This window comes from Leuciscus leuciscus, assembly GCF_965113295.1.
Source record: "Leuciscus leuciscus genome assembly, chromosome: 12".
In the NCBI taxonomy this organism is placed as follows: Eukaryota; Metazoa; Chordata; class Actinopteri; order Cypriniformes; family Leuciscidae; genus Leuciscus; species Leuciscus leuciscus.
The window spans coordinates 4,738,919-4,879,971 of record NC_138736.1 but is presented as its reverse complement, the minus strand read 5'-3'; the positions used below and the strand labels follow the sequence as shown (position 1 = coordinate 4,879,971).

The following is a 141,053-nucleotide window of genomic DNA, read 5'->3' as shown; positions in this document are numbered from 1 at the left end:
AAAATTGGCCACAATTTATTTCTAAAGTACCTTATTGTAACATGTATTGTTCTTTAAAAAAAAGAAAAAAGAAAAAGAAAGAAAAGAAAAAGAGACATAAGTAAAAATTATTCTGTTTGGCAATTAACAATATAATGAGCTTAACTTATATTGAACCCATAAATAATGCATAAGTCATGACAGGTTTGATTAACATTACTAGATGGTTAAACACTTAAAAAAAAATATATATATATATATATATATATATATATATATATATATATTTATATATTTATTTTATTTTATTTTATTTTATTTTATTTTATTTTATTTTATTTTATTTTATTTTATTTTATTTTATTTTTTTGCATTCATGCCATAGAACAATTTTTTGTTTCCCAAAGTAACCTTTCAGGACATTTCTAAAAAGAACCATTTTTCTTTTCTTAGGGTAAAGAACAGGGTTTTTTTCACTATGAAAAAAACTTTTGTGGTACGGAAAGGTTCAATGGATGTTAAAGTTTTTTCATAGATATCAATAAAGGAGTGTATGTTTAAAATGCCATGCTGTAACACACAGTCCATGGTAGCCAACCGTACTTCAGAAGAAAAAAAACACAATTCTGGCATTGATCTGAACTTTCCATGATGTTCAAGCTCCAACATATGAAATCAGATATAACGGAGTAAAACACATGGCCAATATTTAGTCCAAGGTCTATTATTTTGAATCACTTGCTGAAAGCCAAGAATAAAGTCTGAAAGCAACAGACTGTTTACACTTATCCCCCCATCTGCAGATCGCTCATCTAATGCTGGCACTGAGAGATGTTCTCAAGTGATAAGAATAGTCGTTTTGATACACAGCATGAACCCAGATCAACCACACAACAACATGCGTTTAAATGAGAAGATGCAGTTGACACAGCTGGGAGGACCTGAACCCTCTCTGCCATGAAGGATGTCTTATGCACCATGAAGCGGTTATATAACACTTTGATGAATCACTGTATGTCTGGACTCAAGGTTTTCTTCAATATTGTATTTACAGTCTCCAAAGGAAAGAATGTGGACTATAGCTTAACTTTCAGGACATTACACTCTTAAAAATAAAGGTTCCAAAAGGAGGTTTTTACAGCAAGATCCATTTTCCAAACTTTCAATAAACAGTTCTAAAAAAAATAACAAAAAAAAACTTTAGTATCACTATATTTTAATCCTGTTCCCCGTGTACATTTTGTAATTACAAAAACTAGGTAAACCTAACCCTAAACCGGATCTTAACCCAAGTTACCTTATATTACCAGTACTTTCTTAGGTAAGTACACTGTAAATACACCTAAGTAACTTTTTTTCATATATCTGAAGACCATTTTATAGTAATAATCTAAAGAACCCTTGTCTACTATAAAGAACCTTTTGTGGAGTGGAACGAACCGTTGGATGTTAAAGGATTTGATTATTATGAGTCTCAACGGTGCCCTTTAGCGGAGCATATTTTGTAATATGACTGGTGATGCATTCACATGTTTTACAGGTATAAAGCTGGTCCAAATGGATTTGGTTTTGAGTATTTAGATTTTATGGGGTTTTTCTCTTTAAACCCACCCACAGTGCAGATGTATTGGGAAAAAAGGCATTTGGGATAGAGGCCAGAGTTTGGGATACCTGCAAAATCTCTAGTTCCCATGGTTCCCCTTCCTGGAAACACATGCAGGAAATGAGCTCACTAAGAAAAACGGTCTGTAACTACAGCAGCAAAGGCAGAAATGATCGACGGTTAACTGTTATAACCACACCGACATCCACATGTGTCAGTTAAACTAGAGATAATGATTCCCTAACATAATAGATAGATAGATAGATAGATAGATAGATAGATAGATAGATAGATAGATAGATAGATAGATAGACAGACAGACAGACAGACAGACAGACAGACAGACAGATAGATAGATAGATAGATAGATAGATAGATAGATACACAGATAGATAGATAGATAGATAGATAGATAGATAGATAGATAGATAGATAGATAGATAGATAGATAGATAGATAGACATACAGACAGATAGACAGACAGATAGATAGATAGATAGATATATAGACAGACAGACAGACAGACAGATAGATAGATAGACAGACAGACAGACAGATAGATACACAGACAGACAGACAGATAGATAGATAGATAGACAGACAGACAGACAGACAGATAGATAGACAGACAGACAGACAGACAGACAGATAGACAGATAGATAGACAGACAGACAGACAGACAGACAGATAGATAGATAGATACACATACAGACAGACAGATAGATAGATAGATAGATAGATAGATAGACATACAGACAGATAGACAGACAGATAGATATATACACAGATAGATATATATATAGATAGACAGACAGACAGACAGACAGATACACAGACAGATATATAGATAGACATACAGACAGATAGATAGACAGACAGACAGATAGATAGATACACAGATAGATAGATAGATAGACAGACAGACAGACAGACAGACAGACAGATAGACAGACAGACAGATAGACAGATAGATAGACAGACAAATAGATAGATAGATAGATAGATAGATAGATAGATAGACATACAGACAGATAGACAGACAGATAGATATATACACAGATAGATATATATATATAGATAGACAGACAGACAGACAGACAGACAGATACACAGACAGATATATAGATAGACATACAGACAGATAGATAGACAGACAGACAGATAGATAGATACACAGATAGATAGATAGATAGACAGACAGACAGACAGACAGACAGATAGACAGACAGACAGATAGACAGACAGACAGACAGACAAATAGATAGATAGATAGATAGATAGATAGATAGATAGATAGATAGATAGATAGATAGATAGATAGATAGATAGATAGATAGATAGATAGATAGATAGATAGATAGATAGATAGATAGATAGATAGATAGATCTATTTTACTCTTACTAAGGATTAAAAATGCACTGGTTCAGAATGACTAATAGCTTCTCATGTATTTCAGCAATGGTTAAAAGCTTAGTCCCAAGTTAGCATTCTTCTTGTCCCCACAGGAGGATTTAAGGACCCCTGTCCTTGACCTTGACCAGTGTTCAGGTTCATGTGTTTTTTCCTTTGTAAATCAGTCGTGGATTATGGTCAGAATGGCTATCCTGAGAAGCCTAAGAAAACAGGGGCTGGGTTTCTCTGGGACTGATTTGTAAGTGACCTCCACCTCACACTCCCAGAGCAAAGGAGCTCCAGTTAGTCCAAATTAGGTCAAGTGTGTGTCCACAGACGACGTCTTCATTTTTTGTTTTTGTTTTTTTAAATCCTTTTTCTCAGTAGGAAGTTTACGGTGTGAGTGGATTTGGAGAGCAGTGAATTTAGGAAAGGAACAGGAAAGGGGGAAGGGGAGAATGAATGGGCATAAATTGGGTTTAGTCAGTTTATCTCCTTCACACATATCTCAGTTAATCTCCAGAGTTCTTCCTTTTGAACTGGACGGTCATTGATAACAGCCTGTATCTGTTCACTGCTGCTCTGTCTCATGGTTTCTGTGCTGGGGGTTTCAAGGCAATTAGTAACTGAAAGATGCCTTATTAAACAGGATTGGGAATTTTCTGGAAGATGATTACATCATCTGATTTGACTCATCCTTTTGACCACAGGGCATTCAAATGCCTTTCAATAAGACAAAGATGCAAGTGTGGACATATTTCCATAGAGACCAGTGTGAGTGAAGCCACTTTAAAACTTTTCAAGCTACGATCTAATCCTAATTTTAACAACAGTCAAGATAGTCTTACACTATGGTACGCCACACTACAGGGTACTGGTAGGCCAATATAACCAAAAGTATCAAACTACATTGAAGCTACTTATATGACAATCATTTTTTAAAATAACTATCCAAATTATATAATTAATAATTGAATCAAAACTCTTTAATATTCTGGCACAAATCAAAGTGGGTCGTTTTAAAAAAAAAAAAATGAATTAATGAATGAACCATCCCAATTAAACTGAACTGATTTTTCGCTAAATACAACTATAGAAACGAATACAAAAAAAAGATTTATTTATATAACTGCATATAGGCATAGTGATGGAGTAAATATTCTGCTTTATAAATTTGACTAAAATGCCATGCTTAGACTTAAATTTGTTTATATTTATGGAAATGTCTGAATAAACTGATTCACTATAGAATGAATCTGCCTTTGCAAAACTACATATGAGAGAGCGGACCATTAAGGATGAACCGATTTGTTAAAATGAATCAGACTTTTGAGCAGCGAGCGATCCGAGGGTGTTTGATTACCTCAGCTCACTCACCATTCAAGTTATATATAAAGTATGTAAACAACAATGTTGTACTTGGTTGCTCTGTGCCGCCAATCGTTGGAAAAAGCATCTTGTCACCAGTAAAGCTATACTGTTTTGAAAGAATTTCAGGCCCACAGACCGATGGCTGAACATGATGCATAAGGCACACTGAACTGGAAACACTTCAGGATTTTTAGTCGTCATCTGATTGGTTGAATTCTACAGGATGTCAGGGATATGTGTGTGTGTCATGTTCTGTAACGGTCCGCCTGGAAACAAAGATGCTATGACGTCAAAACCATAGATATCCATATAAGGCTAGATGTCTTAAGGCGGAGTCTCGAACAGCATCACACTGGGAACCATCTTGTCACAGGGAAGCTTTCTGGCGAGCTCTGTGGAATCTGAAGTAAGGTGAGTGATCAGCACGAACACAAATCCTCTTATCTCGCTGAAATCTTGTCGGATTTACAAACGGTTTGGTTTCTTACAAACGTTATTAACGTGGCTATAATTCTGGATGCTTGAACATGTTTAAATATATAATATTATATTTATTGATAAGTATGCAGTGTCATAACTACATCTCTGACGTTTATAACAAACCAAACCGTTTGAAAATCGGTAGAAAATTGAGCAAGTTATGGTTATTTAAAAAGCACATGCACCATTAACACAATGTTACGAGTGAGCGAGCTCCCTGTGGCAAGATGGCCGCCGTGTGCGGACGTCGACCTCCATTGGCCAGCAGCGCGGACGAGACATCTAGCCTTTATTATATGATATCTATGGTCAAAACCCCCTCATGGAAAAAGAACGCTGTTGTATTTACAACAGTGACAATGAGCACTTATCAGGATCAAATAAATGCTGGATTTGCAAAAGTATGTAAAGTTTGTTAAAGGGATACTTCACCGATTAGCATTAAGCTTTGTATCTGTAGAAACCCGGTAGTATTTTCGAATGACCGTGCTTCCCTCCCTCATGTCCCCTGAGACGAGAGATTTCTGTATTGTGTGTCTGGAAAAAAACCTATGATGCAAAAATCGTCATTTAACATCATCGGAGGCTTTTTTTGTCCAGAGGCGAGAGACTCCAGCCAATAGGAGGAGCTCGTTCCGCATGTCTTCAACCCGCCCATAGGGGGATCTCACGATAAAACGCCGTCTTTTCAGTTTCGAGTCGACTAGTAGCCTAGTTGTATCATTTCTTCCGACACTGCCCTCTGTAACCGGTAGGCGTGGCTTGGGAGTGGCCTCGTAGGGCAGTGAAGCAAGTGCATTCTGGGAGTTGTTGTCTTTCATCCACATGAGCCAAAAATAAATTTTCTGGCTTTTCTCAGTCTAGAAGGCACCAACTTCTAAAATAATTTCACACTTCTACTACATAAATGACTCAATTTAAATACACATTCATCTTTCCAGCTGTGAAATATCCCTTTAAAATACGTCCAAGAGTTTCACACACCGGTCTGTAATTGTCGGGACATCGACGTTACATTTTCACGCCCCCTAAACATGACACAGAACAAAACTAACTGTGATTGGTTTAGTTTTCTACAAAATACAGACTATGTGTCAGGCATTGCCATTGTCCTATACACCCTTTCAAGTTATATTCATAAACTCCCTCGACACAGTGAACAAAGAGAGTGCGTCACTCCCTGACACACTCACAAACACGCCCTCACGAGCCTTTACATGTTATACTGTAACACTGTAGGGTGTGATATACTGAAGATATGCACAAGTAAACCCTTTGTTAATGCAGTGTTTTAGAAACTGGCTCCAGTGCAGATTTGTGTGATCAATATGTTCATTCACAAAGCTTCAAAGTCTTGCACAATCACATGAAACAAGTCTTCCTCTTTGGCTGTAGCATATGATGAATGAACAGTGTTGGATCCAACAACTCACAAAAATATCGCTGGCTTGCTTTAATGTCTGAAAATAACTTGATAATGTGTCATCTTGTTTACGAATACAGAACAGTAATGCTAACAGCCGTTTTGAATCAGTTTCTGTTTTCATTATAAGTGCCCTTTTTGTCACTTTTCTAATTTCTGCTTGTGATTTACACAGCGTTGTCCTAAAAAGACAGCATTTTCCCAGGATTTGGTATCCATATCCCAAACAGCTATAGCCTTAATCCCACAAACCCACGCACACTTGACCTTGTTCATGTGGGCTGGTAACTACACCTGGATCCAATTAAATGTCTCTCACATTCCTCTTGTTATTCCTAACCAAGGCCAGAACTTCATACTATTGTGTTTTGCTCGCTTTATTAGGGAAACTCCGTTCAAGTGCCTTCAAGTAATCAGGACTAATTCTACAGCTTACTACACTGTTTACAAACTCTAATATTTAAATTCATAAGAGTGCACAAGACAACATTTAGAGCAGAATGTTTTGTGGAAATTTATTTTTCCACAAAAATACAACTCTTAAAATCTGAGAAATATCTCAAATCACAAAATAATTATTTGAATGATCACCAAACAAGCAACCAACTCGTGTAAAGGTGATAAGGTTATAAAAAGGCTTTAAAACTACTAGTTGAGCATAAAGGTATATGTATATCGTGTGAGTTCTCCATTTGAATGACTGACTAATTGCTCTAAATAGTCCTCACACTTACAGCCTAAAACGTCTGTCTTGAGCCTCTTGGGTCTGTCTTTTGTGCTTGGCGGTGTATTTGTCTCAATCACTCCTGTATTAAACACTTGTTTGGGATTCCCAAGGCAGTCTCTCTGCCGTTGGCCCATTGTGTTTTTTTTTTGCATGAGAATACACTAGTGTGTGTCTCCCATTATCCTTGCCTGAACGTGAAACCCTGTCCCCCATCTGTCGACCCCCCCAGCGGGCCACCATGCAGCCGGAGGACAAAAGGCTGCAGGAAACATTGAGAAGACGTGACAATGGCCCTCAATCAAGGTCAAGCAAGAGAAGTCCCAGGGTTCAAGCATAATGAATATTACCAGTCATTAGGCTAGTTAACTCGGTCCGATACAAGTCAGTCTTACACCTGTTCAATTTCTTACAAAAGTTGAAGTGCTTGTGTAAAAACGGTCAGTTTACATGCATGGGAAGAATGGTTTTAAGTGTGCATTCCAAATATATATATGTATGTTAGCATAATAGTTTGTGTATGAGTAAAATGTCTGTGTAAAGCTCTAGTGCTCCATCTAGCGACAGCTTCCTTTAAGGCCACAAGGTACACAAGCAGTCCTAACCAGTCCGAACTGGTTTCAACCATGTCCTTTCACTGTCTGCCATCTAGTGGGTTTTTATGGCATGGTTGTTGAACATTTACTTGTCAAGTTGTGTCCAAAATAATGTAAATGATCAAGACCTTAAATACACATCGTAGGCTATACCCCTTCTCCACTTTGCTAGAGTATTTCCTGTTTCCTGCCTGTTGTCAACATCTAAACAATGGGCTTCCCATGCGTTATCTATATGTTTGCAAACAAAAAAACAACAAAGGGATATTGTAATTAAAAGATATTATAGCATGGATGTAATCCCAGGGATTTGTCGGTGGGGGTCTGGATTGTTGAATCTGATTTGTATTGAAAAGCAAATATAAAATTATTTTATATATAGTTTATCTGCTGTGTAAAAAAAATTAATTCTGGGAAAGAAATCCTGCAAAAAGAATAAAAATGCCCATGGTATTCAATATTCAATAAAATCAATATTTGATATATTATCAAAATGCAGTTTTCATATAGTATATAGTTATAAAAATATAACATTGTATATGTAAAAAGTGTCCCTTTTTACCTATTCAAGGGTATATTTTTATAACTATATGATAATGCAATTATCTTATAAATGAATAAAATTAAAAGCTAATTTCTCATACTGTTTGAGATATGCTCGTAGCTCTTTTGACAGACGAACAAACAAATAGGTTGTGTGTTCAAATGAGTGTTTTTTTTTTTTTTTTACAAAAGATTATTCAGTTCTTCTCTGGCAGCCTAGATAAATCAGCTTAGGAGATCAGTTGTGGTGTCCATTCCACTTCAGGGTCAGTGTGCCATGTACTGCCCGTGCCCTAGTGGTCACCTTGGGGTATTGCACTAATGCACATTGCTGAAAGCGTTCATTTTACATCAGGGCTTATTTCCGTCTAAATAGGTGGGGACTATTGTTTTACGGCTATTTTAAAATAAAGACATTTTTGAAGCAACACTGGACTTTTTTATTAACTTACAACAATAATCTAACAGTCAGCTTGTACTCTACGACCTAATGGCCCTTTATGGCTTGCCGGCTTCTGTGGTGAAGCGATCAGCACCACGTTACATGGGACAGATGGCGTGGCGTGCGTGCAGCCTTCAAGCCACCATGACTGTCTGGGTTTATGGTCAGCCATTTTGTTAGAATTATTGTATGGAAGACGCTCAAAGTATTATGAGTGCATTTGTGCTAAAAGGAAAAACACTTTTTGTTTGTATGTGAGGGGGAAAATATCACTTATTTTCTTTCTCTAATGTGTGAGTGTTCACTTTAGGCTCTTTAAAATACACAATTTTAACCTGGTCTCCAAATTGATTTCGAATTACTGGAGTATTAAAGGACACGGACATCGCTTCCAGGCGCCAATGAGAACAAAGAATGGGCGGATTAACAGTTTGAAAGCTTCATACTGACGTTCTGACCGTCCCGTCTAAAATTTACTGCGCGCGTATTTCCAACCAATCAGGTCAGTCTACAAAGACCGATTATGTTGATAAGCATGATCCGTTTGAGCGACAGGCTGGTCCACCACTCACAGGTTTGAAAATAACAACGAACCAATCAGGGCGCAGTGAGGGCGGGGTCTCAGAAAGGGGGTTGGGTGCGAGGTATCATGGAGGATCAGTTAGAGAACGGCAGCCATTGAAGATAGCCGAGCCGTAGGTCCGCGCTCAGGAGTTTCTGACAATTTTTTTTCTTTAAACGGTCTAACCCAGTGCAGCAATCACCAACAAAATGGAGATGAAGAAGAGGATCAGTTTAGAGCTGAGGAACAGAACTCCAGCGGAGGTGAGCGCTTTAGTTATTTATTTTACCACGGAAACAAGAAATGATGTTAGTTCGCAACCTGTCCATCCTGCACTTACGGAATAGTCAGTAGACTCCGCTGAATGGCAGCACGGCTGTTATACCACATGGGCAATTACAAGGATGCGATTTAGATATTTAGGCATGGATGAACGCATCACAGAATGCACATTTTAGACCTATAACAAGATTATTTCAGACAAGTAATCAAATATAATCGTTATTTGAGCGCGTAAAACTCATGTGAACTCGTTCTCCTTCGCCATTGCATTAGACTTGTCGATGTGGGCGTCCCAAATAGTACCTCAAAATAATATGCTTACATTTTTAAGACCATTTTTTATTTAATGATTCAGAAACGATGTTTATTACTCAACAAGTGAAGTCTCCTCATTCGGTTACGACGTTATTATAGTCCTCGATACGATAATGTTATCGCTTCCAGCGGGAAACAGTGGAAATTAAAACGAAAACGTCAGTGTTGTTATAGGAATCAATAGCCCAAACCGGCCATTAATGCAAAATACTAACCAAAAACATAACGCGAATGAATCTGCTCACATAAAAAAAGTTTATTGTAGGCAAGCTTCACGGATGCCTACCTCACTATGGCTTCTCTAACCTAGGAAAACAGTTTCGTCTTCCAAAGACGGACATCTTACTCTCCAACTCTTCGATATTTGACATTCAGGGGCATTTTGCCTTCGGTCTTCCTCCTAAGACTCTCAAAGCCATTATGTTCAGAGTTTGAGAGAGCACACAAGCACATATCGGAGCGAATGTCAGGTCAAACTGCATAATTAAGCGTATATGGCTTCTGCAGCGCCTCGCTGTGTGTGTGGCGAGGATGGTGTGTGTGAAATGCTGCTCGAGTCTCCGTGTTGACGGGCGGGGAGAGTGGAAGTCATTTTGTTGCATCAATAGTTGAGACGGTGTTTTGTGGCTTTGACTCCGTTTTTATTAATCGGAGTTGAGCGATTTCTGATTCACGCAACGCCTTCGTGGTGTTTAGGACGGAATAATTGGCGCGTAAACCAGAAATATTCGCTCGACCGTTAAAAAGAAACAAGTTGCCATTTTCCTCAATGGTTTCGTTAATGGCGTATTTATGTAACCTCCGGTAACATTATTTAATACCGACGTTAAGCAACACGAATTGGGCTTTACGAAGCCGTTTGGGTTATCCGTCACCGTTTTATTAATTGAAGGAATGTGGCAGATGGTGAAGGGGCGAGCCCCCCCTTCCTCTCCTCCGTTTTTAGTAGATTATTGTAGTAGGCTTGCCTGAACCGAAGTAGAGGAGCACGCTCCTTTTAAATGAGGGATCCTAGTTTACACGAGTTTGAGTTAATGCTTTGACGTGTATAAATCATACATGGCTTTTAACTCTTGCGTCACCAGCAAAATATTACCACCTCGCGCATAATCGCGACCATTCTGAAAATCTAGTCGCGAGAGACTCGCAGTAATTCATCTCAAATCCTGAGCGATGAATGGGTAAACATTATCAAGACTACATTAAGCACACATCACGTGGTGAACAATTTAGTATTTTTCCATAAGGACAAGTTATTGAATATTTAAATAGTAGGGCTGCAGCCTGTTCACATTTCAATGTGTTACAAGAACACGGGCACGTTACTCAAAAAAAGACCATATAAAATATTTATAATTAAAGTTTCTAAACTTGTTTGTCTCTTTGGTTTACTTAAGCACACATCACGTGGTGAAAAATGTAGAATTTTTCCATAATGACAAGAAGTTATTGAATATTTAAATAGTAGAGCTGCAGCCTGGAGTGCGTGCGTACACATTACAGTGTGTTATAAGAATACGCGGGCACGTTACTAAAAAAAATACCATATATTTAAAATATTTATAATTACAATTAAAAAAAAGTTTCTAAACTTGTTTGTCTCTTTGGTTTACTTTTTTTGGGTTTGTGCGGCAACTATTCAGTTGGTACCAAGTTTTAAGTTTCACTCTTGTTTAGGCAGATAAACATACATTTTCACGATACCCTTAAAGATGATGTACTAAAATACTTTAGTCATGAAATTAAGACTTTTATTTTGAATTCCCCAAAAAGTGTAAATACAGTGGAGCTATTGGGGTATTGTTTGTTTCTGAAATCCAAACTAGCAACACTGGTTCAACAAATGGCGCGAGTTTGGGGGCGGGACTTTGTTTGTTCAACCAATAGCAAGGGGGGTAGTGTTTAAAAACCTGTTAGAAAACACTCATTGTTTTTGCAGTTCCGTTTGGTGACACTAGTGGACTATACTTCCCCTTTTAATCTTTATATTTAATCTTAATATTTAGAGAGTTAAACCAACATTAGAAAAGTCTTAAATATGCTATATTACATATTCATAAGCATTAGTTGTAATATAAGCAGTTATTGAATGTTGCATTGTGGTAATTCGTGGCAATAGTATGAAATAAACTATTTCTTTGCTCACCAAGGGCCTTTATTATGTTCATCCCTCCTGCAGGTAGCAGAGCTGGTGGTGGATAACTGCCGCACGAGTGACGGTGAGATTGAAGGCCTGACAGATGAGTTTAAGGAGCTGGAGTTCCTCAGCATGGTCAACGTGGGTCTCACCTCCCTGGCCAAACTACCCTCACTGCCAAAACTGAGGAAGGTCAGTCAAGAGATCAAGCTTTAATTTCAGAAATTCTCTTAACAAGAAGATCTGTTGTGTTTCAAGTTCTAACCATGCAGAAAACCGATACCGTAACACAGTTTACATATTAATGTAGACACGCTGTATTATTAAAGTGTGCAAAAAATGGATGGAGAATGCCTAATGGAAACTGAAGCAGTGTGATGTGGCAAAATATTAATGTTTAACACATTGCATGATTACAATAGTAAATCGGTCTTGTAAGCACATAATTGCATCTATAAGTACTTGTGTAATTACACAGTAACAAACAGCGGCTTCTCAGTACTTTTTTATTTTTTTGCGAATTTTTTTCAAGCTCGTTTTTTATTGCCAAGATGTTTATATATTTCTTAACTTTCCAGTTAAGTTCATTTTAAGGTCAATTCTCTTACAGTTGGAGCTGAGTGATAATAACATCACAGGTGCACTGGAGACGCTTGCAGAGAAATGCGCCAACCTGACTTACTTAAACTTGAGTGGCAACAAGATCAAAGAGCTCAGCACACTGGAGGCCCTGGTAAAAACACTGATGCATTTACACCATAGTTCTCAATTAATATTATACAACCATATTTTGGAGATGATATCATCAGCCCTTCAGTTAATGTACAGTCAATTTTAAACACAAGTTAAAGGCCATTCAACCTTGTCTGATGTACGACATGCTCTTCAACCCTCAGCAAAACCTAAAGAACCTGAAGAGTTTGGACCTGTTCAACTGTGAGATCACCACGTTGGAGGACTACAGGGAAAGCATCTTTGAGCTTCTTCCTCAGGTCACATACCTGGACGGCTTTGACGCAGAAGACAATGAAGCTCCAGACTCCGAGGCTGACGATGATGGTGAGAACCAAGAGTTTGAACACAATGAAATCTCTTTTAATTGCAGAATATTATGCTCATCCTCCTTCAATGGACACATAAAGTTGTAAAAGCCATACATAAAAGTATGCAACATCAAGTCATTACTACTTGTTCTGTCATGCAGATGATGATGAGGATGGCGAGGAAGGAGCAGGGCATCTTGGGGAGTACGAGGAAGAAGAGGAGGAGGAAGAGGAGGAAGGCTCCGAGGGTGGAGAGGTTGGGCTGTCCTATCTAATGAAAGAGGACATCCAGGTGATGTAGCTTCTACCTGTTTTTAACATTCGCAACCAGTTTGGGAAAACTCAACCTCTTAATAACAATGGATTCCTTCTGTAACAGGATGAGGAAGATGATGATGATTACGTAGAAGAGGAAGAGGAAGGAGAGGGTAAGCATTAATTATGCCACCAAACATCTTAAAATTGTCGCTTTTTTTGTGTTGAGCCGTTGTCTAACGACTGACGTGTGTATTCTGTGCAGAAGAGGAGGCCGGAGTTCGGGGAGAGAAACGAAAGAGGGCTGCAGAAGATGAGGGCGAAGATGATGATGAAGACGACGACTAACCCTTTGTTTGACTTCTTGGAAACGAATATCCAAGCTGTAGATCAACCCTGAAAAAGACCGTGATCTTGCAGATTGTTTTTCTCTTTGTAAACCATAGATAAATCACTGTAGAGGCTAAGTGTTTTCTTTTATAAATGCATTATATATTACACTATATAAAAAAAGGGGTTTTATTGACAATTCATTTATAGCCATTCCAAGTTAATTCCCAACACGTAAATCGGGGTGTTGGCAAGGGTGTGTGAGGTTTGCGAGGTTTCCCGATTGCAAATATGTCGTTGGACGGCCCGTTCGAGACAGCTAGGCTTTCGTCAACTTGAGAGGTGACGGCAAATCCGCAAACTCCAGCTCCCCAAGACCTCTGTGAGGAGGCAGAGTGTTTTCTGCTCCTCATCTACCTCTCCAGGTCTCATTCTCAGCCCACCACAAGAGCAGCAAGCCAATCATCTCCAACCGTCAACCCCCTTTGTTCTTGGATCAACCAATCGCTGCCAAGGATCTCGTCACACTCTTTATATGGGATATGGTCTCCACTTTATTAAGCTTTTCTGGTAGATCAGGCTCATTTAGGCAGACCAGATAATGTGATCTGATGAATTTTAAAGTGTGATGTATGTAAATGTGATGTAAATTGAGCAAAGATCGGGAGTCGAGCTGTAGATTGGCAAATTGAATTTGTTTTAATCTCCAAGTAGTTTTTTAATAAAGAGTTCAATTATGTGAGCAGTTTGCCCTTTCTCACGTTTTATGCAGAAGTCACCTATTTTTGACATCTTAGACGTTAAATTCAAGATTTGTTCGTTTTTTAAGAGAAACGCCATTGCTGGAAATTTCTCGTGTTCAGGTTTAACAGCTTTGTTGGATTAAACAGTACCCTCGAGTACCTTTCTACCTTTGTCTTGCTGTGGAAACAGGTTAGTTTCTACCTTTTTGTTGAGGTATTTTACAGAGTAATACCTTTTAATCTAATGTTCGTATGGCAATATGTATATAGTATCTGTTTCAACAGGTTTTATTTTCCTTTTCTTTTTTAATTACTCTGTTTGGTCAGTTGTTTTAATACAAATCACGTCAAAGGACTTACATACACACAGGTAACCTGTTTAAGTTTCAAGTACTTGGTTGTTGTGAGAGTGTTGTATTTGGGGTTTTATGTGCTATAAACCTCTCTAAAAGGATTTTAGTTGTTGGATTTTGATGTTTTGTTTTAATTGGTTTAGGTTATTTCTCTGTTTGTTTGTTTTTTTTAGTTTTTAAGTTTGCAAGCTCCTTTGTCCAAATATGAGCTCCTCTTGAGTTAGTTGTAATGAATGAGTGACTTGTCCTTTTGATTATTAAAATGGCATAACTCCATGGGATGTTATGTTCAAAAATAGACCCTTTGTCTGCTAAAGATTTCTGTAATTTGATTACAAAATTTGGGATTTTCTCAAAACTGAGAGTCATCTGGAAGCCTCATGCACAGGTGAGGAACCACTGTTTTTAATGATTAAAAAAAAAAGAAGTGTCATGTTAAAAATGGTAGTAATGTTTCAATCAAAATTTATAAAAAACCCTTTCAATGAATGCAACCTGGTGTAAGTTTGTTGTGGGAAAATAAAGGAAAAACCTTTTATCATAATGTTCTTGTGGTTTAGAAAATGTTTTCATATTGTGTGCTTCAAAGAGGAAGAGAAATACCAGCAATGTAGACTTTTAATATAATTACACAAATCCCAGCTCAAGTGTAACTTGTTGACTTCATTTAGCTTGAGGCATGTGTGAGCTCCACAAGCCTGGAAACAGCCTGCGAACTTTAATTTTATACTACACTGCCATCTGCAAAGCCTTGTACTTAGACCATTTATCATTTATGAGTTACACAAACTTTAAGCAGCAGAGCATAGAGGAAAGGGGTGTGTCATGTGATCAACAGACAGAGTTACCAAGAGCATCATCAATTAATCAGGAGTGAAGCGTTCACCGTCCAGCCAATAGAAATACACCTGTATCACTGGAAGGGTGGAGTCACTGTGATCCTCATTAATTATTCATATGTTTGATAAGTGAGTGTTTCACTATCGGTGATTATTAGAAATGCGAAGAAATATTCAAATGAAATTGAACAATAGGAACATCAAAGCATATTTATATGACATGCAACTTAAAATTAATTTATGTTAATTTAAATCCATATAATCAATAGCAGTAAATGCAATGATCTTCTATTTCACTGGCTAATGAGAAAAACAAATATTCTGGATAATATCACATATCAAACTTCTACAACATTTTGTAATTAAAAAAGAAAGAAAGATTTTAAGTTTAAAACACCCCAAAACTCTATTAAATATTTGTTTTTCCACTGAAATGAGTTCTCAGGACAAGAGTATTTTTAATAAATGTGTGCAAGTTGACACACACTTTAAAAGTTATACATTTATACAACTTATTTGTATTTTTTGTTGGTTTTGGTTTCATTAATTGTATTATTATGTTTCATAATTGTGAATAGCCAATAATAGCCTGTTTAATGGCATGTTGACAACTTGCTCAGCATAATATGATAAAATGCCACATAAAGTGTCATAATTTTCAATGAATTGTCTGACATCCAAACTCGTTTCTTATCCTCTCACTGTAACATGGCCTTTAGACCACTTGAGGGAGCTAATTTACTAGTAATGCGTATTTTATTTTAGGCGCAAAATCATCCACACATTACGATCACAATCCCAACAGCTCAGGAGAAGCTTCAACCATGTTAATATATTCCTGTGCACAGTTCAAGACAATAGATAAAGCAAAGGAAAGGTCAGTTCACAACATCTTTGTATTTTAGTAATTTCATGTGCAACCCATGTTCATGTTTCAAGACTGTATGTCGAGTCTGTTTGTGATGCAGTCTATTTATAGATGAAAAGAGTATTTCAACACACAGAATGCTTCAGCTGTGCCCATGTACATTACAGCTTAGATGAAACTACACACACACACACACACACACACACACACACACACACACACACACTAAAGCTCATCCATGTACAGACTGCCTCAACCCCCACAGCATCTGATGAGCCGCAGCCGTCCAATCAGAGATCCCGAGCCTCTATAAGCCTTATATGAAGTCAATGCCGTGAATGACCAAGATTGGATGAGCAGTTATGATGAGTAGCCTTTTAGCTTTTTGTTATGACACATCTTCATTTCCCCCAGGAGGAGCTTATATTATATTATATTACATTAACTATGCTTTATATGTGCCTTACATCAGATTCAGATAAATAATAAAACCACAAAATCCCTGAGAGGCCCGAGGTGAGTGAATGAAAAGACGAATGACGTGTAAACATACTCAACAAACAGACATTTGAATCGCTCTAATCTGTACTTTGAGAAGTATAGCCTACATTTATGGGAAAACCGCTGTAATCTGAGGCTGAGTTTTCATTTGTAAAATTTGCTTTTGCATACAGAGAAAAAAAAAAATTCGGTCGTTTTCGCAGTTAAAGGGATAGTTCACCCGAAAATGAATTTACTTACTCTCATGTTGTTCCAAACCTGTATGAGTTTCTTTCTTCTGTTGAACACAAAAGGAGATATTTTAAAGAATGTTGGAAACCGGACAGTTATAGAAATGGTGAACTTTTCATTTCATGATCCTGACTTCAAAGCTGACGTAATAATCAAACTCGCCAAAAGCGAGTTGATCAGGGTTGATCTACAGCTTGGATATTGTTTCCAAGAAGTCAAACAAAGGGTTAGTCGTCGTCTTCATCATCTTTTAAAGTTTTAGATTTTAGTTTTTTAATGTAAACAGACGCTAGACGGACGTCTTTAACCTTTGCGCTCACGTCTTTTGCAGCGTCTCACGTAAGACACGGCACTTTAAAAACGCGGAGCTCAAGTTAAAAGTGAAAAACTGACCTGCTTCTGTGTGAATGGCCCCTTATAAAGTTTCTTTTGTGACTTTAATGGCTCGGTTCAGTCTAAACGGTCCTCGTTCTCATGTGTAGTGTTAGAAAATCTGATTCATTCTAGTGAATCGGTTCATGCTAAAAGTTCTTTTATATTTAAAATACGATTTATTAAAGTGAATCGTGCGAATAAAGAGATTAAAGAAAATTATTTGATTGTCGATATTTTTGTATATCGACATTTTGCACACAGAAATTTCTGGGTGAGAAGTATATGGTGTATTTTGAGGCAGACTTTGCGATGAACAACCAGGAAGCATATTCATTAACATATGATCACTAATTTAGGGTCTTTTACAAAGCTATAATCATCAGTACAGAGCACTTGATGAATTAAACATGAGAGGGCACACACAGCACCAGCTGCTTTGAACCCAGGATTCAAGTGATCGGGACAGAAGCACAACCTGCAATTATGGCTGAATCTCCTTTTCTTTTATCTGGTAAAGGTCGAGAGAAGTGTTTAAAGAGAAAGTGAATTATTAAAGAGGATGTACAGCACAAACGTACGGTTCATTAGCGCAAAATAAGATAAAAGCAAGCTAGATTGCATGTTAAACAAACTATTGAATGTCAAGGTATATGTAGACCAGTATCCTGACAAGAGTAACTCAAGAGTTGATTGTCCGAGTGTGTACATGTGGCGTGGCTCATCCTTTAAATATGCAAAGCCCAGCATCTCTCTAAAAGCTCTCTGTTGTCATGTTATTTTTATAAGTGTCCATGTGCACTGTGCACTGGTCTGAAAGAAACGACACATTAGGTTTGGGCCTTTGCTCTCCCAGAGCGCTATATAGAGTGTTTGTGTTTTATCATGTGGTATTAGTAAAACTGCATGTATTTTTAGCTCGGTTGCTAGCATCCGCACAATACTCGCACTGGGGAAAATCCTCTCTCAAAAGGAGGAAGCAATGTTATTGTTGAAAGGTGGAAACAGATATGCAATTTGGAACTGGAAATAAAACCGGTGTCCAAGACGTATATATTTATAGCAGACTGATGATCTGCTAGGCGTTATTAGCGCATGCCTGTGCTGGAGAATGTATTCATGTGACATTAGTCATAGTTTTTAAATCACTTTGTGAACAGCAGTGTTGGGGAGTAACTAACTAAAGATTGCAATGCTTTTAGTAGCGTGACATTAGTTCAGTTATATTTTTAAAAAGTCGAAGAGTAATGCGACCAAACTCTGTCATTGTTTTTTAAAATTACAATGAAAAGGAAGTAGCAATAGATCTTTTCTTCTGGTTTGTGAAACGGATTATCAACTAACAAAGAAATGTAGGTCAAGGACTTGGTTCTATAATCTGCTGTTGATTGGATTTTGAGAAGAAAACACCTCTTTACCGTCTTCACCAACATGCAACAAATGCTTTGTTTAACAAAGGGGTGGGGTTTCAGCAGACGTGATGATTGGAGAAGTCCTGCATACAATTCTCACCTAAACTGTGCTCTTTTTCTCACATCGTATCACTGAAAAGCCTGATTCATTCTAGTGACACTAAACGGGCCTCGCTGTCATGTGTAGTGTTATAAAATCTGATTCATTTTAGTGACTCGGTTCATCCTAAACGGGCCTCGCTCTCATGTGTAGTGTTATCAAATCTGATTCATTCTAGTGACTCGGTTCATCCTAAACGGGCCTCGCTCTCATGTGTAGCGTTAAAAAATCTGATTCATTCTAGTGACTCGGTTCATCCTAAACGGGCCTCGCTCTCATGTGTAGCGTTATAAAATCTGATTCATTCTAGTGACTCGGTTCATCCTAAACGGGCCTCGCTCTCATGTGTAGCGTTATAAAATCTGATTCATTCTAGTGACTCGGTTCATCCTAAACGGGCCTCGCTCTCATGTGTAGCATTATAAAATCTGATTCATTCTAGTGACTCGGTTCATGCTAAACGAGCCTCGCTCTCATGTGTAGTGTTATAAAATCTGATTCATTCTAGTGACTCGGTTCATCCTAAACGGGCCTCGCTCTCATGTGTAGTGTTATAAAATCTGATTCATTCTAGTGACTCGGTTCATCCTAAACGGGCCTCGCTCTCATGTGTAGCGTTAAAAAATCTGATTCATTCTAGTGACTCGGTTCATCCTAAACGGGCCTTGCTCTCATGTGTAGCGTTATAAAATCTGATTCATTCTAGTGACTCGGTTCATGCTAAACGAGCCTCGCTCTCATGTGTAGTGTTATAAAATCTGATTCATTCTAGTGACTCGGTTCATCCTAAACGGGCCTCGCTCTCATGTGTAGTGTTATCAAATCTGATTCATTCTAGTGACTCTGTTCATCCTAAACGGGCCTCGCTGTCATGTGTAGTGTTATAAAATCTGATTCATTCTAGTGAGTTGGTTCATGCTAAACGAGCCTCGCTCTCATGTGTAGTGTTATAAAATCTGATTCATTCTAGTGACTCGGTTCATCCTAAACGGGCCTCGCTCTCATGTGTAGCGTTATAAAATCTGATTCATTCTAGTGACTCGGTTCATCCTAAACGGGCCTCGCTCTCATGTGTAGTGTTATAAAATCTGATTCATTCTAGTGAATTGGTTCATGCTAAACGAGCCTCGCTCTCATGTGTAGTGTTATAAAATCTGATTCATTCTAGTGACTCTGTTCATCCTAAACGGGCCTCGCTGTCATGTGTAGTGTTATAAAATCTGATTCATTCTAGTGAGTTGGTTCATGCTAAACGAGCCTCGCTCTCATGTGTAGTGTTATAAAATCTGATTCATTCTAGTGACTCGGTTCATCCTAAACGGGCCTCGCTCTCATGTGTAGCGTTATAAAATCTGATTCATTCTAGTGACTCGGTTCATCCTAAACGGGCCTCGCTCTCATGTGTAGCGTTATAAAATCTGATTCATTCTAGTGACTCGGTTCATCCTAAACGGGCCTCGCTCTCATGTGTAGTGTTATAAAATCTGATTCATTCTAGTGAATTGGTTCATGCTAAAAGCCAGGTCCTCTCTTTCATATTTAACGTCAGAAAGTCCTATTTATTATAGTGAATTGGTTCATTCGGACAGTTCATGTAAATTAACATATTAAAAAAAAGTCCATGTGTAATGCTTTCGACGCAATTATGTCAGTCGAGGTACGGAGGTCCTAAAGGGACATGGGTGAAGCAAAAAATAAATAAATAATTAGATGATTTTTAGTTTTAGAATTTTTTCAATGCTTTTACGTTCTCTCACAAATGTTTTGAGAAACTTTGTGTTCGCTCGCAAAATGTTTGCACCCTAACTCTATCAGTCTACTAATACTCTAATGACTGTTGACATGTAGTTGCAACTTAATGAGAGTTAGTTGTCATGTAGTCGCAAAGTTACTTATAAGGTCTAAAGTGGACTATCAAAATAATTATATAAATTATCCTTTTTTTTGCAATAAAAAATATTTTTTGTTTATAAAACATACAGCCACTTAATGATTGTAGTTTAACTACGTCAAAGTAATGTGTGTAGCTTAGCTATCTACAGTATCGAAGTATCCATCTTATTTTTAATCAATTTGTAACTTGCTTCCAGTGTCATCAGTTATTTTTAGCTGTATAAACCAGTGTGTTATGCTGCTTGATATTGTAAACTGGTATTTCATATCATATTATTTTTATGCATTGTTGTGATCAAAAACACACTGGTTGGAGCGCAAACTGTTTTTCCATTTACTGCACTGTTATTCTTCAAGTTAGTTATCTGTAGCAGCTAATGAATCAGAAGTAAATAACTTACTTCCACTTTGCAAAATAAGGTGGATACTGGGAATGCACTGAAAAATTTTCGGCAATGAAAATCAAGCGTAGCGTCAGTTCTGGCAGGTCACGTTAGTCAAGCTCGCATCAGCTGACTCTGAGCTGATCCACGTCTACCTATAGGAATACGACGCCTATCACTGTATACATATATAAGCTCCTTCAGTATTATCAGCAGCTATAGCGTTTCTCAGGAGCGAATTACCCTCCTCCCTCCCCAGCTCCTCCTCTCGCCAGTCAGGATTTGGCATTCTGATTCCCCTTGAATCTGACTAAAATTCTCGAATCATGTTGTACTTTAAAAATCTTGAATTAATGATATCTGCAATACATTCATGTTGGTTCTGTTCTGTTTACCCAAAAGGGGGTTTTCGCTGCTCTCCCTGATCTTATCTATGCTAGGCTGGATGCGCCGGGAGTTCTAGCCCAGAACAGAACCATCCCGCCAATCCAAACTGTATGCTAACTGTCAATCGTATTCGACGATAGTGGTCCTGACAGAACAGCTATTTTCGGTTTCTGAGGGCCGAAGTCAGTGACCGAAACAGATGTTTGATTAACGCTAGTGGATACCAAGCACTTCCCCTGATAAAACATTATTTTGAGAATGACAATGTAGCCTCCAACATTTGGGTTTGTCCTTTAGTGCACTGTTATATTGATACCTAAATATGTAAATTAACCTACAGTACAGGCCAAAAGTTTGGAAACATTACTATTTGTAATGTTTTTGAAAGAAGTTTCTTCTGCTCATCAAGCCTGCATTTATTTGCTCAAAAATACAGGAAAAAATGTAATATTGTGATATATTATTACAATTTAAAATAATTGGTTTTCAATTTATTATACTTTAAATTATCATTTATTTCTGTGATGCAAAGCTGAATTTTCTGCATCATTACTCCAGTCTATCACATGATCCTTTAGAAATCATTCTAATATTCTGATTTATTATGAGTGTTGGACACAGTTCTGCTGCTTAATATATTTGATGATTAAAAGGTTAAAAAGAACTGCATTTATTCAAAATAAAAAAATATTTTCTAATAATATAAATCTTCTTTACTATCACTTTTTATCAATTTAACACATCCTTGCTGAATAAAAGTATTGATTTATTTCAAAAAAAGAAAGAAAAAAATTACTGACCCCAAATTACTGACCAGTCGTGTATATTGTTGTTACAAAAGATTTCTATTTTTAAATTAGATTTAGATTTCTATTTTTTTCCTTTTTTTTATTCATCAAAGTATCCTAAAAAAGTATCACAGGTTATTAAGCAGCAGAACTGTTTCCAACTTTGATAATGAATCATCATATTAGAATGATTTCTAAAGGATTGTGATAGACTGGAGTAATGATCCTGAAAATTCAGCTTTGCATCACAGAAATAAATGATAATTTAAAGTATAATAAATTGAAAACCAATTATTTTAAATTGTAATAATATATCACAATATAAATTTTTTTTTTAAATCTGTATTTTTGATCAAATAAATGCAGGCTTGATGAGCAGAAGAATCTTCTTTCAAAAACATAAAAAATAGTAATGTTTCCAAACTTTTGGCCTGTACTGTAAATTCATCAGTGCCACATTAATGATTTGATTGAGCAAACATCATACCTATTAAACAACTGCACAAGCTACATACAGTACATACACACCATATAACTCCCACGCCGTGCTGTGTTGTGTCTGATCTATTTCTGAATATAGGTCACATTTAATAGCCATTCTTTCTAAGCCTTTCTCCAATGCAGAAATACAATTTTAGGGAGAGCACGGCTATACCGTTTAGCTTCGGGCTTCAAACCCAAGAATGACTTCTCTGGGATGTCTCTATTAATCTATTTGAATCAGTAGAAGCACAGCAAAAACAGATGCTGCAAGGCTAATGAGTCACACAGCAACAGTCCTACGCTCTCATTGGCCCAGATGAATCGGTTGCCTCGGTGTGAATCAGGTGTTGCCGATCATCCGCTCGAGTTCAAGCCCTGCATACAGAATAACCCTTCAGGACGCTTCTGCGAGAATGTTAGCATTAGCCCAATAAAAAATAAATGTGATAGCAAAGCGGTCCTTCAAATGTATACCCGTCCTACGTGTCATGTCGGATGCTTTGTGTGTGTGTGTGTGTGTGTGTGTGTGTGTGTGTGTGTGTGTGTGTGTGTGTGTGTGTGTGAGGAAATGTAGTGCTGATCCTCACAGGCCCTAGAGCTTTATTAAGGATGGTGAGAAGTGAGAAACAGAGGGGAGTGGGATATAAATCATTTATTCTAGTCATGCAGCATAGAATCAGTTCAGCACATGCATTAGAAAATGTGTTATTCTCAATTAGATTTGCCAGTTCATTGTTGTGAGGCAAAAATTTGCATTGCTTTATGTGATCAAATTCATACTGTGCAATAAAAAACACAGAAGTGTGCAAACGAAATATATTGCAATATTAAGCTAAGAAAACAGCATTTCAGGGTTATTTCAAACATTAGCTTCCCTGTATAATAAAAATAAATTTGCATTCGCCATGCCACAGATAAGATTTTGAAGCTCCACACAAAGAACTGGATTCATCATGGATTGGAACTGGGCCAAGAGGATGACTCAGTTTTGTATCATACCCTAAAGTGTGTCAGTAATGTTTCACATGAGTACACTAGGAATACTAACACTAATAATACTAGCATGAACCGAGTGTAAACAGGCAGTTACTTAGACTGGATGCATCTGAATGCATTAGATGCATCACTGAACAGATGTGCCACCCTATTGTAAAGCATGTGCTGCATACAATATAATTATTATTATGCTTATTAATTATAATTATCAACAAATTATTAAAAAAGGATTTCTGAAAGAGACTAATGGCTGCTGAAAATTCAGCTTTGTCATCACGGGAATAAATTATTTGTTTTAAAATATATTAAAATGGAAAACAGTTTTGTCACATGATCAGAATAAGCATCTGCCACTGTTATATTAATCATGTTACACTGGATCAGTAAAAGTCTAAAGAATATATGTGATATGGGCGGGTGGTTGAGCAAATGAGGTTAAAAGCTGTACGCTACGATTTCTGCTAGACCTCACTTGGCCTTAAACCAAATTTAATTAGCCGTACGTTTAGCAATGTGAATAAGCTTTATATGTTAAGCCTGGCATGCTGAACTCAAGCCTGCTTTGGAAAGCTGTGGCCTAGATTGCAGTCATAATTAATTTAGTGGTCTATGATTTATGCTCATTTTGTCATCTAATATGGCTAAAACTCTGGGCTTTTAGAACAGTCATAATCTTAATGGGTACTTGGTGTTTCCTAATAAAAAACTATAATCATGTAGAGCAATTTCTGCTTCAATAATAAACTATGCATTTGTTGACTGTTCACCCACCCACCTGATTTGAGCTCATATCAGTAACTGATGATCAGGCCTGTAATTATGACCACATAATTGCTATTCTTCCAGAAAGCCAAAAGATTTTAATAAGTAGCCTAGCTTCTTCAAATCACAATGTATCCCATTCATAGGTAGTCTTTCATTAAATTCAGTACAGTAATTATTCAAAACAACACCAGGCCTCTAAAATGAGGGGGTCAACTTGCTTTATGAAAAATTAATCTCAGAGTGATGCAATATAAGTGTAAGAGCAGTAACTGCTAGATTTTCTGAACAGAGTCTGTTTCTGAGGCATGTGGATACATTTGTGCGATCGTAAAAAGAGAAATAGTGTTTTTTGACTAATTCTGTTTAATTAATAATCTAATTCTGTCATATTATCACTGTTAAAACATATAGGAAACATTTAGTTCCGGTTGTATCACTCCAATTCCTTGTGTTCATTAAAAAAAAAATGCAGTTCAATGATTTGCAAGACTGAAATTAAAAAATATATAGTATTTTACCTGAGTTGTGACTTGTAAAGTAGACCGTTAAATAGTGGCGGGAAACATTTCTATTCAGTTCTCCTCACGGACTGCACGCGATAGTGAATATGTAACGCGACTGGACTGATTCACAAACAAATGAGCCGTTCACACCAAGAATGATAGCTATAAATATAACTACAAAGATAACTATATAAGCGTCGACACCAGCGGACGGACGATATAGTTGTTTGATTATTCAAAGCGTGTGCTTGTCTGGCACTTTAAACGCTCGAGCTCGTTACAGCAGGATTGATTCTGATTGGCTGTCGATGTTTTTATCGTTCATCAGCTGGATAATCGTGATTCTTTATCTGTGCCTTTATCGTTACAGCTGTGGTGTAGAACTATATCTTTATCGTTATCTTTGTAGTTGTCCTTGGTGTTAACGGGCCTTTATGAGCTGGCTCTTTTGGCAATCAGAAACAAATGACCAGTGTAGGGTATTCTACAAATATCTTTTGAAATGCAAATTAGGATTGACCCACTTGACATTGGGGAGTAGGAAAGACTTGCCAAAAAAACGACCACTGCTAACCTGAGCTCTTTTCCACACAAAGCTCAACATTCCCATCATGTTCACCTCAAAACAGTTTTTTTTTTTACCTGAGCTGTTTTTGTAAAAAGTGAGTGAATCGTAAACCACTTTAATCATGAGTAATACACATTATCAATGCCAACAGAAGTACTACAGCCTTGAAAGTGGAGTCACAAGTAAAAATACAGAAGCTCAAAGTGCAAAGACAAAGGGTTGAGGTGTTAAGAGGAACAACAGTTAATATATAAACAATAGACCGTGAGATAAAACAGAACACTGAAAGTTCCACCTATTGTTCTCCTTCCTTGCATTCATTGTAAAGGCTCACGTAAAGCATTTTGACTGACTAAAGATTTGGTCAGGGGCTTTTCTTTTTGCGGTTCTGTGAGGGTGTTGTAGGTGTTCTAGTTTTACTGTGCTCTGCCCGCTGCTGTCTGGCTTGCAGCTCCTTTACCTCAGCCAAAACCTCTCTAGCTTCTCGCCAGGAAGAAATGGCCTCTTGTAAGAGTCGTTCAGCTGCCGCCCTCCTGCTATCCCAGTCCAAAGCCTCATTGAGAGGAGAATCAGTACCCCTAATGCTTTTGAAATGGGGCGAGTAAGAGATTCGGAAAAGAGCAGGGTCTGTTGATTTCATATGGGGGGAATTTGATCCAGTGGACAGAGGCGAGTCTGAACCTTTGATGTGGGTCAGATCGATGCATTTCATCTGGAGTGAACTTGATTCTTTTGAATCAGGTAAATCGCAGCTCTTCGAGCGAAGTGCGTTTTTGGAATGAGGGGATTTGGACTTGAAACGGGGCGAGTCTTTTGATTTCACATGTGGCGATTCTTTCCCTTTGGAACTGGGCGAATCTTTCACCCTCACTGAGGGGGAGTTTGTGCCTTTGCTGTGAGGTGAACTATGTGAGCTTGAGCCCTTGGAGTGTGGCGAGTCAGAGCCCTTGAGATGCCGGAGACGAGGGGAGTCAATGCCTCTCGGGTAGGGGTAAGATCCCATTCTGTCCCGATGGGGTTCTTGTTCCTGAATCTCAGCGAGCAGCTCTTGAGTCCTCTCCAGCCGCTGGTTGATCAGATCCTGCAGGTGTCCCGTGGGACTCTGGGCCTGCGTCGCCTGGGATCCATTCTTCCTATTTGGTTTTCGCTCTCCTCGGGACAGAGCGTCATCCATGGAAGCACATCGGTTACGGCCCTGAGATAACTTCTCACTCTGAGGTGTGTGAGACTGGTTTTCATTGTTCAAGGAGAACTCTGTCTTGCGTGGCAAGCTGCTGGTTTTCACCTTGGCCTCTGTAGAGGAGGACGGTGGCCTGGACGCATCGGTACCAGCGCGTCGACGGCCAGGAGCCAGCTTATCCAGGCTGACCCGATGGTCCTTCAACCACTCATCCTGATCGTCATCAAGCATACCAGCATCTTCTTCATTCACCAAGTCCAGCATCAGCATTCCATCAGAGGAGGCAGAGGCCTACAACAAGACAACATTAAATACCACTTTATGTTTATCTGGTGGATATGCCAGTATCTTGACATCTAGCAGCATGAATGCAGCATCATGAATTAGTTTTCGGTTACCAATCCCCTCAAAGAAATGCACCAATGTTAAGTGAGCAGTATTCAGGTGGTCATGTGATCGTAATATATAAAACGCATCTATCATTTTAATCATTCATTTAAAAAGGTTTGAAAATATTGAACCAAATTTAACTAAATATACACTACCTTTGTAAAGTTTTGGATCGATATGACTTTTAATGACTGAAAGAAATCTCTTATGCTCATAAAGGCTGCATTTATTTGATCAAAAATACTGTGAATGTTTTTTCTATTTTAATACCTTTTAATGTAATTTATTCCAGTGATGCAAAGCTGAATTTTCCACATCATTACTTCAGTGCCACATGATCCTTCAGAAATCAATCTAATATGCTGATTTGCTGCTCAAGAAGCATTTCTAATTATTATCAATGTTAAAAACAGTTGTGCTGCTTAAAATTTTTGTGGAAACTGATTTAAAAAAAATTGGATTCTTTGATGAATAGAAATAAACAGCATTTATATGAAATATAATTCTTTATGACAATTTTAAAGTTTTTACTGTAAGTTTTGATCAGTTTAATGCATTCTTGCTGGGAAAAAAAAATCTCTTTTTAAAAGAATCTTGCAAATAGCAGATCAATTTACTAATCCTAACTCAAAAATGAAATGATAACCTAAAAACTGTTAAGAATAAATAATTCTCACAACTGTTGAAAGTCAAATAAAAAGTGAAAATTACTAAAAGCATAACCATTCAATAATTATGTTGAAACGAGATTTAGAAAGGTAAAAATAAAAGGTGGGGTGGACATTTTACTCCAGGGGGACATCTTACCCTCATCTCAATCTACTATTTATGTGTAAAACTTTTTACTTAAAAAAAAAAACAATAATAATAATTGAACCGCAAAGTTTTCTGGACTGCACTACCTCTCTGTTATGCAGTAAGGTTATAAATAGCTGCATATAAGTTTCATCATTATTGCACCAGACAACCACCGAGTGCCATGAAGTCCGTATGAGCAGACAAACAACAACAGTCTTTGGAATCAAAGTCAAAGCAAGAATGCCACCCACCACAGCCATGAGATGACCCCGCGTAGGCAAACGCCGCCCAAGTGGGATCTTGGCCCGATCACGTGTAGGATGAGCCAGAAGACTCTCCTCCTCAATCGTCACCTGCGAAGGGAAATGAACCAAAACTGGAGCTGAGCTCATTTTTACCATATTAACACCAACCATATTTTCAGCAACCTTATATGGGTTCTAATTTACACAACATGAAAGGCCTATATGTCATGAAGTGTTAATTAGTCTTGCGTTCATCTCAGTTTAATCCAGTAGTTGTTAGTGTGAAAATGAATTTGCAGATTTATAAATAGAAGCTGCCTAATACAGATGATGTGAAATTCACACAAGTGGGGGTTCTGGTATATGAAATGCAGCGATTTTACAAGTGGAAACAAGACTGTGTGAAATCTTTTGCAATCCATATGCAATTGTATTAGAACAGGTTTTAATGTTCACTTTTTTAAATCTTAAAGAGGACCTATTATGTACTTTTACAAAGTCTTGATTTTGGGGGGGGCTCTACTAGAATAGCTTTTCCAGCTTTAATGTTCAGAAAAAACACGTTATTTTTCCCATATTCTATTGTTGCAGCTCCTCTCTTCCCAGTCTGTCAGTAACACTCTTTTTAGCTCCTGTTTCTATGAAGCTTCTCCTTCTGAAAAGCACAATGAGCTCTGATTGGTCGGCTGGATGATTATGTTGTGATTGGTCAACAGCTTCCAGTTTGTTTAGGAAATGTCCCGTTCCTTTCCATAACCGCAAGTTTCAACACACTACTAACTCAACCAGGCCTCGTCCCTTTATTTTGCGTATGCCTTGGGCAGGAATTATTTAAATGAGGAATATTGTGTTTGTTCCCGGAACAAAACTCAAGACTACAATGGAGGCGTTTCAGGGAGTTCAGAAACAGTGACACTGATATAGAGAATAACTCTCTTTGAAGTGACTTTGTGCTTTGCAGAGCTTTTTCATGCTCAAACAGCAACATTACACACTGAAGAAAGGTGCAAATTTAAACAAGCTTAATAGGTCCTCTTTAAACCCCCTTTTAAATGATTGTGGCCATAGTAATAAAGCATGATGTTGACTGACTTAACAGTTCTTAGCCGAAATGTTTTCCATAGGTATGTCAACCAAAAAAGTTTCAGAGTGCTTTTGTGAAATAATTGCACAAAGAATTTCCAGTATCCTATAAGCGCAAAAACAAATAATGAGAAGAAGATAGAAAGATCTAAAAGTGAAACAGAAGAGGGTTAGCACTAGAATATGAAAGAGACTGACTAATGCAATGAAAGAGTGTTGGAGTGGAAAGCTAAAAGATGATTAAAAAACAAGGAATAAATAAAGAGTATCTGAAATGTCTGCTCACCTCATCCAGCACACGATTCTTAGCTCTGGTAATAGCTGTGTTTAAAACATTAATCCAAGATTCCTTCTCCTCTGGACTCACAGCCAGAAATACAAGATTGGGGCTCTATTGGAAAAAAAAGCACGTATTAAAATATCAACAATTACAATTATTAAAAAATGAATAATTATGGTATTTTGAATTTTCAAACATGCATTTTAAGGGTCCTTGAACAAAAAAACAATTTTCTTTGATTTTTATTTTTAATCAAGGAATCCATTTCATATGGCCAAATCTAAATGTTTGCAATGCTTCATTCAACCAGGTAAGTTTGAGCATTCTGTCCTTTTTAGGGTTGCATCTTGTGAAATTACATCATGTTTTTGGTTTATTTAGATGTCTTTGGTCTGGTTACCAATTTGATTATTTATGTATGGTCCTGTTAATGTCACTGTATGTCTGAGCCTCGTCACAAGCATTTCAATGCCCTCTATTCCCCAGAGTTAATTGTGCAAATGACAAATAAATGCCTTTTGACTCTTGACTCCCTTGACTCTGGTCTGTGTTGCATTCGTATTTCAGTTGAACAGCACCAGAGTTTGTGCACAGTTCAGCACTGAGACCCTGAAAATGTGGTTCTCGGTCCTCTTGTTTGGTGCACCAGCGTTCACACTTACTCAAATGAACCAAACCTGCCGTGCCAAGTGTGAACACAACTCTAAAAAAATGATTAAAATCTAAACACCTTGTAGTCAAACAGGCACAATATGAACTGAACCCCTTTTTTTATCCATAATGTCATAATGTTTAGTTCTTACCTTGTTCCCAGGGTGTTGGCGGCGGAGCAGGGTAAATTTACTGTGGTTCTTCTTGCTGTGGCTCTTGGCTTTTCGCAGTTCCTCCGAGCGCTCATACTGTGCCAGGTCAAACACTTCATGAGTCTTCCCATTATTCTTCATCTGAACACAAGAGCAGCAGCATCAGCACACAGGCCTGAAGCTAGTAACAATTGCTACCATTAATTGAAAATATCAGCAGCGCTTTCCCAGGCCAACTGTGCCGACAACAGTGATTCATGATGGGACACATTGATTTTAGCTCGAAGGACAGCAATAATTAATGTTCAACAGAACACTGCTGCGACATCAGTCCATGGAATCTGACAGAACACTGAACAAAATCACCAACATTTAATTTACAAATAGTTACAAAAACATCTGTACCTTTATTTAAGGATATATGAACAACACACAGTATTAAGAGTAACTTATACTCTATGGAAGCCAGTTTACACCTCAAAGTAAAAAATGGTACTTGTGTCTTTTATTCCTCATATTGCTCATTTATTTGTAACTATATATGCCTATATCTGACAACTGCTGCTTAATACTGCTCATTTATGTCATATAATTGTGGTTTGACATTTTATAATGTGACTTTATACTTACAAGTTCTGAGCACTAGCTAGTGTTATACAGTGTTATACCGTACCTCAAAACTGCCATTGCAAATGTGATTATGGGCCCTATTTTAACGATCTGAAACGCAAGTATCAAACGCGAAACGCAAATAACTTTGTGGGCGGATCTCGGGCGCTGTTGCTAATATACCGGCGGGATAAATGACTCTTGCGCCCGACACAAATCTAAAATGGGTTGGTCTGAAGTAGCTTCATTACTCATAGGTGTGGTTTGGGCGTTACGTGAAATAGACCAATCAGAGCGTCATCTCACATTCCCTTTAAGAGCAGGAGCGCTTGTTCCATGGCGGTTTGCTATTATAACGGTGGATTTGCCAGACGCACGAAAGGAGCGGTTCACAGCAGAGGAGACCGACGTTCTCGTCAGGGCCGTAAAACACAGAGAAGTGACATTGGGGATGGAGAAACCCACCCAAATTAGCTTCGGTTAAACAGGCGTATGATAATTTGGGTAAATGTGTAAGCTAGATTTATGCCTATTTTTTCACATCATCATGGACACCACAATGATTTCGTGTGATTTCAATTTAATGTTTTTCCTTGTAATGATATAGCCTATGGTTTGCAAAAATGAAAACTGCTGCTTCTGTGTAGATGAGAGAATTAAAGTGTATGCGTGTTGTGCACACGCTACATTATGGCCAAGCATGCGCCCTCAAAATAGCATTTGAATAACATGCGCCACTGACTTTAGACTCGGTTTTTCCTGGTCAGTAGCGGAATTGTTTTCTAAACCTGCAAAATAGCACCAGGGAACGTTTGCGCCGGAACACGCCTCCTCTTTTCACTGAACCGCTCCCGGGAGCGCAAGTTCATTCCCTAATTTACCGACGTGCGTCTGTGGAGGGAAAAGTCCGCAGTGCGCGGGTGCAAAATAGGAATGATACATGCGTCGGTGTACAAAGTCAAATGCGCTGGGTGCAAGATAGGGCCCTATATCTCACAATGTGATTTATGATTCTTTTTTTGGTAATGCTTCACATTTCACAACGAACAGCGCAAACCTCACACATATAGCCAAGCCTGGTTCAGAACATATTCTCAATTATAAAAGCATAAAAGGAAACGAACTGTGTTCTTTTCCATCAGAAATCAAGACAGATGTTCCAAACGGTTTTCAGTTCGTACAGCCCCTCCCCTAATCATTCAGCCAGTGACCCATCTGTGGAAAGTAAACGCCTCATTTTAACACAGGTCAATCATCATTATGGCTGACTGTGGTGGAAAAGAGGTAAATTTCACTGAACCTGAGGGGGGGGAAAAAACCCACAGTGGGACATTAAATCCCAGAGAGCCACAATGAGGGTCACAAGGGTTTCTGCTGAGACGAACACAAAAACTCAACGCTAGAGATATTAGCATGCGTGTAATGTCTCACATACCAAAAAAGAGAAACGTAGACATTTTGGGTCAGAATTCTGCATGGTTACCATGTATTCACCATAGCAACGGAAATACGCAACAAAGGAATCTGATGTCAGTGAGCTTGAGATTAAAGTACAAAGATCAAAGTGATCCGTGATCACAGACCAAACAGCAAGCACAAGCAAACCAACATCTATGACTCTATTCCGCTTTGAGTTAGGTCACGTTTATCTAAGAGAGTTCACAAAACAGCCAGTTTTACGATAAAGAGCAGCATTTAGAAAACCCCCCTCTATGCCACATATGGCTAAAGGTAATCTGTGTAACCGTATGCCTCCAGATGGCCTCCTGGGGTCACACATTTAAATGTGAGTGAGCGCACACTCTGAGAAAGAGCGTACTAGTGATGCTAATATGGGGCAAAAGACCCCTGGAGGAAAAGAGCCCGGCCTCTCTTCACCACATCAATATTTCACTCCCACGGTTGGCACAGCACGTTCCCGGCAGGGGGCCATCCTGATCGCTGGATTAACCACCTCCCAAAATAACCCACTAACCCACCATCTTCTTCACTCTCACGAAGGTAACTCCATCATCCACTACAAGATGTAAGGAATAAAACGCAGCTTTCGTACAGAGTACTCCTATGAATATTACATTTCAGAACAGAGCTGGTTTTCAAGGCATTGTGAATTGGTAGTTAAGTTTATAAAGCTGGCTCTGCTTCACTTTGCTTGGAGCCATACAACCTTAAAATCAGTCTCAAGATGTAAGGACTGTGAACATAAAGTGAATACGGCTATTACATGCCTAGTTTTACCTCTACGAACAAGCTGGAATTAAATAGATTTGCAGAATCCCCTTGAATCACGTGTTCAGTGTGTTCTGTAATCTGGTTGACTTGCATTATTTAGAGGTCAAGCAATTTTCCTAAAATAGACATAATTGAAATAAACTAAAGTAAACCTCACAGCCCTTTGTCCTGCCAAATGGATGTTATGCAAAAGTTAAATATCATAATTCACACAGATGATTGGACCGACGCATGATTATCAGACACTGTGAATCTCTGAATCCACACTGTTTATGAGTAAATCCTCAGTGCATGTTTGATATGATCCATTTGCACACATGATGAATAAACTCTCAACCAAGAATGATCAGCCCTGGATACAGTGAATCCTAGAGTAGAGCATCAATTATTTACACCAGATGTATAGAGGGAGCTTGAAAAGAAGCACTTTGAACCCAGTTATAGATGCTCAACTGTCCACATGTATAAACTTCAAATAATTCACATGGGAATCAGAAAGGATCATAGCCTTTACGAGTAGAGTTGCGTGAAGTGTCTCACTATGCTACATGACTGAGATCAATTGAGTAGTTATGTCAAGTGACATCATTCTGGCAAGAACAGGGCTACCTTGAGCACTGAAGCAAAGTCAAGTGCAGCGGTGCATAATGCTATCAGTCCTAAGACAGCCACAGCAAACAATACACAGAGCCTGAAGGCATGAGGCGATCACCAGAGGACAGACCTGTAGCACACTCTCAGACTGATGCAACCTGCTGACATTGTATTCTGATACTATAAAAATAACCTTGCTTGCCTGACTGGTGGGACGATGCACAGGGCTAGAAGATGAGCATACAGAATGCTAATCTGACTTGCGGCTTTATTTGACAACATTAATTTCACTGAATTCCTGGGGAATCTTGTGAAAATATGATGTCATGTATGCCGAACTAAAATATTTGGGGAATTCAAGCAGTGTTGACAGTGGAGAATGAAAGATTGAAGATTCAACTACTTTGAGCATGGACTTCACTGTATATTAACAAGGACCTTTTATGCCCTTTGACAAAGTCTTGATTTTGTTTATGGGCTCTATTTGAATAGGTTTTCATGCTTCAATGTTCAAAAAACCTTATTTTCCCCATATTCTCCATTGTTGCGGCTCCTCTCTTCCCAGTCTGTCAGTAACGCCACTGTTTAGTTCCTGTTTCTATAAAGCCCCTCCTTCTGAAAAGCACAATGAGCTCTGATTGGTCAACTGGATCAGTGTGCTGTGATTGGTCAACAGCTTAGAGTGTGTTTGGGAAATGTCCCGCCCCTTACCATAACCGCCAGTTTCAACACACTACTAACTAACTCAACCAGGCCCCGCCCCTTTATTTAGCATATGCCATGGGCGGGAATTATTTAAATGAGGAATATTGTGATGTGTTCGTTCCCGGAAGAAAACTCAAGACTAGAATGGAGGCGTTTCAGGGAGTTCAGAAAGAGTGAAACTGATAAAGAGAATAATGGTACATTCAAGTCATGTCGAAAATATCATATTTATGAGTTGAGCGCACATGAACACCACCACAAAATCGTAAATATGAGTGGGAAGCTGGGATTTTCTTTAAGCCCCGACCAAAGTGACTTGAATGCACCTGACATTGTAAACACGACTTAAATACGAATTTCCCTGGAGGACTTGAACGCACCATAACTCCTTTGGAGTGACTTTGTGCTTTGTAACTTTGCAGAGCTTTTTCATGTTCAAACAGCGACATTACACTCTAAAGAGAGTTGAAAATGCTCCTCTTTAAAATAAAAGTAATAATTTATCTAATTAATTAGTAATATATTAAAATACATACAAAAACTTGGAATTTTTATATTTTTTATGTCCCTTTTATATTTTTAAAATTGAAGTTTCTATTTTTTTTTTTTTTAAATCATAACACTTAACTGCATCGGTGTCAGCAGGCTCAGTTCTGGTGGTCTGTCCTTGTAAAGTTCATGTTTGAATAATTCACCACATGAATAGGAAACATCCACTCATTCTACTTCACTGCAACACCACCTGCATTTTGTGTGTGTACTTGATCTCTACATGTAAATCAATGTCTTTTTAAAGCATAGATTTAATAAAAATAAAAAAGAAGCATAGTAGCCTAATAATAATCATTTGTAAAAGATAGGCATCTAGTCAGTATTAGGGTTGCAAAGTTTCCAGAATATTTGGAAACTTTTCAGGATTATTTGGAAATTTTCTGAAACTTTTCAGGATTATTTGGAAATTTTCAGAAACTTTTAGAAATTTTCAGGAAATTTACCAGAAATGTTCAGCCCCTTTGCAACCCTAGTCAGTATTGGATTACTTACCAACAAACAAACTAGCAAACAAACATAACGGAAAAGTCTTTAAAAAACTGTCAACAAACAGTAAAGGAGTCCCATTGTTCATGGTGAACTTGAAAAGCTTATCTGGTTCTTATTTGTGTCACTGACAGATCAAAACACATGGATGCAAATTGCTGCGATACTTCATTTAGATGCGGTATATGTGTGGTTTGTTCACATGGGTTTCTTTTCATGATGGCGTGACACTGGATTCAGAGTCCTGAACGTCTCCAGGGAGCAGGAGATGTGCAGCTGGGCTTTGAATATTTGAATGTAAATAACAATGTCGCTCATCCAAAAGACAGCAGATGTGTGAATGCGACTGCTTTCTCAACTCTTAAAACCACGTTCGTCGCTTTAATGAGAAAAACCAGGGCACTCCGTACAGTTTTCCATGATGTGCTGTTATCTGACGGCTCTGTGGAAGTGATGAAAGCCTACAGGCAATGACAGAAACAAGCTGCTACACTTCCATGAAAATGACAACCATGCCTCCACACAAGCTTCATGTGAGCAAATGATTCAATTGTGAAGATTGGTTGCTCCTACATCGAACCGGAAATTGAATTCAACTGAATATTTGAAAGCAACTTGGTAGTGCTCCTGACACAAAATCCATGACACAGGGAAATATTGATTGTAGCCACTAACCAGGTTCACTGCTTGCTTGTCGTTCGGGGACACAATTGGGTTTCAATTTTCAGTGTTTATATAATACCCTTTAGAAAATTATAGCTTGTCAAAAGGATTAGTTTGATGTTGCAAGAGAATGTCCTTAATATCAAGGGCAGGAGGTTTTTTGGCAAACATTCATTACTCCTATCATATAATCTCTGTAGTTAATGTCAAAATCTGAATGGGTTACATTATACACGTTACCATGATATACCTTTGGGAAGCTGATATGCCCTGCCTTTGATTGAGCATGAAATCATTATGAAAATGTATTATAATTGTCTTTATAACTCACCTCTTTTTCAAAGATGTACAGATGATCTCCTTTAAGCATCACAAAGCGGTTTCGCCATATTTCCCTGAATATTCCTTTGCCGCTGAACCTGCGGATCCAGCCTACTTTGTCTGGTTGGGGTGAGGGTTGGTTGGCATCCTGAAGACCCTGAGTGTGTCAACAGTGACCCGGTTAGTGTGTCGCCCGTCTTACATAATAGTATTCAAGTTCAAACAGATCTCTGTCACATGCTAAGCCATCATAACATTTATTCCATATCTGTTAGTACTTATATTAAAACAATTAGTAAGTTGTCCAATAGTGACTATATTGTTTTTACTGGTATTGATGTGTCTATTTGAAGTATCCAAACAGTTTACGAGTTACAAGTTTTGTTAGCTATTTATTAGATACTAGTGCATATAAACATTTTAGTAACGCTTTACAATAAGGTCTCAATTAATGCATTAGTGCATAAAATGAGCTGAAAATGGGCAATATATTTTACAGCATTTATTAACCTTTGTTCATGTTAGTTAATAAATATATTAATGTTAGTTCACACAGTGCATTAACTAATGTTAACAAAACTTTTGAGCTTAAACAATGTAGTAGTAAATCATGAGACTGACACTTTACCTAAAATCAATAAATGTTGTAGAAGTATTTTTCATTATTTCATGTTAACTACTGAAAATGTTTACTAGTACAACTGGAATGCACACTAGTGTCATATAAACAGGTAGATATCTAATAAATAAGTACAAGTAAAGATGGAATAGGCTACTAGTAACTATTGAGTCCATAATTGTATCCATAATCTCTAATAAAATAAGATAGTCACTACTGGAATAAGAAGGATAGTAGCCTAAAAGTAATTTGTAAAAGATAGGCTAGATTAATTACTTACTAGTGCCGTAATAAAAAAAATAACGTTAACACTTTAAGGTCTCATTTATTAACATTAGTTAATGCATTAATTAACACAAACTAACAATGAGCAATACATTTGTTACAGTATTTATTCATTTTTGTTAATGTTAGTTGATAAAAAAAAAAAATCCAGATTGATTATTGGCATTAACTAATGTTAAATACAACATTTAACTTTAAAAATGTATTAGTAAATGTTGACATTAACTAAGATTAATAAATGCTGTAGAAGCTTTTTAGTTCATGTTAACTAAAGTAGTTAACTAATGTTAATAATGAAACCTTACTGTAAAGTGTTACCAAAATAACAGTAACCTAACAAAATAACTATAGGCTACTAGTTAACGTTAATTACAGGCTACTAATGCACCTTCAAATTATATCCCAAAAACTGTTTTACTGTCAGTTGGTCAATTAAGGGTGTGGCCAATTAAAATGTCTGTTAAATAGAATAAAAGATGTAAAAAAATACGAGAGACAACAGCATAATAATACGCGTAACGAAGATATGCGCGCTCACATTCGGCGCTTCATAACAAAGGAGTCATTGTTAAATTAATTTAGCCTACACATAATAAAGAAAAAGCAGAATACAAACACTTGCGCTGTATTACATTCAATAAAACTATTAAATTATGAGCATTCATTACTATAAGCCTGCATGAAATTCTCACCCTTTTGACCAAATGGCTTTTCTTCATGCTGTTCGCAAAATATATGTGTCCCGCTCTCTGGAAGAAACTGAGGAGTTGTTCTGTATCCTTTGAGGAGAATGTGGCGCGCGCAGGTGTTTGTGTGTGTGTGGCACGAGCTGTTTCTCTCAGGACTGATGGACTGCCAGTCTCTACATTGACGATTTGCAAACCGCGGGCAGAGGCTCTCCATTGGCTTGGGTGAGTCCCCGAGCTGCTGTTGCTGCTGCTGTGCTTCCCAGTTCTCACCGAAACGGATTTCCCCGTTTATAGAGCTCGACTGCTCCATCTATTGAACAACGAGCACAGCTGTCGGCGGGATGGTGATGATGTCACGCTGCATATTGAGCTCATAAACACACTGCAAATCAGCGCACAGCAACGGATATATAAAAAAAGTAAAATAAGGGATTACTTTCTGTAATTTAATTACAGTTCGTTCTGATGTAGATTAATTGCATGAAATACAGTAGGCTATAGAACTATTCTATATTGGATTTAACATCAACATTGTTAAAATGTATGTTTTTAATGTAAACTTCTCCATTTAGTCAGTTTAAGAATAATTTATGCAGTTGTATATTGTTTATTTGAAAGAATCAAAAGTGCAATTTCGTGTGTGTCATTGTATTGTTCAACTGGTCAAGGTTGATATGGGATTTATAAAGTAATTCATAAGTAATCCAATATTTTTTAGAGAGTAATTAGTAAAGTAAACTATTTACACTGTTAAAATGTAATTAGTAGCTTTAATTTTACTTTTTTAGAGCAACTGTCCAGAACTGATGAGACCGGGGCTAGTTGTCACACATGAAAGTTTAGAAATTTTGATTCATTCATATTTTAGAATAATTTTTTGTGTATGTTGTCCTGCAAGCTAAAACAACATCACATTTTTAGCTGTTGGGGAACAAGAGAACAGAATAAAACCGCTACATATTCAGGCAAGGGTATTTTTCATAAATTGCAGGTCGGGCAACTTGTCACATTTCTGATGATTCAAGCACTTTTCTTCATGATTGTTAACTGTTTAAATTTTGCTGAAATGTTTATCATAAAGGCAGGTTCCACTGTGACAACTTACCCCATTCAGTGTGAAAACATTCTACTGGTGCGTGCCTTTTTTCCGCTGGGTAATAAGAGTGTAAATGTTCGTTATCTATACAGAACTTGACATATAAAGATAAACCTACCTTGATAGATATTGTCTGGAATAAAAGTGTGACTAGCCGTTCTTGACTATACACTTGTGTAATTTGTTTCAGTAAATCAAAATAAAAATGTGGCAAAAGTTTAAAAAGACACGAATGAGAGCATGGATCTGAATATTACACATACAATTATTAGAACCACAATAAAACAAAATGCATGAACTTAAACTTTAAAATAGAACATGTTTATTATGTAACTCAAGTATATAGGGGGATTTCCAAGGATTTTCCCTCCTACAAGCTCTGAGAAAACCACACACACACACACATTCAGAAGGACAAACTACATCACTATAATTACACCGCTCTAAGCTTCTTTTCCGTCCACATAAATTGACCACATTATTCTAGAACGAAGCAAATAATGTTTCCCTTGGGTTAATTGGGACAGATTTCTGGAAATAACAAACGGACACGTCATGGACCTGATTTGTGTTCCGCTGTATGCATGTGTATTTTAGGACAACACATCAAGTGTGACATAATCTGGCTAGCAAATCTACCAGGCCCTTTACTGACTCATCATAAGCAACCATTAATGTGTTTTTTTCTCCCTGTGCTGTAAAGTCATTAAGTGGTTCACCCTGCCGTCGTCTGGATGATAGTGGGGATTAATGGATGTGATTAGTGTGGGAGGAAGGGGAGTTATATCGTGGAGCAACCTGAACTTGTCTATGGGGGTTTAAGCTCTGGAGGTTAAAGTGATGACCTAAAAGGTCAGGGCTAAACTCCGTCTACTTGATTCAATTTAATCAGTAAATCATTTGGGATGTGTTATACAGCCTGTTGACTGAGGCTTTAGTGGTAATAAAAACATGAAAAAAATGTGGTCTGAAATTATTGGATGAATCAACTGATTTTTTTTACTTTTTTTTATTGCATCATAAAATATAGTCACTTACTTATCATGTTGTCCAGTTTATCAAGCTACAATATGTACAAAGGCAAAGCTTAGTCCAAAAAAAAAAAAAAAAAGAGACATGCATGTACGGACACACTGAGATGCAAATACGTCGATGTTTTATACACAGCTTTAAAGTTAGTCCGATTTCAACTCTTTGTCCACCAAGAACTGTCATATTAATTAATAAAAGCTGGCGACATGCTGCAAATAAATATACATATTTTTTAAAACATTTATTAATGTCTGGATATTTGCAGCATGACATTTAATTCAGCTGGAAAGGGATGTTAAAAATAATAATAAATATGGTGAAACCCAATTGTTTGAATGATTTTTCCAGTTTTCTTGCCCACTTTTGATGCAAAATTTCACATTATTGTGACCCAAGTTATATACACAGAGCAGCCTGTTCACTTTTTTGTTTATAGTATATTTTAAAGTTATATACTTATATACTGAACATACAGTAGTCATCTATCCAAAAATGATCAAATGTAGCATCACCAATCCAATAAATAAAAATGCTGTCATTGTGAAGACTTTTGGGGCATTATTTACACGTGATCATAAAAGTTATGCACATTTACAGTGTTTCACATACCATTATCAACACTTTATATATATGATAACACTTTACAAAACATTTCAATTCATTCACATTAGTTAGCGCATAGTCTCATGAACTAACACTGAACAAGAATTTTACAGTATTTATTAATCTAGGCTAATGTTTACATCATATTTCTGCACATATACGAACACATTTTTAACAATTCAAGTTGTTGCTTGTTCTTATGAACACGCATGAATTAAAAATGAACAATAGTATATTCATTATTGTCTTATTTAAGCTGTGCAAATTGTTGTTCATTAATGTTAAAGAATTGAACCTTATTGTGCAGTGTGACCATTTTCCTCCCTAAAAACTGAAACATTTGAAAGGAATGTTAGGAGAGAGAAAAAGAGGGTGAATGTGTTCAGCGGACAGACGGCACACATTAATATGAGTGATGATAACAGCTCAACGTCGGCTCTGCTGACGGCCTCGCCCTTGTGTCCGGTCTCCACCCGAACCCACTGCGAGCGTCACTTCCTCCAGAAAGCTGGAAGAGAGACGGGGAACATATTTGCGTTATAATGCATGAGTTACAGTCAGCACTGGATTTGACTGTTTAAACAATCCTCAGTGGGTAACAAAATATGTCAAACAATGAGAAATGACAAACAAACTGAAAGCAAAATGATCGTGCAAATATATTTAAATGACATATTTTGTTTCAGGAAGTTTATAGAGTCTAGTAGGTAAACTAGTATCTACTGTAATGGCTATAGTGTACAAACGCCACAGATCTGGTTAAATTAGGTGGATTTTATGAAGTTTAGCTAAACTAAACAACATTAAGATTCATTTAGAGTTTACATGGCAGACAACATATGTAAATACAGAAAAAAAAATTAAGTAAAAACAATAATATTGTAAAGTATTACTACAATTTGAAATACAATTGTATTACTAATACCAGTTTTCTATTGTAATATATTTTAAAAAGTAATTTATTCCTGAATTTTCAGCATCATCACTCCAGTCTTCAGGGTCACATGATCCTCCAGAAATTATTCTAATATGATGATTTGCTGCTCAAGAAACATTTCTGATTATAATCAATGTTGAAAACAGTTTTTTTCTGGATTCTTTGATGAATAGAAAGTTCAAAAGAATAGCCTTTATGTAAAATAGTAATCTTTTGTAACATTATACATGTCTTTACTGTCACTTATAATCAATTTAATGCATCCTTTCAGAATAAAAGTCTTTTTTTTATTTCTTTTTTTATAAAATCTTGTTGACCCCCTAAATGCCATTCTAGCGCTGATGTCACTCTGTAACCTGGATCCTACTTGAAAAAGGCATTAGGGCTTGTGGATAGAAGTGAGATGGAGAAAAGAGAGAGCATTTGAAAACACTGACCTCTTAGTGTTGTGAATGGCCGTGCCGCCGAGTATGATGCGTACCCCTGGCATTGTGCGGTTCAGGTTGTAAACAGTTAACGCCTCCTCGTACGTGGCCCCGCCAATTATGAAGACGATAATGTCTTGAGGTCTAAAGAGTGGAGACAGGAGGACATTTCTTTAACTGCAGTCCATGTTAGAGCTGCACAACTGATTCAAACACCCACATGATCTTATTCCTTAATGACAACCAGTCGCCATGTCTAGTAAACCGCTGACATACAGTACAGGCCAAAAGTTTGGAAACATTACTATTTTTAATGTTTTTGAAAGAAGTTTCTTCTGCTCATCAAGCCTGCATTTATTTGATCAAAAATACAGAATTTTTTTTTATATTGTGATATATTATTACAATTTAAAATAATCGTTTTTCAATTTATTATACTTTAAATTATCATTTATTTCTGTGATGCAAAGCTGAATTTTCAGGATCATTACTCCAGTCTTCAGTGTCACATGTGACGTCCAGTCTATCACATGATCCTTTAGAAATCATTCTAATATTCTGATTTATTATGAGTGTTGGACACAGTTCTGCTGCCTAATATATTTGATGAATAAAAGGTTAAAAAGAACTGCATTTATTCAAAATAAAAAAATATTTTCTAATAATATAAATCTTCTTTACTATCAGTTTTTATCAATTTAACACGTCCTTGCTGAATAAAAGTATTGATTTATTTCAAAAAAAGAAAGAAAAAAAATGACTGACCCCCAAATTACTGACCAGTCGTGTATATTGTTGTTACAAAAGATTTCTATTTTTAAAACATTTTCTTCTTTTTTTTTTTCTTCTTTTTTTTTCTTCATCAAAGTATCCTAAAAAGTATCACAGGTTATGAAAAAATATTAAGCAGCAGATCTGTTTCCAACTTTGATAATGAATCATCATATTAGAATGATTTCTAAAGGATCATGTGATAGACTGGAGTAATGATCCTGAAAATCCAGCTTTGCATCACAGAAATAAATGATAATTTAAAGTATAATAAATTGAAAACCAATTATTTTAAATTGTAATAATATATCACAATATTAAAAAAAAATCTGTATTTTTGATCAAATAAATGCAGGCTTGATGAGCAGAAGAAACTTCTTTCAAAAACATTAAAAATAGTAATGTTTCCAAACTTTTGGCCTGTACTGTATATGTATGATCACAGCGGACATTCAAATCTGCGTTGGTGCTGCCGCTGATCCAGAGAGAGCAAGTGTCGTATGAAACAGCTTCACAAACACTCTTTTCAACCACACAGTGTCATTATTTCTGTGTTACAGTAATCCAAACCATCACAGAAGCACAGGGATAAACATTTACAGTTCAGATATAAACGCTGAAAGAGATCGAAATAGAGTGAATCACCTTTTGATAGTAACTTGGCACTTCAAATGAAGATTGAATAAATTACATCATCAAGTGACTGTTATAAATGTACTTGTCTTTGAATCATTCATTCAAGAGATTGTTAAAAAAAAAAGCTGTTTCATCCAGTAATGAAACAAGTGAAGTCTTTATGAGCGAGTCATTGAATTAAATTTTCACATTTAAATCTAAATAGACTGCAGAAATTAACATTTTGTCAGAACCGCAAGTAAATAACATGTTATTTTGTTTAGTTGTCTATTCAGAATCGTGATCTCTATTTTTTAAAAAAACACACAAAAAAACGTGATTCTCAATTTATCAATAATCATGCAGCTCAAAAATTCTGAATTGTACATGAAAAAGGCCATTTAAAATGTATTTAACTGGTAGGATGTGTGAAAACAGCATTCCGTAGTGACACAGAAATTACACACTTTCAAAGCAACAACAAAAAGCTCTATAAGTGTGCTTGTATATTATTAATGCATGAGTGTGAATGACAGTCTATTTATGTATCTGTATCACCTGTCTCTCAGAGAACTTGGCCCGAGGTAGGGGAACTGGCTGTCCTTCAAACGACCCTTGATCAGCTGATCCAGCGTGTCATGTAGAAGCGGCTGATGCTGTGTGTACACATTTTCAACTCCCTATCCAAACACACAAACAAGCTTTAAACAGAATGTGGCTTTGGCAATATGACATGTTAAAGGGGACCTATAATGCCCTTTTACAAAGTCTTGATCTTTTCATGCTTGAATGAATGTCTTAAACATTATTTTTCACATATTTTACATTGAGTATGTTTCCATACACCTATTTTTATGCGCATTTTGGGATTTTTCATTAAAAAAAATAAATAAAATAAAAATAAATCACTGGATGGAAACACCAAAATGTGCTTCTTTTTTTTTTTAAATGCACTCAATTGAGACATTTTTGATCTGATAAGACGACATGCGCATAAACTACGATGCGAAACATATTTGCCGAATAAATCCCTCGATGTGCAACAAAAACCTTGCATGACTTTGCCTCAACAGAGGCTGTGATTGGATAACTAGATCAGTTTTACACAGCATCTCTAATATTTGTTTGATCATTCTGAAATGCCAATGGAGGCGTTTCAGGGAGTTCAGAAACAGAGAATAACACCCTTTGAAGTGACTTCATGCTTTGAAAATGTAAGGAATAATGCAGTCAGATAAACATGATCTACCTTAAGTCCTTTGAAAAACTGCTTGGTAATGGCCACAGCATCTGTAGGAGCAATGAGGTCACTTCCTCTGACTCGTTTCCCGCCATATTCCACCATGGCCTGCACCATCTGCAGTACGGGAAAGTTGATTTCCTTTTTAATAATCGTACTAGAAATAGTAGGGCTTTATCAAATGAATCTGGATCATCCATCAATAGCAATAATACAGTGTGTGACAGGACACAGTCCCTCACCTTGCGGTGTCTCTCTGACACCCCTTTGCGATTGAGCTCTTCCATCAGGCTGGGCAGAATACTGCTGCTGTTTTTCTCATAGCGAAGCGCGTACAGCATCACCAGCCGCACAGCGTCGATCTCAGAGAGCCGAGGGTTCTGCAGGAGACGCCTCAGGCTCTGCAGGGAGAGGAACAAGGTCATCTTTAGATTTACAGCACTTAACATACTGTAGGTGATCACAAAAACCGGTGTGGATTGACATTCACTTGGTTCAAAAGTTTGGGGTCGGTAAGATTTATTAATGTATTTGAAAGAAGTCTCTTATGCTTACCAAAACTGCATTCATTTAGCCTGGTTAAAACCAGACCATTCTCAGTAGTAACTGAGTTATGGTCTGGCAAAGCTTCATTAATAACTCATTTCCAAAGGGGCGTCACCAACGGACATCGCTCAAATGCCTCTGTGCGCAATTGGATAGACCTAAAACCAATCAGAGCGATCGTCATCGTGTAAAGCCATATGCTGCGTCCCAATTCGCCTAAGTTACACTACGCCATAAAAGTATGTACTCTTTTTGTGAGCAAAAAAGTAGGCAAGCTTTGGGACATACTACTTCGTCATCTTTATCGGACGGATCTGTCGAGTGCGTCCTGTCACGTAAACTGCCCTGTCAATCATCTTGTCACAGTTAAAATCCTCTATTAAATCTAATTTAATTTCCTACCGTTTCGGAGAGAAATGTAGAAGCACGTTCATCTGCCAGTGGGTCTTTCATGGAGACTGTCCTCATGTGTTTGCAATTTGAATATAATAATGCATTTAAAAGTTGATGCGCTTCACCAACGGACATCGCTCAAATGCTTCTAGGCGCAATTGGATAGACCTAAAACCAATCAGAGCGATCGTCATCGTGTAAAGCCCGCCTCAACGTTTCTGATTGGTGCCGCGATTTGGACGGATTAGAAAACAGCTTGAATGGGCTCTTTGCCAGGCTACTTGCAGAGCAAATCTAAATTTGCCGGATGTTTGTCTAGGTTTTCCAAGGCTAGCATTCATTTGATTTAAAAAAAACAGTAAAAATAGTGATATTGCAAAATAATAATCAGCACTTTGTGATTAGACTGCGTGCCAAACTCTGACCTGTTGTGCATTGGAGTGGTCACTCTGGCAGGCCAACTCCTGCTCCACCTCTGACACCTCCATCAGCTGTCTTTCACTGACCAGCCGGGACAGCTCCCCAACCACGGTCACATGCTTTGAGACCGTGCCCGACATTTTCTTAAACTGGGGGTAGTTGTCCACAAATGCCTACAAAGGGGGGCAAAACATGGTCATAATACTGAAACACAATAATAAAAGTTCTGGATCAGGGGTCTTCACGGTTCACTCCTCATATCAGATGATGTGCTACAGTGAACAGTATTATTGGTCTGCTCACCTTCATGTCAGATATTGACTCTAATTTCTGTTGGTCCTTGGGCTTTTTCTTCTGAAAATCCTCCATCAGGTTCTTGATGTTTGTTCCAATCTCACCAAAATTCAGGTACAAGTTCTTATTAAGAGAAAGAGAGAGAAAACAACATATAGTGTGGAGTCCAAAAGTCTCAGATCACTAAAGAAAAAAGGCTCTTCCTTTTAACACATGGACAAGTAACACATGGACAAATTTGACAAATTTGCTTATTTAACTAGTCACCTAGACATATTGTATGTCATAATGTTTCTTTGTTTAAAATGTTTCAACAAAAAAAAGTGTTACAAGACTTTGTTATCAGTTTCTTTGAAACAAAAATCTACTTGGTGAATAATTTCATGATGTATTACATTCTTTAATGGAATCTGTTTATGTACTTCAAACAAAAAGACAATAATTTCAACAATGTTACTCACATTTGCATAAAACTCATCATTTTCTGCAGACAAGACCACCTCCCGTAAGTCCTTACTGATTCCAGGCACTCTGGACAGGTCTATGCGGTTGTTATTGAGGCCCAGTAGCTCATGAACCATGGCCTGATACGTCCACTAGAGGAAGCAAATGCATGCACATGTAGAATTTGCTGCAATATCAGCACACTAAATCATTATGTAATATTAATTTTGGTCTGTCTTTTTTTTTTCCAGTAAATGCAAGTAGGACTCACTGGCTCCTGTAAATCTCACAGCAAAGAAAAATAATAAAAAGCATCATATTTAATGTCTAACACGGTTTTAGCAGTTTTCTAACATAATCCAGAATAAAACCATGGGCTCTATCGCCCTCTGGTGGTCAGGACTGGGATCTTGTTCTGTAATATGAGATTATTAAGAGACATAATTTCTTGCCTGGTTGAGAAGGGGAGTAATGGCATCATCACTTCTGTCTAAAATCAGGAGAAGAGGAGGTACTTCTGTTTTTCTGAAGTCAAACAGTTCATACTCCTTAGTAATGATTTGCTGTGGGAAACATCATTAGTCAATACATTTTTCTCCATGAAGAAAATCTAGAGTAAATCAATAAAAGAATTACCTGTTCACCAAAAGGTAAAAGATAATGCATACTACAATTACAAAATGAAGTCTTACTTTGACGCTCTCTGCCAGCCTTTTGGACATGTCAGAAGAGAGCTGGTAGCGGATCATGGGGCATTTCTTCAGGGCCAGCAGCACTGACGTCAAACCCTGAGTGACACGAGGCAGTACACTGGGCTCCCAACTGCGACCCTACACACACGCACAGAAATATTCATAGAGAGCCTAAAACAGGAGGATTCGTGCTCACAAGAGAGCCGACGATAGTTGTGAGATAATGATTAACTTAAAGGGATATTTCACCTGCTGGAAAGATGAATGTGTATTTAAATTGGGTCATTTATGTAGTAGAAATGTGAAATTATTTTAGAAGTTGGTGACTTCTAGACTGAGAAAAGCCAGAAAATGTATTTTTGGCTCATGTGGATGAAAGACAACAACTCCCAGAATGCACTTGCTTCGCTGCCCTACGAGGACACTCCCAAGCCACGCCTACCGGTTACAGAGGGCAGTATCGGAAGAAATTATACAACTAGGCTACTAGTCGACTCGAAACTGAAAAGACGGCGTTTTATCGTGAGATCCCCCTATGGGCAGGTTGAAGACATGCGGAACGAGCTCCTCCTATTGGCTGGAGTCTCTCGCCTCTGGACAAAAAAGCATCAGATGATGCAAAATTATGATTTTTGCGTCATCTGAAGTTTTTTTCTAGACACACAATACAGAAATCTCTCGTCTCAGGGGGACATGAGGGAGGGAAGCACGGTCACTCGAAAATACTAACGGGTTCCTACTGATACAAAGCTTAATGCTAATCGGTGAAGTATCCCTTTAAATGAAATAAAAAGACGTTTTTTACATTTTCAACTTACTTAGTTGAAACTAGTTCCCTATTTATTTATTTTTTTTTTATCTTACCCTGGATACTCCTTGAAGGTTGAGGGAGAAAAGATGAGGGTTCACAGCAATGAAATCTCCATAGAACTCCTAGAGTAACAACATTTCTTAGAAAGTTTGATAACATTTTGCAGACACTATATGGAAAGCATATTTATGAATCAATAATGAAGACTTAATTAAAAAGAAGAAGGCCCACCTGCACTTCTGCAACTACCTCCTGTTCATCTGCCTCAGCCAAAACCTTTATCTCACTCTTACTGATCACGTTACTGAAATCTGCACAGAATAAATCCTAAAGTCAGTGAAAGCCCATCTTCTGACCACACTTATTCTGTAAACTCATATACATAAGAGGTAAATTGATGCAACACTCTTGATATATTTCTGGTACTCACAGATGAAATAGACACTATACTTGGGCCGACGAAGCTCTTGAATCAGGTGCTCTACGTTCTCCTGAAAGCAGAGATATTCAAGTATGAAATAACCTGGAAATACAGTCTAAATCTATATATTGTATCAAGAGACCATGATAAAAACCTTGGTTGGCCGGAGAAAGCAGATCGCTTTAAGGTGCTTCATGTTGTCTCGGTTTTGTGAGTCAATGCGCTCAAAAAGGTAGACCTCCTTCTGCAGGATCTCAGACTGAGTGTAGACCACACTCACAATACTGGTCTGTAAGGAAACAGAGGAAGAGTAAAGAGAACAAGCAAGCAATGTTTTGACCACTGTTAGTCACTGTCTATGTAGACTGCTGACTACTTTTGCAACACAGCCCTCTACTTTAAAAAGAAATTAGAGTTATATTTGGTTAAAGGGATTGCTAACCCAAAAATAAAAGGATTGTCATAATTTACTCACCCTCATTTTGTTCCAACCCTGTATGAGTTTCTGTCTAGTTTCCAACATTCTTTACACCTTCTTTTGTGTTCAACAGAAGAAAGAAGCTCATAATGGTTTGGAACAACTTGAGGGTGAGTAAATTATGACAAAACTTTCATTTTTGGATGAACTATCCCTTTAAGACACATGACAGGTAACAAGACAGCAAAACCAACTTACACTGCACACAGTACTATATTATCAGTGGCTTAAGCACATCTGTGCTTTTATGTTTGAACTGTTAAAGCTGTTTAAATTCACTTACCGTCTCCTTGTCCATCAGCAGCACCTTCATCCCGGGTCCGCTGCTCTCTATCATTTTGGAGATGTACTGCTTGACAGCCAGAGTCACGTTCATTTTTTCGTTTTATATGTGTTCTAATTGTCAGTGAAAATGGTTCAAATGATCGAATCGTTTCAAAGTTGTTTAACTAATGATAAACGGCTCTTTTCATCAGTAAACTCCCGCATACAAAATATTGTTGACAATGGGAGACAGACAACTCTCAGGGCTTCCTACTACTTCCGGTGTACACGAGTATTCGGTCCGCCTCTGATCTGGGATCTGTTGTAGTTCAATCGATCTGCCAGTCTTGCGGGTTAAATTTACTAGGTCAACTGATCTGGTAACAGTTCGTAAAGCATGAACAATATCCCATAATTCAAGGCTGCTACGTAAAACGGAGTAAATAAAACGCCATATTGGTAAGGGCTCGTTCCTGAGCGTAATTTCACTGAACTCTGTGTGTGTTTTTTACTAACTTCCGTGCCAACGTCTTTAATGTGTTTTATAGCATAATTACGTAAATAATTATCTCAGTAAACTTGTATTAATCACCTAAATAAATACTAAAAAAAAAATATTATCAGCTTTAAAATGTAGGTTCAGTGAGTCAGTGTCGGATTCGTGAAATAATTAATTTGAAAGATTCGACTCAAAAGAACGATTCGTTAACGAATCGGACATCTCAACCAGACGACCTCTCTATATCGCTGTATTTTACCAGCTTCTAATGCATTATTTATTCGTTGATGTGATTTATAGCATGATTACATAGTTATGATCTCTTTAAACTTTTATTAATCATAAAAAGAAATGTTAAAAACAATTTCATTACCAGCTTTAATATGTTGGTTCAGTGAGTCAGTGCTCGGATCAATTTAGTCGGTTACGTTAACGAATTGATTTAAAAGATTTGACTCATCATTCATCATATAAAAGAATGATTCGGAATTGGACATCGCTACCACAAACCATCATGTTTACTCAGTGTACACAACATGGGGACAGGAGAGGTGTCATTCAGTAAATGGGAAAACCTGCGTTATTTATTTGAAAATTTAACTCAAATATTTTGTGGTAAATTTAAAAGTAATACGTTACTTTACTAGTTACTTGAAAGTAATTTGATCACGTACTTGCGTTACTTAATGCTTAACCGCTAACTGAAAATTCATTTATGGCTGTTGTTTTTTCTCCAAATATCATTGTTACAATAATATGATTTCATTTAAAATTGTATTATCATCAAAAGAAAAATACTGGTTCAGTCCAGTGTTTGGTCCAATTCAGTCGGATTCATAAACAAATTCAGTGTAAAGATTTGAAGTCATTGTAAACGATTTGGACATGAATCGAACATCAGGACTACAGGCACTTAACTCTCACTGTATTTTACCAGCGACTAATCCTAAAATTGATGTATGTTATTTGATTTTATTTAGGTTACAATAAAGATATGATTTTATAAAACCTTTATTAATCATCAAATGAGATACTTCAAAACAGGTTTAAAATGACAAATGATGAGACAAATATCAATTATCTTACATTTATACAGCTATGTGCAAGACATAGGGATTACTACAGTACTGATCCAGACAAAAACACCATTCAGACTCTGGCTTTTTCTTTTATAGTTGATTAAACCACTAATAGTTCAATTAAATACAGCTTTCATTATTTAAAAAAAAACTTCAAAGATAGAAAATATGATCTGAGTGTTGCTAGCTGCATACAAAACATTCCTGTGTAGACATGGTATTATTAATAGAGCTTGGTGGAGTGTTGTCAGTTCTCTTCATGGTATCCCACAAGCTTTCCACTTATTTCCCATAATCGCAGAGCAGCAAGATCATCTTTACCTTCAGGAGCTGGTTCCTTCAGCTTACAATCACTGTAAAAAGATCGCATTATCATCCAGTGTCAAGTATAAATGTTAGAAACAGAAAAGGTAAAATATTTAGAGAAATTACAATACAAACCTGTTTCACTAATGAAGTAAAGGCTTAGGTCATGTAAATAATATTAAAGGTGTCCTATTATGCTTTCTTAAATTTTCAACTCTCTTTAGAGTGTAATGTTGCTGTTTGAGCATGAAAAAGGTCTGCAAAGTTACAAAGCACAAAGTCACTCTAAAGGGAGTAAAGGCCTGTTCACACCAAGAATGATAACCATAAAGATAACTATATTAGCATCCAGACCAGTGGACGATATTGTTCTGTTTATTCTAAGCGTGTGCTTGTCTGCCGCTTTAAATGCTTGAGCTAGTTACAGCAGGATGAATTCTGATTGGCTGTCGATGTTTTTATCGTTCATCAGCTGGATAAAATCGTTCTGAAGGTGATTCATTCTCTGTGCCGTTATTGTGATAGTTGTGGTGTAACCTCTGCTATTCTTTAACATTGAGAACGATTTTTAGAACTATATGTCTTTATCGTTATCTTTATAGTTATCGTCCTTGGTGTGAACGTGCATTTATTCTCTATATCTATGTCTTTGAACTCCCTGAAACGCCTCCATTGTAGTCTTTAAGATTAAGACATCTTTAAGACGTCACAATGTTCCTCATTGAAATATTTACCGCTATTTCCTGGTTGAGTTAGTAAGCAGTCTGTTAAAATTTGTAGTTATGTTAAGACGCGTTACATTCCCCCAAACACGCTCAGAGCGGTTGACCAATCACAACACACTAATCCAGCTGACCAATCAGAGCTCATTGTGTTTTTCAGAAGGAGGGGCTTCATAGAGACAGGAACTAAACAGAGCGTTACTGACAGACTGGGAAGAGAGGAGCTGCAACAAAAAATAAGGTGTTTTTTGAACATTCAAGCATATTCTAGTAGAGCCCGAAAACAAAATCAAGGCGTGATAGGCCCTCTTTAACAGCTCACCTGAAATAGCAGCCACTTTGAGACTCCAACCCCTCAGCAACCGCACAGTAGATGGACGTCTGAGCACCTTGTTTGGGGGTTTTCATCAGTAAAAGAGCAGGAAAAGACAACAGGGCACTGAGCAGAGGGTAGCGGGTCTGCACATAACGCCCCAGTTCAGTGCGGATTACTCCAGGGTGAAGTGAGTACACAGTTACACCAGACCCTAATAAAAAAAAGAGCATAATGTAGGGAAAATACAATATGCATTTTTAAAACAGCGTTTTTGCAGCATTTGTTTTATGTTTGAACGTGACTGATGTACTGGAGATGAGCGCACAAACCTTTAATCCTCCGTGCTAACTCGCGAGTAAACAGCAGGTTGGCAAGTTTGCTCTGCCTGTAGCTGACCAGGGAATCGTACGGTGTCTTGTTGAAGTTAAGGTCGTCAAAGTTGATCTTACCTATAGAGAAAGGTCATCGGACTGAAATATGTTGTATGGATAAAAGTCTCATGCATCTCTGCAATAATGGTTACAAATGACACAGAAGAGATGTATATATCGTTACCATGTCAGTTATTGGTCAATGCAAGAACAAGTTTAGATATTTAATTGTGAAAAAAGGGGCAAATGAGCATTTACAACATTTGCTCTCATCTAACATTCACTTAAAGTTCATCCTTAAAAACATTAATAATCTAATAACATTCTTTCCATTGCACAAAAGTTTCTTTGGATTTTTAAGAACTGATCACTGACAGATTCTTTATGGAACCCAAAAATGGGTCATCTATGATATCGCTGTGAAAAACTTTCTTTGGAACCTTCTTTTAGAATATTTAAAAGGCATGATGTTAATAGGGGGTTTTACCTCCTTTGTGAGCAATACTGGACACATTGATAACTCGACTTGGACTAGACTTCTTCAGCATGTCCAGGAGCAGAACAGTCAGGAGGAAATGGCCCAAATGATTGACAGCAAACTGGGTTTCATAGCCATCCTCAGTGAGGCTTTTAGGGCACATCATCACTCCTAGTATAGGTTTGTCAATACAAAATGTATAATATTTAACAATACAGCTAAAAGCACAGTGTGATTTGCCGATTAATGAAGTCAAATGTCTCACCAGCGTTGTTAATAAGTATATCCAGTCGATCCTCAGTGGCAGTGTATTCATGCGCAAACTGCCGTACGGAGTACAGAGATGCCAGGTTCAAGTGCCGAACTACTACGTTGCCATTTCCTGTAGATCTGCGAATCTCTGCTGCAGCCTTTTCTGCTTTTGAAAGATCTCGACAAGCCATCACAACCCGAGCCCCTGAAAACCCCCCCCCAGAAAATATTCAGTCTGAGCTAAAATCCTCCAAAATCTAGACTTTCATTACTCTTAAAGATAAAGGTTATTTATTGGCATTGATGGTTCCATGAAGAACCTTTAACATCCATGGAACCTTTCCATTGCTCAAAAGGTTAGATCAGCGGTCCCCAACCTTTTTTGCGCCACGGACCGGTTTAATATCAGACAATATTTTCACGGACCGGCCTTTAAGGTGTGGCGGATAAATACAGCAAAATAAAATGATACGACCGGCATAAAAACTGGGGTATTTTTTTAAATATAATAATAAACGTGAATCCAATGTGTAGGCCTACTCGCAACTTTATTAGCAGCAGCCTCGTAACATCGCGCCTAAAGACAACTGAGAAAGCCTGAACACAAACAAAATGCCCCCCAAAAGAAAAAAATCTCCATGTTTTCGGTGCTGATGCGTTCATGTAACATGTAAGGGTGGCGCTGCCAATAAAGCACCTAAAAGCTGTCACAAAGAACTGGCAAAATTAATGATTATGAATATGTAAAATATAGCAGGAGACATTTTAATTGTTTACTAATAAACAAGTGTTTTCTGTGTCAATGTCGGCTGCAAAGATGAAGTTGACGATGCTGACTCGCGATCTTCGCAGTAGTGAACGCGCCAGAGAGAAATGCACATTTCATACGAATTACATAAGCAGAGAACAGTCAGTTTTCATTCGTTTTGAATTGCGACAATTGCGCCGGCGCCTCCGTATCGTGATTATCTATTTTCTAATATATTTATTTATTATTTATTAAATCCAGGCAATTGGTTGATGAAACATTGATTAAAATTAAGATATTTTGTAATTAATACAAAACTAAATTAACTTTAAAGACAGGCTTTGTGCTTTCTGTTTGAGGTCTCTGTGAAAGTTTTAAAGCAGTCTTTTAGTGCCGCTTTCAGAGCGCTCACGTCCGTAACGGAGAACTGTCCCGTCTGTAACATTGTTTTTTTGGTGAAATAAATTTCTAAATAAATGCGACTTATAGTCCAGTGCGACTTAGGCTATATATGTTTTTTCTTCTTCATGACGCATTTTTTGACTGACGCGACTTATACTCCGGAGCGACTTATAGTCCGGAAAATACGTTAAGTTATTTATTCTTTCTGTGCGGCCCGGTACCAAATGTCCCACGGACCGGTACCGGTCCGCGGCCCGGGGGTTGGGGACCCCTGCTTTAGATTATTAAAATGCTATTCACAAAAAAGGGTTCTTTTAAGAACGGTGCGCTGAACTGTTATTTGGGGAACCAAAAAGGGTGTGAAATGCAGCGTTTACCTCTCATGGCCATGTCATGTGCTGTCTCTTTTCCAATCCCAGTGTTGGCGCCAGTAATGACGACTGTCTTTCTATCCAGTCGCACGCGACAGCGGCACACTCCACCTGCAATCCATTTTCTCAGCAGAACCAAACCTATTTTTGAAGAAAATCCATTTGTGAAAGAGCACATTCTTCCAGTCGAAACCAAGGAAATTCTACATGCAGAAAATACAGACTTTTAAAGATCCAAACAGATCTGGTTGGAAGCACTGTTGGCTATTTCCCTTTAGCAGATTTGATATCAAATCAATGAGATCCATGATACAAAGGTCCATTTAAATATATATATATGTATGTATGTACATATTGGAATGTATACAATCACTGTGAAAACAAATGACCAACCAAATCCAATTCTAATTAGAATAAGTGTTATTTTAGTATTACATACTATTATAGTATTTATAAACCTTTTGAATTAGCTATTATTTTTATATTTTCAGTTTTCATTTTAGTTTTAGTAATTTAGTAATGTGCTTTTCTAAATATATCTATTTAGCCTTGATTTATTTTATTTAAATTTTAGTTTAAGTAATTTTACTTCAACTTATTTTATTTCCAATTGTGCGTGTATATATATATATATATATATATATATATATATATATAATACATTTGGTGTTACATGGTGTAAAGCATGGTGTGTAAAAAAAACACAGCCTCTGAATTCTAATCTGTAATTCTGTTATCCCTTAAGCTACATCAAGTACCTCTTGAGCCACAACATTGTACCTTCTGAACAGCGCTGAAACTGTGCTGTTTATAATATTCTACAATACATTATGGAAGAAATTGTATTAGTTCATAACTGTCTGAAATGTTGTTTCAGCCCACCAAAAGTTAGAATGAGAGGAAATGACATTATGTAACTTACTAATAGCTGTGACCGCAGTTACTGTGCCGTACTGGGCGAGACGATTTGCCTTCAGTTCCTCCCACATGTGTGTGGCTGCAGAGAGATGCATGTCATCCACTGTGATGCGCTGTCAGCTCTGCTTTCATTTTATTTTCTGTCATACAGTACTAAACTCTTTTCTTTGTTTATAAAAAAAGCTGTGTTTTCTAGTGCACGGCCACCATCAAGCTCAGTGCCGGCTAACACGTCTAATCACCCCGCGTTCAGGGCTGGGTTAAGGTTTTATAAGAAGATTAAGTCAAGATCATGTTAGATTCCATGGCTTACAGTCAGACAGAAACGCGAATAACAAAACCAATGACCAAAACAATTTCCACTTCTATAGCAGATAATAGTAGCGCAAGCCTTTTCATTAGAAGTTAAAGTCTAGTCTAAATTTAAGATGTGACTAAATGTGAGGCATTTAAAAACAGTTTTCTGATATTTTAAGCTATAAAAGCTTATTGGGGATGTTGTATGGGTCATGTGTCCTCCCCTCCCTCTTATGGCCTTATTCAGTTGTTTGACACTATTGTGGTCATTTTATTGTATTACCTGATCAGAAGTATGGGAATGTTTGGCAAGTCAGGCAAGAGGGGATATATTGAATTTGTTCATAATCTATTGTTACAGCCATGTAAACAAGACACACTGTACATGCATATGACCTACTTTTTTATTTTTATAAAGTCCCAGGCTAAAAAGGTTCCAATTTTTTACTTGACTACTAATGCAAGCAAGTGTGTGCAGCAGTGAATACGCCTATGTTTTGTTTAATATGTGAATTTTGAAACTGCCTTGTTTTAAAACATAAAGTGCTAACAAATTGCTATAGTCTACGTTTAAAAAACAACACCAAAAGATTACAATTTCACTTCTAAGATAAGATTGTGGATACTTTATGTTATTGAACAAAACATATCTTATTTAGAATTGCCATTCTTAAAACCCCAATAGAAAAGGAATTATCAAAGGGAAGCCATATTGTCTAAAATGCTAATGCTGAAATGCTGTTCTTGGTTGTGGCAATTGCGAGTTAAAGTCGGAATTGTGAGATTTAAACTTGCAATTGCTAGTTAGTTATAAAGTCATAATTGCGAGAAATAGTCATAATTGCGACATATAAACGCGCACTACGAGAAATAAAGTCAGAATTGTGAGATAAACTCGCTATTCCGAGTTATAAAGTCAAAATTGCGAGATATAAACTCGCATTTCCGAGTTATAAAGTCAGAATTGTGAGATATTTAAGCTCGCAATTACGAGAAGAAACGTCAGAATTGTGATATAAAAAGTTACACAACCTTTTTTTTTTTTTTTTTATTATGTGGCGGAAACAAGCTAAAACTTATGCTATAAAAACATGGGTTCACTGCTAATAACGTTATAACAACAAAACACCAACTCTTGGTTTATAAAAATCACAGAACTGTGTTGTTGTTGGAGAAACATTCTCGTTTTAATATTAAAGAGTTGATGTTTCATTCGAGGAACATTTGGATAGAAACATTTCAAATGTTACGACGTCAATAATAATGCATTCCTGCCTTCTAAACACCAGCCGCCATCTTGGAATTAATGAAAGCAGAGTGAAACGTAAAGCGAAAAGAAAACGATTATGCAGGGAAAAACTATTAGATATGGCTCGAGATTAACATGCATTATCTAAAAAGCCAATGTTTTTCTCCCAGTGATCGAGTTTATGTTTGTGTCGTCAACTCTGAGGCGGCGATGTTTGATCACTAAGTTACTGCACTATTTAGCCGGCTAAGCAAGTGCAAACTGTTTAGCGTAGATAAATATCGCCGTTATAAAACAAGCAAATCTGTGCAGCAGGTAGGATGACAATGGTCTCAAAATGTCCAAACATAATCCATAATATAAATAATTTAATGTAGACGGTAATTAGCTTTAAAACGTTTATTATTGGAAATGATACTCCAGGAAACTTCCCATATCGTAATATACGTGTAATATAACATTGACCCTTCGCGTGCACTGGCATTACGTTTTTTATTTGCTTATGATTATTACATATTGAATAATCACGGTCATCCCGCGTTTCTCACAAAATATCGCAACCAATCAGAGTGCAGGGAAACACGCGTGGAAGTGACGTTTTTAAATGTTTCGCCTACCACCGCGCGAGCAAAGAGGGAAAACGTCTGCAGAAACAGGGATCGTTGTTTTTCCATCATGGCAAACCCCGCGAAGAATTAAGGGAAATAACGCATTATAATTTTTTGTCCCACATATGCAAATCTGTGCATGAGGTAAGACTTCCCTTTCTTCTCCCTAGAAACAGCGCGTCTGTGTTTAAGTAGTTGTTAAAAGTTGTGCAGTCAGATAAAGGCTAGCCTGTAGCGTTGAGTGCACAGATGCATTGGCTTTGGCAGGATAAACAAGCGTGCAGGAACAGTTAGCAGGGCGGGCTAATGTTAGCCTCTGTTATGGCCTTAAAGGGGCTCAAGTTTATTATTATGACAGCTTGTAGATAATGAGGCAATAAGTCGGTTTAGCGACCTATCCTTTTCCCTTTTTGCCAAAGTATGACAAAGTAAATTAATAAATGAACAGTGTTGGGTAAGTTACTCTAAAAAAAGTAATTACTAGTTACTAATTACATATTTGACAGTGTAGGTAGATTACTGTAATAATTACTCTCTCTAAAAAATATTGCATTACTTATTAATAATTACTTTCTAAATCAACTTCGCCCAGTTAGTTGAACTATACAAGGACAGACATGAAACTGCTCTTTTAGTTCTTTCAAATAAATAATATAAAATTACATGCATTATTCTTGAACTGATCAAGGTATTTAAAGGGAGAAGGTTACAGTAAAAACTTACATTTTAACATTAAATGTTGATGTTAAATCCACTGTTGTTTTATAGAGAATTGTTCTATACCTTATTTAATGCAATTACATCAGAAGTAACTGTAATCAAATGACAGAAAACTTAATTAAGAGCAATCCCTTACTTTACTTTTTCAAAGAGAAAAGTAATTCATTTACAGTAATTATTACTTAGTATTGCATTACACTCAACACTGTATATTAATTATTTTAACTTCGAGTTTGAAAGTAGCAGTTGAGAGCCACAACTGACAACTAAAGTAATTCATATTTACACACACACACACACACACACACACACACACACACACACACACACACACACACATACATACATACATGCATTTTTGGGAAAAATAAGATCTTGTCCAGACTTTAAATGATATTGTTGATTCAAAGCTTTATTGCATATAACAAAATGATCACATTGTCCAGTTAGATTTTCTATTTATTAATAATAATAATTGACTGTCAAATAGATAGATAGTGTATGTTTAGCTACCCACTGACCATAGCCAACATAGTCTTGTTGACAGGAGTGATGACACTGTATAAGCAACACTTTTGGTTTACAGAAACATGGCAGATTCTGACCTTTACATGCAATGTGATGAAGACGATCTAGAGCCATGCCAGAGTATTACAGAAAACAGGGACCAGCGATATAACAAAGGTAAATAATGTTTTTGTGGTAAAAACACTCATTATTATGTCTTGCTAGAAGAGCTTTTGTGAAGAGCATTTAGTCATGTATTAGGAACATAAGTGTGAATACAAATAAGTTTAATGCCTTTTGTTTTTATTCATTAATTTAGTTACTGTAGTCCCAAGTGGCAATAGTGCACCAGCACAATCTGATGGCACCTCTAAACCGACATCAGGTACCAGTGACCTCGTAAATCAAGCTGTGTCCCATGTCATTAGTGACCACACACATGCCACACTGCAAAAACACTGTTAAAAGAATAGCTGTGGGACTTCAGTGTGGAAAGAAACAAGTGTTTTGGTTTGTTTTTACCTTTAGCTCCTGCTGTTACGTTACTGCCTAATGCTGTCCAGACGGGTGGAGCTACAGGAGGCACACAGACTATCTACATCAGTGCACAGGTTTCACTCTGCTCTTTTACTATCAATAAGGCTTTTAACCTTCTGTTTACATGGACATACCAAAGATGTTGTATTTAAGCGATGATCATCTGTTGTAGCCCAATCCAGGTCAGCCTCTGGCAGGCTCAATGGGATTGGGAAGTTTGGGAACATCACTTGGTTACATCTTGAATGGACAGCCTATTAGTTTTCTGACTGCTGGTAAGTCGTTACTCAAACCAGTGATTTAATTACACGGTTGCTCCTTCCCAGACATATTTTGCAGGATGCATTCCTTGAATTTTAAGCCGGCGTGAAAGAAAATTCACCCTATGTTTTTTCTAAATGCATGTTATATACTGTATCTCATTGTGAACCATTCATCAATGCATATGTTTAATTTTTTATTTTTTTGACCACAAGATGTTTAATCATAACTCGATCTTCCTGTGAAAACAACAGACATCTCTCTGGTGACTAATGCCAGACTTCAGACTATCATTTAGTCTGCTTAAACTCCACCCTTTCTTATAGTCGACTGCAAGCTCTCATTCATTTGAGTGCAATGCCAACATCTCAATCCAGTCTACAACCAATGTATAGAAACAAGTCCCCGCCTTAGTTTTTTGTCTGTTTTTACACTCTAATGTACGTCACAATACAAAAGAAAAGATCGGTTGCTACTTTCATTTCTTCATGACTTCAACATTTATATGCAGATGCAAATGATGAATGTTTGCTTATCAGACATAAATACCAGCTCAAGAGTCTCCAGTGTTCCAGATGTCTGTTGCCATGCGTTTAATTTTCTTTATTTACACTCTTGCTGCTCAAAAACAAATGTTTTTATTTTTATTGTAGCATTACTCACTTTGCTTAAATACTTTCTCTGACCTCTTCAGGTCAGACACCCCAGTTAATTTCTCCACGGATGGTCACCCCAGGGAGTGCAGGACAGCAAACAGCGTCTGGAAAACTGCCTACACTGCAGATCCCAGTCACCTTGACCATCAATAACCCCTCAAACTTACAAAGCATCACCTCATCGGCCCCAGGAGTGTCCACTCTTAATGTGACCCCCTCCAACGTCCAACCAGCCTCAGCTCCAGGTGACAATTCATCCAGTTTTTACATTGTACATCCGTTCTTAGGTAATTTACATGTCTGTTTTATTTACATTTTGTTTACCTTGATAGGTGCAACAATTAAAGTTATAAAGTTTACGAAGCTAGCTGGAGCGCCTGCAGCTGGTGGTCAAGTAATGAGTTCACTAGTGCAGCCCACCAAAACCTTCACCATCCAAAACAATATAACAAACAGAGCTCCAGCCCCGTTCCTGTCTCAGACTGTGAGACCTCAAGCTCAGATCTTCGCCCCTCCTCTTGCCACAACAACTACCGGTCAGGACCAGGACTTGTTTTTACCCTCCTATTTCTCAGTTTTTAATTTCTGTATTGAAGTGTTTGTTGTTTTTAGATGTTGTTGATATCAGCTTATTGATTAAACATCATTAATTGACATCATTTATGTGTTACAGAGCTGCACGATTAATCGTTAAAAGATCACAGTCTTGATTCAAACACTCACACGACCTTATTCCTTAATGACAATGATTCGGCTATGTTTATTAAACCTTTGACGAGTATGATCACAGTGGACATTCAGATCTGCGTTCTGACACAGAGAGAGCTGTTGTCATGAATAGATATGAAACAGATTCACAAACAACCACACAGTATCATTATTTCTGTTACAGTAATTCAAATGATCACAGAAGTACTTGGATAAAAGTTGATAGTTTTTGATATAAACGCCTATGTTCACGGTAGCGATCAAAAATAGAGAATATCGACTTTTGAAAGTAACTTGATTCACTTGACCTGTTGAATGTATTTGTCATTGAATCATTCACTCAAGAGATTCATTCAAAAACTCTCATGCATCCATTAATGAAAGAAATTAAGTGTTAATGAGGGATTCATTGAATTGTACATTCAAACCAGTTTAAAAAAAAAATTATTCACATTAATAAAAAAAGAATTATAGACTGCAGCAATTAATATTTTGTCAGAACCTCTAGTAAATGACATGCTACTTTTAGTTGTCTATTCAGAATTGTGGAAAAATCGTGATCTCTATTTTAAACAAGAACAAATTGTGATTCTCAATCTCAGTTTATCCAGAATCGTGCAGCTCTAATGTGTTTAAAGTAATAGTTCACTCAAAAATGAAAATCCGGTCATCATTTCTTGTTCTTGTTTCATACTTGTTCCAAACCCTTAAGATTTGTCTTAATCTTCATAATATAAACTGACATTTTTAATGAAAATTGTCATTCACCCAAAACTTTGGCACATCAAATAGTTAATAAAGGAATCCATATGAATTGAGCGGTTTACTCCAAGCTTTTGACTGTACTTGCTTGACGTGCAAGGAAAAACGTCATTGATTCCTATGAACTTTTTGAAGCATCAAAGTTTTGGTGGAATGGACTTTCAAAGGAGTGACAAAAATATTTGTTAAAAGTATTTTCATGTGTTTCAAAGATGAAGGGAAATTGTGGCAACATGAAGGTAATCGAGTAATTGTAAAAGTAATTGATGACAGAATTTAAATTTTTGGGTGAACTATCCCTTTATGAGGTCTTTGAGAAGGGATTGAGTGGAGTATCTTTGTCCTACAGCATTGAAAAGGACCTCCAGTTCTTCGAATTTCTGTGTTCGCTGTAAAGCCGTTTACCAAAAGAGTCAGTCCCTCCGTGGATACTTCTGTGTAAGTTTAAACTCATACACTTTTTAGATTAAATACCTACAAACAACGATGTACAGAACCTTTCTTGTTTAAGAACCTTTTGCTTTGGTGGTCTTTAAATCTTTCGCCAAGGTCTTACTCATCTTCTTCCCCATTTTCAGCAATGCAATCAAGATCTTATCAAGAGCGTCAAGGACCTGAAGGCCCAAACTAGAAAAAGGATCAAGCGGCCGAGTGACAAAACCCAGTCAAAACCCGCCACATCTGCGACTGTTTCCTTCTCCTCGTCCTCAGAAACGTCTCTCAAACACGTCACCACTTCTGAGATACCTCAGGGAGTGCCTAGTCCTCGCTCTGGAGATTTTGACGACAAGGGCAGAATGATCATGCTAGTTGAAGACTTCTTCTATGGGCAGCACCCTGGCCAGCCTGCATCAATAAGAAGAACCAATTCAGAAATCATCTCAATGAAATGCCAACTTTGTGAAAAGAAGGTGAAGGGCAACATCAAGTAAGTTGGTTTTCAGATTGGTTTTTGAGGGGTTGTTGTTGGTATCGATAGATTTGTTCATTCTTCAACCCTCATTTTAAAGGATGATGAACCACATGAAACACCACATGGAGTTGGATCACCAAACAGGGGAAGGAGACTATCATATTATGTGCCAGCATTGCTACAGAAACTTTTCAACACCCTTCCAGCTGCAGTGCCATGTTGAGGCAGTTCATAACCAAGCAGAGTCCTCAAGTGAGTCTATACTTCTAGAATGATATATCATCAACCTAGTACTTGACAAACATATGAAATGGTTTTAATCCATTGATGATGCATGAGTTGATAATCTATGACTGGCGGTATTTCTTTCCAGCTTAAAGAGGGCCTATTATGCCCTTTTATAAAGTCTTGATTTTGTTTTGGGGCTCTACTAGAATTGGTTTACATGCTTGAGTGTAAAAAACAAACAAACGTATTTTTCACATATTTGACACATAGACTGTAAAAAATATGGACAAAGTGTCTGTGACGTCACCCATAGACTTTCTGAAGAACGGGTTTGAAGCCGTTTATGGGGGGTATGGGCGGCGCCATCTTGGAAAATCTTGGGAAATCCTAACCCCGCCCACCTTCTGACGCAGCGCGCGTCACTCGCTCGCTCTGCTACTCCGGTTATCTCTGTGTATATTTTAGGCAACGAAATATGTTATAAAACACCATACTAACTCTTTTCGTTTTCATTTAAAGAAATCTTAAACATTATAGCCACACAAATGTGGTTCAGGCAACACGTATTGATTATATTCACTGCACATAACGTTTGCCTATTTATAACAAAACGAAATATAAAACACAAACCTGCCTCTTTTCGTTTTAAATATAATATAAAAATATTAAACATTTTAATATGGTCCAGGCAATATGTGCATTTGTACTAAACAACAGATGTTGCAGTAAACAACATTACAGATCATATTCGTTGTATTAAAATTTAAAATGACAAAACTCAACCCAGTCTCTTTTTGTTAAATTTCAGTTTTATCAATATTAGCTATTATAAAAGTTACAAGGTAAAGTTACAAGAAGCTATACAAATAAAGCAAACAATTCAGTCAAACATAAAAAGTCATGCGCTCGATCTAGTCTAACCATACAACGGTACAAGTTAAATAGCTTATAAACTTATGAAACTTCCCCTCAGCCAAAACGATTGCCCAGGGAACAAATTATAGATTTACGTTACGAGACCAAAAATCGCCCGTTAGATATAGACAAGACGAATTATATCACAAGACGAATGTTTAAGCACTACAGAGACGCCAGAGTCAGCGGCAAACCTCAGAACGTCTGGCCGAGGAAAGGCTGTTCCAGGCGGGGTACATGAACGCCGAGCGCCCGGTCATCGCTGAATCTCACAACTGGATACAATTTTCATAAATCTTTATAAATAAACCACAGATTTGAGCTTTAAACAACTACATTCTCACCTGAAAAACTCTTAAAACTACATTTTATGATGCAGAAACAGTAGTATTATATGTCAACTGTATTAAAAAATGGCGCTTCTTATGTTGTCATTCTCCGTGGCGCTGCCTTTTCAGCTGTCAATCAAGCTGTCAATCAAAGTTAACCACGCCCTTATTGTCATACATTTTATATCTAAATACGATCTAAACTAACGAGTTAGAAAAAAATTCACAGCCCTCATGGTTGTCGGGCACTCGGAACCTATCGAAAAATACAATAAAAGTCCATGGGACCAACCTGTAAAAACATGAATTTATGCTGTGAAAACTGACATTTTAACATGGGGGTGTATGGACATTTGCTCCCTTTTGGGACCTTCCCCTAGCGGATTTTCGATGTATTGCAGTTTTTCGCACTTCCGGGTAGGCTTCATTTTTCAGATCAGAATGTTGCTGTTTGATTTGACATTGCACCTCTCTTCCCCAGTCTGTCAGTAGGGCCGTCACTTTACGTTCGAAAATCGATTGCACAATCGATCGGACCAACCAACACAAGTTTTGAAACCGAAAATAGGGAATCGATTTTAACGGTCTTTTCTCTGAGCGCGTCCAGCTCGTCAGGATACGCCCGTCACACAGCAACTGCAGGCCCTGACAAACACACATAACAGCATATTATACCTCTGCATAATGTGTCTCTTTTAACTACAAAAATGTGAATTCTGACGGTATTCAGACAGTCTCATGCATGGGCGTCGGAACCATTGTATAAGGGTGGGACGAGACCCACCCACTTTTTAAGACCAATGATATTATACCCACTCACTTTTACCGTCTCTAATTCAGCGCATTTGTCTGTTCGCTTTTCAATGCGCCGTCAGTCAAATCCATTGCACTTGAGGAATTCCCTAATAAATTAAACTCCATTTCCGCTGAATCGCTACATTATATTTCTCAACGAGCCGCAACTGACGAAAGTAGCCGCCCGTTGTACCCTTCCAGTCAAATATTGCGTTGCAAACATCAATAACAGCTTTAAGTTGTCATTGCTGGCAAATGACCATGGTATTAGCGGGATAATCCACGGATAGCTGTGCATTTAATGCACGACGTGGAGTTAAAGAACCACCCGACGTGGAGTTAAAGAACCACCCGACGTGGAGGCAAAGAACCGCCCGACGTGAAGTGGAGTTTAGTTTACTTGTTTAATTAAAAGGCACCAGAATACATGAAATGGTATTTACTCCAGTAACATTTTTCTGGGGGAGGACCCACCCACTTTTTTTTTTTTCTTCTGACGCCCATGGTCTCATGCATACAGATACAGATTCGGGCTACAGTCTACAATCGCCTACGTAGGTGAAGTTTGTTTGACATTTCTAATGGTAAACACAGCCATGTTGAAGACTGCAGTAATGTTGTTCATTGATGTTATGGCAGTCCACTCTGCTTATTGTTTTTCGAGAATGTTGCACTCCTGTTTGCCATTGTGCACAAAACTTCACGCCAATAAATCATCAGGAATATTTGCTTACTTGTGCGCATCTCAAGCGCCCTCTTTACGTTCGTCCTAATGCATGTTAGTTGTCCGTGGATTTGCCTGTATTTGGCGTTTAAAATGGAAACGTCTTTAGACATGGAAAATCGATTTTACAATCGATTCAATGAACACTTATGTCTCAAAAATCGAACAGGATTTTTTCTCAAAAGTGACAGCCCTATCTGTCAGTAACGCTCTGTTTAGTTCCTGTGTCTGTGAATCCCCTCCTTCCGAAAAGCACAATGTGCTCTGATTGGTCGGCTGGACCAGTGTGTTGTGATTGGTCAACCGCTTCGAGCATGATTCGAAAATGTCACACCCCTTTTGTTATCCACAAGTTTCAACTCACTACTAATTAACTCAACCAGGCCCCGCCCCTTTATTTTGCGCATGACTTGGGCGGGAATTATTTAAATGAGGAATATTGTGACGTGTTTGTTGTTGTACAATGGAGGCGTTCGGAAACAGTGACACTGATATAGAGAATAACTCCTGCTGGAGGGACTTTGCAGACCTTTTCATGCCCAAACAGTAACATTATACAATAAAAAAGGCTGAAATGTAATAAAAAGCATCATAGGCATCCTATTTAAAACATTTCATTCTGCTTTACAGAAGTGTGCAAGATCTGTGAGTGGTCCTTTGAGAACGAACCTCTCTTTCTGAACCACATGAAACAGGCACACAAGCCTGGTGAGATGCCCTACATGTGTCAGGTAACTGTGTGTATAAGTGTTTCATGTCATTCAAGTTTTGTCTTGAAAACATTTGTGTAAATCAATTACACTTGTGTACTTTTTGCTCCTCAGGTGTGCGAGTTCAGATCCTCTTTCTACCAAGATGTTATAAGCCACTTCACAGAGCAGCACAAGGACACCTGTATCTTAATGTGTCCCTACTGCTTAAAAGTATTTAGGTCTTATATTGGCTTCCAGTTGCACTGCACTAGACACCAGGTAAAGTATATCCTTAGCACTGAACAGTCGCAGCTCAGAGGGGGTTTAATGTTAAATAATAACGATTTAATATCTCAACACTTATTAATATGGAAAGACTTTGTTTTGCTTTTTACCTTTCCAGCTCATAAACTAATGCTTTACTGTGATTTGCCCTTAGAGATGGACAAGATATAATTTGTGTAGAGCTCATTTAATCAATTGTTTGATCGATTAAGGGGAGACACCCCAGGTGAATAGGAAAATAAAATTAACTAATAGATATCCGCATGAAACTTCCCCAGTTGATTTCTGACATTAAGACAAATATATTTTGTATTACAAGTTTTTAGAATACTTATGTTTAAATATGCAAATTAGGTATTATCTCATTAAAAATGCGCAAATTTACATATATTAAGGGAAGAGAAATCTGAACATTGGATAAAGCCAGATTCAAAATTCTTGTTTCATTTTGTTGACATATTAGAGTCAAAGGTTTTTACAGAGGGGATTTTGGATATCTCTTTTTATCACTCCATTCATCAGAAAAGACTGTCAACAGCCAAAAAAATCCAGTTTCGCCCCGTTTTTAGGTATAAAATGTTGTATAAATCAGAATCTGAACGATATATGAACAAGCCCCTCTGTAAAAACCTTAGGAATATAGATAGGAATACAACTATAAGTTGGAAAGTTTGGTTTATGTAAGTGCTGCTGAAGTGGAGATTTCTGGCTACCCATTTTGAGAAAAGGCCTTTAAAGATTTGAATTGTAAAAATTCATACTTTTTTTTTAGTGGAAACAACTATTTACAGACAAAATATCTTATAAAATCATTAGCAATCAACAATACAAACCACCTAAAAACACATCAAAACTTATATAACATAGCATTTATGGCCTTCAACTGAACAGAACCCCAGTGAAAAATGCCCCATTGTACTTTCACGATTGGGAGAGAGAGAGACAGGATAGTACAGGAGAGAAAGAGCTTTCTAACGGTGTATGTGATGACAGTGTGCAGACAGCGATCGCGGAGCAGCGGGATGATTTATCGAATTTAGGAGAAATCTACAGACGCAGATAGACAAAGTGTAGTAAAATAAAGACCTAAATGTGTATTTTGGACTTTTTTTCACCACAAGTCTGAAAGAAGACATGTTATTGAAGACAAATAGTCCAAAATCTCAAAATTGACCAGTGAAAAAAAACACGATGTTTTTGCCTGCCGTGTCTCCCCTTAATCGATTGATTATTCGTCAAAATTTAAAAATATTGATTAATATTTGCATGGGCATGTCCTCTATTTTTACATTTAGATTGCCTTCATCTAATGTTTAACGCTTGAACACTGATAATTTAATATCACAGTCTAATAATGAATAACCCTGTACATAATAAAGTTTTGATGTCTACATAGTTTAGTGTTTTCTTTAAATAACACAAAACGGTATGAAAGGTCTTTTATCTGTCAATGTGTCAGAAGGCATCTTTATCAGTCCTATTAAAGTAAGTGTTTATTCGTCCAGAAAAGAACAGCGAATCATTGTGGCCGATGCCGACTTCAATTCATTCATGACAAGGACAAGTGGAAACACAGACACAGGTTTCACAGGACATGTGTCAAACCCAAGCAATTGGAGGGCCTCACGCCTGGTACTAAGGTAAGAGACTCCCAGTCATATATATATGGCTTGTTTATTGCTTATTTGATGGCCTTACCATTTACCCCTCTGTTTCAGGTCATCATCCGAGCTTATGCTAACAGTACTGACAACAGAGATCATTTAGGAGCACCTTCATTGGAGACTTGTTCAAACGCCACATCAACAACTGCAGCATCTCAAAATGCCACCAATAAAGTCATTCCTGTCAAGAAAAAGCCAGTGGAAAGCATGATGGAGCTAATGGTCAAGTTTGAGAGTCAATGGTGAGTATGATTTATATTTTTATATATATGTACACTACCGTTCAAAAATTTGGGGTCAGTAATTTTTTAAAATGTTTTTAAAAGAAGTATCTTCTGCTCACCAAGGCTGCATTTATTTGATAAAAAAACAATAAATAAAAAAAACAGTAATATTGTGAAATATTATGAAAATTTAAAATGACTGTTTTCTATTTTAATATATTTTAAACTAATTTATTCCTGTGATCAAAGCTGAATTTTCAGCATCATTACTCCAGTCTTCAGTGTCACATGATCCTTCAGAAATCATTCTAATATGATGATTTGATGCTCAAGAAACATTTCTGATTATTATCAATGTTGAAAACAGTTATTTACATTTTTATTTCATGATGCTATGATGAATAGAAAGTTCAAAAGAACAGTATTTATCTGAAGTCTAAAGCTTTTGTAACATTAAACACTACCGTTCAAAAGTTGGGGTCAGTAAGACATTTTAATTTTATTTTTGGGGGAAAGAAATAAAATAAATCAATACTTTTATTCATCAAGGATGAGTTAAACTGATCAAAAGTTACAGTAAAGACATTTATAATGTTAGAAAATATTCTATTGTAAATAAATGCTGTTCTTTTTAACTTTCTATTCATCAAAGAATTTTAAAAAAAAATGTGTACACGACTGTATTCAACATTGATAATGTTAATGAATGTTTCTTGAGCAGCAAATCATCATATCAGAATGATTTCTGAAGGATCATGTGACACTGAAGACTGGAGTGATGATGCTGAAAATTCAGCTTTGATCACAGGAATAAATTACAGTTTAAAATATATTAAAATAGAAAAGTCATTTTAAATTGTCATAATATTTCACAATATTAGTTTTTTTATCAAATAAATGCAGCCTTGGTGAGCAGAAGATACTTCTTTTAAAAACATTAAAACATCTTACTGACCCCAAACTTTTGAACGGTAGTGTACATGTATGTGTGTGTGTGTGTATGTAGACATTTTCTCTTTGCTGTTTTTTGCTTTTTGCATTTATTAAAAAATTAAGAAACAATATCTTCTGACCACCATATTGTTCTTCCAGCAAGCCAACAGAAAAACACTACTGCATGGAATGCACATATGACATTCCCTATTTTCCCAACCATTTCCCCACCTATGTGAGCTGTTCCCTCTGCCGGTACTGTACTTGCTGTTCCAGAGCTTATGCCAATCACATGATCAGGTGAAAATTTTTACAGTTTGTGTGATATATTTTCCATTCCTTTTGTTTTGTAAATGACACTGTCATATAGTGATTATCTTCTGATGGATTGATTATTTATATAAGATTTGTTTTATTGCTATTAGTTGATATTATTTAATATTTAATTGTGCATGGTCATTTCCCTTATTTTTACATTTTACATGCCTACCTGTAAAAAAAAGAGATTGAGTAACACTAGTTTAGGGTCCAATTCTCACTATTAACTAGTTCCTTATTAGCATGCATATCACTACGATAATGGATGTTTATTAGTACTTATAAAGCACATATTAATGCCTTATTCTGCATGATCATATTCTACATCTCTTAACCCTAGCCAATACCTAAACTTAACTACCTTACTAACTATTAATAAGCAGTAATTAGGAGTTTGAGGCTAAAGTCATAGTTAATATTTAGTTAGTTAGAATTGTTCACTAATCTAAAGTGTGACCATAAATTAAATATAACATGATCAGGTGAAAAACTTTAAATTGTTGAGTTTTCTCATTTCTCCCTCATCTTTATTTGCAGTGTACATGTTCCTCGGAAAAGCACCAGAAAATATATAACCCTGTACAAACCCTGCCCAAAGTAAGACCTGAGTTTTGTTTCTCCTCCTCTTGCTCTGCATGTAATTTTCACTTTAATTGTCATCATGTTAATGAAAAATGTTTGCAGGAAGGGGAGGCTAAACTGTAGCACATGTAGATACAAAACTCGGGTTGGAGATTCGATGGCCAAACATCTTGCTGACAATCCTGAACATCAAGCAAGCCGGTGCACCATGCGGGGTAAGTTGTTTATTTATGTCTAAAAGTCTTTTTGACGATGAAAAGTCAAGCACTTAATAATGATCCTATCACAACCATATTATTAATAATATTCTTCATGTTTCAGAAGGATTTTCACGTGGCTATAAAAGGTAAGTTGATTTTCGCTTATTTTTCACTTAAAAATCTAAAATCATTTACTCCCTCATGTTGGTTTAAACCTGTGAGTCTGTCTTTCTTCTGTGGAATTTTTATTAACTAACATTAACAAAGATTAATAAATGCTGTAACAAATGTTTTGCTCTTTGTTATACCATGGTCTGGGTGAATACTCGATTCTGATTGGCTGCAGGGTGTCCATTAAAAAGTGATAGAGGACACCTAGTAAAGGAATTCTGGTTGTTTACCGTTCGAAAATTAATAAATAAATGCGCTGGCTACATCAGCTGTGAGTAACCATAGCAACAGGCAGTCAAAGTATCTATACGGACTATAAATCGAGCGGACTATAAATATCTCCGGTTGCTAAATAAACCGTCAGGCGTAACCAGGGAAACCGAGTTATTGTTTGTAAAAACTTTAGATTTCGATTGTAAAACTAATTAATTTTAGTTAATAGATTAACTAATGTTTACTAATGAACCTTATTGTAAAGTGTTACCAGAATATCTTCATTTACAGAAAGTCATACAGGTTCATAGTTTAGTTTAACTCTTGGCTGGAGGAAAAGGCTGTAGGAGCTTAATTTGTGTAGAGCTCATAAAAGCAATTGCAAATGCTAGAGATTTAACCTCCTGTTTAGCAGAAGAGGTAACTTACAAATTACTGTCATTGTAGATTTGTCTTCATCCCAACGGACCTACTCCGAGGAGGTCAGATCCTCAACAACGCGTTTTTCTTGCCTTTGCAAGTGAAGCAAATGGACAGGAGTTCATTTCCTCTGTCCTCCAAACCCCTTCCTCGACCCACCTACACGATAACACTGCCTGCTAGTCCCGCTCGCATGGCGTCCTTTCCCATTCAGGTTCAGCCTATTGAACAAAGTGCCGTTCCAGTCAAAAAATGTGCGGTCAAACCAGATGCTCCGAAGCGAACTCCGAATCCAGGGCGTCCTAAAGTCGACACAGTGGAGAACACGCTCACCGTAGCTCAGCTGAAAGTTGTACTGTACGCCCTCTGCTGTGGAGTCCCACAGGCCGCCAATAACTTCGACACTCCACCGGAAGATGTCCAGGCGTTGCTCTTGAAGCGTCAGCGTCAGATCCAGCCCTCGAGAAGCAGAGAAGGCTTGACGCCACAGGCAGCCGATAGGCTAGTGGAATGGGTGCTTTGCCAACGTGAGCAACAGCTACCCATCGATGAAGCTAATCTGTTCGACTTCATGAGCAGTCACGGTGCGCAGGATATCTCTTACGACTCAGCGGTTGATTTCTTGTTACGCCACGATCTGGGCTTGCAGGCGTTCGCCACATCCAGCAAGTTGCTACCGGATAAATCCCAGGAGCTGGAGCGTTCCTTCAGCAGCTTTCTGAAAAAGCAAGTCATTTCGCAAACATTTAGACTATCTTCGATGGGCGCCATGGATGAGCTTTCCATATTTGTAGATATGGAGCAGCTGGGTGAAGCCTCTGCGGATTCGTCGTCCATGTCGTCTGCTTTTAAGTTGATGGGCACCACGGATCCACTCATAGAGGTTGTGTTCACGGCCCTGGCTGACGGGACCACGTTATCCACCATGCTCTTCCTCAGAGGCGAACCTCTCAAGGAAGCACATTCCTTGCCAGACTTCATCATCCTGGAGGCGAGACCAGAAGGGTTCACGGATGAAGAAAGACTACAGCTTTGGTTGGACAAGGTGTGGTGTCGGCACGTCAAACCTAGATCTGGAGGCAAAGGGTTGCTGATAATTGACACGTACAAAGGCCACACGTCTGATGAATTCCTGGCGGCGCTCAACAGCACGAACACTCTCCCAGGTCCGATCCCTCGCGGTTGCTCTCGTCGTCTCCAGCCCCTGGAAGCCTGCATGGGGCCTGTGTTACGCGAGTTTCTGCAGGCTCGATGGAGCGAGCATGTGACGAAGGCGCCACAGGAACTGGTTGGAGCCAAACCAGCTGACCTTGCCCATCTTCTCTCTCGCTGGCTTGTCGAGCTACTGGATGTCCTCAAAGCAGAGCCCAAGCTTCTGTTCCGCTCTTTCGATCGGGTTTTGAGCTCAAACCCAGATGTGACGTCCGAGGAGCCTTCAGAGCTCGTGCGGAGTCTCACCGAAGCGCTCCTGGTCAGTAAAATGCAAGGAGAGAAAGTTGAGCAGAAAGCTGAGATCTCCGGTGTCGTTTCTGCAGAATCCTCTCCGCAGTCAAGCATGATTTTTTTGAAAAAGATGTTTGAGAAAGACAGCGATCTGGAGTCGTTCCATGGTTTTGAGGATTCAGAAATAATAGAACATTAAGTTATCATATTGTCTTTAAATTTGCAAGCGTTTTGTGTGCCTTCTGCTGATGATTTTATTTTTGGAGAATAAATTGAACTGCTCTTTGAAAAAGTAAATGTAGGTCATTGCTTGCATATGTCTGTATGGTTGCATATGTAAATATTTTTTGCATTAATGGATGCAAAAGATCCCTAGTTTGAAGTCCTCTAGTTAAGGCTTCTATTGATCTTTGAAATATTAATGTGCAACTTGTTACACCTTGTGGTTTGGTTTATCACTGTTTTCCTTCGCATCAGGTTTGATCTGTTATAATGTGCATAAATGTAAATAGAAATGATTTGAAATCATTACCTACTATATTTAGGATTATACTGTAACATACTTGATTCATGTTAATTTGAATAAACACTTTTTATAGGCCATGTCATTTAAGCAGTTTTTTTTCCCTTAAGAAGCATGGGTTGTCTTTTTAAGTATTTGGCTCGCAAAATCTGACCAATACAGTCGGTTTATACACGCATTGTATGCTATACTGATATACATTTTTGTATAAAATAAAATTTGAGCATAAACTGCCTAAAACCTTTTCCACATGCACCTCTTAATCACAGGTAGCTGTATATTATGATCCTATTTGTGTATATGGTCACATGACAAAATTATGTATTGTGCTTACGGTGGTGTTTTTAAAAATGTAATAAAACGTGAATGTTTTATTCCACTGCTGGCTCTCTTAGGCTAGTATTTCTGGCCATTATTGCTTGTTCTGACAATTTTTTTTATTAGTGATGTATTTTTATATTTGCTAGAAATATTTATATTTTTTCATAAAACGTATTATTCAGCATTTTAAAATGCTGCAAATTATTTAATAATTTTTCCTTTACGTATCTTTTTGAAAATAAGCTGGAAATTAAACAATGTAACAAATTCACAAACACTTTTTGTGGAAAAATGGCGCATAGAATGCTAAACATTACTTATAGTTTGTAATCATTTTTGCAAATTTGATCCAATTCTGATAAAAACAACATTATGTTGGTGACAAATCAGCAGAATTTGAAACCACAATGTAAAATAGATGACAAACTCAAATGTTTACGTTTGCAAGTGTGGAAGAATTTTAATATGTTCTATATGTTTGCATTTTCTTATATTCATATAATCTTAGAAATATGATGATAATCAGATTAATGTAGTGTCGATACATACCCTTATGAATATACGTATGTGTATGTCCTTGTATACCACCTGACAAAAGTTAATGTGACTGAATGTATGACCGAGACAGAGAGTGTCCATTCAAGAGTGTAATATGATTATATATATGATAGACAAATCTAAACAATATGTTAGTTATGGCTAAGATGTATCTTGTTTAGCCTCGGGAAAACAACTATACAGAATGAAGGATACCCCCCACTCGTTGTCACACTCTGCAGGCACTTTAGAAAATTGTTTGCCACCATCTATTATATAGATTGAACATCTATATAAAAATATATATAGCACTGACCCAAAAGAGCAAGTGACTTCATTAAACACTGGATTTGATCAACCAACTAATTAATTAATTATACACGAAGAAGGAAAACGAAGACACGGTAGACAACTTTTATTAAGTTTATTTATGAATAACAAAAGAGAGAGAAACACGTCCAACTAATCTTGACAATATAATAGTGATCTGGTGGTGCTAAGAGCATGTCCAAAGATGATGTGACAAAAACGGGCTCAGCAAAACAGGATTCATTCAAAACCACTGCAATAAAAACAAACAGCAGTTAGCAAGCCCATAAAATGATTTAGCAATCATGATGTATATAAACTAATGTTAAATATGTACATTATAGATATACATCATACATATTGAACAATCTTGCATAGCACTTAAATACAATTCAAAATTCAAAGTTGAGGTCAGTAAGACTTTTTGCTTTTATTCATCAATGCATCACAGTTGGTTTCCACAAAAATATAAAGCAGCACAACTGATGGCAACATGGATAAAGAGAAATGCATTTTGAGCAGAATATTAGAATGATTTATGAAGGATCATGTGACACTGAAGACTGGAGTAATGATGCTGAGAAGTCGGTTACAATATTACTACCCTGTAATCCAGAGTTCTCACGAGAGCACAAGTTGAATTTGCTCAGCGAGTTACTCTGGCGTCGAGTAATGATGCTCATTAAATATGCCCTTGTATCCGAGCTGCACCAATCACATCGGGTTATCTGATATAGGCGGGCTAAACAGAAGACGACAGCGCTGTGACGTCGAAGTCATTAGTAAGCATTGCAAGATGGCTATGGATGAACACCAGTTGTTTGAAACGGCTTTGGCCGCTACAATGAACGAGCTAGACTTGGCTTTTTATCAAAAAAAGAGGAACAGAAGACGCCGCTCGAATCGTTCCTTTGCAAGAAGGACGTTTTGCTGTTTTGCCGTCCGGATACGGCAAGAGTCTAATCTACCAGTCAGCTCCACTGGTAGCTAAGCGTATGGGTTTATTGTTGTGATTGGTCGTAGTGTTATCCAATTGCGTGCAGTGAGATTTTCAAATGCACGCTTGGTGCCGCCCCTCGAGCTGGACGATTTTCATTAGTCGACGCCAGACCATTAATCTTTCAGATTTAGGTCTGGATTTCCAGGCTACAATATTACTGTATTTTAATCAAAATTGGTGAGTATAAGACATTTTTGAAAAATCTTACCGACCCCAAACTTTAGAATAAAAGTGTACATTATACTAATTTGAATGTTTGTAGAAATACAGTTTTACTGATCTGTCATATGAAAATGTCTATAAAACCCTAAATGGTGAGCAAATATTTAGATGCATCATGAGTGATTTCAGCCTACCTGACCAGATGAGCAATGTCCCAGTTTGTTTCAGAAGACAGTGGTCCAATGATCTCCACACCATCAGCTGTTACAATGGCAATTTCATGCTAGAGCAAATCCAAAGAAGGAGTGTTATTTTCTGTTTTTGAGTCGGATACAATGAAATGTTGTCCCTGAGATAAGGATCTTTTCACGAAGGACAATAAGCAGAAGGAACAAAGCATGTCTCACCCTGTTGTACGAGCGGGCGTCACGGTAGTACAGCACTTTAAGGCATCGCTCTATCAGTGCTCGTGCCTCGTCCTTTGAGATTTCTACCTTGTTCTCCAGCGCCTCCCTCATCAAGGGCTGCAAAACACACGAGTTCATATGGATAAGGGTTTTAGCTTTATTTAACAAAGATAATCGGATGGAAAAAAAGATAAGAAAGCTTACCTGAGCCAAATAAGCACCAAATCCTGTTGCTACTGTCGGGGCTTCATATGCGACACCTAACTTGTCCACGTATCCAAGAAAGCTTAAGAGAACCACATAAAAATTGTGTTCAGTGAAAGTCAAATAACAGACAACTTAATTAAAGGCATTATGAAATTGAAATTGTCTCTCTTTACTATAAAACTACAAACCTAATTATAATTTATAGTACTATACTCGTCACTACACCAAATTGTTGTAAATTGAAAAAACTCACAGGTTTCATAATTCTCAATTTCACCAGAAACTGAATTAATAACTCAAATTAATAACAAATTACACAACTATTATAGGTATATCCAACCTTAACCAGATACATTAAGTAAACTCACATTATTTGGTATGGATTATATAGGAAATCTCTACTGACTGATTGTTATATCGTCCAAAAAATTTACATTATATTATCGCCCAGTGATATATTAAAAGTTTGATCCATAGTACATCCTACTTTACCTGCATATATACAATATACTCATGTAAAGCAATATATCATATAGAGCAAGAATCATCTGCACTCTGCATAACTGATTATAGCGTCACATAAGAATGTATGAGCTGTATTATCACACAGCTCTATATATAAATTTGGATATATCTACACTCATGTAAATCTATGTATAGCATCTCAACTGATTGATTGTCTGAATCATCACAAAATGTAAACTATTATGCCTCAGCTCTAATCTACTAAACGCAGCCATATTAAGGCATAAAGATGTTATAAACATTAACATCATGACTTTCTGTAAAGCTGCATTGAAACAGTGTATAATGTTGAAAAGCGCTATACAAATACATTTGACTTGACAAACAACATTAATCTTATTGTGCATGTTATTAAAAAAAATTTTTTTTTATCAAATGTAATGATTTATAATAATGTAAACTTCATGTTACTTATCCCTCTTTTTTTTTTTTTACCCATTAGAAACCAATTCCCAAAAGATAAAAATCAAGTCAACTTTTTTTGTTTTACTCTTAAAGGGATAGTTCACCCAAAAATGAACATTTTATCATAATTTACTCCCCCTCAAAGATATTTTGAAGGATGTCAGTAACCAGACAGTTGACGGTAGCCATTGACATACAGAGTATACTCTGTATGTCAATGGCTACCGTTAACTGTCTGGTTACTGACATCCTCCAATAGAAGAAAGAAACTCATACAGGTTTGGAACAACTTGAGGGTGAGTAAATGATGACAGTACTTTCATTTTTAGGTGAACTATCCCTTTAAATAAGTCTGATGGGTCGTGATTCTTGTTACATGCTGACTTTCCGTAGTCTGGAAACTGTCCCACCTCTCTCCATTGTAAAATCCACCAATGACCACTGTGTTCCACAAGGGGTTCATCTTGCTGCGGCGGTTGTACATGACCCGTGTGAGCCAGGAGTGGATGGCTTTAGGGGTGTAGCTGTGTCCATCTCCAAGAAGCTCCTCATCAATCCTAAAACAAACACACATCGAGTTATTGCCTATTCGCGTACACTGATATAAGCCCTCAAAACTGACAAAGTATCATAAACAAACATGTGTATACTTACACCATCTGCTCAATGATATGTTTGAGGTACTGGTAGTCAGCATAGTCTCCTGAGGCTCCCAGCATGGTGGTGTTGTTGACCTTCATGAGTCGGGAGATGTTGCGGAAGCGTGCCAGGGACCCGTAGGAGCCGAGCATGTCAGCAGCAATGATCACACCACCAGTGAACTTCACACCCAGCACTGACGTGCCCGTTACCATGGGGTTGCTGAAAAACATGAAACATTATGAATTATGAAGACAAATTGAACGGCCATATACATACACTACTTGGGGGGATTTTTAATGTTTAGATTAAGACTCTTATGCTCATCAAGACTGCATTTATTTGATTTAAAAAAAAGAAAATAACTCTAGTCTTCCGTGTCACATGATCCTTCAGAAATCATTCTAATATGCTGATTTGCTGCTCAATAAACATTTCTGATTATTATTATTAATGTTCAAAACAGTTGTACTGCTTCATATTTTGGGGGAACCATAATAAAAATGAAAATGTTTGCATTCTTTGATGAATAGAAAGTTCACAAGAACACTATTTTTTTGAAACAGAAATCTTTTGAAACATTATAAATGTCTTTATGTCCTTGCTGAATAAAATTAATAAATAGTAGCCTAAATCCAACTTGTAAACACAGTAGTCTATATGTATCAACATCATTATTCATATTTTAACCTAAACATAGCGTTTCAAGTTCACAACTTTCACATTTGCACATAATTGTAATATCTAATGTGTTCTTGCATATTGTGCATTTCTGTGCATTAACTGTCTGATTTTTAAATTGGGTATTTTTAGTTCAATTATTGTTTTTATTAGTTTATTACTTTTACTTGTCTCGTGTATGTCTACAACTACGCCAAGACATTCATTATATATTATTGTACTATTATATTGTCAAAGTATATTGTATAAGACACCGGTTTTTGCCTATTCATTAGCATTATTGCTAACAAGCTAACTTATCACTGAACCATTCAACACTTACTTTTTCACTAGATCAAGCGTGGGAAAAGAGACAGATATAAATAATATTCAGAGTGTATTAAAATGCATCGAAGATATTTTAATATATATATTTGAGACAATGTTCCAGGGTAAACAGCAACTTTCCTCCATGATGATGCAGCAGAGAAAAGGCAAATCGAAACCACAAACTGAGCGACCGATAAGCGCCAAACTGAGCCGTCGTGATGAACTTACAGTGTGTGTTTGATGGGTCCACATCCTGGAGTCGCACTGCTGTTACCCGGGAATGAATAAAACTGACCGGGTTTCGGTCCGTTCTCCCAGAAATTCAGCTTCAGTCCATTCGACTCCATGTTCAAGATTGACGGAAATGACGTTACTCACGCCTCTATGCGCTCCATGCAACGCGCGCTAGGCATTATGGGATGCTGGGTTGTGTTCCTGTCTTTGAACAATTTTTTTATTTTTTTTATTGAACACCAAGAACATAACAAAAACAGAAAATACATCTACAATGGCATTGACAAATACAGATAAATGAGTATTACGCAAGGCACATGCCAATCGAATAAATGGATAATGACAAAAGAACATTACATATATTTGAAGGAAAGAAAAGAAACAAGAAAGGGGTCTCTTCATTCCTCTTCTAAGAGATCAAGGTCTCTTATTATTCTAGCCAATTTCTGGGCCTTTTTACTTTTCATGCATTGCAACGATGGGAAGAAATTACAAATAAAGTCTCTTTTAAATACAGAAAAATAAGGTTTTGTCTTCATACATTTGCATTTATGAATAAAGAATTTGCCCAAAATCAACATTACATTAATAAAAAATTCATCCAACAGCATTCCAAACATAATATGCTTCCTAGCAAAAGTTGGCAGTGAATGAATCTTTGCCTCCAACCAGTAAGACATATTTTCCCAAAAGGTATTTGAAAAAACACAAGAAAAAAAAGGTGATCAGTTGTCTCTATATCAACTTGACAAAAAGTACAGGCATTTTCTTCAAAATTAAACCGTTGTCTTAAAAATTCCCTTGACGGGTATACCCCATTGAATATTTTTAAATGGGTTTCCTTAGCTTTAGGAGCCACTGGAAAGCTAATATGTGTTTGCAATTTTTTAACAAATGGTTTGTCATAAGCTTGCAAAACACAATTATTATACAGAAATGTCTGATATAATATAGAATTGAAACAAGAACGAATAATGTTGACAGAAGCGTTTTGTACAAAATTTATAAAACTTTTTGGAATGGCATTTAAGACACGCTCAAATTGTTTGCGTTCACATTGTAAATTGTATTTAGTACAAAAGTGAAGAACTGACCAAATACCCTTTTCAAACCAATCAAGAACACATAGAGACTTGTATCTAGATACAATAAATCTATTGTTATTCCTTTAGGTTTAAGATGGGTCGTGCTGAGAAATCAGATCCCATAATTGATATTTTTGTAATGATAATAATCAATATATGAATCAATAAAAAACAACCACATTCATATTTTTGCTTATTAGGCTGCCTACTTGGATGAGCAAAAGTAAGCAGAGTATTAAAATTATATTAAAATGTATAAAACCTGAAGCATTTCAAGCCATGGGTCCCTCTGGAATTTCATCTGAGTATTTAAAATAGTATATATTTTTAAATCCATGAGTAGCCCTGCCCTACACTAACAATAAGTCACCATGAAATCAAAATGAACAATTCTCCTTTTTTTTTATGGAATATTGTAATATTTATTATAATTGATTTATCTGTACACATCATTATTTTTTTATTCATGTGCCTCATAATCTTTAATCTAAATAACTTCCCCTCCCTCATGCAGTGACATCTCTTCTCTTCTGTGATGATGTGTTTACTGGTGTGAGGGCGGGGCAACCTGTCACTCACATGAGATCGACCAATAGCAAACCATAATCATCCAATCAATTCCCCACGGACAAAATCAAGTCCCGCCCTACATTTTCTCTTGTTTGAGAAGCCGTTTCACTCGGATAAAGGTCACAATAGAGTGAATAATGCATTTCAAAGATATTCTTTAATAATTTTTTTTACTTGTGGGGGGAAGTAAGTAGTTAAAGGAACACTCCACCGTTTTTTTAAATAGGGCTTATTCACCGTCTTTCCTACATTTAGATAGGTGGGCAAACGCATTTTTGTCTCAGTGCATGCATTGTTTTAGTTTGGCAGCGCCGCCGATAGCTTAGCTTAGCATAATTAATGGAATCCTTTGTTGCCAGCTAGCATGTCGTGAGTAAAAGTGATAAAAAAAATTATTTAAAAAAAACTGGGGCCTGCGTATTCACAACGAGTACAAATAGCAATGCAGATTAAGAATAGGCGATTTCCTAGGCAGATATTGACATGGGACTATATTGGGGTGAAGCACAGGCGAAGCACTGCTACTTGGGCGCAGAGATATCACACAACACCTGAAATCCCCCAACTTCCGTCAACATACCAGCGTGAATAGTAGCCGGCTATTTTTCCTACAGTAGACATAGTGAATGGCGACGAACATGGCGGATTTTGTGAGAGACGAAGAGGGTGACTTCTCAGACAGTCAAGAGCCAGAACCATACCTCTATGAACCAGAGTTTTCAGAAAACGAGCTGCGTGCTTTGGAAATAGAACGACAGGGGGAGGAGGTTGCGATCGCTCAACAGCCTGAGGACGTGAGGATGAGAGCCAACACGAACTGGTGGTGAGTGTGATATCTCTGCGCCCAAGTAGCAGTGCTTCACCTGTGCCTCCCCCCAATATAGTCCCAAGTCAATATCTGCCTAGGAAATCGCCTAGTCTTAAAAGACAAGTTCGGTATTTTACACTTAAAGCCCTGTTTACAGATCGTATCTGATGAAATAGAACGGTTAAGATAAAAATTTGGACACATGCTCCTGTCCCGAGAATTTTAGGTTTATTTCGCTTTTGTGGACCCATTTTGCCAAACGCGTCACACCCGTGATTCTTCAGTTGAGAGCTTGAATAATAGACACTCCAGCCCAGTTGGTGGCGATAATGCACCTTTGCCAATTGCAAGCAAACCACGGGCATTTCATTGAATACACAGAAGAAGCAGAAGAAGAAGCAGCGGAGTAATACCGTAAAGGTGCTGCGGTCTCACAGCACGTCCTATTAAGTCAATGGAGTTGGACAAAAACAACGATAAAACCTGTTGGAATGCATCTTTTTCAGCGATTTTTGAGTGAACATATCAGTGAACACCCCTGACCACTCGGTGAGTTTCACGTCTTTGTAAACGAAAGTTTAATGTGTTTTTAGGAAGGAATCTTCCAGTGCATATAGACAACCATTGTGGGGGTGGGGGGGGAAAGCGAAATAAACCTAAAATTCTCGGGACAGGAGCATGTGTCCAAATTTTAATCTTAACCGTTCTATTTCATCAGATACGATCTGTAAACAGGGCTTTAAGTGTAAAATACCGAACTTGTCCTTTAATCTGCATTGCTATTTGTACTCATGTGAATACGCAGGCCACAAGAAGTAATTCGTTTTTTGTTTTTTTTATCACTTTTACTCACGACATGCTAGCTGGCAACAAAGGATTCCATTCATTATGCTAAGCTAAGCTAGCGTGCGCTTCCAAACTAAAACAATGCATGCACTGAGACAAAAATGCGTTTGCCCACCTATCTAAATGTAGGAAAGACGGTGAATAAGCCCTATTTCAGAAAATGGTGGAGTGTTCCTTTAACTACTTACTTCCCCCACAAGTAAAAAAATGTATTAAAGAATATCTTTGAAATGCATTATTCACTCTATTGTGACATTTATCGGAGTGAAACGGCTTCTCAAACAAGAGAAAATGTAGGGCGGGACTTGATTTTGTCCGTGGGGAATTGATTGGATGATTATGGTTTGCTATTGGTCGATCTCAGCTAAGCTAAGCTAAGCTAGCGGTGGCGCTTCCAAACTAAAACAATGCATGCACTGAGACAAAAATGCGTTTGCCCACCTATCTAAATGTAGGAAAGACGGTGAATAAGCCCTATTTCAAAAACGGTGGAGTGTTCCTTTAAATACATGCTGCCCATGTGTCAACTCAAAAGAGACTCATTTAAATCTAATAAAAAGCATTGAATGGTCATGTTAACTGAAGTCATTTCTGTTCATGGGGCGCCTCATGAACCCTTCCAGCCTCACAGCGTGTAGACAGTGACATTCTGCTCAAAAACAAGCCCACCAGGACAGCTTAAATTCCATTCAAATCAGAAAATGAAGGCCATGTGTTTTATCAGCTGAGTAAACGCTGTATGATCAAACATTGTGGCAGCAGGTCATCTTTGCAAGACTAACAAATAGGATACAGATGCTTTTCATTTTGTTAATTTAATTTAGTTAATAATGATGATAATATTTTTCATCTTGGGCTTGAAATTTTGACATAGCTACATGTGATAATTAATTAAATTTAGATCTAATACTGATAATATTAAAAGTGTGTTTAACATTTTTATATTTTAATGTGTTTAATAGCAATTGTAATGTGTTGAATGTGTGAATATAGGAAACCACAAATGTAGTCAGTAGGTCATCTGCCTCACGTTTGCTGAATGGTGCTTAACATTATTGCTATATACAGCCCTCTTGCATCTACATTGTCACATGGTTGCATGAACAGAAAAAACACACAAACCATTGCAATAATAAAAACAGAATGTAGCAGCAACATTGCCACAACGTAAAAGTGTTTGTTGGGTTCGGCTCAGTGCTTCTAACACCCTGTCATGGTGAATATTTGTGTTAAATTATCATATTTGAAGTAAATCTCTGTTTTATTATTTTATTATAAATGATGACCACTATCTTTCTTTTGATGTTTAGTTTTTTGTAAGCAGCTGCTTTTTATATATATATATTTTTTTTTTTTTTTTTTTTACTTATTACAAATTTTTACTATACTCAATTTTTTTTATTAATTTCATTTCTAATTTTGTTTTTCCAGAATGTGAAAAGCTGGTATTCGGGTGCCTTTTAGCCATCAACAAATGTAGAAAATCAAACTCTTTAAAAGAAGTAATAAAAACAAAAAATATTTGAAAAGAATAAATAGTGAATCTTTACTGATACGCAACAATGTAAAAGAAATATGGGGGGGGGGGGGGGGGGGGGGGGGGGGGGTCCACCTATATAGTAAGTGTTGTAGCCTATATTTATCATGAAATTTGGATACACATGCCTTGAGACAGGAAAAATTGTGATATGTGATGGTCCAAAATGCTGTAAAATGTCTCAAATCGTTTTTTTTTTATCAACTTCAATATGCTTAGAATTCAAATGATGTTATATTTATTACTAAGATAGGTTTAAAATTAAAATGGTTCATCATTTTAAGGCAGTAAGATCATGATCTTTACTGTGGGGACACAAAATGCACTTAAAGACACATTCACTGAAGACACGTACGTAGTGTTTATTGGACACCAGTCCATTATAAAGTCTGCTATTATTACATTTTCTGTTGTTGTTCTGTTGCTTGCTTATGTTTTTACGTTTCATATAAAGGTTGTAATTCAAAAGATGGCATCTGGAATGTAAAGCACACATTCTTTCTGAAGGCACGCTTTTGTTTCTCCAAGTCCCCGTCTCTGACTCTTGTTTTGAGCCGGAGGTTGTTGTTCCCAGTATAAGGTACAGTGGGTCGCGTGGGACTCATTTACACAGAGCTTTGATCTACGGTCTCATTATGCGCGTGTCCCAATTAGACCAAGACGCCACCATCCACCACTTGCACAAAATGCTCGAAAGGGATTTTTCAAACTAATCAGCCAATTCACTCCAGACAATAGTGTTTGCTTTGTATTATCCTTTGCGTATACAGGCTATTCTTCATGGTTTCTGGTCAAATTAGTAAAAGTAACAGTAGCAGCTGCTCTCGATCCATTCCAGACGATACTGTTCTGCTCCAGCCTTTCTAGTTGCTTCACGATTTTGTAACAAGCTGAGCGCGCGGGGTGTGTGGTGTTTTACACACAGATCTGTCGCGAGCCATGGAAAAACGCGTCTGGAAAGTGGACATCAACTCACTTTGACATGCCTGGCTTTTAATGATCTGTTTGGTCTTGAACAGGACTTGCTTGTGCGACAAAATATAATTTTGTTGTCCCTAAGATGATGTTGTAGATTAACAACAACAATGGCACGTGCTGCGTAAACATATCCTATTGATTTCTGCGCGAGTTCCTCAGGATAGAAAATAATGCTTTTTAATTTAGCTGTTTTTATAGACGTGCTTCACTGTTCTCTTGATCACTGTGTTTTGATGGGGGAGTGAAGGCTCATTTCCCTCAAGACTTATTTTTCCAAGCTCGAGAATGAATTTCGACCAGTTGCTGGTCACAGTCGGTGGCTTTGGGAAATACCAGAAGCTTTTGTATGTGTGGATATGTTTACCGCAGATCTTTCTCGCATTCCACATGATGGCGAGCGTCTTCACAGGCGCCACGCCACCCCACTATTGTCGGGGTTCCAGGAGGGACGAGGACTGGTCGCTTACCGCCTCCAACCTTTCAAATGTGAACATGAGCATCTCTCTTCTGCCGGGGCACGCGGACTCGTGCACGGTAGTTTCAGGACAGAACCGTAGTGCACGCTCCAGGTGTGAGACAGGATGGGTGTACAACCACGAGATCTTCCACAGCACCACTGTCAGTGAGGTAAACACGGGTTAATGTGACGTTCTTATTCTTAAATGGGCATAAATATTATTTGACCAAAAACAATGTTATATCATAATATATAGGCCTGGTAAATGTACATGTTATGTAGTTAAAATAGCCTATATAATAAAATAAAACTTGTATAATTTTTGTTACATATAGGCTACTCTACAACAACACATCTAGGCTAAATAATAAGTCCTCCGGGGACCCAGGAATAGACTTTTGTCCTATGTAGTGGACATTATATTTTACACCATACATGTCACAGTTTTTGTCCTGTAAAGAAACAATGTTTGGAGGTTTCACATGACAACAACAACTCCTACACTAGTTGGAGTGCTCACTAATTTAGTGATCAAATTTAGCACTCTAATGGAAATATGAGAAACAAGAAAAACTCTCAAAACTAAAAATAAACCAGTAATGATTTTAGTTTTGTGTGTTTGTTTGTGCAGTGGGATCTGGTGTGTGAGAAGGCAGGTCTGAACAGTCTGGGCTCATCTGTCTATATGCTGGGGCTGCTGGTAGGAGCTGTAGTGTTTGGAGCGATGGCAGACAGGTATACACACACACACACACACACACACACACATCCTCACACTTCACATGTGCGCTTTGGTCACTCAGCCCTAAACAACCTGAGGGAAACTTGAAGTCATGCCCTGCTCATAGCTCTCTCTCTGTCTCTCTTTCTTTTTTGTTATTAATTTTGAATATCAAATGCATGTTGCCTAGAGCTATTTTATGCATTCATAGAAAGTAAATACACACCACTGTTTCCAACTTAATGGTCTGTATACTTTGTGTACACTAAATAGCAGTGCTTCTCAAACTTCCTCTGAGACCTGAGCAAATGTCCAGGGGACATAAATGTTGTTGACATAACCTTAATTATAATGCTATAGAAAAACACTACTGACAGCATATACGTATTTGAGTTTACTTGTTCTTATTACAACAGAAGTACTACAGAGACATATCAGCTTTGGACAAAAGGTGGTCTTGAAGTCAACAATGTTGAGAACCATTGCTATAGGGTGAATTAAAGTTTAAATATTTTTTTTTTACATTTTCAACTTTCTTTAGTGTGTAATTTTGCTGTTTGAGCATGAAAAAGTTATGCAAAGCACAAAGTCACTCAAAGGGAGTTATTCTCTATATCAGTGTCACTGTTTCTGAACTCCCTGAAACTCCTCCATTGTAATCTTGAGTTTTCACGTCACAATATTCCTCATTTAAATAATTCCCATCCAAGACATACGCAGAATAAAGGGGCGGGGCCTGGTTGAGTTAGTTAGTAGTGTGTTGAATCTCACGGTTATGGTAAGGGGCGGGGCATTTCCCAAACACACTGGAAGCTGTTGACCAATCACAACACACTGTTCCAACCGACCAATCAGGGCACATTGTGCTTTTCAGAAGGAGGGGCTTCATAGAGACAGGAACTAAACAGAGCGTTACTGACAGACTGGGAAGAGAGGAACTTTTTTACATTCAAGAATGAAAACCTAATAGAAAAAGAAAAGAAAAAAAATGTAAAAGGGCATAATATGGCCACTTTAAGGAAAACCGAGCATTATTTGACATTGAGATGCTCAAAAGTGGCCAAATTCACCTGATTCTAATAAATAATTTTATCAAAGTCTCTTCTGTATTATAATAAAAAAACACCCATCCATCCAACAACATTCTTCATCAAATCGTTCTCATTCTTTCTCTCTCTCTCTGTAAGGTATGGGAGGAGGTTTGCCTTGCTCTTGTCTTTAGCGCTTCAGACAGTGTTTGGTGTGGCCGCTGCCTTCGCTCCAAACTTCCCCGTTTATGTCACCCTGCGCTTCATCATAGGAATTACAGTGTCGGGTGTGATAATCAATGCATTTGTGCTAGGTGAGTCATGGCATGCTGGAGTCACTCTCTCTCATATCAAGAAAACATTTACTTATCCATCTAATTAGTTGGCACTGATCATGCACGATGAAATCAAATGGAAAAGATGATAACGTGACATAGTTGTTGATATTCACTAATGATAGAACACGTGTTGAACATTAATTGGCATGATTGAGGCCCTTGAGCAAGACACTGATGATATTTTTAGTAAACACAACATGATATTTTAAGTCAAATTCACACACCTAACTCTTGCTCAATGTGACGTTGAGATTAAATGTCAACAGTAACAAACTTATTTCTTCTTTACCATAGATCTAAATACCCTAGATTGAGCCCTTAAACCCCAATCCCAACCTCCCCCAAACGCTTAACCTCCCTCCACAGGCACAGAGTGGACCTGCACACAGAGACGGATGCTGGCCGGCATCTTCACCGACTACTTCTTCGGTTTTGGCTACATGCTGCTGGCGGGTTTAGCCTATCTCATCAGAGACTGGAGAAAGCTGCAGCTCGCCATCTCTGCACCAGGCTTTCTCTTCATATTCTATATCTGGTGAGACAACACAGAAGGATACATCAAGTTAACAAGTGAATAACAAATAACTTTTTAAAATAAATTTTAGGACTGTCAAATCGATTAAACGAGATGAATCGCTTCTAACATAAAAGTTTGTAAATATATAATATATGTGTGTGTACAGTATATACTGTATGTATATATATATATATATATATATATATATATATTTATATACACAGATAGATAGATAGATAGATAGATAGATAGATAGATAGATAGATAGATAGAAAAAATTTTTATATTGTGAAATTTTGTTGTAATTAAAAATGTCTGTTTTATATTAGATATTATGTTCAAATGTAATTTATTCCTGTGATCAAAGCTGAATTTTCAGCATCATTACTCCAGTCTTCAGTGTCACATGATCCTTCAGAAATCATTCTAATATGATGATTTCGTTATTTATTATTTTGATCAATGTTGGTAAACAGTTTTTTATTTTGTCTGAACTTTTGTGTAAATTGTATGTATTATATGAAGTTACTGTAACTTTATTTTGATAACATTTTAAAATAAGTTTTATATTTTTACTGGATTTAAACTTTAAATAAAAGTGTACACTTATTATTATTAATAATACTAATACTAAAACAATTAATTTAAAGCATTGATAGTATAATTTGTATATGTATCTGACATTACACAATAAGGCTCAGAGACTCTTATCCTCATAAATGAGTACATAAAGTCTCTCTTTCACTCTCTCTCTATCATTCTTATAACTTGACTTCTTCCCTTCCTCTGCCTTTATCGTTCTGACAACATAAATCTCTCCTCTCCTCCTTTTTCTCAGGGTTCTTCCACATTCCGCCCGTTGGCTGTTGGTGAATAACCGAAAGGAAGAGGCGATTGATCTTCTGCGTAAGGCGGCTTTGGTCAATGGCCGCACCTTTCCTCCCTCGGTTCAGGTACCACAAACTCTCTCATGGACTTGCTTTCACTCTTTCTGGCTTTTTTTTTCCGTCACGCCTCTGGCACAATCTTCCAATCCCATAAAAACTCTTAATAGCTCTGTTAGCATCACCATGACAACAACCATCCCCCACCCGAGGAAACCAAGGAGCCTTTGTCTGTAGTCTTTAGGAAGTGATAGTCTGAAGCTTTGGTTCACAACACCAGGGCAACATGGAGATGACTTTCACATCATCAGATCATCAAGTGCATTTACCAAGGTTTCTGCCATCGTCCCCCAATGTGTGTCTGTAAATGTTTGGTTATGAAAACAGGATGTTTTTATAGCATTTTCTGCACTGTTTTAAAGCATCACGTCTGTTATCACAGGTGGAGCAATACGAGGGCCCGCAAGGACGCAGTCAGTATACAGCTGTGGATCTGCTCCGAACTCCCCAGATGAGGAGGAGAACGCTCATACTCTTCTACATCTGGTGAGATGTATCTGTGTAATGTATAGTTTTACACGTTTCTTCAACTTCAGGCACTTTTATATCCATTTATATATTTTTATTAAAACTAAGAGACTTCAATGTTACACATTAAAAGTGTCGGTTACACTTTATTTTAAGGTGTCATTGTTACAGTGTAATTATACATTTAAGTACTGAGTAATATTAAGCAACTATATGTACTTACTGTAGGGTTAGGGTAGGATTATGATTTGGTTGAGGGTTAGTTGCATGTAATTATGTATCATTTACTTTTATTACTATGGTAAGTACATGGAACATATGTAACAAGGACACTGTAAAATAAAGTGTTACCAAAGTGTCTTAGAAAGTGTTTATCTTGCCTTCTTTTTTATATTCCTGCTGCATTTCAAATGCCCTTTATGTTAATGTTTTACCCTGGTCCCATAACATGAACATTCATCATATTAATATTAATATTATTCAAGGTAAATGTCATCCCTTCAATAGAATATTTTTGTTGTGTATCATTTCCAACCAAGCTGTAATTTTGTCAAATTCTGCAAAAAAGACTGATATTATTTAATTTTGATTAATATAATTAAAATTAATAATATTAATATAATAAAAATAAATTATTAATATTATATAATTGTGTATATATTTAGGATACATAAAATTCTAGTTATGAAAATAGAAAGGAATCTGCCATTTTATTTTATTTTATTTTTTTAAAGGGATAGTTCACCCAAAAAATAAAAATTTACCCTCGTAAGACTTTTCATCTTCAGAACACAAATGAAGATCTTTTTTATGAAATCTGAGAGCTTTCTGTCCCTCCATTGATTGACAGCTACGCAACTACCACTTTGACGCTTCAAAAAGTTCATAAAGAGATTGTAAAACTAATCCATGTGAATTGAGTTGAATTGATTCAATTCAATTCAATTGGTTTAGTCAAAATTTTCTGAAAATACTCTATCGTTTGAGCTTTGTGCTTTATGCACTTAGAAATTTGGGCTTTTATACACTTATAAACATTCATCAACTCACACATCAGTTGTGTTAAACATAAGCTCAAGCATGTTCGCTTGATGTGTGAGAACCAATGAGGTTCATTCTCGTGTAAAGCGATTGAGTCTCTTCAGAAAATTTGGACATAACCGCTCAATTCATATGGATTAGTTTTACAATTACTTTATGAACTTTTTGAAGTGTCAAAGTGGTAGTTGTGTAGCTTTCAATGGAAGGACGGAAAGCTCTCAGATTTCATCAAAAAGATTTTCAGTTGTGTTCCGAAGATGAACGAAAGTCTTATGGGTTTGGAACAACATAAGGGTGAGTAATTAACGACAGAATTTTCATTTTTGGGTGAACTATCCCTTTAAATGCTATTAAACACACATTACAGATTAAGTACATCATCTGAGATGTGGTGGAAATGACACTTTGGTGAAAATCCATGACAAAGAGTCTCCAGTCAGAGTGTGAAGTGTCTTTTAAGGGTTTATTTTCTAAAAGTCCACATGCTTATAGCTGAAGACGCACCCACAAACTCTATTGTGTGCAGTGTAAATGTACAGTGTTTGAAGTCATGTCCTTCACACGCACATAAAGGTCTCCCTTAATTGACTTTTTGTCTCTGTGTTTCTCCAGGTTTGTTAATGTGTTGGTGTATTATGGTCTGTCTCTGGGTGTGTCTGACCTTGGATCAGACCTTTACCTAACTCAGTTCATGTTTGGATTGGTGGAAATTCCCGCAAGGTCACTGGTGTTGGTTCTCCTGCCCTGGAGTCGACGAATCCCGCTGAGTGTGTTCCTGGCTGTGGGAGGCGGTGCATGTCTGCTTACCCTCACTGTCCCAGCAGGTGACCAGTCAAACATGCCCAGAGACACTTTTCAAGTCCTTTTCCCAAGGGTGTAGTATTTTCTTGCACTATTGTGGCCATTCCTACTCTCGTTTCCATCATTTTATTTTCACACTCTCTTTCTCTCAGACAGTCCTCATATCCGAACTGGTTTGGCCATGGTGGGGAAATTTGGAATTACAGCGTCTTTTGCCATCATCTATATTTATTCTGCTGAACTTTTTCCAACTGTTCTCAGGTACTCACATTCGCATCATATATACATAGGATATAAAAAAATCTATACACCCTTATTATAAACAAGTTTTTTTTTTTGTGACGTAAAAAATGAAACAAAGATAAATAATTTCAGAACTTTTGCACAAGTGTGCACACCCTTTTATAATTGGTATGTGGATGTGTTCAGAATTAACTAATCAACTATGTGAAATAGTACACACAGTGACAGAAAAGACTGTATACATAAAATGGCATTTTGTAGCCTATAATGCACTGTGGCATGACTTTCTATCAAGTTTTTGATTAAAATGTTTCTTAATAGGGCTCATATTATGCTCATTTACAGATTCATAATTTGTTTATGGGGTCTACCGATACATTTACATAATTTAATGTTAACTATTTTTCATTAGATTGTATTGTTGCAGCACCTGTTTTCACCCTCTGTCTGAATTCTCTGTTTTAGGGTCCGTTTCATGCGTTTTGTCCATTCATTTACATAACAACAGCATTTTGGGGGCATGAAAATGCAAGAAAATGGGTTTCAAAGCACAAGTTTTTGAAATCGATACAGTTATCATCCCCGAATTTGTGAAAATGGTGACGTCATGCGCATGCGTATTATGTGTCCGGTCTAAAGGCGCATTGTGTTTCTTTCTATGGTTTCTTTATCAAGTGACATCGCCATCTACTGGCCTGGCATCATAATACAACGATTTTAGTCGTTTTCACGGATCCGTGTGATTGGGGATTGTTTTGACAAGATTGTCGTCTGTACTTGAAAAAAGCGATACAAAGTTTTTAGTACATCGTTGTCATGTAAACGTACCCTTATTTTCGGGTTCTTTAAAACACGCCTTCCGAAAAGCACACTCTGCTCTGATTGGTCTGCTGGTCACAGTCTGTTGTCAAGTCAAGTCATCTTTATTTAAATAGCTCATTTTATAATACTGATTGTTCCAAAGCAGCTTTACAGTGATAAAGCTGTTTGTTGTGATTGGTTAACCTTTTAGGGCGCGTATCAGAAATGTAACGGCCCTTACCACAACCGGCGAGTGTTAGTGCCTAGAGGTGCTGTAAACATTGACATGTCTATGGCTGTAAACACTCCTGTAACTGCGCTAACTATAGTTCCTTTCTAAACAAATGTAACCCTGGACCACAAAACCAGCTTGAAGAGCTGCTTGCTATTGTCAAACAGTATGTGGAAATTATTTATAATATGCCTTTTGTATCTGCAGGCAAACCGGTATTGGCGTTTCCTCGATGTTCGCACGGATGGGTGGAGTTTTAGCGCCACTAATAAACCTGCTTGGACGCCACACACCTGTTGTGCCAATGCTGATATTTGGCTCCACGCCTCTCATTGCTGCAGTGTTTGCCCTAGCATTACCTGAGACTGCCAATCAACCACTACCAGACAGCATTTATGATACAGAGAAGTACACAATGAATCCTCCTCACACACTAACCCTAATCCTAACCCTAACCCAAAAATAAAAAGCCCTTTAACCCTGCTAACACATCTCTCAAATAGTTTCTTCTCCTTTTCTTCCTTTAGGTCCACTCTGAAATATGACGGACAAATTCCTGTCCATACCAGCCAATCACCAAGCAGCACAGAAGGACAGGAACTGCAGAGTTTAGCAGACGAGTCCAGATAGGCATACATGATCACACACAAACTCTATGCAGTCTCTCTTTGTAGAGTGTTTTTCTTTATCAGTCATGCTGATGACAGTGAAACTTGCTAATGGTTCAGGTTTTGATACATTTTGATACGTTTCATAATTTTAACTGAATTACATCAGGACTAGCAGTTTACTAAAGTGTAAAGTTTAAAACATGGATGAGTGGATCTGAAAGCAATGCGATTGGCTCTATCCACCCAAATTGTTTATCTGGCCTCTCTATGCAAAACAGATATGCTCCTAACAAACATTTGTGAATGAGCAAGCTAAACTAAATAAATTCAGTTTAGTTTTAACATATATTCATATTTAAAATGTAAAAAAAAATTTTTTTGGGTAAATGGACCAAAAATATTGATGACTCATCCTGCACTAGAGATTTTTGTCCAATCAGATGCTCTTTAGAATGAGAACGTCCCTCCCACTGGCACCACTGGAAACTGACTAGCAACTTTAGTGAGTGTTTGGTCTAGTGGAGAGAAAACCAGTGCCTTCTTTGTAATGTAGTCCTTTATGCATGTGTCCAGTGTTTGGGAATTACACCATATTTGTCTTTTGTGGGCTTTGAGTTTTGCTTGAGATGAAAATTCCCAAAGCTTCTGCCTGTTTGAAATTGTTTTATTAGCATGTTAGCATCCTGAATAGTCTCAGTAGCTACAGGGAAAAGTATCTTGTTTAGTGCTGATTTAGTTTTTCTATTGATTTTAGTGAAAAAAACGTCATCATACGCACAATTAAAGTGGTTTAATGTCAGTGTGGGATTGATATGCCATGTCTTTCCAACTTTGCTTGAGCCAATGATACTTCCACTTCTGCAGCCATACACTGCCAAATGACACAATCTAGTTTTTAACTTTATATACTGACATTAACTTTAAAAAAAAAAGGGAATTGTACTTTTACTGCATGAAATTGTTTGATAGAAATTAACTATTTTATTATAGGCCTAATGCAATTTATCTAATGTTCTCAATGTTGACAGGGGATCAGATCTTAAAGGGATAGTTCCACTGATATAAACAAATCCGTCATTATTTACTCACCCCCAGGTTTAATTTAAACCCTTGGACTGTCCTATAAAATAGGTGCTGTGTCCTATAATATTTACATGCTTTGGACAGTCATGCGGAAACACTGTTCATTTGGAAAAATGAAATTAGAAAATGTGTCAATTGGAGTTTTTAACCTTTATTTTCCCAAAAGTTCATTCAGGAAAAACTTGATAGTACCTTCGGCAATGTATAATTTGAGGATGCGTAATGCCAGAGCTAGGGCTGGGCGATAAAACGATAACGATATGTATCGCGATAGACACGTAATCAATATCAATAAAAAATGCGTTCGATAAAACGTTCGATAATTATTTATTTATTTTTTTCGTTGGAAGAAACCAGCAAAGCAAGTTTGATTGCATGAACAAAGGCACTCACTCTCTAGTAACTAGATAAAACAGAAAAAGTCAGCTCGCCTGACTTAAAGTCTGACCGTAGTCAGACCAATGTCGTCTGCAGATTATGCAAGACCGTCGTCAGTTTCTCTGTTATTCGCGTGCTTATGCGCTGTTCTAGCGTGTGCGTTTCTCAGCGCATACATGTGAAGCTCACATGCACTAAAAGCCTGTCTACCAGCGCCTGAATACTAAGTTATCTTTCGAGTCTTATTTTGCTAATACTGTTATACACACAAGGTTTACATAAACTAGTCGGATATGTCTAAAGTGAAAGCAAACTTGAGAAAATTGAGAGAAAATCTGCTTGTCAAATGCGTGTATAATAGACGCGTCGCGCGCAGCTCTTAAAGAGACAGTAGTAATAGTAAACACGCTGCCGCTTGTCCTTAAAGGGATAGTTCACCCAAAAATAAAAATTATCTCATTATTTACGCACTCTAATGTTGTTCCAAACCTGTATTAATTGCCTTCTAATATTTTCTAATATTAATATTTTGAAGAATGTGGGTATCCAAACAGTAGCTGGTCCCCATTGACTTCCATAGGAGAAAAATATACTATGGAAGTCACTGGGGTACATCAACTGTTTGGTTACCCACATTCTTCCAAATAACTTTTATTTTCAACAGAAGAAAGAAACTTATTCGAGTTTAAAACAACGTGAGAGAGTAAATTATGAAAATTAGAATTTTTAGGAGAACTATCCCTTTAATGTTAATAAAACAACAAAATGTAAAGAGAAAATCACTCACTGCTCTTGACTAATAACTTTATTAATAGCTTTAATAAGTATCAATGTATAATTTATAGAAAATAGAAAGAAATAGATTTATATAATTTATAGAAAGAAATCGTAATATTATATTTTTGCCATATCGCCCACCCCTTTATAAAGCATTTCTTACGTATTCTTTAATTTTGCACCTTAATGTTAAGAGATAATTGTTAAGTGTTCATTGTGATTTTAGACTTTTGAGTTTTCCATGGTCGTGTTGACATTTCTGCCTTTTTAACTGATGGGATTATAATCAGAGGTAGGTTAAGTTTAAAATAAAAAATCTTTAAATGTAATATATTTGTCTCCTGGACTGGTCCTTATTTTAAATATGTTATAAAAAAATTCAATAATTATCGATATCGACCGATATGAAACACTTATATCGTGATACAGTTTTCAGCCATATCGCCCAGCCCTAGCCAGAGCTTTTATATAAACAAGTCACTCGTCCAATCAATGACAATGCCACCCAGGGTTTAGAATAACCTGGGGTTAACCAACCCAGGGTTAAGCCTAGTCCCAGACTAAAATGCATGTTTGAGCTGTTTTGTCTCAGGATGCGCATCAATAGAACTATCCCTTTAACCAAAACATTTTTTTCATATTACCGCATGATTATTAGGATCTTAAGGCTCTTACTCTGTCATGAGATGTTAATTGATTTGTAACTGCCTGGTCCTGTGAAAGGCAAGGTCTTACAATGTGAGGAAATGAAAAGACGCTGAGATGACATGAGAATAAAGCAATTAGCATCTAATGAAACTGTTTTAAAGGCCTGCTAGTTGCTGATCATTGCCTGTGGACAATGTATGTGTGAGTGTTACTTTTGCTGCATGATGCAAGTCTTAATGTGATTTTACAATGAACAAGCAGTTTGTTATTAAGACTTTCCATGTATTGACACTCTGACTGAAGCACAATAAAACTGTGATCAATTGTCCAGCACCCAGGATCAAATAAAAGCAATGAAAACAATTCCGCTGTTGTGTGGTTTTCTTTGTAGGATGAGTATGTATATGTTAAGCTAATGTGACGTAAGTAGCATCAGTGGCCACACCACAGTTGTTGTCTTTCATGGACATCAGTACATAGCCATCATTGCCCCAGTAAGTGGACCAGGAGTTCTTCACTAGCCAGTAGGGCTCGTTATCCAATATCCCATAACCGACTGCTAGCACAGCATGATCCAAGTCATCGGTCCCGTTTTCTGTGGATATAGAATTTTTTTACATGAATTGTTGCTTGCTATAGAAAAGAGTACTATATACACTTGATTTAAAGCAATCTGTAAGACATTTCTGTGTTCACAATAGTATGCATGAGTATGAAATATAAACTGCATACTATTATCATATTTGTGTTTTAGGATGTAACGAGGGAAACAAAAATGACTGCAGTATACAGGCAATGCTGACATATAGTAGGAAATGTACTATTTTCCAAAATGCAACATTTCCAGCTGCAAAATGTTATTTTATAATAAAATAATAAAAAATAACAATATAATACCATTTTGCAGATGGAAACATACATTTATTGTTGTTATGTATATTAATATGTAGTTAATATAAACCTTAATATACATATGTCCCAAACAGATAGAAGCATGTAAATATTAGTTTTTAATTATGAATATTTGTAGTTAATATACATATTTCCCAAAATGTTTCCATCTGCAAAATTTTCTTTTCTTTATAATATAATTTAATAATAAAATAAAATAATAATAATAATAAGAAACTATTTAACATATAAAACCACTTTGCAGATGAAAAAAAAAAAATCCCTATTGTTTTAAATTATTTATGTATATTAATATTTTATATAATAATATTAATAATTAAATAATATTAATTAAATAATATTAATATTTATGTATATTTCTGCTAAATGTTGTCATAAAAAAAAAAAATAAAAAAAAATATATATATATATATACACACACACACACACTTCTATATGTACGTACATACATACTTACATTTATACATTCCATATATTACAGACACATATATACACACAATATTAAAAATAAAAAATCTGGAATAACATTTTGCGGATGGAAACATTTAGAAAATTACTATGTATATCAATAATATTACATTTTGTAAAAAAATAAAAATAATTATAATAATAATGATATATATATATATATATATATATATATATGCAAAACAAGTGTTAGGATTTAGTTAGTGAGGCAGAAAGTGTGAGGACTCACTGCAGGCCGGTTCGTAGTAGACTCCGTTGCTGTAGAAGGAGAAGGAACGGTGAGCAGCGTCGATGCTGACAGCTACAGGTCCGAACTTAAAGATAGCGACCTTCAGTTCCTCAATATCACCACTGGTCACATTAGTGTAACCCTTCAACTGTGCCACCATGGAGGACTTATCGTAATGACACAAACCATTCTGAAACACACACAGTCATCTGATCAGTGACCCGTTTAACCATCCGTATCTGATGGACCGGAATCTTAATTTCTACTTTCTAGAAAGCAAATTATAGTAGGTGGACCTTTTCATGCAATCAGGAAATATTGTTTCCCATTATAGAGGTCAATTATAACTGAAACAACTATCTGAATCAGTCAGAAACGTTTGTGCCAGGTGGAGATGTGTGTGTGTGGTGTATGAACACACACCATGCCCATATATCCTCCATAGCTCTCAGCGGTTGAAATGCCACCATGCTTCATGATCCACTCAAAAGCTCTCCACTCCTCTCCTCCATCACAACCATTATTCCCAAATCCCCAAGTGCAGTCGACCAGCATCTGCTGGGACAATGATGTCAGCTGTCCCGTCTAAGAGAGGGAAAGACAAGGACTAGTTCAAATCGGTGTCAGTGAGGTAAAAAAAACTCCATTGAAAGATGAAAGAAATTCATACAGGTTTGGAACAATTTGAGGAAATGATGACAGAATTTTCATTTTTTTGGTGAACTATCCCTTTAAAAATGGCCATGCCCATTACAAAATAAGGTGGATATGGAGTCTGGAGTTTGTGGTGTGGATCTACCTTCAGGAAAAGAGCTCCCTCTAGTGTTCCAGTGGAGGCAAAGCTCCAGCAGGATCCACACACGGCCTGGTCTTTCACAGGGGTCACAGCACCTGAAAATACAGAAGAGTATATCGGTGTCTGTGTATCATTCCTGCAATACTAAACATGAATAGAAAGACTCTGACTTCACATACAACTCTACAAATACGAACAAGAGTCACACACCAATCAGCCTCCAGTCTATTGAGTCAGGGGTGTCTATAGAGCGCATTTCAGAGGGAAAAGGCTGAGCCTGTCTGTGAACATGAGATCTTTTACATCCTCTCATCATGGCCAGCTCTTCCTGAGACCGATCCGCCAGGTGATTGACAGAGAGGGAGAAGGAAAGACCAGCTCTGTTCATAGAGTGCACATACCTGAAGAAGAAAAGGACGTCAAACTCATCATTCTCAAAGATCATTCTCATTATGTAATTGTAGTTTATTATGGCTCCATATTCTCATTTGTTTCTAGATAGTTGATATGTCTATGTACTGTAACCAAAAAAAGGCCTCGTAATTTTTTCAAAGATAGTCTTTATTTAAAATCAAATATATTTTTCCTGCAATATTTGCGGTTTAAAAAAAGTAACTTTTTTGGTAACACTTTATTTTAATGTGTCCATGTTACATGTACTTACCATAGTAATAACAGTAAATGATGCATAATTACATGCAACTAACCCTCAACCAAACCCTAATCCTACCCTAACCATACAGTAAGTACATGTAGTTAATTAATATTACTCAGTACTTAAATGTATAATTACACTGTAACAATGACACCTTAAAATAAAGTGTAACCACTTTTTTTTTTACATTGTCCTTGTTACACGTTACATGTAGTTACTGTAGTAATAACTATAAATTATGCATAATTGCATTCAACTAACCCTAAATCAAACCCCAATCCTAACCCTAAACCTATAGTAAGTACATTATTAGTAAGTACCCATAGTAAATACTTAAGTAATATTATTACTCAGTACTTAAATTCATGATTACACTGTAACACGGACACCCACAAATAAAGTGTAACCAAAAACACAAAACAATGTATGACCATTTTAAAAGGCTAGTTGCCACAAATACCCTCATATAATATACCACTTAAAAACTAGCCTTTCTAAAAGTGCCAATCACTATACTATTGTCATAATAATATTAATAATAGTAATAGTAATGCTACTAATGCAACCAAAACAAAGCAACCATTTGGCATCAGATTCTGCTTGTTTTAAATCATTTAAATTATATTTCTCCTAAAAATTTGTACCTTTAATATTTTTATTACATTTTAATATTATAAAATCAATCCAGGTCATGCTGTACTATGAATATAATCATGGCTATGGGGTTTGCATGTTGTGCCTAACAACTATTCACAATAGAGCAGCCTTTCATAGCATGTTGTTTAATAAAAATAGATTTGCAATAAAATCAACTTTATTACAAATCACCAAATCTCAAGGAATATTTGTTGTTTTTTCCTCACCGAATATTATGCACAAAGTTGTGCTCGCGCTCCTCGTGCTCCTTCTCACTTTCATACTGACGCTCAAACTTCTCCTTAAAGTGACCGAACATACGGTGGGCGTGGCTAACAGGAGAGGTGTGGACATAGTCTTGAAGGGGATTGGCCAATAATCGATGCTCCATACCAGGACCAGGAAAGTCCCCACAGGTCATTCCTAAACACAAGAGTGAGCATTTGATTAGATGGTCTGTAAGTGGCAGAAACATGCCATGTCATTAAATGTGTGTTCTCCAGTTACCTCCTGGTAGTTTGAAAATGTCAGACTCAGTTCGAGGACTGAAGTCACTGTAGTCAATAATGTATTTGTCGTAGTGGGATCCCAAAAGAGTGTTGAAGCCCATCATCTCATAGTGGTACGGGACTGCTGGGGAATTATTTCCCTCTGGACGTGTGACCCACAGACGATACGTGTTCTTCTTATGATAAACTTTTGTGACATTTTTCCAGACCTCACACAGAACGCCTGCGTAATACTCCATCTTCTCAAACTGCAAAACAAACAATGATTTTATACACATTTCAGCCTTGTTGCAGGTTTGAACGACATGAGAAAGAGTAAATGATGAGGGAATTTTCACTCTTAGGTGAACTGGCCCTTTAAGAAGTACATACTTCAAAGCCCTGCAGATCAGGCAGTGCTGTCTGTGGAAGTATTGGATCCTCCTTGGTACCATTAAGCTGGAAACACTTCATAGTATTGAATTCTGTCTCAGTGGTAACTGGTGTGATCTTGTAAGTGACACCATAATCCAAGTCGTTTCCGATAAAAAAAGTGCTCACTTGACCTGTATAGATGGCAGCAATTAGTAGAAACTACATACATAATCTATTCCATTTCAATACTGCCTGATTTAATCATCTGAAGATCACTGACCATGATAAAAGTCGATGCGACCTCTGTTCCCCTTATGGTCGTACCAAGCTTCAAACGGTTCCTTTATCTCAGCATAAGGCAAAGTCAGCATACCTACATAAAAGAGGTACATGTAACATACTGAAAAAGAAGTGTACTGTACTGGGATGTACTGTGTAATTAGGCAGAAATGCACCTTTGACATGATACATCTTTCCAAAATCAGGAACTGTTCTGCCACCAACTGGTGTGGCATCTGGGGATGATGTAAAAGTTACATTAGCTTTTACTTTTATGTATTAACAAATACACAGACATAATATACACACTACGAATACTTCAAACCTTACTAAGTCTAAATATGCAATTGCTTTCTCCCTCAACACGTTTAGTGTTAGAAACAGCACAGGAAATCTATGGCAGCCATTAAATCACGAGATCAAGTATTACATTATAATGTTTTCTTCCTGTTGTCATGTTGTTTTCTCTTTACCTGCAGCACAGAGCAGAAGCACGAACCCAGCGAGAAGACGCCACATACTGCAATCTAAAGCTACAAACATCCACTGGAGATGGAAAATAAGCTTTCGTCCGTCTCAAAGTCAGTCCCGAAACAAAACTCTGTGTGTGTGTGTTTGCGCCAGTGACGAGGCGCGATAACAGACAAAGTTCCAATAGAAACACGCGAAGGAGGGGCTGAATTAAAGTCATATGACATTAGGGTCTATTGCTGTCACATGACTGTAGTCAGCTGTTTTCTGAGGGCAATATCCTTGATCGGTTTTGTGGCGGTTAAAATTGCTGACTTCATTTCTAACTAGAAGTTCACGGTGTATTACATATATTAAACAAGATTGTTCACTACACGAATCCTGTAAATCAGAATTAAAGCATCTAAACGAGAAAGATGAAGCGTAATGAAAGTGAAGTGTATTGAAATGAGAGATGGGAAGTAACTTTGCAGAAATGCTTGAAACATTAGATGAGCAGCTGACAGTGAATAACTGTACACCACCAACAACAAATCATCACATATAATGCATCAATTGCTGGTTCTAAATTCTAAAAAAATTCTAGAGTTAACATCTAGCAAATCAGATTTTTTTTTTTCGGCTTCCATAAACTCCCCTGTACATCCGTATGATGATGTACTGTTAACAACTAAGACAAATATGTATATATATTCTTTTAAACTTTGTACAGTGCAACTGTTTGTTTAAGCAATTCAATTATGTTTACGAACTTTATTTTTCTTACTACGGCAGTTTTTTAGTACTAAAATGTATACATGTCATACGTTTAACTAAAGCCATATGTCACAGAGTGGTTTATTAATAAAGTGAATCTGTTATTTTCTCTCCTTTTTTGATAAAATACACAGGTTGTTATTGTCAAGCAAACATTAGTGCTTTGTGGTCTCCCCATTCTTCTTAAGACTGAGTTCTTCCGATATAGGCCAATATGTGAATAGATTTATTTGTATTAAGTTAAATTTATATTTTCCTTCTTAATAGCCTATGTAAACACAGAGAAATAAAAAATTTCAGCATTTTCTCACCCTCATGTCGTTCCAAACCTGATTGACTTTTGTGGGTTTGAGTGAATATGGGTAGATTTCTTTACTGCCCTAGTACTTCAGAAATCCCTTTAAAGGTGTACATGTAAAGTGGGACAGTGGCCTTCATCATCACTATTCTAATGCCTATCTGATGCAAGACATTCATCAATATGCTAATTGAGGACTTGTTGGGACACAGTCCAACTCAGTCATTTACGCCTCAATGACATATTTACTTGTGTGTTCTAACATGTAACTACTGTCTGTCATGTTTGGTCTCATCTGACAGCTTATAAACTGAACTGAATTGTGGTGAACTTAATAGTGATATTCAAGTATCCTAACGTACAATCTAGGTACTATTGCTCAAACGTGCAATGAGGAGACTTAATATGTTATGTGAGGCCTACTTCTCCCCCTCTTGATCACCAACCATTTGCCTTATCTTTTGGTTTTCTGTCAGCTGGTTTTGGTGTTGGTATTCCACTCATGTTTAACAATGCTTTGCTCAGGGTTTAAGAAGGAAAGGTAACTTTTGATCTCGGAGAAAGGCTTTAACTCTGCCACTAACGCAAGATTTGAAAACAAGTCAGACACTTTATATAAATACCAACAAGTGGGGTGTATATTATTATCAGTTTTATTTTGATAAACTCAACACAATATAACATTAAAATTGCATGAAAAGAGCTTTTACTGTGTAAGAAATTAAAGTCTACCCTGACCCAGATTCCACTTCAAGATAGGTGCTGATCATGCCCATTCCCCAAAATGGCTTAATTATCATAGAGAAGAACAAAGTCAATAGTTTCATTGTTTCTGCCCCACTTAGGGTGATCACATCCTGAGCAAATGGTCATCAATTGTAGAATTGGAGCAGGTGAAGGACCCTGTGAACCATCTCAGACAATGGTGTATCTCAAAATCATTAACATACAGACCACAGCTGTTACAACAGGAGCAACTTCATTTACTTTCTTTAGGGCTGGTAAACTGTCACAGGATAAAAAAAATTGATGATTAGGATGTTCGGGGTCCATTCCAACTCGGTGCTTCATGTACTTTGTCATCTGCAATAAATTATGGAAGGCCAAAAGGGCCAAAACATGTGAAACGAAAGTCATAACACATAATTACATGTTAACACGTAATTTACATGTTTTGGCCCTTTTGGCCGTCATAAATAATCTTCTTCATTGAGATCTTGAACCTCCTCATCAAAGCTCACGCAGTCGCTCTTTGATGCCATATGTCACATTGATTTTCTTCAGCCTCCTTACGAATAAACAGGATTTTTCTGTGTCTTCTTTACGAGGATGAAGTGGTTTCTGGTTATTTAAAAGCCACAACACATAACATTTTATAAACTTGAAGACTTCACTCAAATGGATGTGGGAATACTGTCAGTCCAAATCTAGGACCAATTCATTTACTCCTCAAAGCATTTTTCAGCGCAATATTACTTCTTGTTATAATTGTTGTTGACGGCCTGGGAAGTTACCCAGTGTCTTTTAAATGGACTTGTGTACACACAGCATCTAGACACATTTCACTTTGTGCTGACCCTAAAATCCATGCAAATGACCATGCAAGTGTGTAAGCAATTTTGTTATTTATTAAAGAATAATAAAAAAAAATTAAAATAAAGTATTTATTCTAAATAAATAATAAATAACAACCGTTCTGTCTTTAAAAAAAAGAAAGTATTATTAGCATTAGTTTTAATGTAGAAATTCAAGTCAACAGCGCGTTTGAAACAAAAGAAAATTAACTTGTACTAACTTGAGCACATTATGTTCGTCTGAACTCATTCTTATTAGGTAACTGCAACTTAATTTTCTTAATCTTCCTAATCTTCCTCTTAATCTAAGTAAATTTCACTAGTAGAAAAACAATGCACTCACGTAACTTGTAATTTCACACTCTTTTTCTAATTAAGAGAGGTGTTTATTTACTTAATTTTTCTAAATGTATGTTCTCAACTAATTAATTTTTACAGTATTTGTTCACTCTTCCTTCGATCAATCTGAGAAGTTGTTGATACCGAGGCTGTATGTAAATCACACACTAAATTAAATTAGGTTTTGTAAATTAAAATTTTACTGTAAAATGAATATCCGAATAATTCATTTTACAACATTTTTAACACTTTCAAACCTTCAAAACCTCAAGCTTTAAAGTAGCCATGAAACAGAAGCCGCAACAGATCTTTTCTTCCATATTGTGAAATAAATCCCCAAAAAATATTTATTTCATTTGTATTTCTTTAAAAAAAAAATCTGCCTATTTTAAGTAAAAGTAAACACTGGTTTTAAAACAGATTTTTGAATAGTCTGACACAAAAGTTTACTTATTGATTTGATACACAATCTTTGGTCAGAACTGATGTTATTTATACATTTAATCAAGACAAAACTTATGGCTTTAATCAGTATTTCAATCATTAGTATTTAATTACATTTGGGATTCGATAAGCAATGTCACCATCAACACTTTATACACAGAAGACCAGCTACAAACCATAAACTGAAAATTATACATTTTGCCAAAATAGCTTGAAGATGCAGATACTCAATTAAATCAAATGTAATTATGATGATGATTTAGAAAAAGATTAAATTACCACTATTCTCATTAGAGGACAGTTTAAGTAACTTGAACTACTTAAAACAATGATTTCAAAAAAAAATTTACCTTTAGATTTTAATGACAAACTCTTGCAAAAACATTAATCTGAGAAAGTTTATCATACTGTATCATATGTTGGCAACAGACTCAAAGAAATGTGTAAGGACTATTTTGTAACAGCCTTTTTCTAATCTGGAATCTGAGACGTTGCAATTGTTTTCTGACGGGTGATATGGATCATGTTAGGAGGGGTCAGGGGGTTTCTCCCCCTGAAATTTTTTAAATTCTGGCTGCTAAACATACCATTTCAATGCAGTTTGGGAGAGACAGAAATACCTTAACGGAGCTAGCAGCAACCCTCCTCTATCTGAGGACTAAGTTAAAGTATCTATTTTGTAAGTTTATGTAAAAGACAGGTTGATGAAAGAACTGTAAGCTCAAATTCAAAAGCTTTTGAATATGGGGCGCCGTTTGTAAAGTGTCTCATGCTGAAAATAACAGCAACATTTTGTCACATTTAGCTTCAAACAATGTTGTATTTAACTGGTATGAATTTTTGACGGTCACTTTTTACCACATTTACAACAATATTTGTCAACTTAGAGATATTTTAAATAGTTAAATCTAAATATTAAATGTTATACCTAAATGTTAAATGTTAAATCTAAATGCTAAATCTAAATGTTAAATCTAAATCTAAATGTTAAATCTAAATGTTAAATCTAAATCTAAATGTTAAATCTAAATCTAAATGTTAAATCTAAATCTAAATGTTAAATCTAAATGTTAAATCTAAATCTAAATGTTAAATCTAAATGTTGAATCTAAATCTAAATGTTAAATCTAAATCTAAATGTTGAATCTAAATGTTTCGGGTGAAACTAAATATTTAACTAATATGCAAAATCAAAATGCCGGTAACCGGAAGTGCCCAAATAAAAGCTCGAGGAGGTCAGTGTGTGTTTATATCATGGTTTATAGTGTCAAATAACGAATAAAAACCATCTCATCCGAGGAAATGGACTCTTGGACATGGATTATCGTGATAATAACTACCTAAAATAATAATCACATTTGGAGAAACTGTATTTGAAGAGTAGGCTAGCGTCACTTTTATGAAAAGTGCGGGACTTATGACCTGCAGCCATAATAGCCAGCCACGAGGGGGCTCACTTTGACTGAATGTCATGTCATCACTCTCATCACGAAACCCTACAGTTTTTCCAAACGTGTTTATTATTTTAGGTAGTTATTATCGTTATATTATAGTTATTATTATGAGATGGTTTTTATTCGTTATTTGACACTAGTATAAACCATGCTATAAACACACACTCGAGCTTTTATTTTGGCACTTCCGGTTACCGGCATTTTGAATTTGCATATTAGTTAAATATTTAGTTTCACCCGAAACATTTAGATTCAACATTTAGATTTAGATTTAGATTTAACATTTAGATTTAGATTTAACATTTAGATTTAACATTTAGATTTAGATTTAACATTTAGATTTAACATTTAGATTTAGATTTAACATTTAGATTTAATATTTAGATTTAACATTTAGATTTAGATTTAACGTTTAGATTTAACATTTAGATTTAGATTTAGGTGTAACATTTAATATTTATATTTAACATTTAGATTTAGATTTAGGTGTAACATTTAATATTTAGATTTATATTTAACATTTATATTTAACATTTATATTTAACATTTATATTTAGGTGTAACATTTAATATTTAGATTTAACTATTTAAAATATCTCTAAGTTGACAAATATTGTTGTAAATGTGGTAAAAAAGTGACCGTCAAAAAATTCATACCAGTTTTTTAAACATTGTTTGAAGCTAAATGTGACAAAATGTTGCTGTTATTTTCAGCGTGAGCCACTTTACAAACGGCGCCCCATATTTGAAGTCTACTTCATTAAAGCATGTTTACACACACACTTACTGTACACTTAGGCCTACTACACATGATTTTAAAAACAGTACCATTGCAGTTTTTATGTTATGATAATTGGTATGTGACCTAAGAACGATCTTACATTAAAGGTACATAAAGGTGCTGAGGTCTGACTTTGTGGTGCTCTGAAATTAAGTTATTTTTATATTAATATGTGATGAAGGACTTTGAAAGAAGTTTGACAGATTTCAGTGCTGAATAAGGTTAACACTACCCCGTTTATTTGAAAATGGTTAATATTTGACAGAAATGTAAAAAAGTAATCAAATCAAATGTAGCCTAATATGTAACATTACTTTAGTAAAATCATTGAAATACTGTAGTTACACTGCTCATTATTATATTTTATATAAGGAACTTGTAAAGAGTAATTTAGAGCTGCCTGATCCGTGAATAACAGTCTATGGGAGAAACATCAAGTCCGTTAGGTTGGATTTTGCAGTTAGCCTACAACAAATTTAACACCCTCGTTTCTATGAAACTGAAAACAATTGAACCAGCTGGAGACTTTGACACAAGACAAAACAGAACAGATGTTTAAAAACCGATCAGATAACGTTACTATGGCTTTGTATGGCAGTAACGTTAGCCAACTAGTTTACAGTTATACTAGGCTAGCTATCGATAACGTTACACTCACACAACTTAAAGGGATAGTTCACTTTGAAATTAAATTTTGGTATGTTTTAGCTTACCTCAAGGGCATCCAAGATGTAGGTGTCTTTTTTTCCGCAGTAGTTTCAATTTTGATATTTTTAGGTCAAACCGTTCTTGTCTGTCAGTCATATAATGCAGGTCTATGGTCATTATCTCAAAACACAAGCACAGAGTCCAAATTAAAACAATTCCCCATCGTCCAAATTAAACAATTCCCCATCGTAAGTACACATTGATGGCCTAAGACACGAAACGAGCGGTTTGTGTGAGAAAACGAACAGTATTTATATAGTTTTTACCTCTTGTACACAGCCACGTCCAAGTGATCTGAGAGTGCGGGTGGGTATAGATATATACACTAGAAGTCGCCTTGGCTACGGTTTCGTTCCAATGAACTGCAGTAGCCAAGGCGACTTCTATTGTGTATCTATACCCACCCGCACTCTCAGATCACTTGGACGTGGCTGTGTGGGCCGTTTCAAGATATTTGGGGGCCCTAGGCAAAAGAGTGAAGTGAGGTCCCAAGTCCTCCCTCAGGAAAATTTTTTAAATTCAGATGGGATTTCTTGAATTCTGGTGCATTTTAAGAGTCATGAATTACTCTGTAGTACGCTACACAAAGTGTTTAAGAAATTTAAGCAAAGCACCTAATAAAGCAACAAAAAAACAAAGAAAAAAAAAGTGAATAGCCATACGTTTATTGTTATTCTCATAGCATATCATGAAAGTGAAGTGTGGAGGATTCGATATTTACTTTACAGGAAAAGAACTTCACTTCCCATAATGCCACAGACAGTAACGTCATACGCAAAACTACCTGTTGCGTACGGTAGCCTACAAAGTGTTGATGTGTTGATGGAGAAGAATAAAAGGACAAACGAGAAGGAAAAAGGGCATTTTTCTCCAGATGGAATAGAAACATCACCAACGTAAATTGATAGCCTGCGTACACCTAAAATGTAACCGGACTTGATGGATTATTTTGTTTGGACCTAACTGCATGGGATGGGAGTCATAGGACCAGCTCATTTTGTTTGGAATTGACAAAGTTTTTACCGGTGACCGCAGCCGCGGGCAGACAGCCGTCAAGAGTAAGTTACAACACTTCTATAGCTTTTGCCTTTATACATGGCAAAAAATCTCATGCGATCGTAATCTGGGCTCGTGCATCAAGAGGATTTGGCTCAAAGGAAGTTTTCGAACGCTGTAGCTACAACAGTGAAGGGGCGAGAAGTTGTCTAGTGTGTATTTTATGCTTAAATTCTGCAAACAGAACAAAGTTGTGTATGACTATTAGTTGAACTTTTTCACCCTCTAACAACGCTCACATACCGTTGTGTTTGGTCACTGATGTCAAGGTTTATGTTCGCAGAGATGTGAAAACACGTCAGACAGTTGTATTTGGAGATAATAATGGTTTACTTGCCGCTGTGTCTTTGGCGTTTTTCTTCTTTCTTTCTCTGTCTTTTGGAAAATCCTGAAGGGTATGAGCGCTTCATGATGACATTTTTAAATTTAAATGCCCGCGTAGCGCTGTTACTGACAGCTGGGGGACCTGATGGGGGGTGCGCGACGGTGGATGTCACTTCAACATTACAGTGATTAGGGCACTCATAGTGTTTGTCGTTGCATAGGAGGAATCCCTCTAGTTTGGGGGGCCCCTCTCACGGAGCAGTACTGGAGAGTGATTGCGCTGTCTCACTGTGATGGTTTGTTTACAGTGGTTGAGACTGTTTGACGAGGGCAGATACACAACCTAAACGAGCGTGCGGCCATCGGGGGCCCCCTTCAGCTGGGGGCCCTAGGCAGCTGCCTACCTTGCCTACCCCATTGCGACGGCTCTGTGTACAAGAGGTAAAAACTATATAAATACTGTTCGTTTTCTCACACAAACCGCTCGTTTCGTGTCTTAGGCCATCAATGTGTACTTACGATGGGGAATTGTTTAATTTGGACGATGGGGAATTGTTTTAATTTGGACTTTGTGCATGCTCTTTGAGGTGGTGACCATCGACCTGCATTAACGTTATATGACTGACTGACAGACAAGAACGGTTTGACCTAAAAATATCAAAATTGAAACTACTGCGGAAAAAAAGACACCTACATCTTGGATGCCCTTGAGGTAAGCTAAAACATACCAAAATTTAATTTCAAAGTGAACTATCCCTTTAAGTTAATGCTCTGAATTCGCAGCTAATATCAAATCCATAACTTTTTGATCAAGTTAAAATTTCCAGGTCAACCACAAATAATCCCACTACCTTTTAATATCATCTGATAACTAATTCAATGCCGATTTGTTGCTTTGCCCAACATTGCCAACATATCTAAAACATTGCCAGCTCAACGTGCGAGACGAGTGAGTTGCTTGAACAGCAAAGATTCTAGAGCGCTCTAGATTTGATATACACAGACACCATATTAGGAAAAAGGGGCGGGCTGATGCATTGCTGACCGATTTATTACACATCCAGAAGAATACATTTGAGTCGTTATAGGCTCTGGTATATTATGGAGCATAATAGGAATAAAGTTGTGACAAAAAAAATTATCAGGGAGGAAAAATCTGAGGGGGCACGTGCCCCCTCACTTTGAATGGGCATGACGCCACTGATCCTGGCCATCTCTGCCTCTGACCAGTCAGCAAAGTCATTGATACCGAGACTGTATGTAAGACCAGATCTGTTCACAGATTGCACAAACCTGGGGAGGAAGAGGATGTTAAAGCTACAATATGTAAGATTTTTGTAATAAAATATCCAAAAATCACTTGCACAGTGTGATATATTTCCTGCAGATGTGTACTTACAATATCCTAAAAGTTCCCAAAGATTTTAATTTCAGAGAAATTCCAGTTTTAAATAATGGCTCGTCCCTGACTCCCTGTTCACTTGTCGCCTGTCAATGACGTAATATCCGCGTTATCCCTGGTTTCCACTCGTACTGCCATAGTAACCATGGCGACAGATGTGGACAACTGCGTTACATCTTGCGGCACGCTCGCGCTGTTGTTGTTTCGTTCAAACATTATGGACCATAGCAAGCAGACTTAGGGACAAAAGGAGAACTAAAACGAGGATCAATATCAGCGTGGCGTTTTCGAGATGCCGAGAGCTAGCGTCCGCGACTAACTTCCACTTGACAGAGACGCGCAAATGTAGAGATGAGCAAATGTACATAAAACTAATCAATGTTATAAGGCTCAACATGATGAAATGTTAGAATATGATCAGTATGTTATTCTAATGTTGATCTAGCTCACTGCTAGTCTCATACAGACAAACTAACACATAGAATAACATTATAACTTTCAACACACTCGAATGCAGTTTAGTGTGATAGTGTAGACCAAGTGAAACAGCGCTGCGTTACCTAACAAGTTTCATTCGTCTAATAAACTGACTGTGTGAGTATTATTCAGCACTTGTGGGTAAGTTAGTTCGGTAGGATTAATAATCCTTATTCCTTTATATCCGCGGGACTCGCGTGTGGCGCTGATATCTCTCTCTCATTAACAATCGCGTCCTGCTTCATACCTTCATACCACAGTCATGTTAAAAACATCAATGTATTCACTCATCCATAAACATTATTAGATCCTTCAGCACGACGGCAAGTTCCATTCAGTGCCGGCCCGAGCCTTTTGGGGGCCCTAAGCAGAATTAGATTTGGGGGCCCTAAGCAGAATTTAGATTTGGGGGCCCCCTCCCACCACGCAGAGTCACCTGTGCTTGACGATTATTGACACAATGTCACGCTATAATGTTACATTATAAATCAATACAATGAGGTTATGTATTAATACAAAATAAATACTTAATAAAAAATAGATACTTAAAAAAGTTGTAACTTTTTCTTTACTCTTTTACTAACTCTTGGAAACTTCTGAAAACAAACTGTCACAAAACATATTAAAAAAATTATTTGCAAAATATCCTCCAACGTTTTGCAACACTTTGCAGTTTGAGTGATGTCTTGTATGAACATGACGGAGTATGTTTTTATGTTTCCACTGTTCGATCGCGCCCGCGACTCACATACACACACAAACACACACACACACACACACACACAGCATATTCCAGCTTTGTAATCTTCCACTGTGATGTTTCCAAGCACATTTTTGCGCGTGTGAAGAGGATGATTTTTTTCCGTCGATATTGGAACGTTACGTAAGTGAAGTACAAAGCCTATGATAAAGAATAGTTTACAATCCAAATCCATCGCGAATGTTGAAACATTTTGATTCTAATGAGAGAGTTATGTGAGGCCAACGCCGCTTACTTTCACTTTCGCTTTAAATTATTTCGTTTTGGCTTGTTTATAGTTATTTTTTTTATTCTTGTTCTGTTCTGAATATCATTACATTTAAAGGATAAATCATTGATCAAATCAAATTTTTGTGACATGGCTTGATGGCTTAACATTACATTTCCGTGACTTTGCGCACAAATTGTCTATGCACGCGAGGTTATGCGCATGACTCAAACACTGGCAGACACAGCAGCAGTTGTAGGCAGGTATATTGATCATGAAATCAGAATTTTCTTGTCTTGAATTATTAATCCTTTCATTCATTTATGTCACTTGTTTAAGTTAATTAATATGTTAAAAAAATAAATAAATAAAAAACTCGATTGGGGGCCCCCTGGTGGCGAGGGGGCCCCAAGCAGCCGCTTAGTTCGCTTATGCCTCGGGCCGGCCCTGGTTCCATGATTCTGCTTATGCGTCATCAACATACGCCTTTGCTATTGTAAGTGGTTAGCGACTCCTAGCGGCGAAAGAAATTACACATTGTTGCTTTAAACAAAAAAAGCATATGCATCTTAAATCAGACAAGATCACAGATTTCTCACGGATTTGTTTTTCCTCACCGAAGAGTATGTACAAAGTAGCTCTCACGCTCCTCGTGCTCCTTCTCACTTTCATACTGACGTTCAAACTTCTCCTTAAAGGGACCAAACAAACGGTGGGCGTGGCTAACAGGAGAGGTGTGGACATAGTCTTGAAGGGGGTTGGCCAATATTTGACGCTCCTCAGGAGGATCTGGAAACTCCTTATATGTCATATCTAGACACATAAAACCTCAGTGAGCATTTGATTAGATGGTCTGTAAGAGTAAAAGAGACGGACAAAGGCATGTCACTGAATGTGTGTTCTCCAGTTACCTCCAGGTGGAGTGAAAATGTCGGACTCAGTTCGAGGACTGAAGTCACTGTAGTCAATCATGTATTTGTCATTGTGAGACTCCAAGAGAGTGTTGAAGCCCATCATCTCATAGTGGTACGGGACGGCTGGGGAATCATTTCCCTCTGGACGTGTGACCCACAGACGATATGTGTTCTTCTTATGACCAGCCTGTGTGACCTTTTTCCAGACCTCACACTGAACGCCTGCGTAATCCTCCATCTTCTCAAACTGCACAAAAAACAAAACAAAACAAAAACATTTTATACACATTTCAGCCTTATTGTTGCATTGGTTTGCTCTAAAGAAAAAGTCATTCAGGTTTGAAAGACATGAGGATAAGTAAATGATGACAGATTTTTTTCATTTTGGGTGAACTGTCACTTTAAGAAGTACATACTTCAAAGCCCTGCAGATCAGGAAGTGCTGCCTGTGGACGTATTGGATCCTCCTTTGTACCATTAAGCTGGAAATATTTAATAGCTTGGATTTCCGTGTCAGTGGTAACTGGTGTGATCTGATAAATGGCACCATAATCAAAGTCGTTTCCAATCAGAAAAGTGCGCACTGTACCTGTGTAGAGAGCATCAATGAAGAGAAGCTGCATACATAATCTATTTTGATTTTAACATTATGTGACTTTATCATGAGAAGATCACTGACTATTATGATAGTCGATGCGACTTCTGTTTCCCTCAAGGTCGTACCAAACTTCAAACGGTTCCTTTATCCCATCACCAGAATAAGGCAAAGACAGCTCACCTACATAAAAGAGGTACATGTAACATACTGAAAAAGAAGTGTACTGTACTGGGATGTACTGTGTAATTAAGCAGAAATGCACCTTTGACATGATACATCTTTCCAAAATCAGGCACTGTTCTGCCACCAACTGGTGTGGCATCTGGGGATGATGTAAAAGTTACATTCAGTGGCGTCATGCCCATTCAAAGTGCACGTTTTGTCACAACTTTATAACTATTATGCTCCATAATATACCAGAGCCTATAACGACTCAAATGTATTCTTCTGGATGTGTAATAAATCGGTCAGCAATGCATCAGCCCGCCCCTTTTTCCTAATATGGTGTCTGTGTATATCAAATCTAGAGCGCTACGCGCGTAGCGCTCTAGAATCTTTGCTGTGTATGTTCAAGCAACTCACTCGTCTCGCACGTTGAGCTGGCAATGTTTTACAGATGGTCTTGAAGTGGTAAGTGGGCAAAGCAACAAATCGGCATTGAATTAGTTATCGGATGATATTAAAAGGTAGTGAGATTATTTGTGGTTGACCTGGAAATTTTAACTTGATCAAAAAGTTATGGATTTGATATTAGCTGCGAATTCAGAGCATTAACTTAAGTTGTGTGAGTGTAACGTTATCGATAGCTAGCCTAGTCTAACCGTAAACTAGTTGGCTAACGTTACTGCCATACAAAGCCATAGTAACGTTATCTGATCGGTTTTGATTACTTTTTTACATTTCTGTCAAATATGAACCATTTTCAAATAAACGGGGTAACATAGTGTTAACCTTATTCAGCACTGAAATCTGTCAAACTTCTTTCAAAGTCCTTCATCACATATTAATATTAAAATAACTTAATTTCAGAGCACCACAAAGTCAGACCTCAGCACCTTTATGTACCTTTAATGTAAGATCGTTCTTAGGTCACATACCAATTATCATAACATAAAAACTGCAATGGTACTGTTTTTAAAATCATGTGTAGTAGGCCTAAGTACAGTAAGTGTGTGTGTAAACATGCTTTAATGAAGTAGACTTCAAAAGCTTTTGAATTTGAGCTTACAGTTCTTTCATCAACCTGTCTTTTACATAAACGTACAAAATAGATACTTTAACTTAGTCCTCAGATAGAGGAGGGTTGCTGCTAGCTCCGTTAAGGTATTTCTGTCCCTCCCAAACTGCATTGAAATGGTATGTTTAGCAGCCAGAATTAAAAAATTTTCAGGGGGAGAAACCCCGACCCCTCCTAACATGATCCATATCACCCGTCAGAAAACAATTGCAACGTCTCAGATTGTTCCCCCCCCCAGAATTTTGGCTTGCATGACGCCCCTGGTTACATTAGCTTTTACTTTTATGTATTAACAAAAACACAGACATAATATACACACTACGAATACTTAAAACCTTACTAAGTCTAAATATGCAATTGCTTTCTCCCTCAACACGTTTAGTGTTAGAAACAGCACAGGAAATCTATGGCAGCCATTAAATCACGAGATCAAGTATTACATTATAATGTTTTCTTCCTGTTGTCATGTTGTTTTCTCTTTACCTGCAGCACAGAGCAGAAGCACGAACCCAGCGAGAAGACGCCACATACTGCAATCTAAAGCTACAAACATCCACTGGAGATGGAAAATAAGCTTTCGTCCGTCTCAAAGTCAGTCTCGTGCTGCGTTCCAGTCCACTTTTAGACACGCACTTGCGAACTTCCCCTCAGGGGACTTAATTTCTAACTAGAAGTTGACGGTGTATTACATATATTAAAGGAACACTCCACCGTTTTTTGAAATAGGGCTTATTCACCGTCTTTCCTACATTTAGATAGGTGGGCAAACGCATTTTTGTCTCAGTGCATGCATTGCTTTAGTTTGGCAGCGCCGCCGCTAGCTTAGCTTAGCGTAATGAATGGAATCCTTTGTTGCCAGCTAGCACGTCGTGAGTAAAAGTGATCAAACAATTATTTTTTTTTACTAATTGATTCTTGTGGCCTGCATATTCACAACGAGTACAAATAGCGATGCAGATTAAGACTAGGCGATTTCCTAGGCAGATATTGACTTGGGACTATATTGGGGTGAAGCACAGGCAAAGCACTGCTAACGTTACTTGGGCGCAGATATCACGCAACACCTGAAATCCCCCCACGTTGAGCCTGGTCATCGATGGCAATACCTTGTCCCACTCGCCACAGTACAGACACACTATTTCAGTCGGCATAGGTTGGCATATTCCCCCACACTCACACCACCAGTTCGTGTTGGCTCTCATCCTCACGTCCTCAGGCTGTTGAGCGATCGCAACCTCCTCCTCTTGTCGTTCTATTTCCAAAGCACGCAGCTCCTCCTCTCAAACTCTGGTTCATAGAGGTATGGTTATGGATCTTGACTGTCTGAGAAGTCACCCTCTTCGTCTCTCACAAAATCCGCCATGTTCATCGCCATTCACTATGTCTACTGTAGGAAAGATAGCCAGCTACTATTCACGCTGGTATGTTGAGGGAAGTCGTGGGATTTCATGTGTTGCGTGATATCTCTGCGCCCAAGTAGCAGTGCTTCGCCTGTGCTTCACCCCAATATAGTCCCAAGTCAATATCTGCCTAGGAAATCGCCTAGTCTTAATCTGCATTGCTATTTGTACTCGTTTTAAATACGCAGGCCACAAGAAGTAATTTGTTTTTTTATTTGTTTTTTTAATCACTTTTACTCACGACATGCTAGCTGGCAACAAAGGATTCCATTCATTATGCTAAGCTAAGCCAGCGGCGGCACTGCCAAACTAAAACAATGCATGCACTGAGACAAAAATGCGTTTGCCCACCTATCTAAATGTAGGAAAGACAGTGAATAAGCCCTATTTCAAAAAACGGTGGAGTGTTCCTTTAAACAAGATTGTTCACTACACGAATCCTGTAAATCAGAATTAAGCATCAAAACGAGAAAGATGAAGCGTAATGAAAGTGAAGGGTATTGAAATGAGAGATGGGAAGTAAGTTTGCAGAAATGCTAGAAACATGAGATGAGCAGCTGACAGTGAATAACTGTACACCAACAACAACAAACCATCACATATAATGCATCAATTGCTGGTTTAAATTTTTTTAATAGTGACTTTATTTCACAATTCTAAAAAATTTCTAGAGTTTACATCTAACAAATCAGATTTTTTTCTGGCTTCCATAAACTCCCCTGTACATCCGTTCATGATGATGTACTGTTAACTAAGACAAGTATGTTTTTTTTTGTTTTTTTTTACTTTGTACGGTGCAACTGTTTCTTGAAGCAATTAAATTATGTTTACAAACTTTATTTTTCTTACTACAGCAGTTTGTTGGTACTAAAATATAGTACTATGTATACATGTCATTACATTTACATTTACATTTATTCATTTAGCTGACGCTTTTTATCCAAAGCGACTTACAATTGCTATATATGTCAGAGGTCGCACGCCTCTGGAGCAACTAGGGGTTAAGTGTCTTGCTCAGGGACACATTGGTGTCTCACAGTGGATTCGAACCCGGGTCTCTCACACCAAAGGCATGTGTCTTATCCATTGCGCCACCACCACCCACTCATAAGTCATAAGTTTAACTAAAGCCATCTGTCACAGAGTGGTTTATTAATAAAGCGAATCTGTTATTTTCTCTCCTTTTTTGATAAAATACACAGGTTGTTATTGTCAAGCAAACAGTTGCGCTTTGTGGTCTCCCCATTCTTCTTAAGACTGAGTTCTTCCGATATAGGCCAATATGTGAATAGATTTACTTGTATAGATTTAAGTAAAATTTATATTTTCCTTCTTAACCCATGGCAGAGCTTTGGTGGAAAACCTGCAGACATAGCCTATGTAAACACAGAGAAATAAACATTTTCATCATTTTCTCACCCTCATGTCGTTCCAAACCTGATTGACTTTTGTGGATTGGGTGAATATGGGTAGATCTCTTTACTGCCCTAGTACTTCAGAAATACCTTTAAATGTGTACATATAAATTAAAAGTGGGACAGTGGCCTTCATCATCACTATTCTAATGCCTATCTGATGCAAGACATTCATCAATATGCTAATTGAGGACTGTTGGGACACAGTCCAACTCAGTCGTTTACACATCAATGACATATTTACTTAAAATGAATATCCGAATAATTTGAATTGATTTTACAACATTTCTAACACTTTCAAACCTTCAAAACCTCAAGAGTTAAAGTAGCAATGAAACACAAGCCGCAACAGATCTTTTTAACCTTTACATTTTAATGACAAACTCTTGCAAAAGCACTTAATCTGAGAAAGTTTATCATACTGTATCATATGTTGGCAACAGACAAAGAAATGTGTAAGGACTATTTTGTAACAGCCTTTTTCTTATCTGGAATTAATAAACCTCCTGTCATCCTGGCCATCTCTGCCTTTGACCGATCAGCGAAGTGGTTGATACCGAGACTGTATGTAAGACCGGCTCTGTTTGAAGAGTGCACATGCCTGAGGAGGAAGAGGATGTTAAACAAAAAAAGCAAATGCATCTTAAATCAGACAAGATCACAGATTTCTCACGGATTTGTTTTTCCTCACCGAAGAGTATGTAAAAAGTAGCTCTCACGCTCCTCGTGCTCCTTCTCACTTTCATACTGACGTCCTAACTTCTCCTTAAAGGGGCCAAACAAACGGTGGGCGTGGCTAACAGGAGAGGTGTGGATATAGTCTTGAAGGGGGTTGGCCAATATTTGATGCTCCTCAGGAGGATCCGGAAACTTCTCATATGTCATATCTAGACACATAAAACCTCAGTGAGCATTTGATTAGATGGTCTGTGAGAGTAAAAGAGATGGACAAAGGCATGTCACTGAATGTGTGTTCTCCAGTTACCTCCAGGTGGAGTGAAAATGTCGGACTCAGTTCGAGGACTGAAGTCGCTGTAGTCAATCATGTATTTGTCATTGTGAGACTCCAAGAGAGTGTTGAAGCCCATCATCTCATAGTGGTACGGGACGGCTGGGGAATCCTTTCCCTCTGGACGTGTGACCCACAGACGATATGTGTTCTTCTTATGACCAGCCTGTGTGACCTTTTTCCAGACCTCACACTGAACGCCTGCGTGATCCTCCATCTTCTCAAACTGCAAAACAATGATTTTATACAAATTTCATTCTCATTGTTGGTTTGCATTACAGTTATTTGAATATATGGGATTTAATGTTGTTCATATCTTTCTAAACCTGTTTGACTTTCTTCTACATAGCACAAGACATTTTGGATTATGTTGACAATGAAAGTCAGTGGAGTCTAAAACAACATTGGACCCCATTGACTTTCATCATTCGGACAAAAAACAACAACACTGAGGGGCTGTTTACACATCAACGATGTACTAAAAACGGAAAAAGGATTTTTCAATTGATCTTCTATCGCCCTACAATCCATCACGCTCTTGAAGATCACAGAACTCAGGGCTTCTGGTGGTATAGGATATCTTAGTCCACTAAGGGAGGGAGAGCATTTTCACAATTGGCTCCTAAACTCTGGAAATTCTTCCTGATAATGTTCGGGCCTCAGACTCGCTCTCCCTGTTTAAATCTAGACTAAAGACGCATCTCACGCATATAATGCATCTCATAACCTTATACTCCAGTTATATCAGATGAAATGCACATAATTATCTTTGCTTAAAGTAAAGAGAGTATGTCAGCTCCAGTTTGGATCCAACCTCTTATGAAGACTTCAGATGATCATAACACCTGTGAAGAGACGACTCCAACTCCTGCGAGGACTTCAGATGAAGCAAGCACTGAATCAACATGCATCAATGCTACATTTTTCAATGTATCCTAATCATTTGTTAACAAACATGTAGGCCTATTCATTACTTCAATGAGCTCATTGTTTCTGCCTTAAATTAATACATTGTTTAAATGAATACATTATTAGCTAACTGTGTGATTTGTAGATGTACATTTCTGAAATAAATAACTTGGACAGTCACCTCTGATAACAGATCACTCTAAATTGTAGACATGCATTTTCTGTAAAGCTGCTTTGAAACAATATGCATTGTGAAATGCGCTATACAAATAAATGTTAATTGAATTTAATTGAACAGACGTTGTCAAAACGATCCCGTTCACAAGGATCCGCAAAAACTACCTAAATCGCTGTATTCTGCTGCCTGGCCAGTAGTTGGCGATGTCACTGAACACGTAATGCACATGCGCATGATGTCACTGTTTTCACAAATTAATATTTTTGTTGTTTACACAGAATCTCGCACTTTGAAACCCCCCAAAACACTATTGCCATGTAAATGAATGGCCAAAACGCATGAAAAGGTTTTCGTTGAGAATGGTGTCGTGTAAACGGCCTCTGAGACATTTTTCTAAATAACTTTTGTGTTCTATAGTACATACTTCAAAGCCCTGCAGATCAGGCAGTGCTGGCTGTGGACGTATTGGATCCTCCTTTGTACCATTAAGCTGGAAATATTTAATAGCTTGGATTTCCGTGTCAGTGGTAACTGGTGTGATCTGATAAATGGCACCATAATCAAAGTCGTCTCCAATCATAAAAGTGCGCACTGTACCTGTGTAGAGAGCATCAATGAAGAGAGGCTGCATACATAATCTATTTCGATTTTAACATTATGTGACTTTATCATGAGAAGATCACTGACTATTATGATAGTCGATGCGACTTCTGTTTCCCTCAAGGTCGTACCAAACTTCAAACGATTCCTTTATCCCATCACCAGAATAAGGCAAAGTCAGCTCACCTACATAAAAGAGCTACATGTAACATACTGAAAAAGAAGTGTCCTGTACTGGGATGTACTGTGTAATTAGGCAGAAACGCACCTTTGACATGATACATCTTTCCAAAATCAGGAAGTGTTCTGCCACCAACTGGTGTGGCATCTGGGGATGAAAACAGAGAGAGATCAAAATTCACTGAATCAACTTTTCAACACGTTTAGTGTTCAAAACATCACAGGAAATGTGTCATATTATCATGTTTTCTTCCTGTTCTTTTCTCTTTACCTGCAGCACAGAGCAGAAGCACGAACCCAGCGAGAAGACGCCACATAGTGCAGATGGAAAATAAGCTTTCGTCCGTCTGAAAACGTCTAACGAGTGTTCGTGGAGAACAGAAGTTCGCAATATAAACACACGAAGGAGGGACTGGATTCACGTCATATAGGCTATGACATGAGGGTTCATCGGGGGTGGACAAATATTTACTGAACTGGGTCAAGGTCTGTGTTTGATACCCATCGGTAGAGACTGCGGGGGTGATCGCCGAGGGACGCCTGGAATCAGTCCATCTTTCACCCCGAGGAAAATGTACTTTGAATGTGCCGGTGCTTTTAAAGGTAGGCTACACTCATTCCTCAATTATTGGTTAAGATATATGTAAAAAAAAAACAATTAGACGTTAGAAGAATTAAATTAACTTTAAACTACTGGAATATAGGCTCAAATTGAAGATTGGCCAGCTCTTCAGTGGTTGTTTGAGTGTTTTTAATTTGTAGGGGGAAAAAAGTGTGTTATATAAAGCACTGTTTACAATGGGCTGGAGTTCAGTGTGTTGAACATTGATTTACAGTGATAACATAGATCAATCTTCTAAATAAATAGCTAATGTGTATGTAAATAGTAGATTAAACTATTTATATACTCTTTAGCTATTTATGAGATTGATGTCATCACCGTAAAAAAAAATTCAACATGTTCAAATGTATATATGTAGATGGATCATGTTTATTGTGTTTGCAGCTGAAATATTAGCTATTTCATAGGCAATGGGTAGAGGTTATTTGCTTCAGTTTTCACCTGTATAAGGAAAAGAGTTCACTGCAAGACCATTATTTTGGGGAAAAATTAATACTACATAAACTTTATAATTCTAAATATGATCAACTTTTTGTGGGTATGGCTACATGATGGGATATTAAAGGCAATTAAATGGTAGATGGAGTCATAAAACAAGAAAGAATATGTATTAGGGTATAATTAGGCAGGATTAAGGAACAATTTAGAGGAAGAAATTGAACTGTGAAAAAGATATTAACTTACTTGAAACATGAGATGAGCTACTGGCACAGTGGGAAAAATGTAGATCAAGTTAAATACAAAAAGAAAATAAATGTAATAAAATGTTAAATAATATATTACAATTATAATGGTGTCTAATTGTTTTATTCATACTAATGTAAGTAAAAAATAAACACTGGTTTTAAAACAAAATATTGAAAAATTCTGACACAAAAGGTTATCAATTTCAGAACTTATTTATTGCATAGTGTTGTTTAGTTATTAGTATTTTATTACATTTCGGGTTGACCAAAAATGTCAAGCAAGCCATACATTGAAAATGATACATTTTGCAAAATAAGTTAAAAATGAAGACACTTTATTTAAACAAAGGCACTTTGTTTAAAAGATGCAAAAGATGTAGGGCAGCATTTAACAATTGATCATTTTTGAACAATTTTGATCATTGATTAATCTGTTTATTGTGTCTTCAAATAAAAAAATAAATAAAAAAGCTATTTTAATTTCAAAAAGTTATTCCACATCTTGCCCAATGTTGTCCTCAAAACAATAAATTGAAGGCTATGAAAGCAAATATAATAAATTATATATCTATAATGTAGGCTATGCTATACTTTGTGCAAAAAAAAAAAAAACTGAAAAAAGCCCAGACTAAACACACGCTCACTCATAAACATATTAATAGTAGTAGGCCAACACTACAGTCATTATGTCATTATTAGGCAATAGGCATTATGTTTATGACCCCACGGGATGTGCACTTTTCCAACAGCAGCTAATTCTGTGTTTTTGATGTTTATGATATGTATTGTTCATAGAAATGCGTTATTCACTGCTTTAAAGTGACGTGACTGGAGGATGCTTTCCGTGCAATAATCGATCCGTCACCGATTATTAACAATATCGATTAATTTTTGCAGCCCTGAAAAGATGAAAACACTTTTCTCATCAGAGGACAGTTTAAGTTAGTTGAGCTACTTGATAATACATACATTGGCATACTCAAAAGAAATGTGTGAGGGCTTTGTAACAACCTTTCTCTATTCCGCAACACGTAAACGTCCTCTCATCCTGGCCTTCTCTGCCTTTGACCAATCGGCGAAGTCATTGATACCGAGACTGAATGTAAGACCGGCTCTGTTTGAAGAGTGCACGAGCCTGGGGAGGAAGAGGATGTAAAAATAAGGTAAGTTCAAAGACTGCTTACTAGTACTACTTGTAAAAAAAAAAGAATAAAAAAAAAAAGGCCCTAAAAATTCCACTGCTTTTCGCTGGAAAAGCTGTTTATTGTTGTACAACTATGAACATTTTGTTTAAGACGACTTCTTTTTGGTTGTTATTTTGATTGAAATATCTTTGTCAGCAGATCAGCACACATACAGTGCTAGAAGCAGCTATAATTATGAATATTAATTACTATAATTGATCTGCTGAAAGACATACATGAGGGATTACCATTGTCATTCCAAATGTTTTTAGCCATGACTATATATTCACAATATAGCATAGGCACTCATACAGTATTGCTTATTTAATCGATTATGTAAATAATAGATGTCTATTTTTACGATGTCATTTTACATCACTAAATATACCGGTTTTTGTTTTTCCACACCGAAGAGTAAGCCTATGTACAAATTAGATCTTGCGCTTGCATACTGACGTTTAATTTTACAACATTTTTAACCCTTTCAAACCTTCAAAACCTCAAGCGTTAAAGTAGCAATCAAACGGAAGCCGTAACAGATATTTTCTTCCATATTGTGAAATAAATCCAAAAACTTGATTTATTAAATTTTTATTTTCATTTTTATTTATTTTAACCCTCTATGGCATGGTGTTGCCCTCAGGCAACAAACTACCTTTTTGGACCTCACACCGCCCCTTTAATTTTAATAATTTTTTTTAAATATATAATATCCCCTGACATGTCTGTTCAATGAAATGAGGGTCCGAAGTGGGTGTGACCTTTTGTTTGGGGGTGGAGCAGTCCTTTAATGAAGCAAAGCCACATGGTACACAGTGCCACCAATTAGTAAGATACATATCACTTTTTAACATGTTTAAGTTAAAAATAACTTTATATTAAAAAATATGTGCATGTGCATCAGTATGTAAATGAGTATTTATTTTGTTTTTATTTATATACTAAAACTGTGTTTTTTTGTTTGTTGCCTCAGGGCAACACTGTGCAGTTAGACCGCTTTTGTTCAGGCAATATCATAGGGTTAGGAGGACCATATGGTGCATTCAAGTTCTCCTGGGAAGTTTGTTTTTACAAGTTCGGAAAACTCAAAGAATGCGCATTATGTGTCATCATTTATGTTTCATTATTGTTGTTGTTATTAGTATTATTAGTAGTATTATACTGCCACAGAGAATGATGGGATATGTAGTTTGGTCACTCATGCCTATCAGCTCATAAACTGGCTAAATGAGTAGTGTTTTCTGGCAAACTTTATCTCTCTTCTTCATTAACAGTACACATAATATGTACACAAACTAAATTGTACTGTCGGAATTCAGAATTAAATTTACGTATCATGATTGAAAACTATTTTCTTCCACCATTGCTTCACACTCGTAATTACGATTTTGTGGTGACGTTCATGTGCATTCAACTCGTAATTACAATCTTTCTGACATGACATGAACGGATCAATTGTCAATGTTTTTGCATTTTATGATGGATATATTATCAGGGACCCCCAAGCTCCCAAAAAATGGGGTGAAAGATTTTTTTCCCCAAAAAACAAAAAGTCATGCCATACAGAGTTAAAAAAAAAAAATCTGCCTAATTTAAGTAAAAGTAAACACTGGTTTTAGTAAACACATTTTTGAATAGTCTGACAAAAGTTTACTTATTGATTTGATACAAAATCTTTGGTCAGAACTGATGTTATGTACATTTAATCAAAGACAAAACTCATTAGTATTTAATTATATTTGGGATTCGATAAGCAATGTCACCATCAACACTTTATACACAGAAAACCAGCTACAAACCATAAACTGAAAATTATACATTTTGCCAAAATAGCTTGAAGATGCAGATACTCAATTAAATCAAATGTAATTATGATGATGATTTAGAAAAATATTAAATTACCACTATTCTCATCAGAGGACAGTTTAAGTAACTTGAACTACTTAAAACAATGATTTCAAAAAAAAATTTACCTTTAGTTTTTAATGACAAACTCTTGCAAAAACATTAATCTGAGAAAGTTTATCATACTGTATCATACACTCACCTAAAGGATTATTAGGAACACCTGTTCAATTTCTCATTAATGCAATTATCTAATCAACCAATCACATGGCAGTTGCTTCAATGCATTTAGGGGTGTGGTCCTGGTCAAGACAATCTCCTGAACTCCAAACTGAATGTCAGAATGGGAAGGAAAGGTGATTTAAGCAATTTTGAGCGTGGCATGGTTGTTGGTGCCAGACGGCCGGTCTGAGTATTTCACAATCTGCTCAGTTACTGGGATTTTCACGCACAACCATTTCTAGGGTTTACAAAGAATGGTGTGAAAAGGGAAAAACATCCAGTATGCAGCAGTCCTGTGGGCGAAAATGCCTTGTTGATGCTAGAGGTCAGAGGAGAATGGGCCGACTGATTCAAGCTGATAGAAGAGCAACGATGACTGAAATAACCACTCGTTACAACCGAGGTATGCAGCAAAGCATTTGTGAAGCCACAACACGCACAACCTTGAGGCGGATGGGCTACAACAGCAGAAGACCCCACCGGGTACCACTCATCTCCACTACAAATAGGAAAAAGAGGCTACAATTTGCACAAGCTCACCAAAATTGGACAGTTGAAGACTGGAAAAATGTTGCCTGGTCTGATGAGTCTCGATTTCTGTTGAGACATTCAGATGGTAGAGTCAGAATTTAGCGTAAACAGAATGAGAACATGGATCCATCAAGCCTTGTTACCACTGTGCAGGCTGGTGGTGGTGGTGTAATGGTGTGGGGGATGTTTTCTTGGCACACTTTAGGCCCCTTAGTGCCAATTGGGCATCGTTTAAATGCCACGGCCTACCTGAGCATTGTTTCTGACCATGTCCATCGCTTTATGACCACCATGTACCCATCCTCTGATGGCTACTTCCAGCAGGATAATGCACCATGTCACAAAGCTCGAATCATTTCAAATTGGTTTCTTGAACATGACAATGAGTTCACTGTACTAAAATGGCCCCCATAGTCACCAGATCTCAACCCAATAGAGTATCTTTTGTCACATGCCTGTCCTGTCTTGTGCTGCACATGGGTGTTTTGTTATTTTGGGCCATGTGCTCGTGTCTATTGTCTAGCCCCTCCCATCTTGTTATCTGATTATTGGTTAATTTGTCCCACCTGTCTGTCTCGTTACCCTCCTTTGTTTGTTCCCCTATTTAGCCTCCTTGTGTTTGTAGTCTTGTGCTGGTTCGTTGTCCGAGTTACATGTTCCTGGTGTTTCCTTCCCGCTGCTATCTGTTTCTTGAGTTTGTACTGCCTGTCTGGATATTGAACCCTGCCTGTTTTTGACCACGACTTTGGATTACCCTTTAATAAATCTCCTCTGCATTTGAATCCTCGTCTCTCGTTCACTGTTCCGTGACAGAACGAACCAGCCAAATATGTGGATTCAGCGGAGTGAAATTTTTTCTGGCGAGGATAAGGGGTCTTCAATTTCCTTGTTTGAATATTTCGCCAGGTGTGTTCAAAGGACTATGGAGGAGGAGAGGACCATGGCAGATGGCGGTCAGCAGAAAGGCAAGCCTTCACCGCTGGTCCCGAAACGGAGGAGAGGAAGGAAGAATCCCTCCGTGACAGTTCCGGTGGTCCCAGTTCCGGTGACCCCGAAACGGAGGAGGAGAAGGAAGACTTCCTCCATTCCAGTTCCGGTGGTCCCAGTTCCGGTGGTCCCGAGTCCGGTGATCCCGAGTCCGGTGGTCCCAGTTCCGGTGGTCTCGAGTCTGGTGGTCCGGAGGCGGAGGAGTTGGAAGACTTCCTGCCTCCCCAATGACCCGGAGGCCGTCCCCTCCGAGCAGCCCGCTGTCGTCCCGGAGGCCGTCCCCTCCGAGCAGCCCGCTGCCGTCCCCTCCGAGCAGCCCGCTGCCGTCCCCTCCGAGCAGCCCGCTGTCGTCCCGGAGGCCGTCCCCTTCGAGCAGCCCGCTGTCATCCCTGAGATCATCTCGGAGTCGCCCACCATCAGTCCTGCCACGGCCAAGAGAGTGGTCTTCCTTTTTTATGCAGTGGCGGTACTGCAGGCGTGGAGGAAGCACAGGACGTCTGCCGATCCAGAGACTGTTCTTGAGCCTGTGTCTTTGGACAAGATGGCCACCGCCGAGCCTGTTCACGTCATGCCTGCCGAGCCTGTGTCTTCAGACAAGATGGCCGCTGCCGAGCCTGTTCACGTCACGCCTGCCGAGCCTGTGTCTTCGGACAAGATGGCCGCCGCCGAGCCTGTTCACGTCACGCCTGCTGATCCTGTGTCTTCGGACAAGATGGCCGCCGAGCTTGTTCACGTCACGCCTGCCGAGCCTGTTTCCCCTGACAAGATGGCCGCCGTCGAGCCTGTGTCTGTTCCTGAGCCGATGGTGTCTGTTCCTGAGCCTGAGCCGGTGGTGTCTGTTCCAGTTCCTGGGCCGGTGGTGTCTGTTCCAGTTCCTGGGCCGGTGGTGTCTGTTCCAGTTCCTGGGCCGGTGGTGTCTGTTCCAGTTCCTGGGCCTGAGCCGGTGGTGTCTGTTCCAGTTCCTGGGCCTGAGCCGGTGGTGTCTGTTCCAGTTCCTGGGCCTGAGCCGGTGGTGTCTGTTCCAGTTCCTGGGCCGGTGGTGTCTGTTCCAGTTCCTGGGCCGGTGGTGTCTGTTCCAGTTCCTGGGCCTGAGCCGGTGGTGTCTGTTCCAGTTCCTGGGCCTGAGCCGGTGGTGTCTGTTCCAGTTCCTGGGCCTGAGCCGGTGGTGTCTGTTCCAGTTCCTGGGCCTGAGCCGGTGGTGTCTGTTCCAGTTCCTGGGCCGGTGGTGTCTGTTCCAGTTCCTGGGCCGGTGGTGTCTGTTCCAGTTCCTGGGCCTGAGCCGGTGGTGTCTGTTCCAGTTCCTGGGCCTGAGCCGGTGGTGTCTGTTCCAGTTCCTGAGCCGGTGGTGTCTGTTCCAGTTCCAGTGCCTGAGTCGGTGGTGCCTGTTCCAGTTCCAGTGCCTGAGTCGGTGGTGCCAGTTCCAGTGCCTGAGTCGGTGGTGCCAGTTCCAGTGCCTGAGTCGGTGGTGCCAGTTCCAGTGCCTGAGTCGGTGGTGCCAGTTCCAGTGCCTGAGTCGGTGGTGCCAGTTCCAGTGCCTGAGTCGGTGGTGCCAGTTCCAGTGCCTGAGTCGGTGGTGCCAGTTCCAGTGCCTGAGTCGGTGGTGCCAGTTCCAGTGCCTGAGTCGGTGGTGCCAGTTCCAGTGCCTGAGTCGGTGGTGCCAGTTCCAGTGCCTGAGTCGGTGGTGCCAGTTCCAGTGCCTGAGTCGGTGGTGCCAGTTCCAGTGCCTGCGCCGCCATGGCCGCCCGAGGGGTCTTCACCGCCGTGGCCGCCCGAGGGGTCTTCACCGCCGTGGCCGCCCGAGGGGTCTTCACCGCCCTGGCCGCCCGAGGGGAAGTCTCCGCCCTGGCCGCCCGAGGGGAAGTCTCCGCCCTGGCCGCCCGAGGGGAAGTCTCCGCCCTGGCCGCCCGAGGGAAAGTCTCCGCCCTGGCCGCCCGAGGGAAAGTCTCCGCCCTGGCCGCCCGAGGGAAAGTCTCCGCCCTGGCCGCCCGAGGGAAAGTCTCCGCCCTGGCCGCCCGAGGGAAAGTCTCCGCCCTGGCCGCCCGAGGGAAAGTCTCCGCCCTGGCCGCCCGAGGGAAAGTCTCCGCCCTGGCCGCCCGAGGGAAAGTCTCCGCCCTGGCCGCCCGAGGGAAAGTCTCCGCCCTGGCCGCCCGAGGGAAAGTCTCCGCCCTGGCCGCCCGAGGGAAAGTCTCCGCCCTGGCCGCCCGAGGGAAAGTCTCCGCCCTGGCCGCCCGAGGGAAAGTCTCCTCCGCCCTGGCCGCCCGATGGACTGTCGTCTCCGCCCTGGCCGCCCGATGGACTGTCTGCTCCGCCCTGGACTCCCGAACTTTGTGTGCCTCCCTGGCCTTCTGAACGGTCCATTCCCCTTTTCCCGCCCTGGTCTGTCCCCCCCGTCCCGCCCTGGTCTGTCCCTCCCTTCCCGCCCTGGTCTTAGGGAGCGTCTGGTAGCCGCTCCGTAGGGAGGGGGTAATGTCACATGCCTGTCCTGTCTTGTGCTGCACATGGGTGTTTTGTTATTTTGGGCCATGTGCTCGTGTCTATTGTCTAGCCCCTCCCATCTTGTTATCTGATTATTGGTTAATTTGTCCCACCTGTCTGTCTCGTTACCCTCCTTTGTTTGATCCCCTATTTAGCCTCCTTGTGTTTGTAGTCTTGTGCTGGTTCGTTGTCCGAGTTACATGTTCCTGGTGTTTCCTTCCCGCTGCTATCTGTTTCTTGAGTTTGTACTGCCTGTCTGGATATTGAACCCTGCCTGTTTTTGACCACGACTTTGGATTACCCTTTAATAAATCTCCTCTGCATTTGAATCCTCGTCTCTCGTTCACTGTTCCGTGACATCTTTGGGATGTGGTGGAACGGGAGCTTCGTGCCCTGGATGTGCATCCCACATATCTCCATCAACTGCAAGATGCTATCCTATCAATATGGGCCAACATTTCTAAAGAATTCTTTCAGCACCTTGTTGAATCAATGCCACGTAGAATTAAGGCAGTTCTGAAGGCGAAAGGGGGTCAAACACAGTATTAGTATGGTGTTCCTAATAATCCTTTAGGTGAGTGTATGTTGGCAACAGACTCCAAGAAATGTGTAAGGACTATTTTGTAACAGCCTTTTTCTAATCTGGAATGAAACCTCCTGTCATCCTGGCCATATCTGCCTTTGACCGATCAGCGAAGTCATTGATACCACAGCTGTATGTAAGACCAGCTCTGTTCACAGATTGCACAAACCTGGGGAGGAAGAGGATGTTAAAGCTACAATATGTAAGATTTTTGTAATAAATATACAAAAATCACTTGCACAGTGTGATATATTTCCTGCAGATGTGTACTTACAATATCCTAAAAGTTCCCAAATATTTTAATTTCAGAGAAATTCCGGTTTTAAATAATGGCTCGTCCCTGACTCCCTGTTCACTTGTCGCCTGTCAATGACGTAATATCCGCGTTATCCCTGGTTTCCACTCGTACTACCATAGTAACCATGGCGACAGATGTGCACAACTGCGTTACGTCTAGCGGCACGCTCACGCTGTTGTTGTTTCGTTCAAACATTATGGACCATGGCAAGCAGACTTAGGGACAAAAGGAGAACTAAAATGAGGATCAATATCAGCGTGGCGTTTTCGAGATGCCGAGAGCTAGCGTCCGCGACTAACTTCCACTTGACAGAGACGCGCAAATGTAGAGATGAGCAAATGTACATAAAACTAATCAATGTTATAAGGCTCAACATGATGAAATGTTAGAATATGATCAGTATGTTATTCTAATGTTGATCTAGCTTACTGCTAGTCTCATACAGACAAACTAACACATAGAATAACATTATAACTTTCAACAAACTCAAATGCAGTTTAGTGTGATAGTGTAGACCAAGTGAAACAGCGCTGCGTTACCTCACAAGTTTCCTTCGTCTAATAAACTGACCTGTGTGAGTATTATTCAGCACTTGTGGGTAAGTTAGTTCGGTAGGATTAATAGTCCTTATTCCTTTATATGCGTGGGACTCGCGTGTGGCGCTGATATCTGTCTCTCATTAGCAATCGCGTCCTGCTTCATACCACAGTCATGTTAAAAACATCAATGTATTCACTCATCCATAAACATTATTAGATCCTTCAGCACGACGGCAAGTTCCATGATTCCGCTTATGCGTCATCAACATATGCCTTTGCTATTGTAAGAGGTTAGCGACCCCTAGCGGCGAAAGAAATTACATATTGTTGCTTTAAACAAAAAAAGCATATGCATCTTAAATCAGAAAAGATCACAGATTTCTCACGGATTTATTTTTCCTCACCGAAGAGAATGTACAAAGTAGCTCTCGCGCTCCTCGTGCTCCTTCTCACTTTCATACTGACGTTTAAACTTCTCCTTAAAGGGGCCAAACAAACGGTGGGCGTGGCTAACAGGAGAGGTGTGGACATAGTCTTGAAGGGGGTTGGCCAATATTTGATGCTCCTCAGGAGGATCCGGAAATTTCTCATATGTCATATCTAGACACATAAAACCTCAGTGAACATTTGGTTAAATGGTCTGTAAGAGCAAAAGAACGGACAAAGGCATGTCACTGAATTACCTCCAGGTGGAGTGAAAATGTCAGACTCAGTTCGAGGACTGAAGTCACTGTAGTCGATCATGTATTTGTCATTATGAGACTCCAAGAGAGTGTTGAAGCCCATCATCTCATAGTGGTACGGAATGGCTGGGGAATCCTTTCCCTCTGGACGTGTGACCCACAGACGATATGTGTTCTTCTTATGACCAGCCTGTGTGACCTTTTTCCAGACCTCACACTGAACGCCTCCGTAATCCTCCATCTTCTCAAACTGCAAAAAAAAAAAAAAAAAAAAAAAATTATACACATTTCAGCCTTATTGTTGCATTGGTTTGCTCTAAAGAAGAAAGTCATTCAGGTTTGAAAGACATGAGGATAAGTAAATGATGACAGAATTTTTCAATTTTGGGTGAACTGTCACTTTAAGAAGTACATACTTCAAAGCCCTGCAGATCAGGAAGTGCTGCCTGTGGACGTATTGGATCCTCCTTTGTACCATTAAGCTGGAAATATTTAATAGCTTGGATTTTAGTGCTTGTGGTAACTGGTGTGATCTGATAAATGGCACCATAATCAAAGTCGTTTCCAATCAGAAAAGTGCGCACTGTACCTGTGTAGAGAGCATCAATGAAGAGAAGCTGCATACATAATCTATTTTGATTTTAACTTTATGTGAATTTATCATGAGAAGATCACTGACTATTATGATAGTCGATGCGACTTCTGTTTCCCTCAAGGTCGTACCAAACTTCAAACGGTTCCTTTATCCCATCACCAGAATAAGGCAAAGTCAGCTCACCTACATAAAAGAGGTACATGTAACATACTGAAAAAGAAGTGTCCTGTACTGGGATGTACTGTGTAATTAGGCAGAAATGCACCTTTGACATGATACATCTTTCCAAAATCAGGAACTGTTCTGCCACCAACTGGTGTGGCATCTGGGGATGAAAACACAGAGAGATCACACAATGCATTATATCAACTCTTCTATGGCTAAGAATAGAATAGAAACTTATTTTATCGCATACTTTGCAGGTTTCACAGCAGGTTTAATGTTAAAACATTACAGGTAATGAAATCACGAGATCAACTCCCATACTGTATTCATGAGGATGAAGGTCCATTGGAGGCATACACATATTTATCGAGCTATGACAATTTTTATATCCTTGATTCTAGATTAGATCAATATCCAAAAGAAATAGCTGACGAGTGAATACATAAACCTAGTTCATCAAATTTGTAGATGGATCAAAAGATTCTCGTCGTGGCATGTTTATTATCGGAAATTTCCTACTTCCCACTTCGGAGGTCGTAATAACGCGTATTTAGTAAATATCTATTGGACTTTGAATAAAATGCAGCGTCCCTTTTTTTGCCAACCAAACCATCACTGCGACAGTTCCAGATTTCCGTCAAATAAATGCTGTTTTCGCTGTATAAAACACATACAACAAGCATCGGATGGTTATTTATATATGTGAATATGCAAGTGTAACTGTAAACAGAGGAGAAAGCAATGTAAACTTAACCATCAGTCGTTCTCTCCTCCGCCATGATTGAAGTTTCCAGACACAGTGACACACCCAGAAGTGAAACAGCGAGAAATATATGCGAAATCACGAGTGAAATGAGATGGGCAGGGATGGGCAGTATTTCAGGTACATGACAGAGACATTCACTAGCTCAGCATTGGATCAGCGATTTTGTCTTTTCTTTTTTATAAGGTGAGAATGTCATGATCAATTCTACTTGTTAGTGCATTATTCACTTCAGTTAACATGAAAGAGAGAGCACAGACACATGGGAAAATAGCGTAAGCCAATCAGTCTTGACCGGCTGTTGAGTTTTATCAACTAGCTTGTCAACTGTGTTTAGTATGGCAAGCCGTTTCAACTTTTATTCATTTCCAGGATATAATTCTTGATATCAACAATTCATTTTTTACTAGTTAAAATGATAGTTATTGATATCAGAAATTACATTTCCACTAGTAACAATGCTAATTCTTGATATCCACAATTACATTTTCAGTAGCCTAGTTAAAATGCTAATTCTTGATATCAACAATTTAATTTCAACTAGTAAAAACTATAATTATTGATATCTGTAATTGTATTTTCACTAGTGAAATGTCACCATAGGCTGCCATTCAAAATCCATTGTTGATATCAAGAATTGATTTCTTACTTGTTGAAATTCCAATTTCACATATCAGAAGTACAATTCTTACTAGTAAAAACCTTCATTTTTGATATCAAGAATTAAACTGTCACTAGTTGAAATGTCTATTCTTGATATCAACAATTGAATTGCTACTAACAATGTTCATTTTTAATATCAATAATTCAATTTTCTATGGCAAGCCGTTTTAGCTTAAATTGTACCCAGCGTTACTCGTCGTAATTGCATTTTTACTAGTAAGAATTCAATTAGAGAGCTCTACAATTCAATTCTTACTAGTAGCAATTACAATTGGAGAGCTCTCCAATTCAATTATTACTAGTAAGAATTACAATTATAGAGCTCTCTAATTCAATTATTACTAGTAAGAATTACAATTACAGAGCTCTCTAATTCAATTCTTACTAGTAACAATTACAATTAGAGAGCTCTACAAATGAATTTTTACTAGTCGTATGTCTCCATTGACTTCCATTCATTTTTAATTACGGAGCTCTACAATTGAATTCTTACTAGTAAGAATTACAATTAGAGAGCTCTACAATTGAATTGTTACTAGTAAGAATTACAATTAGAGAGCTCTACAATTGAATTGTTACTAGTAAGAATTACAATTAGAGAGCTCTCTAATTCAATTATTACTAGTAACAATTACAATTAGAGAGCTCTCTAATTAAATTCTTACTAGTAAGAATGCAATTACAGAGCTCTCTAATTGAATTTTTACTAGTAAAAATATGAATTAAAGATATGTATAATTGCAGAGCTCTGTAATTGAATTAAAGAGCTCTGCAATTACATTCTTACTAGTAACAACTGAATTAGAGAGCTCTCTAATTAGAATTGTTACTAGTAATAATTGGATTAGAGAGCTCTCTATTTAAATTGTTACTAGTAAGAATTGAATTAAAGAGCTCTGCAATTGCATTCTTACTAGTAACAATTCAATTGTAGAGCTCTCTAATTGTAATTCTTACTAGTAACAATTCAATTGTACAGCTCCTTAATTAAAAATGAATGGAAGTCAATGGAGACATATGACTAGTAAAAATTCATTTGTAGAGCTCTCTAATTGGAATTGTTACTAGTAAGAATTGAATTAGAGAGCTCTGTAATTGTAATTCTTACTAGTAAGAATTGAATTAGAGAGCTCTGTAATTGTAATTCTTACTAGTAGTAATTGAATTGGAGAGCTCTCTAATTGTAATTGCTACTAGTAAGAATTGAATTGTAGAGCTCTCTAATTGAATTCTTACTAGTAAAAATGCAATTACGACGAGTAACGCTGGGTACAATTTAAGCTAAAACGGCTTGCCATAATTTTCACTAGTGACAATGTTAATTTCTGATATCATGAATGTGATTGTTACTAGTAAGAAAGCCATTTAAGATATCTGAAATAATATTGATATCAGAAATACATTTTCAGATATCAAAAATGAAAAATTTTACTAGTAGCAATTCAATTGTTGATATAGACATTTCAGCTAGTGACAATTGAATTATTGATATCAGTAATTCACATTTTTACTAGTAAGAAATCAATTCTTGATATCAACAATTGATTTTGAATAGCAGCCTATGGTGACATTTCACTAGTGAAAATATAATTACAGATATCAACAAGTAAATTGTTGATATCAAAAATGTAATTCTTGATATCAACAATAAATATCCTGGAAATTAATATTAGTTAAAACGGCTTGCCATAGTATGAAGCATTACTGCATATTAAGGCTGGGTGATATGACACTCATAGCGATGATATAAAGTTTGAATTGATGGAACTTTTTCTAAATCGTTTGCATAGATGGGCCTGTTTGTGGGGTAAGCACATTCATCCGTGCAGCTTTTAGTGGGCAGGAATTATTGGAACGTTGGAGTGGAAAAACAAACACTGATGAATGATACACCACAATCATCTTCAGCTTTTAGTTTTATTGTACATAAATAATAATAATCAAAAAGGGGTAAATAGGGTCAAATGAACCTAAATTAATTCTAATTTTAAATTTTAGATACACTTTCTAATTTTAATAAACTTATAGAAACAAATAAACTTTACATAAAATAAACATAAAATTACTTAAAAAGCATTGGACTACCTGCAAAAAAAAAAAAAAAAGAGTTTGAAATTCAGTTTATGCTGTGGAATCAAAATATTGAGATTTTTGAAACCATGGTATTGTTACTGTGAAGTCAAATTTATGAGAAAGATATGAGATTTTGGTCATATCATCGCCCATCCATATTCTTTGCTAGATAGCAGAAAAGGTTCCCACAGTTTTACATACAGTATGAACTTTTTAATAGTGTTCACCACAAGTAATAGACTACATTGTAACCAGAAATAAGTATATAAGTGGCTGCTATTTTGCATATGTTTATTTGTAATTGACGAAAGAAAGAAAGAAAGAAAGAAAGAAAGAAAGAAAGAAAGAAAGAAAGAAAGAAAGAAAGAAAGAAAGAAAGAAAGAAAGAAAGAAAGGGCAGAGATGAGTTTAGGAATGTAAAGTCAGTAGGCCTATGTAGTTTCTTCATTCACTGTGACCTATCCCTGCACTGGATGGCCTATTTCACATGCATTTTGTGTATTTTCAAAATACAAAATACTGTATTTGTATTTAAATAAATTTTTTCACACAGTATTTTGTATTTGTATTTTAAATACATTTCCATGTATTTATGCCTATCTCTGGAAATGGTAAGAAACTTTGCAGAAATGCTTGAAACATGTGAAGAGTTGAACCACTGTGGAAAAATGTAGACCAAGTTTAATAAAGAAGCAAACAAATACAATTTTACATAATACGCCTATATTACAACTATACAGAATGGCTGTCATTTTACTTTTTAATTCATCAAAATGTAAGCAAAAAAATAAACTGATTCTAACAGATTATTATTGAATAATCTTGAAAACTGATGCAATGCACATTTAATTAAAGAAAAGGGTGTTGTTTTAATCAGTAGTTAGTGTTTCATTACATTTGGGGTTTGACCAGCAACGAGCACTTTATAAACTGACCAGCTACAAATTATAAATTGAAAATGATTAATAATTACAAGAAAAGATGAAAATACCACTATTCTCCTAAGAGAGCAGTTTAAGTTAGTTGAACTATTTGTTATTACAATGAATTCTCATTTTTCTCCCACAGATCTGCATGACAAACTCTTGCAAAAACACTATCGTATATGTTGGCAACAGACTCAACGAAATGCGTGAGGACTGTTTTGTAACAAATCCACTACCTATGCAAAATAATGTTTGATTGTTTGCATTCCCTTTCTAGAACTTTATATAAAGAAGATTGATCTCATGTCTGTCCTGTACAGATTGCTACAGTATTTGGAGGTGAAATGGTAAGATAAAGGATAGGCACTATAACATGTTTAAAACATGTTTGATATCCTCCAACTGGATGAAATCCTAGTCTGAGCTAAAAATCTATGGGTCTGTTGTGTACACTACACGATGAAATCTGTCAATCTCCAGACTGGCTCCGAATTTTGGAAGTGTCAACTCGTCTAGACTGCAAATCAGGTCAAAAATCTGAGCAAAAGCTGTGCAGTGTATTCCAGTCTTTACTCAAACTGTTTCGCAACCAATGTCACATGGTGAATATGCATAAGTTGAACTAAGTTCAGTCAGAGCAGAGCTGTAAGTTGGTTCTGATTGGCAGACTAGTGTCCACCCAGCTACTGGAGCTCTGGATCACTCTTGACCACACACTGATCTCTTCTTCGGTAGAATCCATCCAGCAAACTGACTGACCGTAACTCACTCCTGCAACACATAAACACACAGTCTTAAAGAGGAACTAATATGCCTTTTTACATTTTCAGGAATTTTTTTTTTTTTTAGTGTGTAATGTTGTGGTTTGAGCATGAAAAGCTCTGCAAAGCACAAAGTCACTCAAAGGGAGTAATTCTCTATATCAGTGTCACTGTTTCTGAACTCTCTGAAACGCCTCCATTGTAGTCTTTCTTCCGGGAACAAACACGTCACAACATTACACATTTAAATAATTCCCGCCTAAGGCATACACTAAATAAAGGGGCGGGGCCTGGCTAAGTTAGTTAGTAGTGTGTTGAAACTGGCAGTTATGGTAAGAGGAAGGGCATTTCCCAAAAACACTCAAAGCTGTTGACCAATCACAACACACTGATCCAGCCGACCAATCAGAGCACATTGTGCTTTTCAGGAGGAGGGGCTTCATAGAGACAGGAACTAAACAGGGGTGTGTTTCCCAAAAGCATCTTAGCCGACTATGGTTGCAAGTTCCGTTGTTTTCAGCATAGTTCAATGAGTCGGTGTTTCCCAAAAGCATCGTTCTAACGAACATTCGCAAACAGCATCGCAAAGTTGTGTGTTTGGAACGACAGCTCTCGACCTGTGGTCAGAAGCAGAGTTTCTAGTTTGCATGACATGTGGACTTAATAAATCCTTGTCTTGAGCAAAATAAGCAAACTGACATTCATTACAATCTGTATCGTTTATATAGAATACATACAAATGTCATTTACGTCTTTTAGTTTGTCAAGAGATTTAAAGCACCGTTTCTGAAGAGTGCGCATGTGCGAACGTGCTTTACGACGTAAGAACGAGCCTATGATTGAATCTGGAAATCTAGGAAAAATCTAGAAAAATGAGAAATAGTCCTCAGATGCCATGTTCGTAATTTATAGCAAAACATCTAGCATTAATTCAATCTCAAACAGATTCATTAAAGAAAGTTATTACTCCAAACACCTGCGTGAGATCATTAACCAACGTGGTTGAACGACCAATTTGCGACAATATGGTTTAGGGAAACAGTCGTGACTAGCTAGTTGATTTCTTCAGCGATGCATCATACTATGGTAGTTAAGCAGAGAGTTACGTCATTGTACGGGAAACACACCCCTGAGCGATACTGACAGACTGGGAAGAGAGGAGCTGCAACAATGTAGGCCTAAAATATGTAAGATAAGGTGTTTTTTGAACATTCAACATGAAAACCTAGTCTAGTAGAGCCCAAAAACAAAATCAAGACTTTGTAAAAGGGCATAATAGGTCCTCTTTATCTCTTTTATTGTCAAGTATGTTCAAATCTGTATTACCAGAGCCTGTGCTGAGTCGTACTCCACCCAGACAGTCGGAGTGATGTGGATTCCAGACTGTTATTTCAGCACATGCCTGAACGAGGTCACTGGACTGAAACCCGTCATATACCATTGTGTGGTTGAACACCGGGCTGACAGAAGCTCGCACCAGTCGAGTCCGCTGGCCACTGATGCCGCTTTCATCTGGTAATACCACACTGGACAAACACAGACCATACTCATGCACTCATACATAATAAACAAATAAATTAGACGAAACACTCTAAATTAGACGAAGAGAGTGTGTGTGTGTGTGTGTGTGTGTGTGTGTGTGTGTGTGTGTGTGTGTGTGTGTGTGTGTGCATGAGTGTACGTGTGTGTTTATAAGTGTGTGTGTGTGTGTGTGTGTGTGTGTGTGTGTGTGTGTGTGAGAGTTAAACTCATCTGTCTATCTATCTATTTCAAACTACTTTAAACATCAAACTTATTTAAACTTTAAACTACTAAATTTACTTCATTTAAACTTATAAACTCTAAACTCATACACTTATAAACTCATACACTTATGAACTGAGTGTGTTATGAATGTGCACACACACCTTTTCACGTATGTGTTGGGTGCACCACGTTTTGTGGGAAGTAGACCAACAATCTCTCTCAACCATATATGGAGCTCACCAGTCAGTGGATGACCATTTCCTACAGTCACAGAACACACAACACAAGATATTGACATGAAGGGTTTTTAAACACGCTGTACCTGAACACACCACAGGGGGGCAACACTGTCCCAGGACCAATCAGTAATGAGACCAGCGGGATCCAATCTCAGCAGGGTTTAACAAACAAGGGGTTTGTGATTGGATGAAAAGCTAATAATTAAATCATAACATTAATAATAAAAATAAAAAAACCCAATATAGATTAGAAGATGTTATAAACCTGTTCTCAACTAAACAGCAAAAAAATGTACGCCAAAATAAAAGCTTGAGAGTTTGAAATATTTAAGACATTAGTATTGTAGTGTAAAATTAAATAATTATTTAATGATCAAATATCTTTCTTTCTTTTTTATTTAAAGTGCAATTGTATTATTACAATAGTAATATATTTCTGGCTTCATTGTGTATAATTAGAGTTAAAAGTAAATGTAAAAATATGATATAAATAATAATCACAAAATAAGTTTCTGATGAAATAATTTTTTTTTATAATTAAAATACTTTTTAATGATATTTTATTTGTTAACCTGCATGACATGTGACCATTATCCAATATCAAAGAGTCTTGTTAAAAAACTGGTAATGGGCCACATGACTTTTTAGCAATGGCCCTGCATATAAATGTGGATATAAAGGTGTTAAACATGAAGCATCTGCTCACACTCACCCTCTGAACCCGGAGGTACAAACTTAATTGAGAACAGAATGGTTCCTCTGCTGATGATGGCATCTGGACTTAACTGAACCTACATCAAGAGAAAGAGTCTGCTAAATGAGAGAATGACTATCACAGGTTTATTTCTCACTACACATATCAGACTATGACTGTATCCGAAATCACATACTTCCCAACTATATAGTAGAGCGAAAAGGAGTATGTAACAAAAGTAGCATGTCTGAATTCACAATACTCATAAAAGAGTCGTCAGAAATGTACCTGGATGAACTACTACTTCCGATGGCCCGCCCATCACACGCCTCGCTCGCACACACGTGAGTCTCCTCACACACACACACACACATACACACACACACGCCCACCCGCCCGACACATTTATACCATAATCAGCAAAATCCTGTTCAACTTTAATCTCACAAAACAGAAAATACGACCAGGTCAACTTCCTGTCGCTAGAACAGCCTGACAGATGAGCGGGTCAGTGGAGTGTGAGTTCACCCAGATGAGTAATGAGCTCCTCTTTCTCCTCCTTCCTCTTCTTCCTCCTCCTCCTCCTTCTCCTCTTCCTCCTCTTTTTCCTCCTCCTCCTCTCTTCCTTCTCCTCCTCTTTCTCCCCCTCTTCCTCTTCCTCCTCCTCCTCCTCTTCTTCCTCCTCCTTCTCTCTTCTCCTCCTCCTCCCTTCTCCTCCTCTTCTTCCTCCTCCTCCTCTTCCTCCTCCTCTTCTTCCTCCTCCTCCTCCTCCTCTC

General features: G+C 37.6%; 12 protein-coding genes across 14 annotated transcripts in view; 3 read left to right on the top strand and 9 right to left on the bottom strand.

Annotated features, from left to right (window-relative positions):
• The first annotated feature begins 9,211 nt into the window (after positions 1–9,211).
• Positions 9,212–14,875, top strand: anp32e (acidic (leucine-rich) nuclear phosphoprotein 32 family, member E). Its single transcript, XM_082185985.1, has 7 exons — positions 9,212–9,380; positions 11,894–12,043; positions 12,462–12,584; positions 12,748–12,910; positions 13,056–13,186; positions 13,274–13,322; positions 13,415–14,875. Exons 1-7 carry the CDS (start codon positions 9,327–9,329, stop codon positions 13,495–13,497), a joined length of 753 nt encoding a protein of 250 aa, XP_082042111.1. The 5' UTR covers positions 9,212–9,326; the 3' UTR covers positions 13,498–14,875.
• Positions 14,876–23,454: 8,579 nt separating this feature from the next.
• Positions 23,455–38,460, bottom strand: plekho1a (pleckstrin homology domain containing, family O member 1a). Its single transcript, XM_082185899.1, has 6 exons — positions 38,202–38,460; positions 36,616–36,762; positions 30,444–30,584; positions 29,647–29,751; positions 28,284–28,385; positions 23,455–27,135 (listed from the first exon to the last, which is right to left on the bottom strand). Exons 1-6 carry the CDS (start codon positions 38,226–38,228, stop codon positions 26,029–26,031), a joined length of 1,629 nt encoding a protein of 542 aa, XP_082042025.1. The 5' UTR covers positions 38,229–38,460; the 3' UTR covers positions 23,455–26,028.
• Positions 38,461–40,548: 2,088 nt separating this feature from the next.
• On the bottom strand, positions 40,549–49,956 carry vps45 (vacuolar protein sorting 45 homolog). The gene is made up of 15 exons (XM_082185891.1): positions 49,700–49,956; positions 49,093–49,227; positions 48,948–49,008; positions 48,749–48,828; positions 48,571–48,639; positions 47,707–47,844; positions 47,467–47,577; positions 47,032–47,166; positions 46,580–46,693; positions 46,282–46,449; positions 45,160–45,318; positions 44,927–45,034; positions 44,236–44,357; positions 42,304–42,435; positions 40,549–41,437 (listed from the first exon to the last, which is right to left on the bottom strand). The coding sequence occupies exons 1-15, from the start codon at positions 49,790–49,792 to the stop codon at positions 41,356–41,358; spliced, it is 1,707 nt and encodes a 568-aa protein (XP_082042017.1). The 5' UTR covers positions 49,793–49,956; the 3' UTR covers positions 40,549–41,355.
• A 1,356-nt stretch (positions 49,957–51,312) lies between these two features.
• LOC309511629 (retinol dehydrogenase 12) lies at positions 51,313–56,750 on the bottom strand. Its single transcript, XM_082186851.1, has 7 exons — positions 56,147–56,750; positions 55,231–55,365; positions 53,717–53,908; positions 53,461–53,622; positions 52,932–53,051; positions 52,609–52,813; positions 51,313–51,611 (listed from the first exon to the last, which is right to left on the bottom strand). The coding sequence occupies exons 1-7, from the start codon at positions 56,235–56,237 to the stop codon at positions 51,506–51,508; spliced, it is 1,011 nt and encodes a 336-aa protein (XP_082042977.1). The 5' UTR covers positions 56,238–56,750; the 3' UTR covers positions 51,313–51,505.
• Positions 56,751–57,531: 781 nt separating this feature from the next.
• On the top strand, positions 57,532–74,975 carry pogza (pogo transposable element derived with ZNF domain a). Of its 2 annotated transcripts, none has more exons than XM_082185830.1 (19): positions 57,532–58,440; positions 59,603–59,700; positions 59,843–59,908; positions 60,052–60,134; positions 60,233–60,335; positions 61,016–61,222; positions 61,310–61,513; positions 62,797–62,885; positions 63,026–63,375; positions 63,458–63,612; positions 66,982–67,082; positions 67,176–67,322; positions 68,834–68,968; positions 69,047–69,234; positions 70,309–70,449; positions 71,005–71,064; positions 71,152–71,264; positions 71,374–71,395; positions 72,081–74,975. In XM_082185830.1, exons 1-19 carry the CDS (start codon positions 58,436–58,438, stop codon positions 73,693–73,695), a joined length of 3,882 nt encoding a protein of 1,293 aa, XP_082041956.1. In that variant the 5' UTR covers positions 57,532–58,435; the 3' UTR covers positions 73,696–74,975. The 2 variants fall into 2 exon arrangements, with proteins under 2 accessions (XP_082041956.1, XP_082041955.1); XM_082185829.1 differs by having other exon boundaries at positions 71,371–71,395.
• Positions 74,976–75,286: 311 nt separating this feature from the next.
• On the bottom strand, positions 75,287–79,909 carry psmb4 (proteasome 20S subunit beta 4). The gene is made up of 7 exons (XM_082185984.1): positions 79,750–79,909; positions 78,547–78,753; positions 78,303–78,449; positions 76,960–77,041; positions 76,756–76,872; positions 76,543–76,631; positions 75,287–75,439 (listed from the first exon to the last, which is right to left on the bottom strand). The coding sequence occupies exons 1-7, from the start codon at positions 79,866–79,868 to the stop codon at positions 75,427–75,429; spliced, it is 774 nt and encodes a 257-aa protein (XP_082042110.1). The 5' UTR covers positions 79,869–79,909; the 3' UTR covers positions 75,287–75,426.
• Positions 79,910–85,519: 5,610 nt separating this feature from the next.
• Positions 85,520–97,000, top strand: LOC309510911 (solute carrier family 22 member 13). The gene is made up of 11 exons (XM_082185900.1): positions 85,520–86,206; positions 86,668–86,771; positions 87,945–88,099; positions 88,490–88,658; positions 89,479–89,593; positions 89,967–90,070; positions 91,706–91,917; positions 92,047–92,155; positions 93,378–93,578; positions 93,698–95,083; positions 96,469–97,000. The coding sequence occupies exons 1-10, from the start codon at positions 85,865–85,867 to the stop codon at positions 93,798–93,800; spliced, it is 1,614 nt and encodes a 537-aa protein (XP_082042026.1). The 5' UTR covers positions 85,520–85,864; the 3' UTR covers positions 93,801–95,083; positions 96,469–97,000.
• On the bottom strand, positions 96,929–102,149 carry LOC309510907 (digestive cysteine proteinase 2). Its single transcript, XM_082185893.1, has 11 exons — positions 101,979–102,149; positions 101,682–101,741; positions 101,507–101,599; positions 101,245–101,417; positions 100,871–101,120; positions 100,591–100,786; positions 99,283–99,473; positions 99,076–99,167; positions 98,700–98,861; positions 98,277–98,466; positions 96,929–97,262 (listed from the first exon to the last, which is right to left on the bottom strand). The coding sequence occupies exons 1-11, from the start codon at positions 102,046–102,048 to the stop codon at positions 97,075–97,077; spliced, it is 1,665 nt and encodes a 554-aa protein (XP_082042019.1). The 5' UTR covers positions 102,049–102,149; the 3' UTR covers positions 96,929–97,074.
• Positions 102,150–110,743: 8,594 nt separating this feature from the next.
• On the bottom strand, positions 110,744–117,597 carry LOC309510941 (counting factor associated protein D-like). Its single transcript, XM_082185957.1, has 7 exons — positions 115,790–117,597; positions 114,332–114,391; positions 114,151–114,249; positions 113,888–114,060; positions 113,469–113,718; positions 113,175–113,370; positions 110,744–111,003 (listed from the first exon to the last, which is right to left on the bottom strand). Exons 1-7 carry the CDS (start codon positions 115,857–115,859, stop codon positions 110,793–110,795), a joined length of 1,059 nt encoding a protein of 352 aa, XP_082042083.1. The 5' UTR covers positions 115,860–117,597; the 3' UTR covers positions 110,744–110,792.
• An 877-nt stretch (positions 117,598–118,474) lies between these two features.
• LOC309510948 (counting factor associated protein D-like) lies at positions 118,475–121,423 on the bottom strand. Its single transcript, XM_082185965.1, has 7 exons — positions 121,269–121,423; positions 121,086–121,145; positions 120,905–121,003; positions 120,642–120,814; positions 119,107–119,356; positions 118,813–119,008; positions 118,475–118,722 (listed from the first exon to the last, which is right to left on the bottom strand). The coding sequence occupies exons 1-7, from the start codon at positions 121,312–121,314 to the stop codon at positions 118,584–118,586; spliced, it is 963 nt and encodes a 320-aa protein (XP_082042091.1). The 5' UTR covers positions 121,315–121,423; the 3' UTR covers positions 118,475–118,583.
• A 1,076-nt stretch (positions 121,424–122,499) lies between these two features.
• On the bottom strand, positions 122,500–133,286 carry LOC309510955 (counting factor associated protein D). Of its 2 annotated transcripts, XM_082185977.1 has the most exons (8): positions 133,167–133,285; positions 132,513–132,572; positions 132,332–132,430; positions 132,069–132,241; positions 131,653–131,902; positions 131,374–131,569; positions 123,317–123,440; positions 122,502–123,204 (listed from the first exon to the last, which is right to left on the bottom strand). In XM_082185977.1, exons 1-7 carry the CDS (start codon positions 133,189–133,191, stop codon positions 123,323–123,325), a joined length of 921 nt encoding a protein of 306 aa, XP_082042103.1. In that variant the 5' UTR covers positions 133,192–133,285; the 3' UTR covers positions 122,502–123,204; positions 123,317–123,322. The 2 variants fall into 2 exon arrangements, with proteins under 2 accessions (XP_082042104.1, XP_082042103.1); XM_082185978.1 differs by having other exon boundaries at positions 122,500–123,440; positions 133,167–133,286.
• Positions 133,287–136,574: 3,288 nt separating this feature from the next.
• Positions 136,575–141,053, bottom strand: part of sytl1 (synaptotagmin-like 1) — a 13,703-nt gene continuing 9,224 nt past the window's right edge. The window contains exons 11-15 of the mRNA XM_082185546.1: positions 140,474–140,480; positions 140,296–140,374; positions 139,506–139,605; positions 138,925–139,124; positions 136,575–137,608 (exon numbers count right to left, since the gene is read on the bottom strand). Coding sequence (XP_082041672.1) covers positions 137,466–137,608; positions 138,925–139,124; positions 139,506–139,605; positions 140,296–140,374; positions 140,474–140,480 — 529 coding nt within the window. The 3' untranslated portion in view covers positions 136,575–137,465. The remainder of the gene's footprint in view (positions 137,609–138,924; positions 139,125–139,505; positions 139,606–140,295; positions 140,375–140,473; positions 140,481–141,053) is intronic.

Excerpts from the sequence above, each read along its gene's own strand:
- LOC309510941 (XM_082185957.1), bottom strand. The coding sequence starts at position 115,859 with ATGTTTGTAGCTTTAGATTGCAGTATGTGGCGTCTTCTCGCTGGGTTC. Across the intron at positions 114,392-115,789 it reads GCTTCTGCTCTGTGCTGCAG|ATGCCACACCAGTTGGTGGC; the intron begins GTAAAGAGAAAA and ends CATCATCCCCAG. Across the intron at positions 114,061-114,150 it reads TCGCATCGACTATCATAATA|GTACAGTGCGCACTTTTCTG; the intron begins GTCAGTGATCTT and ends CTCTCTACACAG.
- anp32e (XM_082185985.1), top strand. The coding sequence starts at position 9,327 with ATGGAGATGAAGAAGAGGATCAGTTTAGAGCTGAGGAACAGAACTCCA. Across the intron at positions 9,381-11,893 it reads GGAACAGAACTCCAGCGGAG|GTAGCAGAGCTGGTGGTGGA; the intron begins GTGAGCGCTTTA and ends TCCCTCCTGCAG. Across the intron at positions 13,323-13,414 it reads AGAGGAAGAGGAAGGAGAGG|AAGAGGAGGCCGGAGTTCGG; the intron begins GTAAGCATTAAT and ends TATTCTGTGCAG.
- LOC309510955 (XM_082185978.1), bottom strand. The coding sequence starts at position 133,191 with ATGGCGGAGGAGAGAACGACTGATG. Across the intron at positions 132,431-132,512 it reads AAAGATGTATCATGTCAAAG|GTGAGCTGACTTTGCCTTAT; the intron begins GTGCATTTCTGC and ends TCTTTTATGTAG. Across the intron at positions 123,441-131,373 it reads TACTTTGTACATTCTCTTCG|GCTCGTGCACTCTTCAAACA; the intron begins GTGAGGAAAAAT and ends CTTCCTCCCCAG.
- vps45 (XM_082185891.1), bottom strand. The coding sequence starts at position 49,792 with ATGAACGTGACTCTGGCTGTCAAGCAGTACATCTCCAAAATGATAGAG. Across the intron at positions 49,009-49,092 it reads GCTTTCTCCGGCCAACCAAG|GAGAACGTAGAGCACCTGAT; the intron begins GTTTTTATCATG and ends CTCTGCTTTCAG. Across the intron at positions 48,640-48,748 it reads AGGTAGTTGCAGAAGTGCAG|GAGTTCTATGGAGATTTCAT; the intron begins GTGGGCCTTCTT and ends TTGTTACTCTAG.
- psmb4 (XM_082185984.1), bottom strand. The coding sequence starts at position 79,868 with ATGGAGTCGAATGGACTGAAGCTGAATTTCTGGGAGAACGGACCGAAA. Across the intron at positions 77,042-78,302 it reads GGATTTTACAATGGAGAGAG|CTTTCTTGGATACGTGGACA; the intron begins GTGGGACAGTTT and ends GGTTCTCTTAAG. Across the intron at positions 76,873-76,959 it reads TTGGTGCTTATTTGGCTCAG|CCCTTGATGAGGGAGGCGCT; the intron begins GTAAGCTTTCTT and ends TGTGTTTTGCAG.
- plekho1a (XM_082185899.1), bottom strand. The coding sequence starts at position 38,228 with ATGAAGAAAAGCCATTTGGTCAAAAGG. Across the intron at positions 30,585-36,615 it reads TGTACATCTTTGAAAAAGAG|ATGAAGAATAATGGGAAGAC; the intron begins GTGAGTTATAAA and ends TCTTGTGTTCAG. Across the intron at positions 29,752-30,443 it reads GCCAACACCCTGGGAACAAG|AGCCCCAATCTTGTATTTCT; the intron begins GTAAGAACTAAA and ends TTTTTCCAATAG.
- LOC309511629 (XM_082186851.1), bottom strand. The coding sequence starts at position 56,237 with ATGCATCTCTCTGCAGCCACACACATGTGGGAGGAACTGAAGGCAAAT. Across the intron at positions 53,623-53,716 it reads TATACTTATTAACAACGCTG|GAGTGATGATGTGCCCTAAA; the intron begins GTGAGACATTTG and ends AACCTATACTAG. Across the intron at positions 52,814-52,931 it reads GTTAGCACGGAGGATTAAAG|GGTCTGGTGTAACTGTGTAC; the intron begins GTTTGTGCGCTC and ends TTTTTTTATTAG.
- pogza (XM_082185829.1), top strand. Across the intron at positions 59,909-60,051 it reads CACCTCTAAACCGACATCAG|CTCCTGCTGTTACGTTACTG; the intron begins GTACCAGTGACC and ends TTTTACCTTTAG. Across the intron at positions 68,969-69,046 it reads GCCTCACGCCTGGTACTAAG|GTCATCATCCGAGCTTATGC; the intron begins GTAAGAGACTCC and ends CCTCTGTTTCAG.
- LOC309510907 (XM_082185893.1), bottom strand. The coding sequence starts at position 102,048 with ATGTTTGTAGCTTTAGATTGCAGTATGTGGCGTCTTCTCGCTGGGTTC. Across the intron at positions 101,600-101,681 it reads AAAGATGTATCATGTCAAAG|GTATGCTGACTTTGCCTTAT; the intron begins GTGCATTTCTGC and ends TCTTTTATGTAG. Across the intron at positions 101,121-101,244 it reads CTGATCTGCAGGGCTTTGAA|TTTGAGAAGATGGAGTATTA; the intron begins GTATGTACTTCT and ends TTTGTTTTGCAG.
- LOC309510911 (XM_082185900.1), top strand. The coding sequence starts at position 85,865 with ATGAATTTCGACCAGTTGCTGGTCACAGTCGGTGGCTTTGGGAAATAC. Across the intron at positions 88,659-89,478 it reads CTCTTCATATTCTATATCTG|GGTTCTTCCACATTCCGCCC; the intron begins GTGAGACAACAC and ends CCTTTTTCTCAG. Across the intron at positions 92,156-93,377 it reads CTTTTTCCAACTGTTCTCAG|GCAAACCGGTATTGGCGTTT; the intron begins GTACTCACATTC and ends TTGTATCTGCAG.
- LOC309510948 (XM_082185965.1), bottom strand. The coding sequence starts at position 121,314 with ATGTGGCGTCTTCTCGCTGGGTTCGTGCTTCTGCTCTGTGCTGCAG. Across the intron at positions 120,815-120,904 it reads TCGCATCGACTATCATAATA|GTACAGTGCGCACTTTTATG; the intron begins GTCAGTGATCTT and ends CTCTCTACACAG. Across the intron at positions 119,009-119,106 it reads CATTTTCACTCCACCTGGAG|ATATGACATATGAGAAGTTT; the intron begins GTAACTGGAGAA and ends TTATGTGTCTAG.